Source organism: Oncorhynchus mykiss, chromosome 4, assembly GCF_057628025.1.
Source record: "Oncorhynchus mykiss isolate SJ-2025 chromosome 4, ASM5762802v1, whole genome shotgun sequence".
In the NCBI taxonomy this organism is placed as follows: domain Eukaryota; kingdom Metazoa; phylum Chordata; class Actinopteri; order Salmoniformes; family Salmonidae; genus Oncorhynchus; species Oncorhynchus mykiss.
The window spans coordinates 80,087,748-80,231,926 of record NC_143025.1 but is presented as its reverse complement, the minus strand read 5'-3'; the positions used below and the strand labels follow the sequence as shown (position 1 = coordinate 80,231,926).

General features: G+C 42.9%; 5 protein-coding genes across 9 annotated transcripts; 2 read left to right on the top strand and 3 right to left on the bottom strand.

Annotated features, from left to right (window-relative positions):
• Positions 1–26,873: 26,873 nt before the first annotated feature.
• On the bottom strand, positions 26,874–67,339 carry ppp2r5cb (protein phosphatase 2, regulatory subunit B', gamma b). 3 transcript variants are annotated; one of them, XM_021600920.3, is made up of 16 exons: positions 66,985–67,339; positions 66,497–66,544; positions 64,778–64,940; positions 46,234–46,433; positions 38,299–38,409; positions 37,995–38,087; positions 37,761–37,891; positions 37,348–37,407; positions 37,142–37,250; positions 36,888–36,941; positions 36,439–36,609; positions 36,175–36,302; positions 35,958–36,059; positions 35,595–35,667; positions 33,351–33,461; positions 26,874–31,545 (listed from the first exon to the last, which is right to left on the bottom strand). In XM_021600920.3, the coding sequence occupies exons 1-16, from the start codon at positions 67,009–67,011 to the stop codon at positions 31,411–31,413; spliced, it is 1,716 nt and encodes a 571-aa protein (XP_021456595.2). In that variant the 5' UTR covers positions 67,012–67,339; the 3' UTR covers positions 26,874–31,410. The 3 variants fall into 3 exon arrangements, with proteins under 3 accessions (XP_021456595.2, XP_021456594.2, XP_021456596.1); XM_021600919.3 differs by having other exon boundaries at positions 64,778–64,943; positions 66,985–67,287; XM_021600921.3 differs by lacking the exons at positions 64,778–64,940; positions 66,497–66,544; positions 66,985–67,339 and adding an exon at positions 52,209–52,443.
• A 6,013-nt stretch (positions 67,340–73,352) lies between these two features.
• LOC149984152 (heat shock protein HSP 90-alpha-like) lies at positions 73,353–80,417 on the bottom strand. Its single transcript, XM_021600916.3, has 11 exons — positions 80,286–80,417; positions 78,146–78,295; positions 77,483–77,852; positions 77,233–77,366; positions 76,553–76,891; positions 76,182–76,347; positions 75,885–76,075; positions 74,987–75,134; positions 74,623–74,891; positions 74,095–74,428; positions 73,353–73,854 (listed from the first exon to the last, which is right to left on the bottom strand). Exons 2-11 carry the CDS (start codon positions 78,293–78,295, stop codon positions 73,745–73,747), a joined length of 2,211 nt encoding a protein of 736 aa, XP_021456591.3. The 5' UTR covers positions 80,286–80,417; the 3' UTR covers positions 73,353–73,744.
• A 528-nt stretch (positions 80,418–80,945) lies between these two features.
• LOC110522488 (heat shock protein HSP 90-alpha 1) lies at positions 80,946–86,456 on the bottom strand. Its single transcript, XM_021600917.3, has 11 exons — positions 86,097–86,456; positions 84,683–84,832; positions 84,111–84,477; positions 83,811–83,944; positions 83,327–83,635; positions 83,044–83,209; positions 82,737–82,927; positions 82,468–82,615; positions 82,080–82,348; positions 81,628–81,961; positions 80,946–81,389 (listed from the first exon to the last, which is right to left on the bottom strand). The coding sequence occupies exons 2-11, from the start codon at positions 84,830–84,832 to the stop codon at positions 81,280–81,282; spliced, it is 2,178 nt and encodes a 725-aa protein (XP_021456592.1). The 5' UTR covers positions 86,097–86,456; the 3' UTR covers positions 80,946–81,279.
• Positions 86,457–89,673: 3,217 nt separating this feature from the next.
• LOC110522486 (WD repeat-containing protein 20) lies at positions 89,674–100,756 on the top strand. Its single transcript, XM_021600914.3, has 4 exons — positions 89,674–90,058; positions 94,202–94,384; positions 97,615–99,006; positions 99,507–100,756. Exons 1-4 carry the CDS (start codon positions 89,810–89,812, stop codon positions 99,558–99,560), a joined length of 1,878 nt encoding a protein of 625 aa, XP_021456589.3. The 5' UTR covers positions 89,674–89,809; the 3' UTR covers positions 99,561–100,756.
• Positions 100,757–129,544: 28,788 nt separating this feature from the next.
• LOC110522485 (uncharacterized) lies at positions 129,545–137,431 on the top strand. Of its 3 annotated transcripts, XM_090233114.1 has the most exons (6): positions 129,615–129,772; positions 130,039–130,368; positions 130,716–130,766; positions 134,141–134,197; positions 136,510–136,638; positions 136,965–137,431. In XM_090233114.1, the coding sequence occupies exons 1-6, from the start codon at positions 129,712–129,714 to the stop codon at positions 137,003–137,005; spliced, it is 669 nt and encodes a 222-aa protein (XP_090089240.1). In that variant the 5' UTR covers positions 129,615–129,711; the 3' UTR covers positions 137,006–137,431. The 3 variants fall into 3 exon arrangements, with proteins under 3 accessions (XP_090089241.1, XP_090089240.1, XP_090089242.1); XM_090233115.1 differs by lacking the exon at positions 130,716–130,766 and having other exon boundaries at positions 129,545–129,772; XM_090233116.1 differs by lacking the exons at positions 130,716–130,766; positions 134,141–134,197.
• Positions 137,432–144,179: the final 6,748 nt, after the last annotated feature.

Genomic DNA, 144,179 nt, shown 5'->3' with positions numbered 1-144,179 from the left:
TGCTCAGTTTGGCCGGGCGGCCAGCTCTAGCAAGGTTCCAAACTTCTTCCACTTAAGAGTGATGGAGGCTACTGTGTTCTTGGGGACCTTCAATGTTGCAGACATTCTTTGGTACTCTTCCCAGATCTGTGCCTCAACACAATCCTTTCTTTGAGCTCTACGAACAATTCCTTCGACTTCATGGTTTGGTTTTTGCCCTGACATGCACTGTCAACTGTGGGCCCTCATGTCCAATCAATTGAATGTACCACAGGTGGACTCCAATCAAGTTGTAGAAACATCTCAAGGATGATCAACGGAAACAGGATGCACCTGAGCTCAGTTTCGAGTCTCATAACAAAGGGTCTGAATGCTTACGTAAATAAGGTGTTTTTTTTCCTTTCTAACACATTTGAATAAAAAAAATGTAAAAACCTGTTTTCGCTTTGTCATTATGGGGTTTTGTAGTTAGATTGCAGAAGATTATAATTTTTAAATCCATTTTAGAATAAGACTGTAACGTAACAAAATGTGGAAAAAGTCCCGGGGTCTGAATACTTTCCGAAAGCCCTGTATATATGCTTGGTTTAGAGTTATTTGGCAACTTTAGTTGAGTGATACAAACCTTAGAATGTTTTAGATATCAAATCATATATTGGCAGTATAGGATATCGATGATTTCAAAAGGTCTCAAAAAATGCTTGTTCTTACCTCAGGCTACACACGCTGTTCTCTCATCAAGTGATCATATTTTCAACCATAAGACTATTCTCAGTTTAATCTTGTCTTTACTAATATGTAACATTTGATTCGGAATGGCCCATTATGAAATGGGCAGGAACAGAGGCAGGGGAATAAAGACATGTCATCCGTATGCACTCAAATATGGAATGGAGGACACTTCCTGTTTTTCAGTCATGCGGGGTCGGCTACTGGCTTTAGAGTGGAGCATGTGCTTAAATGCAGCTCTGATCCTCCTCTTTTTAGTGGCAAGTGGCAACCATCAAAATTATGCTTTCACATGGAATTGCATGTAGAAATGTCTGGTTTGAAAAGAACACAGCCTATTTCACTCCATGCATCAGACACTGTTTGAGGAGCAGGCAGCCTCTCGTTGCGTGACAGGTGATATTGCTCCCAAACTGTGTAGGTCATGGGCTCGCCAATCCTGTTCCTGCAGCTACCCAATGGTTCATTTGGTAGACCAAGTGAAATATGTTCGGGAACATCGATAGCAACATGTTTTCACTACTAAACATATTTAATTAAAAAACGGTTGTCTCTGTGCGCTAGAGATAGGAATGAAGGAGAGAGAGGAGAGGAAAACGCACTGTGGTGATAGAATGTATTCTGTTTATAAAATAATGTGTCAGCCTATTCATTATTGAAATATAAAAAAAGACCCTATTACTTGGCTATTCAAAATCAAATTCACTATAATTGTTGGCTAACTCAAAGCAGCCCTGCACAATCAATAAACCGGCAGCACAATCAATTAACCAACAGCATTGCCTAGGGCTATACGTTCTCTCTCAGAATCATGGATAGAAAGTTGAGCGTAGCATTAGATAATCAGTCCATCTAGTATGCTCAATAATACAGTCCACACTTAAAGGCGATTACTATAATTTGTTTACTTTTGGAGTACAGGCTAGAGCAACTATGTACCAAAGACATCTTAGATCTATGTTTTATAAATGTTTTTCTGCCGTTGTAAAATGCGGTAGGCTAAGTATTGTAGGCTGTAACTGCACAATCAGTATTTTAATTTGGGGTTTTTTCAGTTTTGAGCTCATATATAGTAGGCTTATGCTTATCCATCAGCTCTAATATGTGTATGAGTGTTTTGAATGAATCATCACCTTAGAAAGTGCTGTTCATTTTTGTTGTGTTTGGCTTTGAAACAACATCCACAATGACCATGTTTTCCACTCAGTTTCAGCCTGTTGTTGAGCTTCTTTCTTCAGATTGATCAATCACAGTGAGGTGAGTTTTAAAAGCATAATAATGTTTTGATGAGTGTGTGATGTGATTTTAGATGGCATTTGCATTAAATTCGGAGTGGTTAGAGGGACAGTAATAGCCCTGAGTAGCCATTAGTGACCTGACGGTCATTAGAGAGATGGGTACTGAACTTATGTCCAGAGTACATAAAAGGAGATTACTGTGACTGTTGTCAGTATATGTGGAAAACAGCAAGACCGGGAATCGGGGGAGATGTACAGTTCTGTGTGGGCTCTTTTGGCTCACGAATGGAATTCCTACCGCCTTACTGTCCTCGATGTTTGAGCTTTTTCTGTAGGATTCCAAGTTGAATAAGTCAATTTTACGGTTTACCCCTCTTGAAACTATGAAGGAATCCTCCTGAGTAAAACATGCGAGTGTCCCCCATTTCTGTACTTTGTGGTCCTCTGTAGTCCTCCCGGAGATAGTAGGTGAAACATTTCAATGCAGGTATTCAATGCAGGTATACTCAAAAGAAAACAAACATCTTTCTATACTTTGTTGATGGCAGGAAAGTACAATTTCTTACCCTATTTTAACATTGAGTCTCAAAATTACTAGATTAAAATGATCAGTACTTGATTACCTACTCAAAAACAAAAAGTTAAAAAAAAGCACATTAAAACACAACACAAATTCCAAATAAAATAGCTGAACAATCAGCCTAGGCTTCCATAAGTGTGCCATGGCAACCTACAAAATTATGACCACATATTTCTATAGAATGGAGTGTGTACTTGCAAGTATTATAAATATCACCAGCATTTTGTAGAGTATATATGATCTCTTACACATATGAACATACAAGTAACTGCCAAACTAATGGAGAAAACGAGGATACAGGTGCTTCCACACAGGTGTAGTTCCTGAGTTAATTAAGCAATTAACATCCCGTCATGCTTAGGGTCATATCTAAAAATGCAGGCCATTATTTTGGCTACCATGGCTATGCCCCCATAGGATGACAATGCCCCCCATCAAATCAAATCAAAGTGTATTTGTCATGTGCGCGGAATACAACAGGTGTAGTAGACCTTACAGTGAAATGCTGAATACAACTAGTGTAGACCTTACAGTGAAATGCTGAAAACAACTAGTGTAGACCTTACAGTGAAATGCTGAATACAACAGGTGTAGTAGACCTTACAGTGAAATGCTTACTTACAGGCTCTAACCAATAGTGCGGAAAAAAGGTATGTGTGTGTGTCGGTAAGTAAAAAGACATTTGAAAATAACAGTAGCAAGGCTATATACATTCACCTGTTAGTCAGGCTTATTGAGGTAGTATGTACATGTAGGTATGGTTAAAGTGACTAAGCATATATGATAAACAGAGAGTAGCAGTAGCGTAAAAAGAGGGGTTGGCGGGTGGTGGGACACAATGCAGATAGCCGGTTAGCCAATGTGCTGGGGCACCGGTTAGTCGGGCTAACTGAGGTAGTATGTACATGAATGTATAGTTAAAGTGACTATGCATATATGATAAACAGAGAGTAGAAGTAGTGTAAAAAGAGGGGTTGGCAGGTGGTGGGACACAATGCAGATAGCCCGGTTGCGGGGGCACCGGTTAGTCGGGCTAACTGAGGTAGTATGACATGAATGTATAATTAAAGTGACTATGCATATATGATAAACAGAGGGGAGCAGCAGCGTAAAGGAGGGCTGGGGGGTCACACAGTAAAAGAGGGCTGGGGGGGCACACAATGCAAATAGTCCGGGTAACCATTTGGTTTGGAACAGGAGTCTTATGGCTTGGGTTTAAAACTGTTGAGAAGCCTTTTTGTCCTAGACTTGGCACTCCGGTACCGCTTGCCATATGGTAGTAGAGAGAACAGTCTATGGCTGGGGTGGCTGGGTTCTTTGACAATTTTTAGGGCCTTCCTCTGACACCGCCAGGTTGCTACCTACCCTCACCACCTGGGGGCGGCCCGTCAGGAAGTCCAAGATCCAGTTGCAGAAGTAGGTGTTTAGTCCCAGGGTCCTTATCTTAGTGATGAGCTTTGAGGGTACTATGGTGTTGAACGCTGAGCTATAGTCAATGAATAGCATTCTCACATAGGTGTTCCTTTTGTCAAGGTGGGAAAGGGCAGTGTGGAGTGCAATAGAGATTGCATCATCTGTGGATCTGTTTGGGCGGTATGCAAATTGGAGTGTGTCTAGGGTTTCTGGGATAATTATGTTGATGTGAGCCATTACCAGCCTTTCAAAGAACTTCATAGCTACGTACGTGAGTGCTACAGGTCTGTAGTCATTTAGGCAGGTTGCCTTTGTGTTCTTGGGCACAGGGACTATGGTGGTCTGCTTGAAACATGTTTGTTATTACAGACTCAATCAGGGACATGTTGAAAATGTGCTGACCACCTGCCAGTTGGTCAGCAAATGCCCGGAGCACACGACCTGGAAATCCATCTGGCCCTGCAGCCTTGTGTATACTGACCTGTTTAAAGGTCTTACTCACGTCAGCTACACACAGTCGTCCAGAACAGCTGATGCTCTCATGCATGCCTCAGTGTTGCTTGCCTCGAAGAGAGCATAGAAGTGATTTAGCTCGTGTGGTAGGCTCGTGTCACTGGGCAGCTCGCGGCTGTGCTTCCCTTTGTAGTCTGTAATAGTTTGCAAGCCCTGCCACATCCGACGAGCGTCGGAGCCGGTGTAGTATGATTCAATCTTGTGGGGACGACGTCCTCGATGCACTTATTGATAAAGCCAGTGACTCGTGATGTATTCCTCAATGTCATCAGAAGAATCACGGAACATGTTCCAGTCTGTGATAGCAAAGCAGTCCTGTAGTTTAACATCTGCTTCATCTGACCACTTTTTTATAGACCGAGTCATTGCTTTCATTTTTGACCCTGCTTTCATTTTTGCTTGTAAGCAGGAATCAGGAGGATAGAGTTGTGGTCGGATTTACCAAATGGAGGGCGAGGGAGAGCTTTGTATGCGTCTCTGTGTGTGGAGTACAGGTGATCTAGAATTTTTTACCCTCTGGTTGCACATTTAACATGTTGATAGAGATTTGGTAGAACTGATTTAAGTTTCCCTGCATTAAAGTCTCCGGCCACTAGGAGCGCCGCCTCTGGGTGAGTGGTTTCCTGTTTGCTTATTTCCTTATACAGCTGACTGAGTCTTAGTGCCAGCATCTGTTTGTGGTGGTAAATAAACAGCCACGAAAAGTATAGCTGAGAATTCTCTAGGCAAGTAGTGTGGCCTGCAATTCCACAGGGCACGAGTGGTCATTGAATGATTTGGTGAGAATGAAAACGATGTTAACCATATGCCTTGGCCGTCTCAGTCACCAGATCTCAACCTAATTGAGCCCTTTCTGGAGTGGCCCGAGACAGCGTTTTACACCACCATCAACAAAAAGACCAAATTTGGAATTTCTCATGAAAGATTGGTGTTGCATCCCTCCAACAGTGTTCTAGACACTTGTAGAATCTATGCCAAGGCGTATTGAAGCTGTTCTGGCTCGTAGTGGCCCAACATTCTGTTAAGACACTATGTTGATGTTTCCATTATTTGGGCAGTTACCTGTATGTAACGTGTCAAATATGATTAGACTACATTTGTAAGATCATTGAAGATCTCTTGCACATATGAACATAATTGTAGCCATTGATAATGCTGCCATCAGAAACTGTCACATGTACAATCTTTCACGTTGTGGTCTGTGAAGCTTATGTTAGGAACTCAGTGCTGCCAGTGATCAATTGACAGGACTTAATCCTAAATGGCTCCCTGTTAACAAGCAAGTGAATAGACTACTTGTCCCAAAAGAGGTGGGGGAAAGTTGGAGAGGAATTGGAATAGGGGAGGTGAGTAATATTTTGAAACAGTCATCTTTTCACTCACAGGATACAGTATTGTTGATTCGCTGTCACCTAAGACAATCCTTAACCCTAACCTTGACCTCAAACACCTAGCCCTACACCTAACCCCTAACCCTAACTATTAAGCCTAAAATAGCCTTTTTCCTTGTGGGGATCAGCGAATTGTACCCACTTGTTCCCAGTTTTGCTATCCTTGTGGGGACAAGAAGTCCTAAAAATCAAATACACACACACACACACACACACACACACACACACACACACACACACACACACACACACACACACACACACACACACACACACACACACGCGCGCACACACACACACACACTCACACACACAGTGATTCTTCACCCCATATCACCTGTAAACTAACTCCACTCCATTCACACACTGGCTCCCATTCACATGGGTTTGTTTTTATTGACCCAATGTATTTTTTGTGTAGACACCATTTGACCTGACCCCTGACCCCTATGACCAGACATCTAACAATTATCCTGGGGATTATTAACCCTTTCTATAGGCACATCTGCTTGACCCATGCAGTTGTTAGACCAGTCCAGCCTTTTGTAGGGCCTTTGTACCAACAGGGAATGTGTCCTCCATGCCCGGTCAGTAATTTGTTTAGATAGCTGGCTAGACTAAATTACCAATCAAAGAATGTTGAGCTGACATGGGCTGCTAATGCACAACCAAATTTCGAATTGGCACCTTGTGTATTCTAATATTATAGCTCAACAGTAAGTAGAGACCCTGACTGTGTCCCTCCTCCTATGTCACCTGTGCCTAGGGCTGGCCCTGTGTACTAACAATAACTGTCCTTAAGCAATTCAGAAGAACAGAGAGAACACGTAGTCTGGGCTCCTTGGCACTGCCATTGCAGATTTAGAACCAGGAACGACAAAACCACAAACAGATCAAACTAAATGAAAGTCTTCCATATCCACCTTTATTGTTCCCGAAGGTCAATTTTATTGAAGTGAATTATAGACATACAATACCCTCTCTGACCCCGGTGAACTCCACTGTCTCTGGTTGATTCATTCATTTAGTGATTTATTGATTGATTTAATGAATTACTTAGATCATTTAAAACATTCAGTTAAAACACCAAAGCAATAGCAGTAAGTTGGTTCCTTTATCAATCATTCAGTACTTTTGCAGGTTCTTAAAAAAGCTGAATAATATCAAATAAAAAAGAAAGCTATGATTACATATCATGATATTAAAAAACGATTCATTGATTTGAACACCTATTGAGAGAGGGGGACATTTAATTTAAATTATTAATTTGATAGAAACTATTACATTTGATCCTTACTACACAGTAGACCAGAGTATTACAGCAGACCAGAGACTAGAAAGGACAGTTATCACAAGGAGGAATCCCAGTAGTCTGCATACCTTTAATGAGCTCTGAGCAGAGTATCAGGCTGTGTTGGGTTCACTCTTCTTCTCTAGTGCCATGGAGAACATGGCTGACCTACTATACCCACCAGCCAGCCACCTTCAAACGTTTTCAATTATGTGTTCGAGTTGTAGTTGCAGTTTCATTTAGCTCGTGATGACCCCATAATAAGTGTGCTATTTCACCCTCACATAGCATCAAAAAGGTTCCACCATTGTTTTTGGTAAACGTGTTAACTCACTTGCTGAACATTACTTAGCTTAGATTAAGGGGTTTTCCACAGAATCATTGATAAACCACTGATATCACCACTGAATCCACTGATAAACTGAATGAACTGTGACTGATGTCTGTCGGTCTCCGTCTGCTGACCAGTCAAATGTTTCTGCTCATATTTACGCTTCTCGCTTTCTACTTTGACCCCTTTGTAGCTATTCCAGAAGAACCATCATCACAACACATCTAAATAAGATAATTGAAGTCATAAAATGTATTTAAACTCTTTGTCACAGCTCCTCCTGCTGAACAGTGGCTCCATTAGTATCGGTCTCTGAGTTTCTAGAAAACCACATTCCCATGGTCTCAGCTGAGAGGGTGAACTCAAATCAACTCCCTTCAACACTCCAAACCCCCCGCCCATGCCACTCACTAAGCTAATCAGTGGAGAGCATTCTGTTGAAAAATAGCATTCTGTTAGGGGAAGATTTAATTTGATATAATGTTGTTTGAGTTTGAGGAACAGTGCTCTGTATGTGTAAATCATTGTCATTTGGAGAGGTAGGGGATGTAAAATATGTAGTTTAGTCTGATGAGCTTATATACCTCTCCTCTCCCCCACCCTGACCCACCAGAGGCAGTGACAGCATCACTATCTGTGGGTAGAACAGAACCAGAGGCTGAACATCAGGTGACTGGAGTCATAGCAGAGTAATGCTCACAGATCTGGGACATCTCAGAGCACTCCAGGACAGTGTGCACGGGACAGTGTGCACGGGAACGTGTGCACGGGCCATCTGTGCAGGAATGAACACCAATCAACTGAAGCCAAACCAACAAACTGATACAAAAAAAAATGTTTTTACTACAGAATCAAGTGAAACCTGTAAATGTAATGACAAGGGGCCTCTGAAGAGCTGGCCCTGTTTGAGGGGACGGACAAACAAGCAATTTTACAGAACCACAGCAGCAACACATGTCCCAGAGTAGGATGGAATCAGAACACCATAACAACAGTCTAATCTCTCTCTCTGTGTGTGTGCCACTCTATATGTTTCATTCAGCGGCCCTATGCGGACCACTGTGAGGTTACACTGATGTTACACGAGTGGTCAGAACATTACGTGAGTGGTCAGAACATTACGTGAGTGGTCAGAACATTACGTGAGTGGTCTGAACATTACGTGAGTGGTCAGAACATTACGTGAGTGGTCAGAACAGTACGTGAGTGGTCAGAACATTACGCGAGTGGTCAGAACATTACGTGAGTGGTCAGAACATTACGCGAGTGGTCAGAACATTACGTGAGTGGTCAGAACATTACGTGAGTGGTCAGAACATTACGTGAGTGGTCAGAACATTACGTGAGTGGTCTGAACACTGCTTGTCCTATCTGGCACAAATTGAATCTTGTGAAACAGCCACACTTTAAGTCACTTACAGTGAAGGTCTGCTGAAATGAGAGGGATGGGTTGTTGTTAGGTAGAGCAGGGGAAACTGGGGCTTCGGTTAGTGTTTACAATTTACATACATCTTCCTTTAAATATATATGGCCACTGTTTCACATATGCCTCTGTATCTACCTGGTTGAATACATGTTATGCATTCAAATGGTGAAACTTGTGTACATGTTACAGAACAGGAGTACACAAGACACATGCTCCTCCACCCCACTTGTGACACAAAGACATGTACTGTATGGGACTCCAACGTATCAGTCAAACAGTATGTACACACACACACAAACGTACACACACACAATGGAGGAGAGAGAGAGAAGAGCAGTGTTCTGCTGGGATGACATTTCACTCAATAATCTGATGACCTTTTATGATAATATTTAATTTGATCAAACACTCCTTTCCTCCGGGGAGACTTAGAGATAGATGAAAGCCTGGGTGGCAGACACATGGACACGAGAGGAGGCTATAAGTGTTGTTCCTGCCAGTCCCTCAGTGCGTCAGACTCTGTAAAACACAAGACCAGTGTTCTGATTGGATACAGGAAGTTATGCTGTTATGAAAGCTGCAATGCACCGTCAGGTGGATATCTATTCTTTACCCATTCTGGGGAATTTAGAAAATGTGTAATGATCATGGTCAACAGTTAATGCAAGACCCAAGTTAAATTAAAGTATATGTCATCACACACATGATAATTACACACAGGATAATTATAAACATGATAATTACACAACAATCCTAAAGTGGATGGAATCTAATAGCAGCCTATTGGAGAGCTGTATGGGGATGGTGTGAATGTTGCAATGGATAGAAGAAAATAAGAGTAGAAAGGTGGAAACAAGACAAGACGTTGTCGGGGGGGGTCAGTCCAGCATCCAATCATCACTCGTCAAGTTACCTCAGCGTGGTATCTGTATCCCAGGTTGCCATGGCGATGCGGTTGCTATGAGATCAATCCATCTGTAGATCACATAGTGGCTGGCTGAAATCGGACTCGGTTCTCTGCTCAAAAAGGACTCAGTTGCACTCAGTTAAAACTCCTAGCTTTTACACTCTGGCTTGTCACTGAAATCCTATCACAAAGATTTAGAAAATACATATCTTTCTAAAGGTAGAATCGATAGCCTTAATAGGAGATCATGCTCATGCTGCAATGAGAAAGAACTAATGACTGATTCTCCATAAGCATTAATCTTAGTGGAGAGTGTGTTGAATATAATATGGACTGTTATAGTTCCCCTAACCACAGCTGCTCCCCTCACCCTCTGAGTCATAATCAATGAGATCAGTGAATAACTCCAGTATAGGACTACTCTAAACAGTTTCCGGGTTAAAAAAATCAATAGGACGTGATTTGACAACAGCATTAGTCATACCAACATAAACAATGAGGTCAGACTGCATTGCATAGCTAGTTATAATTAGCTACCTTTCACTGCACAACTAAGGCCTGTCTGTCAGTCATGTCTAGATGGGATGCAGCTTTTGTCAAATTTGACGTGAAAATTTGATTTGTTTAGCATTTTCGCACCTTTTAGCTTTATTCTCCTAACCTGCTACGTTAAATCTCCTAACCTGCTGCATAAATTATTTTAAACCTGCTACAAAAAGTCAATTTTTACAAAAGCTGTAGCCCTTCTAGACAATACCTTGCCTGTCTGGCCAACTCCAAGTGCCTCTTGCCACCCAACATAGACTGTCCCTCCCCCTTCCCCTCTCTCTAACCCCTTCCCTGCATATCCCAGGGACTCTCATGCGCAACACCATATGACGCATGGCCCAGTACCTCTGACGTGGGGCAGTGGCAGAGCCCTGGCTGCCAATATACAGTACACTCAACTTCCTAATACCACCAATCAGCTTATTTCCCCTGTGACCTCAGATACCTGAACTTCTGGTTGATTTCTCTCCTCCATCTGCACTTCCTCTACCAGTGTCCTGGATTATCATTATCCTTCTCATCTCCCATGGGAACTGGCCTTGAACCCGCATAGAGAGAGAGAGAGCACATATTACAGACAATATGGATGGTGTGTGTGTGTGTGTAGGCTTTGTGTTACACATGGGTCTGTTGAGGGTCTCTATAAATAGTCTCATGTTACATGGATGTTAGAGCCTTGGACAGGGAGATATCAATCACAGCAACAGCTGTTGGCAGAGTCTACAGTTTAAAAAATATATATATATATTTTACCTTTATTTAACTAGGCAAGTCAGTTAAGAACAAATTCTTATTTTCAATGACGGCCTAGTGGTTAACTGCCTGTTCAGGGGCAGAACGACAGATTTGTACCTTGTCTGCTCGGGGGTTTGAACTTGCAACCTTCTGGTTACTAGTCCAACGCTCTAACCACTAGGCTACCCTGCCACCCCAACCTCCTTCAGATTCAGGTGGGATGGTGACTAGCTGCATTATGCTAGAAAACTTCATTCACTTTACTGAAAAAGTCAATAGGTATGTGTGGTACGGTACAATACTACATTATACTACATTATAATAATTTGTCACAACAGAAACTGGTACCGACATACACCGGATATTGGAAACTACAGAAATTGAACACAACATAAATTGGATACACACACTAACAGACACACACAGGGTCAGGGGTCAAAGGTGATGGTGGGCCCCAGTGCAGAGCCCCTGGTCCTGGTTCCAAACTGGGAAATGGGAAGCACACATACCTATTGACTTTTTCAGTAAAGTGAATGAAGTTTTCTAGCATAATGCAGCTAGTCACCATCCCACCTGAATCTGAAGGAGGTTGGTGTCAGAAGTGGGATTGTGAGTGGAATAAGGAAGGAGGCATAGGAGTCAGGTCTCCATTATGCAGGAACTGTGTGTGTCTGGTTGGCTTTTCTCTTCAGAGTTTCAGCCACAGAGGTGTGATAACGCTAAGGATCAATCAGAGGATATCACAAAATCAATATGAAAGTTACAGTCTGTTCCAATAGCTCATCATGGACCCTGTAACCTTCCCCTGTCTGGTGTTTATGATATAACTCTGACTCACAGTTGAACATCTGAATCTCTCCCTGCCGCCAGAGGTTACACTCAGCCCCCCTGATGTTATGTGGCCACCTTTAGCCTGCATCCCCCCCAGGAGTGAGCTGGAGAGATCCCTTGTTGCAACATTAATTAGCAGGATATGTTCTGTACAACACAGAACAAACACCCTCGGATTGTCAGGTATAATATATTTTTTATATTTTCAAAATAAAACAACACTTGTTTTAGGCTGTTCATAAATTATATACATTTAATTACAGAGATAAAACCAAAATGAATTGCATTGAATACTGTACTTCTAAGAGCAACAAGTGATTAAAATCAGTTTTATGTGAGTGTGGCGAAATAGTAATTAATCCATTCTCTTTATTTAGCACATCAAAGACATTCATTATGGCAGATTTGTCAAGTTCATGATCTGCTCAAACAGCAGAACAATGAAGCAGTTTTTTCTGTTTAAATGTTCTGATGGTATTTCATTAAAAATGGCGTGCCGAATTTAACTTTAAAAAGTGTATTATTATACTGTATTTTACACTAATTCTACCAATAGTGTGATTATGTTGTGCAGTTGGACTGTAAAACATGTGATCAGATGTCTCTACTGTCATGACTGTCCTGAGAGGATCAGAATGGGTCAGATCAGCTTGGCAATGGATGACAGTAACCAGACCCTCTCTCACACACAGATGGGGGGAGAAGGGAGCTGATGTGGGGTTGACAGCTCACACCCTGTTATAAATCTAGGTGAAAGATATAGGGTCTCCCTCTCCAGTATTAACCAAAGGAATGTTCTTTGTTAACATACCTTTCCTGCTGAAACTAACATGTTTAAAAAGTGAATACTGGAACAATATTTCTAACATAAGAATGTGGGGAATGGTCAGAAGTGATCTAAAGAATAATAACTTCATATGTTTTTTTTGTGATGTCATTAAAAAGGTTATAAAGGAAATACTGTAACTTGACAAATATACCCACTACATGTACGAAGTCTCCATCCTCTATGTTGTATATTAAATATGAAAAAAATGATAAGTATTTTTGTTAAGATAGGAATGTGATTTTAAGAGCCATGAGATCATTTGTCTCCTATAAACTTTGTATAGTAAGTAGCCATGCCCCGAGTGAGTTCAGAGAGCATGTCAGCCTGACGGAACCATCCCTTTCTACCAGAGTGCACAAAAGGATTTAAATTAACTTTGAACCTCAACACAAGGTGAAGAAAATAAACTCACCTCCCAGACCAGGAAAGATGGGGAGCTGCAGCCCATGTCTAAAGTGGTTTGAACTCTGAATATCAACACGAGGAAGAGGCAAGAAGCCCCAAATTCCTAATGAGTTAATTGTTACATGATTAATTTAAATCTGGTAACAATTAAACATAGTTAGTTGATTCGATAAATAACAGTCATCAGATAAATGAAAGTAAAGTAAACTTTTTACTTACAAAGGCCCATCGTTCCCCAGGGACCATAGCCAACGACGACTTCTCTCCATCCACTCTGTTCCCCAGGGACCATAGCCATGGACGACTTCTCTCCATCCACTCTGTTCCCCAGGGACCATAGCCAACGACGACTTCTCTCCATCCACTCTGTTCCCCAGGGACCATAGCCAACGACGACTTCTCTCCATCGCACTCTGTTCCCCAGGGACCATAGCCAACGACGACTTCTCTCCATCGCACTCTGTTCCCCAGGGACCATAGCCAACGACGACTTCTCTCCATCGCACTCTGTTCCCCAGGGACCATAGCCAACGACGACTTCTCTCCATCCACTCTGTTCCCCAGGGACCATAGCCATGGACGACTTCTCTCCATCCACTCTGTTCCCCAGGGACCATAGCCATGGATGACTTCTCTCCATCCACTCTGTTCCCCAGGGACCATAGCCAACAACGACTTCTCTCCATCCACTCTGTTCGCCAGGGACCATAGCCATGGACGACTTCTCTCCATCCACTCTGTTCGCCAGGGACCATAGCCAACGACGACTTATCTCCATCCACTCTGTTCCCCAGGGACCATAGCCAACGACGACTTCTCTCCATCCACTCTGTTCCCCAGGGACCATAGCCAACGACAACTTCTCTCCATCCACTCTGTTCCCCAGGGACCATAGCCAACGACGACTTCTCTCCATCCACTCTGTTCCCCAGGGACCATAGCCAACGACGACTTCTCTCCATCCACTCTGTTCCCCAGGGACCATAGCCATGGACGACTTCTCTCCATCCACTCTGTTCCCCAGGGACCATAGCCAACGACGACTTCTCTCCATCGCACTCTGTTCCCCAGGGACCATATGGTATTGACGACTTCTCTCCATCCACTCTGTTCCCCAGGGACCATAGCCATGGACGACTTCTCTCCATCGCACTCTGTTCCCCAGGGACCATAGCCATGGACGACTTCTCTCCATCCACTCTGTTCCCCAGGGACCATAGCCAACGACGACTTCTCTCCATCCACTCTGTTCCCCAGGGACCATAGCCAACGACAACTTCTCTCCATCCACTCTGTTCCCCAGGGACCATAACCATCGACGACTTCTCTCCATCCACTCTGTTCCCCAGGGACCATAACCATTGACGACTTCTCTCCATCGCACTCTGTTCCCCAGGGACCATAGGGCATTGATGACTCTTCATCACACTCTGTTCTGGGTTGTCTGCTCAATCTCATTCCACCCCATGCCAGATCTTTTGGTGTCTGCAATAAAATGCCATTGATATCAAATTGATAATTAGCTCATTATCATGTCAGAAATATATTTGTCAATGCACCTTTGATCTGGTGTATTTGGCTGTTATAAATACATATTAGTACACATCATTCTTCTCACTCAAATGTACACATTCTCCATCCAAGCAGAGACATACCTGATTCTACAAATCAACTAATCATATTCTCTAATCAAGGCTTTCATTAGTAGAATCCCTGTGTTACAGCTTGGCTGAAGATGAAAAAAGCCTGGACGCACACACACGCACTGGCAGGGTAAGATTGTCTACTCCTGTTCCTGACTGTCAGAGTGTGGTCTTGGCTACCTGTGGTTTTCCAGTGTGGTCTGAATGTACCTTTGGCCCAAATACAGTACAGCTGCAGCCAGACACACAATAACCTATCCATTAGACTCTCACACAGAGAGGGTGTTGTTGTTCCCATTTGACTCTGGTAAACAATAGCATAGTCCCCCTGTGTGTGTGTGTGTGTGTGTGTGTGTGTGTGTGTGTGTGTTGCTTCAGACGGTGACAGCGGGAGTGTGTCCTGGTGTAACTCTGTGGTATCCTGACAGTCATCCGTCCCAGCTTCCCTGTTGATTGGATTACTGCTGAGGAGACCGACCCAGCTTTATCCCCTTGACACACACACACACAGCCCTGCCTGTCCCTTATCAACTGAACTGAGATCACGGCGGCGCTCATCCTCTCACCTCTCCTTACCTCAGATGAACTCTCAGCACCCCCCACCCGCCAAGCTCCCTTTCCAGCACAAAATACAGCTCTCCTCCCCTCCTCCCCTCCTCCTCTCTCCTCTTCAGACAATTGGATCTTGGTTGCTAACTCTCAGCTCGCCTGGACTGATTGCTCTTCTAACACTGTCTGCCCCTTGTCTTCTAAATATATCATATTTATCCAACTTTTCTTCTCCTACACTTTTAGAAAAAAGGTTTCCAAAAGGGTTCTTCGTCTGTCCCCATAGGAGAACCCTATTTAGTTCCAGGTAGAACCCTTTTGGGTTGCATGTAAAACGCTCTGAAAAAAGGGTTCTTCGTCTGTCCCCATAGGAGAACCCTTTTTAGTTCCAGGTAGAACCCTTTTGAGTACCATGTAAAACGCTCTGAAAAAAGGGTTCTTCGTCTTTCCCCTTTGGAGAACCCTATTTAGTTCCAGGTAGAACCCTTTTGGGTTCCATGTAAAACGCTCTGAAAAAAGGGTTCGGCGTGAAACCCAAAAGGGTTTTTACCTGGAACCAAAACGGGTTCATCAAAGGGTTCTCCTATGGGGACAATTGCAGAACCCTTTATGGTTCTAGTAGCACCTTTTTTTCCTAAGAGTGTAGCAACCATGGCTAGGTTCCAATATCCACACTATCATACCGTTTAGAAAGCATGCCCAAGACATACCTTCATTCTAAGTGGTATGTTAGTGCAGATATCAGAACAGGGCCAATGTCTATAGTATACTAAGGGCATCTATTTCCTGGAAAATCAGGGTGTCCTCCTAACACGGAACACACTGTGAAATCTCATAATGGGGCAAAGGCGGAAATCGGAATCAATCTTTAAGATGGTTCCTGGGCAAGAGCCAGAAAATATCCACCAATCACAGAAGTGCTCTCTGCTCCTGGAAGACACACAAGAGCCAATCAAGATAGCAGAATTCCTGGAAGTTGCATCTTCTATTAAGAAGCAAGAGGATTCCAATTAAAAACAACATACCCACTGGGCACAGACATTAGTTCAACATCTGGTTTTGATTTATATTTGGCTGAGTTGACAATATTTCACCATGTCTTTGGATTTAGGTTTGGGGGGAAAAGACGGAATGCCCTGACGTTGGTGACTTTTTGCAAATCTGATCAGTTTACCACATTGATTCAACGTCAACATATAGATTTTTTGGGGTTGAAATTACGTGGACAACATTCTGATTCAACCAATTTTTTCCCTAGTGGGTGGTCACTAAAACTGTACTTCGGCAAAGTTATGCCCTATTACTTTGTAATTACAATGTACAAAGTCACAGAGCAGTTATAGACATTGAGCCTGTTGTAATACTACAGAAATGTATATCTTCCTTTCTTGGATAGTTAGGGAGCTAACAAAATTAGGTAGCCAAGATGCCACGACATTCATTAATCCAGTCGGCTCAGATCAATAAATATTTCCCAGTGAACATTTCCAGGGAAATTAGGATGTAACAGGGTTCTTCCTGGGAAGGAGAGGAGGACCAAAACACAGCGTGGTTGAAATTCAGTTTATTTTTAATAAGAAAACTATACATGAATAAACTACAAAAACAACAAGCGTGTAAACCCGAAACAGTCCCGTGTGGAACAAACACTGACACAGGAGACAATCACCCACAAAACCCAACACCAAACAGGCTACCTAAATATGGTTCCCAATCAGAGACAATGACTAACACCTGCCTCTGATTGAGAACCATATCAGGCCAAACACAGAAACAGACAAACTAGACACACAACATAGAATGCCCACTCAGATCACACCCTGACCAAACAAAACATAGAAACATACAAAGCAAACTATGGGTCAGGGTGTGACATAGGAGGAAATGATCCAGTCTATTTTCAAGAACTAGACTAGAATATTGCTGAGCCATCGTTTTTCTTTTCAGGGCTAAGTGGCACTCTTTCTGAAGGGAAAAGGCAAGGTGCAAAAAGTCCAGCCTATCGCGGACAGCTTTTTGTCTAGGGTGAACATTGAGTTCATAGAGAACATCCAAACACCTAACGGCAGATTGACAAACCAGCTAACTGTGCCAGCGACTCCAATCCCCATCTGTCTGCTTTCCATCCATTTTCCATTCCTTGTGTGGCCGATTAGTAGCTATGTAACCCTCTCTTCAGGACAGAACATCCCCAACACCAGTTCTATATATTTATCTGGTAAAAACCTGTTAGGAGTTACTACAATCTCTCTAAGATACTAAATCAGGGGTGGGAAAACATTTCGGCTCAAGGGCCACACGGGGATTTTGAAATTCAAAGGAGGGCTGCGTTTTTGGGGGGACCAATTGTTTGTTAAAATCAATTTGCGGGGACCTCCCGAGTGGCGCAGCGGTCTAATGCACTGCATCGCGATCCCAGGCTCTGTCACAGATGGCCATGACTGGGAGGCCCATGAGGCGGCGCACAATTGGCCCAGCATTGTCCAAGTTAGGAGAGTGTTTGGCAGGCCGAGATTTCCTTGTCCCATCATGCTCTAGCGACCCCTGTGGTGGGCCAGGTGCAGGTACGCTGACACGGTCGCCAGGTGTACTGTGTTTCCTCCGACACATTGGTGCGGCTGGCTTCCGGGTTAAGCGGCCATTGTGTCAAGAAGCAGTGCGGCTTGGCTGGGTCATGTTTCAGAGGACGCACGGCTCTTGACTTTCACCTACGGGAGTTGCATCGATGGAACAAGACTAACTACCGATTGGATATCACGAAATTGGGGAGAAAAAAATATCTCAATGGCTGGATTTGTATGTCTCACGGGCAGGATTTGAAGTGCCTTGTGGGCCGGATACGGCCCGTGAGCCGTACTTTGCCCCCCCTTGTGCTAAATGCATACTGTAGCTGACAGAAATGTTTGTTTCTGTTTAATGCACTTATTTGTTAAAGGCATAGTTAATTGAAATACAGTAGGCTACTGATGTCTGAGTCTCAATAACCCGTTGAAGCATGTTTCTGAATGTTCAGCCTATTTTATTCAAGATGGAGACAAAGAAGCTTTGGTAAAGTGTGACGGACTCCAGTATCTTCAGCGAACATCTTGTGTTATGGTTCTAGGCTGGACCAAAAGCACACAGGGTAAAAACAGCCAGCCAGTCTCAAGGTTTTTTTCTTTTTGTGCCCCTTGGACAGGGTGAGAAAGGGACATTGGCTCGACTCCACCCGCTCTGTAGACGCCACTCATATTAAGTCAATGCTGGGCACTCAATTCAATTCAATTCAATTCAAGGGCTTTATTGGCATGGGAAACGTGTTAACATTGCCAAAGCAAGTGAGGTAGATAATATATAAAGTGAATATATAAAGTGAAATAAACAATAAAAATTAACAGTAAACATTACACAAACAGAAGTTTCAAAACAATAAAGACATTACAAATGTCATATTATATATATACAGTGTTTTAACAATGTACAAATGGTTAAAGGACACAAGATAAAATAAATAAGCATAAATATGGGTTGTATTTACAATGGTGTTTGTTCTTCACTGGTTGCCCTTTTCTCGTGGCAACAGGTCACAAATCTTGCTGCTGTGATGGCACACTGTGGAATTTCACCCAGTAGATATGGGAGTTTATCAAAATTGGATTTGTTTTCGAATTCTTTGTGGATCTGTGTAATCTGAGGGAAATATGTCTCTCTAATATGGTCATACATTGGGCAGGAGGTTAGGAAGTGCAGCTCAGTTTCCACCTCATTTTGTGGTTAGTGAGCACATAGCCTGTCTTCTCTTGAGAGCCATGTCTGCCTATGGCAGCCTTTCTCAATAGCAAGGCTATGCTCATTGAGTCTGTACATAGTCAAAGCTTTCTTTAATTTTGGGTCAGTCACAGTGTTCAGGTATTCTGCCGCTGTGTACTCTCTGTTTAGGGCCAAATAGCATTCTAGTTTGCTCTGTTTTTTTGTTAATTCTTTCCAATGTGTCAAGTAATTATCTTTTTGTTTTCTCATGATTTGGTTGGGTCTAATTGTGCTGCTGTCCTGCGGCTCTGTAGGGTGTGTTTGTGTACTCTCCTGCTCTCTTTTGCTAGGTTTCACCATCTCTCTCTTTTCCTCCCTCCTTGTTTGTTTATCTTCCTCCTCTCGCTTTCCCCCCTCCCCCCCTTACTTAATTTCTGCATCACTCTCCCCCTTCTCAGGGTCAATTTAACTTGAAGCGTGTTTTAATGAAGATGGAGCCGACATAACCTCTGAGCTGAGTGAAGCACAGGCCCTTGCTCCTGCACCAGCAGAGACTTTTGCGGGCTAACTTTTATGTTCTCTGACAAATGTGGTTAATTATTCAAGTAGAAGAGCAGCACAGGGTGATGTAGAGTATCCCAAACTAGGTATGTCGATTAAAGCCACTCATTTACACACTCGCTCTTTCCCCTCTCTTCATATCTTTCTTTTGCTCTACATCTTTTTTTCGCCATCCTTTTCCCTGTTTTTCTCTCCCTCTCCGGGTAGATCGATTCGCGCTACCTTGATCAGTGTCATAACTCCACACCTCTCCCTTGCTCTTTTCCTCACTCTCCCACTTTCTCTCCTTCTCACTCTCTCTTTTTCCACCCCCCCCCCCCCCCCTCTCCTCCCGTCTGTCTGTCTGTCTGCCTCCCCCCTCTCCTCCCGTCTGTCTGTCTGTCTGCCTCTCACCCTCCCTGGCCCTGCCTGCTGCCACACCACTCCAGTCAGTCTGCTGACCACAGAGAGAGCTGTTTTGGTGGTGAGTGAGTCGCATGGTCCCATGACTAAGGGACCAGAAAGAAAATAGGTCAGGGAAAACAAACGTATCCCTCTCTATGAAGCAGCACAGCGGAAGGCCTGATCTCTTTATGATGGAATCACACGCTGCTTCTATACTGAGTTCTGGCACTACAGGAGAGAGATGCGGGAAGGACACAGGTAGGGAGAGAGTGTTTGTGCAAGAGAGAAATACAGTGAGAGAGAGATACATAAAGACAGGTACATGAAGAGAGAGAGACAAAGACAGAGAAATTAAGGGAGTCACATTAAAGCTGCTCCAGACCCCCAGGGCAGTGTGAGTCAGTTTCCTGGTCCTCAGTAGCTCTTTCCTGGGTAGCTGACCCCCCCATCTTCTCTCCGTCTCCAGTTCATCCACAAGCTGCTGGAGAGGGGTGCTGAGTCATGTAGAGATGGGAAGGAACACACACACAGACATTGTTGAATGTTTTTTCTAAAATATGATTGGACGGAATCTCAATGGGGTCCCTTAAAAGTTCCGAGCCGTGTTTCCATGGCAATAGTAGCTGACACCATCCTGTCGTGACACGATGTTTTTGGATACAGAGACCTCGGGTAGCGGCGCAGCAGCGAGATTTAACACTGGAGATAGAGGGGCTTTGCAGGACAACAGGCACACAACTAGTATATCCTCTCTGAAACTCTCTGGTAGCAAGGCACTTTGGCTGTACGTAAAAACATTAAACAAACTCAACGACCTCATCTGAGAGACAGAAAGCTAGAAAGAGCGAGGGAGAAAAGAGGGAGGGTAACCACAGGAGAGGGGGAGAGGGGGAGAGGAGAGAGAGAGAGAGAGAGAGAGAGAGAGAGAAAGAGGAAGCCAGAGAGAGAGAGAGAGAGAGCGAGAGAGAGAGAGAGAGAGAGAGAAAGAGGAAGCCAGAGAGAGAGAGAGAGAGAGCGAGAGAGAGAGAGAGAGAGAGAGAGAGAGAGAGAGAGAGAGAGAAAGAGGAAGCCAGAGAGAGAGCGAGAGAGAAAAATACTCACTTTGACAACCAACCGTTGACGTATTTTCTACGTCTCAGATTCCTTAAAGAGAACATTTGTTTTGGGATAAATGGCAAGCAGTGTCGATAAAGCTAATTATTTGTTTTTAAGAAACCCCTCCAAAGGGTCAAATGCGGACACTCTTTTCACTTACATAAAGGAATGATTATGACACAGACTGAGGTTAGCCTGTGGCTAATGTTGTTCTAACTGGGAGTGATCCACACTGTCTATTACAACACAATATGTAAGTATATTCTAACTAGGTTATCAACTAAATTAAGAATTACTGCATGTATCATCATCATAAACGCCATTACCATCACAATAGTCATTATTATCATCCTGATAAGGATCATGGTGTTGAATGAGCATATTCATTATAGACATGATTCCCTGAGCGGCTGAGCGTGTCGGTCCGTTGGATGGATGGATGGTGTGCGACCAGAGCAGGGCTCAGCAGGGGTACTAAACACAGAAGGGTGTGCCTAGGTGAGCCATGTCTGTTCTCTAAGTCGCTGGAGAACTGCATGACCCTGGAACAACCTATTAACAGTCAGGGGCTGGCACTGTTTGGCCAATTGCCCCACTACACCACCATCTAGACAGCACAGCCCAGAATTACACTTACCTCATCTACGGGTACGTCCCAAATGGCACCGAATTCCCTATATAGCACACTCCTTTTAACCAGAGCCCTATGGACCCTGGTCAAAGACAGTGCACTAAATAGCGAATGTGCCAATTGGGATATAGCCCAGGAAGCCTATATTGGTAGATAACAACTAATAAAGTTAAAGGTTTGGCCTCAAAGGTTATGACTTCGTTCTGTGAGGCTCTGGTCCAATATCCACACTAGAATCATTGTCAGGTGGCATCACTCATGCGTGAGGTTCATCCTTCAGTGCAGGCAGAATCTGACGTAAGACAATGCACTAGAACACCATTTAAGAGGTAATATATTTGGCATACATTAAGACTTGGTATGCTATGGATATTGGGACGTAGCCTGTGAGGTTCATTTCAACAGAGAAACTCTGGGCCTGCACAAGGCCTTCCTGCAAAATTAAGTTTCATATTTGATTAGAATTTCCTCTTAATGTCTTCTGTTGGATCACATATCTAACATACTGTATATAACATAACCCAACATGAAATAGGCCAGAATTCAATCCGATCAAGCTTGTAGACAACACGAAGTTCAAACACAAAGTAATCTGTCGCTAAACCATCAATACATGCTAAAATCACCCATATAGCTTATTGCTCAATTGCAGCCACCAATTTACCGCTCCCTAAAGCGAATGTCGGGGAACATTTTTTGTCCTGATTGCTGTCCATATTGGTGTCTCAGGGGGAGTTGGGATATGCAAAACATTTACAATTCACATCACTGACATTTTCAACCTCTCCCTGACCGAGTCTGTAACACCAACATGTTTCAAGCAGACCATCATAGTCCCTGTGCCCAAGAAAGCGAAAGTAACCTGCCTAAATGACTTACGCCCTGTAGCACTCACGTCTGTAGCCATGAAGTGCTTTGAAAGGCTGGGCATGGCTCATATCAACACCATCATCCCAGAAACCCTACACCCAGTACAATTCGCATAACATCCCAACAGATCCACAGACACAATCTCTGTTGCACTCTATACTGCCCTTTCCCACCCAGACAAAACGAACAACTATGTGAGAATGATGTTCACTGACTACAGCTCAACATCATAGTGCCCACTAAGCTCATCACTAAGCTAAGGACCCTGGGACTAAACACCTACCTTTGCAACTGGATCCTGTACTTCCTGACGGGCTGCCCCCAGGTGGTGAGGGTAGGAAGCAACACATCTGCCACGTTGATCCTCAACACAGGGGCCCCTCAGGGGTGCGTGATTAGTCACCTCCTGTACTCCCCGTTCATCCACGACTGCGTGGCCAAGCACGATTAACACCATCATTAAGTTTGCTGACGACAACAGTGGCCTGATCACCGACTACAATGAGAGAGCCTATAGGGAGGAGGTCAGAGACCTGGACAACAACCTCTCCCTCAACGTGAGCAAGACAAAAGGAGATGATCGTGGACTACAAGGAAAAAGAGGGCCAAATATGGCCCCAATCACATCAACAGGGCTGTAGTGGAGCAGGTTAAGAGCTTCAGGTTCCTTGGTGTCCACATCACCAACAAACTATCATGGTCCTTGGTGTCCACATCACCAACAAACTATCATGGTCCTTGGTGTCCACATCACCAACAAACTATCATGGTCCTTGGTGTCCACATCACCAACAAACGATCATGGTCCTTGGTGTCCACATCACCAACAAACTATCATGGTCCAAACACCAAGAAAGTAGTGAAGAGGGCACGACAACAACTATTCCCCCTCAGGAGACTGAAAAGATTTGTCATGGGTCCCCAGATCCTCAAAAGGTTCGAGAGCATCCTGACCCGGAGCATCCTCACCGGTTGCATCACCGCCTGGCATGGCAACTGCTCGGCATCCGACCACAAGGCATTACAGTGGTTGGTGAGTACGGCCCAGTACGTCACTGGGGACAAGCTTCCTGCCATCCAAGATGTTCTCTCTAGTACAGCACGACAAGCGGTACCGGAAAGCCAAGTCTATGTCCAAAAGGCTCCTTAACAGCTTCTACCCCCAAGCCATAACACTGCTGAACAATGAACAATTAATCAAATGGCCACCCGGACTATTTACATATACTTATTTATACTTATTTACATATAATTACATTGACTCGGTATCGGTGCCCCCTGTATATTTTTGTTATTTATTTATTAATAAATCATGTATTTTACGTTAAGATTATTTTGTAAATATTTTCTTAACTCTATTTTCTTAAAACTGCATTGTTGGTTAAGGGTTTGTAGGTAAGTATTTCACAGTAAGGTAAAACATGTATTTGAAGAGAAGTATTCCCCATTGTGTCAGTGAACAGATTCTGGACTAATCTCAACATTGGAGTGTTTGACATGAATTTGACCCTGGTCTGGTTCAAATGTGTAAACTAAGCACCCAGTCAGTTGGCTGTCCCATTTACGCAACAGGCAAACTAAAATGAGTACAGTGTTTCTAAGCAATGACAAGCCCCCATCTGCTCCATTGAATTAGTTTCATGCAACTGGCCTCATCTAGCAAATCTCCTCAGAATGTCTGGTTCACTATGATCGAAAGATTCCTTGTATTTGATTTCTGGTGCTGTGTGAATAAAGTGACCATTTTAAACCACAAGATGGTAGCAGACGGTTTCAATAGGATGCTCTAGTTGATACTGGGCCCCGGTTTCAATGCTTGGAAAATGCTTGTTGCTTCCTTTCGGACATCATAGTTGGTGCAACTCATTTTTTTTTTAAAGACAGGAAACCAAAGTTCCAATATACTCATTAGCACAACAGTATGCATGACAATGAGACAAAACATATGGGGGTCATACATGCTCAAAAAGTCCTACAATGCATTATGACTGCATCATAAGGTTTATTGGGTGTTCTACCTAACTTTGTTTTTTTCCGGGAAGCCCATTTCAAAACTATTAAATTGCTTTATTTTTTCCTTTTTATAAAATTATCTTCAGGATGAGAACATTTTATCAATGTAAACTTAATAAAACAAAAATCAGATTTGTAGAAAATATTTTAAATTATAAGGTCATCTTTGAAAACTAACAATTATCAAAATAAAAGCTAGAGTCAGGGAGAATCTAAAATGTACAAAAATAGGCATTAAAACCGGTTTCCATCCAACCTTAAGAGAGTAAAGTACTTTTTGTATTTTACAGCAACAACCTGGGGAAATGAATGAGCCAATTGGAAGCTGGGGATGATTAGGTGGCCATGATGGTATGAGGGACATATTGGGAATTTATCCAGGACACCAGGGTTAACAACCCTACTCTTACAATAAGTGGCATGGGCTCTTTAGTGACCACAGAGTCAGGACAACTGTTTAATGTCCCCAACAGGTCAATGTTCCCAATCACTACCCTGCAGCATTGGGATATTTTATTTTAGACCAGAGGAAAGGGTGCCTCCTACTGGTCATCCAAAACCACTACCAGCAGCATTTGGTCTTCCATCCAGGGATGGACCACGACCAACCTTGCTTAGCTTCAGAGGTAAACCAGCAGTGGGATATGCTGCTGTCAAAAATGCATGTGGGATAAAAAAAATAAATCATGACAGGCCTGGTGGAATAATTACATTTTTCGTTAAACTTTTCAAATGTCGACAAAACTAAATACGCTGTGTCGGTAAAATTAGGTGAGAAATGTCAGTGGAAACACTTATGTGCAAATATTGATATAATAACCATCATATCTAAGTAAACCTCCCACTGCGACATGTCAGGAAAGCATGCAGTTTATTAGGTAAATGAGAATTTAACCGAAAAGGGTATTTTTATGTGAACTATGTCATCACACACAGCCTTTTATCTGGTGAGAAAATGCACTTTAAAAAAAGTGTATATTTTAAAATATTAATGTTAAAAATCTGTCACCAATTGGATGGAAACCTAGCTATTCAGGAGTATTTGTCATGGCATGTGGCCCCCATTGATTGTGTTTGTTTGTGTCACAGATGGCATAATTAATGCCAGCAGCATACCACTGCTGGCTTGCTTCTGAAGCTAAGCAAGGTTGGTACTGGTCAGTTCCTGGATGGGAGACCAGATGCTGCTGGAAGTGGTGTTGGAGGGCCAGTAGGAGGCACTCTTTCCTCAGGTTGAAAAAAAAACCCCAATGCCCAGGGCAGTGATTGGGGACACTGCCCTGTGTAGGATGCCGTCCTTCAGATGGGACATTAAACAGGTGTCCTGACTCTCTGAGGTCATTAAACATCCCATGGCATTTATCATAAGAGTAGGGGCGTTAACCCTGGTTTCCTGGCTAAATTCCCAATCTGGCCCTCAAACCATCACGGTCACCTGATAATCCCCAGTTTACAATTGGCCCATTCATCCCCCTCCTCTCCCCTGTAACTATTGCCAGGGTCATTGCGGCAAATGAGAATGTGTTCTCAGTCAACTTACCTGGTCAAATAAAATAAGCCGTGTAGAATTGAAAGAGAAAAAAAATTGCTTTAAAACTAACATATTTCCGCAAAATGTGTAGAATTCCAAGAAATTTGCCTTATAACAGTTACATTTGGTAACCAACCACATGAAACCCATTTTTATCCATAAAATAAATTATGTATTATACCTGCAGACTTGCAAAATAATATTCACAATTAGGTTCATTGTATGCTAGATATTGGAACAGTCAATAAAACAGCTCAGGCGTTAATGTAGTCAGTATTGTTTGCATAAAGCATAATTCATTTAAATGTTTGGGAGCATAATTAGTGCACAATTGTATTTTTATAGTTTACTCTCCGATAGACAGCACTGCTATAAAATGTTTTCTGGTATGAGTCAGTGTATGCCTTCTACTGTATTAAAGATGAAAAAAAACAGGCTTCTAAATGTACATATTCGCTCTGGGTGATGTGTTGTGTGGAGATATAATATTCTAGACAAAAGCAATCTCCAGATTCTGAGTGATGGAGATGAGTTGGAAACATTGATAAGTGATTTGATAAGTAATCATCCGTGTCCATGGATACAGAACTAAATAAGGATAGGGGATGTAGTTCATCAAGGAGTAGTCTCACATGGCCATCCTTCCAAATCGTGTCACAGGCTTCCAAGGGTAGTGAATGAGGAATTAGGCGGCATATCATGAAAGCACTATACCTGTTCTAGGATGAAAATATAAAAACTCACATGTTCTCTTTATTTACCATATACAGCTAGATAGATGTACACCACTGGAGAATTTGGATAAAAGCACACACAATGCAGATGTATGTAGGAACTCATCACATACTTTAAAACGCTGAAACAAAGAAAATCTTGGATTACAAATCAATTTAAAAAAATAGATCCAAATTCAAAACTGTTCTAAATGCATATAGGTCACGTGTTGACGTCTGTGCCACATCAACTGTGGTAGCTAATAACCTTTGTTTTCTGTACACAGGGGACATTCTGTACAAAATATTACATCTACCATGTAGTAGCTATAACAAAATAAAAGTACATTATATGTACAATATTAGATGAGGCCAATTATCATACAGGGTGTATACCAAAAGACACGGGCAGAATCATTCTTTTCAAAATAAACAAAACCATACAGTGCCTTCGCACTGTAAGTATTCAGAACCCTTGACTTTTCCCACAGTTACATTAGCCTTATTCTAAAATGGACAGAGAGAAAAAACTACTGAGCAATCTACACAGAACCCCACAATGACAAGAGGGAAACTAGTATTTATTTTATTTTTTTTGCCAATTTATAAAAAAAAAAAACAGAAATACCTAATTTACATAAGTATTAAGACCCTTTGCTATGAGACTAAACATTGAGCTCAGGTGCATTCTGTTTCCATTTACCATCCTTGAGATGATTCTTCAACTTGGTTGGAGTCCACCTGTGGTAAATTCAATTGACTGGAAATGATTTGGAAAGGCACATACCTGTCTATATAAGGTCCCACAGTTGGCAGTGCATGTCCGAGCAAAAACCAAGCCATGAGGTCAAAGGAATTGTCCGTAGAGCGCCGAGACAGGAGTGTCGAGGCACAGATCTGGGGAAGGGTACCAAAACATTTCTGCAGCATTGAAGTTCCCCAAGAACACAGTGGCCTCCATTCTTAGAGGAAGTTTGGAACCACCAAGATTCTTCCTAGAGCTGGCCGCTCAGCGGTCTGGGGAGAAGGGCCTTGGTCAGGGATGTGACCAAGAACCCGATGGTCACTGACAGAGCTCCAGAGTTCCTCTGTGGAGATGGAAGAACCTTCCAGAAGGACAACAATCTCTGCAGAACTACACCAATTAGACCTTTATGGTAGAGTTGCCAGAAGAAAGCCACTCCTCAGTAAAAAGGCACGGCAGCCTGCTTGGAGTTTGCCATAAAGCAACTAAAGACTCTCAGACCATGACAAAGAAGATTCTCTGCTCTGATGAAACAAAGATCAACCTCTTTGGCCAGAATACCAAGCATCTGGAGGAAACCTGGCCCCATCCCTACATGGAAGCATGGTGGTGGTGGCATCATGCTGTGGGGATGTTTTTCAGTGGCAGGGACTGGGAGACTAGTCAGGATTGAGGCAAAGATGAACAGAGAAAAGTACAGCGAGACCATTGATGAAAACCTGTTCCAGTACACTCAGGACCTCAGACTCGGGCAAAGATTCTCATTTCAGCAGGACAACGACCCTAAGCACACAGACAAAACAATGCAGGAGTGGCTTCGGGACAAGTCTCAATGGCCTTGAGTGGCCCAACTAGAGCCTGGACTTGAACCCAATCAAACATCTCTGGGGAGACCTGAATATAGCTGTGCAGAGCTTGAGAGGATCTGCAGAGAGGAATGGGAGAACCTCCCCAAATACAGGTGTGCAAGGCTGGTAGCATCATACCCAAGGAGAGTGAAGGCTGTAATCACTGCCAAAGGTGCTTCAACAAAATGTAAATGTTCTAGATAAAAAAATATATAAAATACAAAATTTGCCCAAATTTCTAAAAAACTTTCTGCTTTGTCATTATGGGGTATTGTGAGTAGACTGATAAGGGGGAAAACAACTTAATACATTTTAGAATTAGGCTGTAACGTAACAAAATGTGGATAAAGTCAAGGGGTCTGAATACTTTCCAAATGCACTGTATGTAAAATATAGAGAGCGCCACAGAGGCTACAATATTAAAGCAATTTGATGAACAGTCACAAACAGAGTCCTCTCTGCTCTCAGGACACTGGGAACAGCCAGGAATCCATTCACATTCAGTCAACTGAAATTCCAATTCTCCTCTGTGAAGCAATGAGGAACATTTGTATTTCAGATTACTTCCTTAATTGACCCAAACCCTGGTGCCATCCAGTTTTGTTTGTGCCATCTATAAAAGCACTCTATACCTCCTTTTAGTAATTTTACAGCAAAATAGTTGGGGGGTGGCATACATTTATGGTGAATGATATTCTTTAAGACAAAGAAAATAATCTAGAAAGAGACAGTGAAACGTCATGATAGTAATATATTTACAATTTGCACATTCAATCTGAACAACAGAGTTTTTGCAGGCAATGAAAAAGACCCTGCACACATCCAGAAGTAGTGTCTCACACACACAGAGCTTCTCTACAGGGATAAAGCCAGAGTGCATGTCTGTCTGGGGACTCAAACAATGGTGCATCTTAAAATGGCACACTATTTCCTATATAGTGCACTTCTTTCGATCACGGTCCATAGGGGAATAAGGTGCCATTTGGGGGACATCCTAAATGGAACAGGGCGAGGGGTAATAAGATCAGGTTGAATAAGCATCATCCTTCTCTACACGTTTTTCCGTCAGGCACAGAGGAACTGACGTAACTAAACAGACCAGACAGCACTAATTATTAATTAATTTTGGATCTTGGGTTTTTATTCTTCAAGTTTTATCAGGAAGTGCTTCCATCTTAAGTCTTTGGGGCTTACCCACTCCTCTCTAGCTTGACCACAATCATTGATCTGCTTTGTAGATTAACAAAAACAACTTGTATGCGTTTTACACTAAACATGGCCCTAAATACTCTGTGGGTAGGTGTGAGTGTCATTGTGTTTCAACATGCATCTCTCTGGTCTGTTGTGAAGCTAATGCTAAATTGAACATGGTTCTGCATTCACATAACACTGCTATTCTACTCTCAGTTTAGCCGCTTGTACAATAAAGGCACTATGAAAGGAAAGGCTTGTGATTAATTTTGACTGACTACAGACAATGATCTTATGTGACTGAACTAGGCTACTTAGTTACCAAGGTATAAAAGCAACATCAGAAAGAGGGGTCTTGGTTATGTAGAGTAGAGAGCAGTGAGGAGCAGGTATTCCTCTGTGTGTAGCCCAGTACAGCTCCTCCCACACTACAGCTCAATGGGAGTCTGTAAACACTGAACTAGAACACAGACCTCAGCTTTCACAACACTAACATGACTTGGATGTCTTGAACAATACTGATTATGAATGAAGACATGAACAGACCGACAGGGAATGGGATTGACGTGTTCACATGGACAGTAAACTCCAATGGATCCAGAAAACAATTGATGTGCTGTGCCCTCAGTCTTAGAAAACCATTAACCATTGTTCGAACCAACCAAACACACTGCAACTTATTGCCTACAATATCATACAGCTAAGAAAGGGTGGATAAGTTTTTAAAAAAGCAAGAAAAAGCAAGCGTGAGGTTGGAACCAAACTAGGTCTGTACAGACCAGCTGATGTCCAGTGGACAGAATAACCCCCCTTTCACTAAGCCAAGCACATTTAGAGCCACAACTTTATTACGTCTCTTGGCGGTCCCCAATAATTCCCCTCCCATCAAATCAATCCTAGCAGAACACAAGAAAAAGATTACGCTTATGGCAATAGCAGCAGTAACTAGGCAACAAAGAATAAACATGAGAGAGAAGGACTGTGCTTTCCTCTCTATGCTGAGAGAGGAGACTAAACTGCTTCTTCCTTCGCCCATTACGTACAGTATGCATCTATAATACATGTCTGTCTGCCAATCCTATTGCCAGTGCACATGACATCTAGAATGAGGATGAGAGAAAAACAGAAAGAACCCAACAAATTAAAACAATAACAGAAGACCTGAGAAAAATGACCACAAGGGGACAGCACTGCTTTTACAAGAGAGAGGGAGGGCAACAATGTCATGTTTGGTGGTCATGCCATACAGTCCTGTGCCATTGACATCTCTGGGCAGGGCTGTAGCGAACTGGGGAACACTTCAGAGTTGGACTGGTGGAGTTGTTTGAGCTGCAGCTTCTTTCAGCCAGGCCATTCTGTTTTGTTCTATTCTGGTCTGGACCTTGTCTGTGCTGGACTGTTCTGGGCCCCCCGGGGCTGGTCTGTCTGTCAGTATGTGGTGTCTGACTGTGTATGTGCGACTGTCTGTACGTGTGTGTGTGTGAGAGAGACTGTCTGTACGTGTGTGTGTGTGTGTGCGACTGTCTGTACGTGTGTGTGTGCGACTGTCTGTACGTGTGTACGTCTGTGTGTGCGACTGTCTGTACGTGTGTGTGTGTGTGAGAGAGAGAGAGACTGTCTGTACGTGTGTGTGTGTGTGTGTGAGAGAGAGAGAGAGAGAGCCTGTCTGTACGTCTGTGCGTGTGACTGTCTGTACGTACGTGTGTGTGTGAGAGAGAGAGACTGTCTGTACGTGTTTGTTCGTGTACGTGCGTGTGTCTTTAGTGTCCGTCGTGTGGTGTGACCATATCATTGGCCCTCCGGTGCGTCTCCAGGGCCTTGACGGTGGAGATGTCCTGAGGCAGCTCAGACTTCCTCCTGACCAGCGGACGCTCCTTACGCTCGTTCCTCTGGAGCTTTCGGGGGAGAGGGAGAACAGTTATAGAACAGTCAAACCAAAATCTACAAAGTAATAAGGAATCGTGGAGATCATCCTATGTGGATGTATTCTCCAAATAGCATGTACGAGGTTGCGCTGGCTGTTAGCCTATTCAGCGCGGTGTCCAAGCAAGCTAGATCCTCCCGTCCCTGATTGTTATTAAGGCGCCTCTAATTTGCATAAACGTCAGACTCTTTAGTCACCGACAGTTGAGGTCTGCGTTCGGGGAAGTATCACGACTGTCCGTCCCAGAGACTGATGCTTTGTGGACGAGAGTTGCCCTTTAGGGAAAAGATGCATCACTTATTCTGCTGTTATATTGCACATGCAGTGACAGAGGAAAAAAAAAACTGGTTCTTTGTTAGTTGCAATTTCCCCAGACGGACGTAAATGTTTCACCATTAAGGATCCCAGCTCAGTAGCTAAACCACATTTAATTTATCACATGCTTCGAATACAAGAGGTGTAGGTAGACCTTACCGTGAAACGCTTACTTACAAGCCTTTAAATTTATTTCTTGAACCTCATTTGTTTAAGGAAAAAAAATGAAAAAAAAAAAAAATACATCAAATATATTTAAACTATATTTAAATTAAAGTTACAATAAAATAATAACGAACCTATATAAGTTAATGTCAGGAAGTACAGGATCCAGTTGCAGAGGGAGGTGTTTAGTCCCAGGGTCCTAAGCTTAGTGGTGAGCTTTGAGGGCACTATGGTGCATCCTTGTTTCTCGCTCCTTTGATAACGAATGACTTCCAATTGTTTGATTGCTAGAAGTAGTGCCTGGTCTTATGGAGGCATTAGACTGATCACACATCCTCTTCAAGAGATGGGGGAACAGTTACACCTCCAGAGTCCATCAACCTAAACAAACCTTCTCTAGTCCTTGATAGTCCTCAGTGCTGCTAGAATTCAAATTCAGCACGTTTAACTAGGTCTCAACTTGTATACCCAACTCAGCCCAATCCATCATGTCCTAGATATGTAGTAGTCCTGTATGAAGTGTACAGTATAGTATACATTACCGTCAGCTCTCCCCCTGCCTTAGAAATGTGAGCCTGCCTATAGATATGATTCTGTCGATAAGTACATCACTCACAGCCCTCTTCCCCGACCCTGTCCCTCTCCAACCTACATTACATCCCAAATGGCACCCTATTCCCTATGTAGTGCATTACTTTGTACCAGGGCCCATAGGGCTCTGTTGAAAGTAGCGCACTATATAGGGGATATGGTGCCATTTATGACAGCCTGGGCAGTAGGCAAGGAGAGGGCTGTGAATGGCGTACTTCTACACCTACCCATGCTGCACTACTCCTGTTCCTACACGTCTGACTCCACCCCTCTTAACCCTTAGCCTACAATTTCTGCACCCCAGCGGGAATCTAATGAACATAATAATAGAAAATCCCCATCAACATCTGACTGTTGAAGCTAGAGATGTTTTTGCATGGGCAGCGTCTCAAAACACCACATCCACCGATATCACCCTCTACCTTCAGGGGCCTTTAAATTACACACAAATAGCTACATGATACTTGGTATGACCATCTTAAACAATTCCATAATGTTAGCTTAGAACACCCACCACCACCCCACCCAGGCTTAAAACTGCAACAAGGTGTGACAGGAAGCACCAGATTCTGATGCTACATTTCAAACAGCTCGGGAGACTGTGCTCTGAACCTTCACACGAACAGTCTAATTCAATGCACTGACTGCATGGAGGACGTCAGAGGAATTGCACGCTAGCCCGCCGGCCCCACCAACACACAGTACCTGTGTGGCTTCTTCCGCTATGGTCTTCTTCAAGATGTTAACATCCTCCATCATAGGTCCGTCTGTCTCCATAGGACTACCCAGGTCTGACGGGTCCACGTACACCAGGAACTAAACACACCGACAGAGAGAGGAGGGTAGGATTATAATGAGACAACAGGAAGTAAACCCAGCGGAGAGGTGAGGAACGCCCAGAACCAAAAATAATGATATAGACCTTTTTAGATCATTTGGTCAAATCCATGAGTCAGATGATTTCTGGTTGTTGAGTTCTGAGCCATAGAATACACCTGCGTATCTGGTGCTGCCTGGGCTGTTCTGTGGTGGAGGAATAGTAGCAAAACTACTGGCTCAGGTGGTAGAGCATGGTGCTTGTAACACCAGGGTTGTGGGTTTGATTCCTACAGGGGACCAGTGTGTGTGTGTGTGTGTGTGTGTTATATATATATATATATATATATACACACACACACACACACACACACACACACATCTATATATAGTGGGGAGAACAAGCATTTGATAACCTGCAAAATCGGCAGTGTTTCCTACTTACAAGGAATGTAGAGGTCTGTAATTTTTATCATAGGTACACTTCAACTGTGAGACGGAATCTAAAAAAAAATCCAGAAAATCACATTGTATGATTTTTAAGTAATTAATTTGCATTTTATTGCATGACAAGTACTTGATCACCTACCAACCAGTAAGAATTCCAGCTCTCACTGACCTGTTAGTTTTTCTTTAAGAAGCCCTCCTGTTCTCCACTCATTACCTGTATTAACTGCACCTGTTTGAACTCGTGACCTGTATAAAAGACACCTGTCCACACACAATCAAACAGACTCCAACCTCTCCCCAATGGCCAAGACCAGAGAGCTGTGTAAGGACATCAGGGATAAAATTGTAGACCTGCACAAGGCTGGGATGGGCTACAGGACAATAGGCAAGCAGCTTGGTGAGAAGGCAACAACTGTTGGCGCAATTATTAGAAAATGAAAGAATGAATGATGACGGTCAATCACCCTTGGTCTGGGGCTCCATGCAAGATCTCACTCAGTGGGCATCAATGATCATGAGGGATCAGCCCAGAACTACACGGCAGGACCCGGTCAATGACCTGAAGAGAGCTGGGACCACAGTCTCAAAGAAAACCATTAGTAACACACTACACCGTCATGGATTAAAATCCTGCAGCGCACGCAAGGTCCCCCTGCTCAAGCCAGTGCATGTCCAGGCTCGTCTGAAGTTTGCCAATTACCATCTGAATGATCCAGAGGAGGAATGGGAGAAGGTCATGTGGTCTGATGAGACAAAAATAGAGCTTTTTGGTCTAAACTCCCCTCGCCGTGTTTGGAGGAAGAAGAAGGATAAGTACAACCCCAAGAACACCATCCCAACTGTGAAGCATGGAGGTGGAAACATCATTCTTTGGGGGTGCTTTTCTGCAAAGGGGACAGGACGACTGCACCACATTGAGGGGAGGATGGATGGGGCCATGTATCGCGAGATCTTGGCCAACAACCTCCTTCCCTCAGTAAGAGCATTGATGATGGGTCGTGGCTGGGTCCTCCATCAAAACAACGACCCGAAACACACAGCCAGGGCAACTAAGGAGTGGCTCCGTAAGAAGCATCTCAAGGTCCTGGAGTGGCCTAGCCAGTGTCCAGACCTGAACCCAATAGAACATCTTTGGAGGGAGCTGAAAGTCTGTATTGCCCAGCGACAGCCCCGAAACCTGAAGGATTTGGAGAAGGTTTGTATGGAGGAGTGGGCCAAAATCCCTGCTGCAGTGTGTGCAAATCTGGTCAAGAACTACAGGAAACATATGATCTCTGTAATTGCAAACGAAGGTTTCTGTACCAAATATTAAGTTCTGCTTTTCTGATGTATCAAATACTTATGTCATGCAATAAAATGCTAATTAATTGTGATTTTCTGGATTTTTGTTTTAGATTCCGTCTCTCACAATTGAAGTGTACCTATGATAAAAATTACAGACCTCTACATGCTTTGTAAGTAGGAAAACCTGCAAAATCGGCAGTGTATTAAATACTTGTTCTCCCCACAGAATGTATGTATGTATGTATGTATGTATGTATGCATGCATGCATGTATGCACTCACTACTGTTAGTCGCTCTGGATAAAAGCATCTACTAAATGACTAAAATGTCAAATGCTTGAGAGAGCAAGAGACAACGGGGCTGGATTAAAACACACGAGGAAAGATGCTTAGAGCTCACCTGAGGGTTGGACTTGGCCAGATTTTCAATCTTCACCCACGCCTCTTCTCTCTCTTTCCACTTGGCCTTCTCTCTTCACACACACCAGGTTTAGGGAGACAGTGGAACAGAGATCAGACGACAACGGGGGAACAGATCAGACAATGACGGGATTAGGGAGACAGGGGAACAGACATCACAACGACAGGTTTAGAGAGACGGGAACAAAGATCAGACGACAGCGGAACAGTCATTTCAAGATGAAATCTGCTAAGTGGAGACAGACGTAGAATGAAACTATGTGGGTGGATGTTGCGAATGAACAGTTATGACAAAGGTTTTATTCAGTGTGTGTGTGTGTGTTTAGAGGTAAAGTAGTCTTACTTGTTCTTCTCTGTTCTGAACTGCTGTGTGCAGTCATCAAACAGCTTCTGGTTCATCTCCATGAAGAGCTTCAGGGCGTTGTATATCAGACCGTGGATCGTCCTGCACACACACATTAACCATACATATGGAACGATGTTTACTTCTCTTTCACAGGGCAGCAGCAGAGACGGAGAAAGAGTCTGCTCCATAGTGGTAGGTTAGCAGAGTGGCTCACTTGTTCCAGTGGGTCTTGGAGTTGAGGTAGAGCGAGGGGAACATGATAGGGAGGATCCTGGCAGCATTGTCACTGATCAAACTCATGATGTACTCATTGTTCCAGTAGTACAGCGCTCTCTCTGCCACCTGATACACACACAGAGAGAGGGATGCCTGGTAAGGCCACACCATAGCACAGATAACCACACACAAGCCTGGACATGCGCAACACACGCATATGCACAACACACACTGCATGAGTTCCACCAGATCAACAACACACCTGGAAGTGAGGGCTGGACACACACTTGGCCAGCTGTCTGAAGAGAGGCTCCATGACCTTGACGAACTCAGAGGGTTCGATGACGTCCAGGATTTCCTCCAGCTCATTGAGGAACATCACCTCCTTTGGACTGTGTGTCTTCGGCCAGTACTTCAACAGAGCCATCACCGTCTACAAGATTAGTCATACATTAATACTGAACTAACCAGTCCCTTTGTAAGTAGGAAAAGAGCTGAGGGTCTAACTAACCAGTCCCTCCCATGGAGCTGTGGGTCTAACTAACTAGTCACACAGAGCTGTGTGTTTTGGCCAGTACTTTAACAGAGCCATCACTGTCTATGGAGAAGATTCACACATTCACACTAAGCCAGCATTAGAGCAAAGTACTAACCTCACGCATTCCATGGGGGAATGGTGATTCTTGCCCAGCGAACAGCAAGATGTCTTACCGGTTCTGTGAGAGTGCTGTCCTTCTCTAGAAACTGCACCACGCAATAAGCCAGCTAGAAAAGACAGAAACAAAAAAGCAGATTAACTACAACCATCATGTCGACACCGCTTAATACAACTAATAAACGCTTATTACAACCTAACACACATATAGGCCTAATCAAAAGGTTTATTGTATTGCAGGCCTAAGGCTTTAACTGCACGGTCATTAACAGTAACGTGTTTGAAACCAAAGGTAGTTAGGGATAGCTACCTGTGGGTGATAGACACTAAGGGACTTGACTTTGTGTAAAGGCAGCAACACTTTCAACAGGAAAATCTTGTGCTCCTCTTTCAACGGTAAGGCAAAGCCATTGATTATGCTGCAAACAGAAGGATTTGAAGGTTGTGATCAGCAATGTAATACTTCTGATCAACACAAAACAATATAGGCACAAAAACGATTAAAGAACCACATACCTTCCTAATATTTCCAATAACTCTGCTATTCCGTTATGACGTTCTGTTTCATAAATGAACCTGGAAAGAAATGACCATGTCAAAGCAGAACAGAGCGGTTCAATAAATGGTCATTTAAACATTGGCATTCGCCATGTTGTGTCTCCCCGTTCAAAGGCCCTTAAATCTTTGGTCTTGCCCATTGAATGTCTCAACTGTCTCAAGGCTTAAACATCCTTCTTTAACCTGTCTCCTCCCCTTCATCTACACGGATTGAAATGGATTTAACAGGCGACATCAATAAGGGATCGTACTGTAGCTTTCACCTGGAATCACCTGATCGGTCTGTCATGGAAAGAGCAGGTGTTCTTAATGTTTTGTACACTCAGTGTATGACAATACAATTTCATAGTACAGTATGACCATTTACTCACTTATAGAATATGTTATTGATCTGTTTCCTGATATACGCTCTCAGGCCCAGGAACTTTCCGTAGATGCGATGCAGAGTGGTCTTTAGAAAGTCCCTTTCCCTAGGGTCTTCACTGTCAAACAGGTCTAATAGCTGTGGAGACAATGCGGCAGGTGACCTTAGATCACATGTACTTTCACACAATCTCACATCCTGTTTATTTACTTCCAGTGAGAAAGGTCCAGTGCTTAGCTACCTGCATTACAAATTTCTGGTCGATATACTTCTTGGCCACATTTGGTTGAAAGTCTGGAGACTCCAGAAACCGGAGGAAGAACTCGTAGACGAGCTGGAGAAAGAGCAGAGGTGTACACATGAGTGGTATGTAACGGTGCGCATGTTCATTTGCTTGTTTGTGTGACTGTGTGCGGTGCGCACGACCGTGGAGTGTGCGGTGCGCGCAACTGCAAGTGTGTTGCGACACCGTGCGGTACGTGGTGTGCTTGGCTGTGCGGTATGCGGTGCATGACTGTGCGGTATGCGTGACTGTGCGTGTTTACCTGGAGGTGTGGCCACGCGGCCTCTAGAGTGGGCTCATCCTCCTCTGGGTCAAACTCAGCCCCTGTGGGGTTGGATGATGGAGGCAATGTCCTGAACATGTTCACTGCAAACTGAAGGACAGACAGGCAGGTCACGACACAGCACTTCATATTATTACCATAAGGGCTATTGGAAGAACTATCCTAAGCATGTGTCAATGGTTAGCCAACTCCAGCACTTTGGAAACTGACATTTTGGGTGTCTCAAAATGAATACTACCATGCTCTGCTCACACGTCGGAGAAAACATTTCGAAGTATGCATCGCTGAAAGCTGTATACACAGAAATATGACGCAACCACATAAAAAAAGCAAAAATGATTGAAATCAATGGAAGCCATTATTTTGGGCTGAAGAGAAGAAATAAACTGACTTGAGAATGAACTGTTGCCCGTTCACATCTCTTATGTTGCCGGACTACAATATTTTATCTTGATATGTTAATAAATACAGTGTTCATTTTGGCATGTTTACCTGCCTACAATACTATGGGGTTGCACAATGGGTAAGTCAATAGGTCTAACGGGCCACAAACAATTGGAAACTAACTAGCCACGAAGAATTGACAGCTCGTCATCTAGATTGCATAACATCGGTTATCAGTCATTTTTGCCTTTTAAACTAGCTGGCTAGCTAGACTATTACGATTCACATATTCACAGCTGATCATTCCAAAGTTACGTTTATGTAGTCTTGTGTCGTCTGTATTGCCATTAGACTGGCTGGCTGGCTGCAGATCGAGTCTTATAGGCAGTAATGCGTTACAGGGCAAAGTTGTGCTGAGGTGACTGAGGCACGAACAGCTCGTCTCCCGACTCGTGTAAGTATTTGTAGCGTAGCTAGTAACAGATTATATTAATGTTTTCACCGTTTTCACGGAGTACTTGCAGGCTGTGTCGTAGCCCATGCAACCATGGTGAGTGCTAACTTAGCTAGCCCGCTAACTTGGTCAGCTTTCTAACCATGGTTCATGAGGGTTAACAACCTATGGTTACAGCACTAGCAAGTTACCTTTTACTAGTAAACAAGTATGGTCATTGTCTAGGCTAATATTTTATGTTAATGATAGTAAGTTGCAAGCTAATGCATAAAGTTAAGACAAGTGGTCTCTTGCTGAAGTTAGCTAGCTTGTTACTTTCGTTAAATGTCAGTTAGTGTTTTCACGACACCAACATTTTACTAACGAGCCCAAAGCATCACAATCACAATTGAGGATGTGCTACACCAAAAACCTGGCAGTGATACTCAATATATTATATGAATATATTCATATAGCTATGCTATTTCTACTTGCACATCTATCACTCCGGTGTTAATTTGCTAAATTATAATTACTTGCTACTATGGCCTATTTATTGCCTTACCTCACTCCATTTGCACACACTGTATATATACACTTTTTTTCTATTGTGTTATTGACTATATTTTGTTTATTCCATGTGTAACTTGTTTGTGTCGCACTGCTTTGCTTTATCTTGGCCAGGTCGCAGTTGTAAATGAGAACTTGTTCTGAACTAGCCAACCTAGTTAAATAAAAAAAATATTTAACTTCTACTCAATACAACACGTATTGATTTATCTAGACACTTCTACTCAATACAACACGTATTGATTTATCTAGACACTTCTACTCAATACAACACGTATTGAATTTTTCACACTGTATAAGGCAGTACAGGGAGAACACTGCATGAAACCCTCCCTCTTCAGTAAACAGACCCACACGCTCTCCCTCGGTCTCAAAAACACTCCCAAACATACTGCTGTCAACTTTAAAAACCTTATGCACCAAACAGAATTTAAGGAGCACCAGTAAGAGACATTTTAGGCTTCCAATAGGCCAATATGATTCAAAAAGGGTAGGATTCATTTCTCATGAGTAGCAAAGCAGACCCTTTCTTCCTGTGCCAATCAAATTTGCCTAGACCTACTGTCAAGTTAGGTTGTTAGCTAGGAAACATGACTGAACATTGTTATCAAACCGATAGAGACACGGGATTTGTTTCAAACAGCCAGCGACATGGTTTGTGAAATTATGTTTTTAGAAAGGGGAGCTCCGGTAAAATTGTTCCTTTTTTTTTAACCGTTTGAGCTAGAGACAAGCCATTTTCTTTGCTGTAAGCTGCAAGCATGCCTTTTGCAAAGCTGTGCCCTATTTGTCCTCTCTAGCACTCACAGGCTGTGTGACAGCAAACTTGCAAAGTCTACTCAGACTGGCTTGTGCTCTTGGTTATACAAGGGGTGAAATTATACAATGTATCAACTTCGCTTGCTCTGCAAGCTGTTCCAATGTATCAGAAGACTGCGTTCCCACTCGCCATCACATCCCCACTCGCCATCACATCCCCACTCGCCATCACATCCCCACTCGCCATCACATCCCCACTCGCCATCACATCCCCACTCGCCATCACATCCCCACTCGCCATCACGGCTATATATTTTGTTTTATTGATGGAGGACTAAATGCCGCAGGAAGATCAGACAAGAGATGCAGGTGAGTGATGGCTGGAAGGGGATCCAGCTGCCGGCTGGCTGTGTACAGCTGCCACATGTGATAGGCGCATGAATGTGAGGCGGACATTGTTGGACTGGCGCAAACAAGAGTCTAGATAATGTTGCTTAAACTCAACTGAATTTCTAAACAAAACGGACTATTAAGATTCCATAAACAGGAGTCAGCGGGTTCTTTAAAATTGGTAGGGACAACCAAAAACATGGTAGTATCTTATGAAACAGTACTACGGTATTCTAAAATGTTGGTATCATAAGTACCATGAGGTTTTGGTACCATGATATTACCCTGGTACCGGTATACCATGCAACACTAGTCTATGTAGATAATTTGCTTTACTGACAATATTGCAATGTAAAACCGAATCAGACGTTTAAATCTACAAATGTTTGACGTATAACGGCTGAGAGTAGTCGTGATCCAGGAAAGTCAAGCATAGATGAGCAGCCGACATGACTCAATTTACTCTAAAAAAGGTCAAAAGTAATGAAATAGCACGGGACTGCCTAGTGCCTCAAAATGTACGGACTGAGGATGGGGGTGTGGAGCAGGGTAGAAGGCATATTAAGAAACACCCTTTGTTTCATGTGTATTGTGAATACAACTAAATATAAGAGAACAGTACAGATGTCCAGCCGACCTCTTCACCCATCAGGCTGCATCTTCTTGATCATTTACATATTCATAAATTAAAAACCTTTTCAATCAACACAGCCACAGACCAGTAGAACCAGAGAGAGGAGGATGTCAGGACCTTTAAGATTACATTTATCAGACCCCCCCCACCCCCCTCAATGAGAAGCAGACATTTTTTGTTTTAACCAGCCGAAGCTTAAGCTACTCTTTTTGTTCACCTCTCCAAGCCAGCAGCATACCACCCTACATTCCAATGTGTGCTTGCCTCTGAAGCTAAGCAGGGTCGGTCCTGGTTGGTCCCTGGATGGGAGACCAGGTGCTGCTGGAAGTGTTGGCAGACCAGTAGGGGGCACTCTTCCCTGGTCTAAGGAGATCCCAATGCCCCAGGGCATTGAAGGGTACATAGGATGCAGTCTTTCGGATGGGACGTTAAATGACTCTGGTCATAAGAAAATCCCATGGCACTTATCATAAGAGTAGGTGTGTTAACCCCAGTGATAAGGCAAAATTCCCAAACTGGCCCCATTTCATCATCCACCTGATAGTTCATGTGTGGTGAGCGTTCTGGCACAAAATGGTTGCCGTGAGTGCCACACGGTGGTGGATGAGGCGAGTTTCTCTCCTTAAAGCGCTTTGAGTACCTCAGTTTGTAGAAAAGCGCTATATAATTCCCATTCATTCTCACCTTTCAGATGACGACCCCCCCACCCCCAGCAGGTTGAGTTAAAATGCACTCGACTGAATTATCAATGTAACATTTGTTTTGGGGCGCTGTAACAATAATGCACTTATCAATTGGGCGCCCCCGCAAAGAGTCACCCATCGTGGTCTATCTAACCATAAAGAACACACCCTTTAGAGTCCGCCTCGTCCACACTTTGATGTTAAAAGCATTGAACACATCAAAGTGAAAGACTCAGGAAGGGGAGAACTAAAGTAAACCAAGAGTATATTCTTATGCTGATTTGGCAGGGGCATTGCATTTTCTGCTGCACTGATCAAATAGAGGCAGGATCAGGAGAATGAAGGGACATTTGCACCTTGATCATCCTTGGTTTCTTGCTTTGATAAACATCAAAGCCTGTTTTAATTCAGACCTGGCTGGCTGGCCGGCAGGCAGGCAGCACCACGACACATCACATCCCCAGCCATGTATATCTATAACAGAGGTAGGTAAGCCCATGATGACGAAACCACAAAGGATGAGTTCAGATTTTCACACCAATCTGATTTCAGTCATATGTGGCGTAACACAGATATTGAGCCCACAGTGCTAGCCCTTGGCCGATGTCTAGCTAGGTAGACAATAGGCCTACTGCTAGCTGTACTATAGAATAACAAAGTCAGCCCCGCCTCTGACTCTGGGTAACAGATTCAAGTTCGGTGAGTGTAAAGCAGTTTCCACTCTGCAATGTCCTGGTTTCACAGAGTTCACCTGGAAGGGAATGGGACGCACCTATGCCTCAGGAACTAGAAAAGAAAACATCTAGCCTAACTAGAACTGAAATAACTTGAAGAATTTCTGCCAAAGGCACCCTCGACAAAAAACGTGAGACTGAGAAATGCGGAAACTTTGTGGTATGTGGAATATGCCATTTGAAAGCTTCTGTGACAACTTAATTGATTGAAATGGCTAATAGCTTTCATGACCACTTGATAGCAGGGTTATGAATTCACTCAAGCCAGAAAGACAGAGGCCTACACAAAATGGTTGTGTCTATGGACACTAAATGTGTTTGCAACACAAACGTCAGAGGGTCGTCTTTGGTGACCATTAAAAGCAAGTTTGAGAACAATTTGGGATGTGACAAATGTAAAAAATTTTCCTTAATGTTTAAAAACATAGAAAGAAACATCGTTAAATCAATTACAAAATTCCACATCAATTTACAATACAGAATGGTTCGATTACGTATGTATGAACAACAAGGTCTGGGCGATGAAGTTATATCTACCACATCCCTTTACAGACATATTACTGTAGATGCGTTATGTCGATAGCGACAACTGATAACTTGACAGTTTAAAAAAGTGCCACATCAAGTCTGTACCTTTTCAGACAGTGCAGTCGTGGCCAAAAGTTTTGAGAATGACAAATATTACTTTCCACAAAGTTTGCTGCTTCAGTGTCTTTAGATATTTTTGTCAGATGTTACTATGGAATACTGAAGTATAATTACAAGCATTTCATAAGTGTCAAAGGCTTTTGACAATTACATTGATGCAAAGAGTCAATATTTGCAGTGTTGACCCTTTTTCAAGACCTCTGCAATCCACCCTGGCATGCTGTCAATTAACTTCTGGGCCACATCCTGACTGACGGCAGCCCATTCTTGCATAATCAGTGCTTGGAGTTTGTCAGGATTTGTGGGTTAAAAAAATAGATGTTTTGTTCCCCGAGCCACTTAGTTATCACTTTTGCCTTATGTCAAGGTGCTCCATCATGCTGGAAAAGGCATTGTTCGTCACCAAACTGTTCCTGGATGGTTGGGAGAAGTTGCTCTCTGAGGATGTGTTGGTGCCATTCTTTATTCATGGCTGTGTTCTTAGGCAAAATTGTGAGTGAGCCCACTCCCTTGATTGAGAAGCAACCCCATACATGAATGGTCTCAGGATGCTTTACTGTTGGCATGACACAGGACTGATGGTAGCTTTTTTTTCTGGATGCCCCAAAACAATCGGAAAGGGGATTCAGAGAAAATGACTTTACCCCAGTCCTCAGCAGTCCAATCCCTGTACCTTTTGCAGAATATCAGTCTGTCCCTGAGGTTTTTCCTGGAGAGAAGTGGCTTCTTTGCTGCCCTTCTTGACACCAGGCCAACCTCCAAAAGTCTTCTCACTGTGCGTGCAGATGCACTCACACCTGCCTGCTGCCATTCCCGAGCAAGCTCTATACTGGTGGTGACCCGATCCCACAGCTGAATCAACTTTAGGAGACGGCTATGGCGCTTGCTGGACTTTCTTGGGCGCCCTGAAGCCTTCTTCACAACAATTGAACCGCTCTCCTTGAAGTTCTTGTTGATCCGATAAAAGGTCGATTTTGACAGAGGTTGACAGAGGAAGAACAATGATTCCAAGCACCACCCTCCTTTTGAAGCTTCCAGTCTGTTATTCAAACTCAATCAGCCTGACAGAGTGATCTCCAGCCTTGTCCTCATCAACACTCACACCTGTGTTAATGAGAGAATCACTGACGATGTCAGCTGGTCCTTTAGCGGCAGGGCTGAAATGCAGTGGAAATGTTTTTTGGGGATTCAGTTCCTTTGCATGGCAAAGAGGGATTTTGCAATGAATTGCAATTCATCTGATCACTCTCCATAACATTCTGGAGTATATGCAAATTTCCATCATACAAGCTGATGCAGCAGACTTTGGGAAAATTAATATTTGTGTCATTCAAAACCTTTGGCCACGACTGTAGAATTCTGCTTCAGCGTAAAAATGTTGTATTTTTTCCCTGACAACAATAGACGCTGCTGTGTTATTTATGCAGTTTAATGGTATGGTAGCTAGATGTGTCTTATACTAAAATGTATTGGTAAGTCACGGTATTTAACAAACTTTAAAAGTACTTTTTTAGGAGTGAGTAGTCTGCGAGCATGCAGCAGGCGAGCCGGCTTCGCGCAGTAGCTCGAGATTATGATTGACAGTTCTGGTTGCCTAGTGATGGAAGCAGTAATTCCTTTAAAGACAAGTAAATGTCAGTTCATCTCACCAGAGAAGGTTTCGTGTGGGCATTTAAAAAAAAATACATAGGGTAGTCTACACTAACAGACAAACATGCTGCAGCGCTTTCAAGGGGCCACATTCCATTGTCTGAAAAGCGTAATCAAAACAGGCTACTGGTATTGTGATTTCATATGAGACAAAAAAACACAGTAGGCTACACCAGTTATAATGTTAACATGGCCATTTTGAAATACTGACTATGGTTTTCAATAATGTAAAATGTATAAAAAATATATTACAATAACCACCTAAGATATGCCAAATAAAATATCTCCAACTCGGGGCTCCAACTATGCATTTGGTTTGCGAACTTGTTAGCTAAGCAGCTAGCTTGCAAGATCAAGCTGTTTTTTTTACAGCAGAGAATCAAATCGCCTCCTGGATCAAGATCCCTGCTGCTTACAATTGTTTTGTGCGAAGATAATGTATTTTTACGGTCTATATTATGGTCTGGAAACAAATGGCCCCAAAAAAAAGCCGTAGGTGCCAGAAAAGGCAAGGATATTCTATTCGCAACAGACCGAAGTCTGCACACTGCTAGCCAAGAGACAGAGCAGGCAGGCCAGCATGTGAGAGAGGCAGGAGAAGGCAGGCCAGCACGAGAGAGAGAGGCAGGCATGAGAAGGCAGGCTGGCGGTCATATGTTAAAATAATCTATAAACACAGAAAACTTAACTGTTTTTCAGTTAAGGGTATATCTGTTTAACATTACTGGTCCCAACTTCGTTTAAACGTTTTAACTTTTAAACGTTCACACCCCTAAGGACAATACATCAATGTCACCAGAGGGCCTTCTCCACTGACTAGGCCTATGTGCACCACACAATAAACAGAAGAAGAAAAACATCATGAAGGTGTAGAAGGGTTGAAAAACCAGGAACCAAAAATTAGCAACAGGTCCAAAGGAGTGAGGGAGTACTAACAAACACTTTTCTTTCCCTTTTATGTTTAAAAATGTTTTGGGACAGTGTGCACTAATAATTACGACCAAGGCATTCTTCACTGTGTCTACTGACCACGTGCACCACCTCTGGGTAGATGGGCTCTGTGATGACGTTCCTGTTGTGGGTGATGTACTCCACCATCTCGCTGAGCGCTGCCCGTTTCACCTCCTTCCATTTCAGGTCGCTCAGAGGGTCCGACAGAAAGTCAAACAGGACGCAGCACTGACGCAGCTTCTGGACAAACAACTTTTCCTGCTCCGCCGGAGGGACATCTGGGAGGGGGGGGGGGGGGGAGAGAGGAGTCAGATTCATTATCCACACAAGGAAATTCATTTTCACTGCTTGACAAAATAACCAAAAACCCAGCCACTTAACTAGAGAATGAGTGAGTGATTGAAAAAAATACACAAAAAAATAGTCTCAGACACTGACGCTCCTGATTACAGAGCCTACTGAACGAATACAAATGTAAACACTTTCAATTCAGGCTCAGGGGCACAGAGCGTGGCAGCCATAAAATAAACATTAACATCCAAATATCTGCTCACTCTCCTTTCTGTGCATGAAGGCTCACTCAGGTAGATACACTACATGATCAAAAGTATGTGGAACATCCCATTACAAAATCTAGGGCATTAATGTGGAGTTATTGCAGCAAGGGGGGTGGGGGGGGGGTGGGGACTAACATTCCACTAGGGTTAACATTGGAAGCAAGTCCCAGCAGCATTCAGCCACAACAGCATTAGTGAGGTTGGCCACTGACGTTGGGCGAATAGGCCTGGCTCGCAGTCGGCGTTCCAATTCATCCCAAAGGTGTTCGATGGGGTTAAGGTCAGGGCTATGTGCAGGCCAGTCAAGTTCTTCCACAACTCAACAAACCCATTTCTGTATGGACCTCGCTTTGTGGAAGGGGGCATTGTCATGATGAAACCGTAAATGGGCTTCCCCAAACTGTTGCCACTAAGTTGATAGCACAGAATTGTCTAGAATGTAATTTTATGCTGTAGTGTTAAGGTTTCCCTTCACTGGAACCTAGCTCGAAGCATGAACAGCTCCAGACCCTTATTCCTCCACCAAACTTTAGTTTGCACTATGCATTCAGGCAGGTAGAGTTCTCCCAGATTCGTCCGTCGGACTGCCAGATGGTGAAATGTGACTCATCACTCCAGAGAACACGCATATCCACTGCGCCACAGTCCAATGGCAGCGAGCTTTACACCACTCCAGCCAACAGTTGGCATGGTGATCTTAGGCTTGTGTGCGGCTGCTCGGACATGGAAACCCATTTCATGAAGCTCCCCACGACCAATTCTGATAACATTGTTTCCAGGGGCAGTTTAAACTCAGTAAGTGTTACAACCAAGGACAGATTTTTTTTGCGCTACAGCACTTGGCGGTCCTGTTCTGTGAGCTCGTGTGGTCTACCACTTCACGACTGAGTCGTTGTTGCTCCCAGACCTTTCCACTTCACAATAACAGCACTTACTCACTAGCAGGGCAGACATTTGACAAACTGACTTGTTGGAAAAGGTGACATCCTATGACTGTGCCACATTGAAAGTCACAGCTATTCAGTAAGGCCATTCTACTGCCAATGTCTATGGAGAATGCATGGCGGTGTGCTTGATTTTAAACACCTATCAGCAAAAGGTATGGCTGAAATAGCCAAATCCACTCATTTAAAGGGGTGTCCACATACTTTTGTATATAGTGTAGCTAGCGAGCTCATCACGCATCATTGCCGTGTGCACTGTGCATGCGATGACTGACCACAACCTGACAGAAATCAATATTGAGAAGCAGCCAGCTTCATACACTAGGCCTACATGACCATTCCAATCTGAAGAGAAAACAAATGCAGTCTAACAAAGCTCTCTGACGGTGCATTCTGGTAAACCACTCAGAATGTGTACCTAACACAGGTTAAAATAAACAAACGCTATTAGGTTTAAAAATTATTTATAAATGAGTGCCTTGAATTTTTTTGTTGCAAGTTTGTCATTTTGATCTTGGTTGAACTGACCTACTACCACTACCTGCACACTAGGTCACCACTGAAGCAGGAGAGAGAAAGGACTTTGGATCAGGGGCCATATACACAAAGCATCTTTGACAAAGATGGTGGTATATACTGATACTGGAGATACTGGAGTCACCGCTCTTACAATGGGTTAAATGTTCCCAAAGACCAAAGGCAGGCGGGAACATTCTGGCCAATGAGAAGGCAGAAACTCAGATATAAAATTGTTTCTCAAAGATGGAGGAAAAACTATGCTCGCATGATGGGTACCCTAACCATGGCTGGTTAGCTGAGACTTAAACATTCATTTTGGTTCCCAGAACTAAAACCTTGGCTTTAGCTCAGCGAGATATTGCTGTCTTGAGTTCAATACCTTACCTGGTCAGGTACATTGGTGCTAAGGATGGCATCTATACAGACATGCTGGATTTAAGCCCTTATAAATCATTTCTGATAGGTTAATTTGTACAATGAGGGTTTTATCTATTTTAACAAACCTTTATTTATTTTTTTACTTTTGTATTGTATATTGCTTTTTATATAAGCCCTTGGGCTTCCAACCACATCCACTTCATTATCAATTGTTTTTGGTGGGGGTGGGTATTTTCTTAAAACTGCATTGTTGGTTAAGGGCTTGCAAGTAAGCATTTCACCTGTTGTAGTCAGCGCATGTGAGAAAATGTGATTTGTATTTTTTTAATCTTTGTTGTTTATCACTTGTTTTCTTTGGTGCAAATAAATTATATGTTAAACCTACAAAACCAATGAGCCCGACACTGAGAAGGACAACCTCCACCAGTATCATCCCACCAAACACACAACCTTATGAGTGAAACACTGCCTGGCTCTCAGACTTTTAGTTGCCACAGCATGACCAAGAGTGTGTCCCAAACAGAACCCTATTCCCTATGTAGTGTACTACTTTGACCATATGTCATTTGGGACAAAGCACCAGAGAGAATCCTACAGAAAAGGTTGAGGAAACAGGGACGAGGAGGGCTGTATATCATATAGCACAGCAAATCATAGCTCAGCAAAATTCACCAAACCTGCTGATTGTCCAAACTAGACAATTCTATATAGGCCTAAACCTGGGTGTTTTTTTTAAAGTAAAAAGAAACTACCTGATTTGGCAGCCCAGTGCTAACACGACCCCTCTTCTTCATTATCCCCTGTTGCATAACACTGCTCCTGCTGTGGAACATGCCTGTGTCAGGAGTGTTCAGACACGTTGTTGCTCTAACATGCGTGTCCCATTATCCACTCCTCCATGCCTACCCTACCCCAGTCCCATTACACAACAGCCCTAGGGTTTCCCATCATGCCTAAAATATTAAAGGGACGTGTACCCCACACACACACACACCTGACACAGTGTATGTGTGCATGGGCTCATGCCCTTATTGCCTCCACAGACATTTACAAGTTAAGAGAAAGCATCTGAACATTCGCTATGGGTGTAAAACAGGGCACAGATCTAGGATCAGCTTCATCATAAATCCCAGTGAACACAAGCATATCTGAAGGGTTGATGCACAGACCCGGACTCAGCCAAGGCAAAACGGTTAGGGCAATTGTGTCAAGAAGGGCCTACTTAATGCTTTAGGACAAGCTGAAAGTGTGAACTGCTTTGCCTAAACCAACTGCTTTGAATGTTTGCACCATTTTTATGCAAAATAATAGCATGAATGCATTTCTCATAACTAGGCCTAGTAACACCAGTGTTTCCCATAGGATTGTTTTCAGCAGGGTGCTACTAGCGCTAACGTAATGACATGCTAGCTGTTGCCATAGACTTCCAGTCAATGAGCCAATGACTATCCATTTAAGTGTATCTCGCCAGAAATAGACAGTATTCCAAACATTAAGAACATCTTCCTAATATTGGAGTTGCACACCCCCTTTTGCCCTCAAAACAGCCTCAATTCACCAGGGCATGTACTCAACAAGGTGTCGAAAGCGTTCCACATAGCCCATTCAAAGGCACTGACCGAAGAGGGGACATTATCTTCCAGCTGATGGCAAAACTCGAGTTGCACCGCATTATTTATGTCTCATGCACAAATTCATGTTATTACTCCTATGAACAAAGGAAGTGAAATTTAACAATATTGAAAAAGACCAAAGCCAATAATAATAATAAATAATAATAAATAATAATAATAGCATAAGCCTATCGATACACATTCCTACTCATTCATTGCAGCGGCAGAGCTGGTTGAAGTAGGGAGAACAAGCTTTTTATGGATTATATAAAGTGTGAAAGTAAATCACCCAAAAACAGCAGCTCTTTATTGTATTCATTGACGGTCTCTAGTTAAGGTTAGAAAAGTTTTGAAATTTCATAGTATTCAGTGCGCTCAAGGAATCTTTATTTTACAGGTTACTGTATGATAATCTGAGACATCCGATAGGCCTAGCGCTGGCCAATAGGTGCACTTGCTTGCTCCCCATGCCCGCCGGGAAGGCAGAGTCTGCTCCTTTAGATGCATGAAACGATTTTAAAAAATGGGAACACTATCAGCGCAGGGCAGCTGAATCCGGTGCACCACCCCCCGTTAAAAAAAAGGAAATCGAGGTTTTATTGTTTGGCTATAGACTGGTTGGTGACCACTTACCTACACTGATTGAAGTGGATTTAACAAGTGCCATCAATAAGGGATCATAGCTTTCCCCTGGATTCTCCTGGTCAGTCTATCATGGAAAGAGCAGATGTCCTTAATGTTTTGAATACAGTATATTTTGAAGTGATGCCAACAAATTTACCAGCCGAGGGCCAACGCTGCTAAATGAAGAGTGGAAACACTGAACACAAGTCTACACCTCTAAGCCAAAATGGTAGTGACACTCCTACAGTGTCTCAGCAGACTACTCACAACAACAGTGCCAGAGGCCATTAGCTTTTATGGAAATTTGAACGACAGCTGATGCATAATACATCGCCAGAAAAAATGTCATGACAACAATATGCTGCAGCAGGTCACAGGTGTCTTGGCAAAATCTATGTGCATAATAATACGAGACTGTGGCCATGGGGACAATACAGTACAGTTTCCATAAAAATGCCCTTGTTTTGCAATCAGGAAACCGTAGTTTCTTCACTATTAGTAAAAACAGAACACCAAACAATGTATATTCAATGACTAGTGTCTGCTACTGTTGTACTAATTTGGTCCTTAAAGCTACTGCTTAACACTGAAGACGTATGAAACAGTGTTCCTTCAGTAGTGGTTGCACATGTCTGTTTTAAAGCTACACATTTTGCCATGGGGCAGAGAGAACATTTGACCTTTTTAAAGCCATTTTCCTGCAATTTTACATATTTTGCCATGGCTTATGCTGTGTTCTTATTCGGAGTGACTCAAACATAGCTGATTGTTTATAAAAACATTTAAAAATAATGGTTGTTAGTTCTCAAGATGATTCCATTTAAAAATATGTAGCCCCATTATATAAAGTATGTAGAACAGATATCTGGTTATAGTTTACACTGAAAACATTTTACCATCCCAAAAATGATTTTTAAAAATAGTGATATTTTCGGGAGCGGCAACAACTAAATGAATATAGGGAAAACACATCCATCTCCACTGCGAGGGACAGGAGTATAGCAAAAGGGCTCTGGGTGACAGCAAACACAAACGACTGTGACCTCACATCCTTTGACATCAGCAGTCTTGGTGGGGGATGGTAGAGGCAGAAGGCAGTAAAACTAGCCCCCTTCCCCTCCCTTTCTCCCACACTGAGCTATGCAATGCCCTAGCAAAAACCTTCCTTTATTGCCTACGACAAAAACAATCTTCACTTGCTCCAAACACTCCCCAGGTGCCCAGACAGTAGATAAGACACCCTTCCCTGCCGCCTCCTAGTAAAGGCTTTAGTCTCAAACCATTTATATCTGCAAAGCACATTAAAACAGCTACAGATGGTAAATGGCAACATTTTTGCCCACCTCCCCTAGCGTGCACACACGCACACACACACACACACACACACACACGAGAGAACCAGATAAGACATTGCTCACCTCTGAAATGCATGAGGGCCACGGGCTGAAAAGGCCCATTTGAGCTCGGTGCATCCAGAACCATCACGCTGGCAGCACTAGTGCCTGTCAACATCTAAGGGCTGGGGGAGAGGAGAGGGTAGCACAGGCTAAGGCGAGGAGCCAGCCTCCATTTTAACACCAAACACTCTGAGCAGAAAATGAAACTCTGCTGCAGTTGGAGGGAACAGGCTAGTTTGTGATGTCACTATACGGAGTCTGATTGGCCAACCTGGGTCACATGGGGCAGGCTGTCAGAATGCATAAGCATGAGGCAGGTCGAGGGGATTTGCTGGTGGGCTGGGGAAGAGGCGGGACCTTTGCTGTGATTGGAGCAGACCCAGGAGGTCTGGCTAACAACCTCAGTGGGAAAGATGACTGAAGCTCTGAAAACCTTACCCCTCATCTCTTTTCCTTCGCTGTCTCACACAAACATCTACCCTGCCCCCGCACCCATTACAATAAATGGAATTCCCATCAGAAAGAGCAATGTAAATAAAGCAAGACTTTCAGACAAAGTAGCCCCCTATAAACAAAAAAGTAAGCAAACAAACAGTGTAGGGTCGGTCTAAAAGGCTACACATTATCACCCGCCTTATCTTGGCTCTAGGAAAAGCACAGACAGTCCATTGATACTTTATACAAAGTACAGTAGGTCAGATCTATACACACCTATTGTTAGGCTGCATCTTATATCTGGCTCACAACAATAAGAGGATACATAATGACACAGTGATTGATGAAAGACATGAAAAATAGCAAAACACTTGGAGGCATTGACTATCATTCAGTAAAAGCGGAGGTCCCGTGTGGGTGCGTGCACATACAGATGGCCCAGGTGTAAGAAACAGGAAGCCACAGTTATAACACAGGAAGCTAGTGAGCAAATGTTCTGCCTCAGCTGCTCTCAGAGTGAGCAGTTACATCACTAACACCAGCACAACAGGCAGACACACGGCGCGCACACAACGACTATGGCTCACATTCTTCTCTTGCTCTTAGTCGTGTATGCATGTCAGACCTTTCTGCTTGATAAGACAATGACAGGAGCGTAGACTGACTAACCATGTTCGTTGTAAAGAGCAGGGACACATAGGATTGCCTACCTGTCACCAGCCAAGAGTAATTAGCACCTCTGAAGAGTGTCAGTAGTCAAGCTCTTTAGTACACACCGCAAAGACCATGAAGTTGGCAGTCAAGGCCTTGGTGGCAGTAGCATTGTTTGGCAATGCATGTCCGTTTGCATTGCTTAGTGTTAACTTCTCTAGGATAGGGGGCAGCATTTGGACTTTTGGATGAAAAGCATGCCCAATTTCAACTGCCTGCTAGTCATCCCCAGAAGATAAGCTATGCATATTATTAGTAGATTTGGATAGAAAACACTAAAGTTTCTAAAACCGTTTGAATCATGTCTGCGAGTATAACAGAACTTATGTAGCAGGCGAAACCCCGAGGACAAACCATTCAGATTTTTTTTTTTTAGGTCTTTTCAATGAGGTTTTATTGGGAATCCAGATTTCTAAAATACTTGCTTGCAGTTCCTATCGCTTCCACTGGAGGTCACCATTCTTTAAAAATTGGTTGAGGTTATTCCTTTGTGGAATGAAGAAGTACGGTAGAGGCGTATGACTAGAAAGCATGCTTGAGTTTGTTTTCTTCCTGTATTGAACACAGATCATCCAGTCTTCAATTTTATCAATTATTTACTTAAAAAAAATACCCAAAGTTGTATTACAAAAGTAGTTTGAGATGTTTACAGGTAACTTCTGAGATATTTTGCCGTCACTTTGCGCAAGTTGGAACCGGTGTTTTTCTGGATCAAACACGTCAAATAAATGGACATTTTGGATATAAATGGACGGAATTAAATCGAACAAAAGGACAATTTGTGAAGTTTATTGGACATATTGGAGTGCCAACAGAAGAAGCTCGTCAAAGGCATGATTAATATTTAAATTTCTGCGGTTTGTGTCGCGCCTGCAGGGTTGAAATGTTCTCTTTTGTTTACTATGGTGCCATCCTCAGATAATCTGACATGTTGGCTGGATCCACAACACGTGTGGCTTTAAGTTGGTATGCTACATGTGTGATTTCATGAAAGTTAGGAATTTGTCACTCTGCATTTTCTCTGGCTTTTGGCCAAATGGGACACTACAGTCCCACATATCCTAGAGAGGTTAAGGTCTAGATTCCAATGTTAGTTAGCTAGCTAGATGTGCCAATGTTGCTATTTTGTAGAAAGTCCTTTTTGTAAGAGATGGCCACAGCTAGAAAAATATCAAATGACGAACAATGTAATTCACTCTCCATAATCCCATACTGCCACTGCCAGCCCATAGCGACATTTTTAGCTAGCGCTAGCATATTTGCTAGCTAGCACAACATAGCTATTGAGCTAAGGACACTGTAATAACAGGCATTGTGATTGAATTATAATGGAAATACTAACTACAGTGGTTAGCTAGCTAGGAAGAAGAATTTCAAATTTTCAAATCAAATTTTATTAGTCACATGCTGTAAGGTTGTAACAGGTGTAAACCGTACAATGAAATGCTTACTTACGAGCCCCTAACCAACAATGCAGTTAAAAAAATATTGATAAGGATAAGAAATAAAAGTACAAAGTAAAAGAGCAGCAGGAAAATAACAATAGCGGGACTATGATTCACTGAACAATATTTTTAAAGTACTAAAGTACTTTAAGAAAGTTTTCGTTTCAGTCTCATCCATCTCCACTAATCGAAGCAAATTGTATGGATTTTTTTCCTATTAACAATGTCAAATTAACATCTGTACAGAAAGACAGATGAAGGCCACATTACAGAAGAGGAACTTCTTGATGCAATTAAAGCCTTTAAGTCCGGGGAAAACTCCAGGGATGGATGGCATACCAGTGGAAGTATACCAAACAAAGTTTGATATATTCAGAGGATGAGAGCATGTTTTAATCACTACATAAACGGTGGATTATCAGACCTTTTTGCTTGTCTGATATTATTACTGAAACAGGATCCAAGTGGTATATAAACTCAGCACAAAAACAATAACCCTTTTTACAAGACCCTGTCTTTCAAAGATAATTAATAAAAAGTCAAATAACTTCACAGTTCATTGTAAAGGGTTTAAACACTGTTTCCCATGCTTGTTCAATGAACCATAAACAATTAATGAACATGCACCTGTGGAACGGTCGTTAAGACACTAACAGCTTACGGTCGTTAAGACACTAACAGCTTACAGACGTTAGGCAATTAAGGTCACAGTTTTGAAAACTTAGGATACTAAAGAGGCCTTTCTACTGACTCTGAAAACACCAAAAGAAAGATGCCCAGGGTCCCTGCTCATCTGTGTGAACGTGCCTTAGGCATGCTGCAAGGAGGCATGAGGACTGCAATGTTGCCAGGGCAATAACTTGCAATGTCCGTAATGTGAGACGCCTAAGACAGCACTACATGGAGACAGGACGGACAGCTGATCGTCCTCGCAGTGGCAGACCACATGTAACACCTGCACAACAGCTGCCCGAGTTACACCAGGAACGCACAATCCCTCCATCAGTGCTCAGACTGTCCACAATAGGCTGAGAGAGGCTGGACTGAGGGCTTGTTGGCCTGTTGTAAGGCAGGTCCTCATCAGACATCACTGGCAACAACGTCGCCTATGGGCACAAACCCACCGTTGCTGGACCAGACAGGACTAGCAAAAAATGCACTTCACCGGCGAGTCGCAGTTTTGTCTCACCAGGGGTGATGGTCGGATTCGTGTTTATCGTCAAAGGAATGAGCGTTATATCGAGGCCTGTACTCTGGAGCAGGATCGATTTGGAGGTGGAGGGTCCGTCATGGTCTGGGGTGATGTGTCACAGCATCATCGGACTAAGCATGTTGTCATTGCAGGCAATCTCAACGCTGTCCTCCCTCATGTGGTACCCTTCCTGCAGGCTCATCCTGACATGACCCTCCAGCATGACAATGCCACCAGCCATACTGCTCATTCTGTGCATGATTTACTGCAAGACAGGAATGTCAGTGTTCTGCCATGGCCAGCGAAGAGCCCGGATCTCAACCCCATTGAGCACGCCGGGACCTATTGGATTGCAGGGTGAGGGCTAGGGCCATTCCCCCCAGAAGTGTCTGGGAACTTGCAGGTGCCTTGGTGGAAGATTGGGGTAACATTTCACAGTAAGAACTGGCATATCTGGTGCAGTCCATGAGGAGGAGATGCACTGCAGTACTTAATACAGTTGGTGGCAACACCTGATATTGACTGTTACTTATGATTTTGACCCCCTCTTTGTTATTCCATTTCTGTTAGTCACGTCTGTGGAACATGTTCGGTTTATGTCGGTTGTTGAATCTTATGTTCATACAAATATTTACACGTGGAGTTTGCTGAAAATAAATGCAGTTGACAGTGTGAGGTAATTTCTTTTTTTGCTGAGTTATATAAGATCCAGTCCATTTAAAAAAAAAAAACTTACACTTCAGTGTTGCGATACAAAAATTCTAGCCAAATGCTTGGCTCATAAATTTAAAAAGGTTGTTAGATATTATTAATCCTAATCAGACATGTCTTTTTTTTTTTTTTTCTCCACCAGGTAGGCTAGTTGAGAACAAGTTCTCATTTGTAACTTCGACCTGGCCAAGATAAAGCATAACAGTGTGAACAGACAACAGAGTTAAACATGAAGTAAACAATAAACAAGTCAATAACATCGTAGAGGGGGGGAAAAAATCTATATGCACTGCTAAAAAATAATAAAGGGAACACTAAAATAACATCCTAGATCTGAATGAAATATTCTTATTAAATACTTTTCTTTACATAGTTGAATGTGCTGACAAATCACACAAATTATCAATGGAAATCAAATGTATCAACCCATGGAGGTCTGGATTTGGAGTCACACTCAAAATTAAAGTGGAAAACCACACTACAGGCTGATCCAACTTTGATGTAATGTCCTTAAAACAAGTCAATGAGGCTCAGTAGTGTGTGTGGCCTCCACGTGCCTGTATAACCTCCCTACAACGCCTGGGCATGCTCCTGATGAGGTGGCGGATCTGGGGATCTCCTCCCAGACCTGGACTAAAGCATCCGCCAACTCCTGGACAGTCTGTGGTGCAACGTGGCGCTGGTGGATGGAGCGAGACATGATGTCCCAGATGTGCTCAATTGGATTCAGGTCTGGGGAACGGGTGGGCCAGTCCATAGCATCAACGCCTTCCTCTTGCAGCAACTGCTGACACACTCCAGCCACATGAGGTCTAGCATTGTCTTGCATTAGGAGGAACCCAGGGCCAACCGCACCAGCATATGGCCTCACAAATTTGTCCGAGGTTGGAGTAGCCAGGAGAAAGGCATGGCCAGCCGTTGAGAAATGCTTGAAGTTTTCGATTATCACGGATTTATCAGTGATGACCGTGTTACCTAGCCTCAGCTGGGAGGAGGTGCTCTTGTTCTCCATGGAGTTTACAGTGCCCCAGAACCTTTGGAGTTAGAGCTACAGGATGCAAATTTCTGCTTGAAAAAGCTGGCCTTTGCTTTCCTGACTAACTCTGTGTATTGGTTCATGACTTCCCTGAACAGTTGCATATCGCGGGAACTATTCGATGCTATTGCAGTCTGCCACAGGATGTTTTTGTGCTGGTCGAGGGCAGTCAGGTCTGGAGTGAACCAAGGGCTATATCTGTTCTTAGTTCTGCATTTTTTGAACGGGGCATGCTTGTCTAAGATGGTGAGGAAGTTACTTTTAAAGAATGACCAGACATCCTCAACTGACGGGATGAGGTCAATATCCTTCCAGGATTCCCGGGCCAGGTTGATAAGAAAGGCCTGCTCGCAGAAGTGTTTTAGGGAGCGTTTGACAGTGATGAGGGGTGGTCGTTTGACCGCGGACCCATAGCAGATACAGGCAATGAGGCAGTGATCGCTGAGATCCTGATTGAAGACAGCAGAAGTGTATTTGGAGGGCAAGTTGGTCAGGATAATGTCTATGAGGGTGCCCATGTTTACGGATTTAGGGTTGTACCTGGTGGGTTCCTTGATGATTTGTGTGAGATTGAGGGCATCTAGCTTAGATTGTAGGACTGCCGGGTGTTAAGCATATCCCAGTTTAGGTCACATAACAGAACAAACTCTGAAGCTAGATGGGGGGGCGATCGGTAGCAGGCGGCAACAGTGAGAGACTTATTTCTGGAGAGATTAATTTTTTTAATTAGAATATCGAACTGTTTGGGTATGGACCTGGAAAGTATGACATTACTATGCAGGCTCTCTCTGCAGTAGACTGCAACTCCTCCCCCTTTGGCAGTTCTATCTTGACGGAAAATGTTATAGTTGGGTATGGAAATCTCCAAATTTTTGGTGGCCTTCCTAAGCCAGGATTCAGACACGGCAAGGATCAGAGTGTGCTAAAGCAGTGAGTAAAAAACTTAGGGAGGCAGCTTCTGATGTTGACATGCATGAAACCAAGGCTTTTTCGATCACAGAAGTCAACAAATGAGGGTGCCTGGGGACATGCAGGGCCTGGGTTTACCTCCACGTCACCCGCGGAACAGAGAAGGAGTAGGATGAGGGTGCGGCTTAAGGCTATCAAAACTGGTCGCCTAGAGTGTTGGGGACAGGAAATAAAAGGAGCAGATTTATGGGCGTGGTAGAATATATTCAGTGCAGACAGGGGTATGGTGGGGTGCGGGTACAGCGGAGGTAAGCCAAGGCACCGGGTGATGATAAGAGAGGTTGTATCTCTGGACATGCTGGTTATAATGGGTGAGGTCACCGCATGTGTGGGAAATGGGACAAAGGAGGTATCAGAGGTTTGAGGAGTGGAACTAGGGGCTCCATTGTAAACTAAAACAATGATAACTAACCTGAACAACAGTTTACATTGACGATACATTGGAGATAATACAAGACATGTACTGGAAACAATAGAATACTATGACATATCTGGGAAAAAAGGCCTGGGTTTCATAGCTGATTTTGAAAAGGCTTTTGATAAAGACTTGAGTTTATATATAAAATGCCTAGAATATATCAATTTTGTAGAATCTCTTAAAATGGGTTTAAGTATAGTAACCCTATGTAAGAAAAATAGTAAATAATGGCTACATCTCAGTAAGTTTTAAACTGTCAAGAGGAGAAAAACAAGGTTGTCCACTATCGGCATATCTATTTATTATTGCCATCGAAATGTTAGCTGTTAAAATTAGATACAACAATAACATTAAGGGATTAGAAATCCATGGCTTAAAAACAAAGGTTTCATTGTATGCTGATGATTCATGTTTCTATTAAAACCACAATTAGAATCCCTCCACAGCCTCAGAGGATCTAGATACTTTTGCTAACCTCTCAGGATTTAACCAAATTATGGTAAATGTATTACATTATGTATTGGATCACAAAAAAGTTTACATTACTGTGTAGTTGCCCAATAAAATGTTCTGACGGGGATGTTGACATACTCAGTATACTTATCATGATAGAAATTCTCACTCCAGTACATTTTTATTGAAAGTTAACAAAAATAGATAAGATCTTGCCATCAAGGGGGGGAGGGGGAGAAATCCCCCTGATTAACTCTAGTCATATCACAGTTGACCTATTTGCTTATGGTTTTGCCTACACCTAGTGACCCACTTTTTAAATTTTATGAACAAAAAAACTATTCAATTTATTTTGGAATGACAAGCCAGACAAAATTAAAAGGGCCTATTAACATAACAAATATGAATTCAGAGGGCAGAAATTATTAAATACTAAAGCATTAGACCTCACAAAATGCATCAGTCATACAAAAGTTACTCAAATCCGAAATGGTTCTCTAGTAAATTACTAAGAATGTCTCACCCCATGTGCAAAGAAAGGCCTTTTTTCCCCTTTATTCAGATTACACCTTCGGTTATTTGAAAACTATATCTCCAAAATATCATTATTTTTTTTAAACAAGGGGGGTAGAAGCTGTTTAGAAGCCTCTTGTACCTAGACTTGGCGCTCCAGTACTGCTTGCCGTGCGGTAGTAGAGAGAACAGTCTATGACTAGGGTGGCTGGAGTCTGACAATTTCTCCGCCTGGTGTAGAGGTCCTGGATGGCAGGCAGCTTAGCCCCAGTGATGTACTGGGCTGTACTCACTACCCTCTGTAGTGCCTTGCGGTCGGAGGCCAAGCAGTTGCCATACCGGGCAGTGATGCAACCAGTCAGGATGCTCTCGATGGTGCAGCAGTAGAACCTTTTGAGGATCTGAGAACCCATGCCAAATATTTTCAGTCTCCTGAGGGGGAACAGGTTTTGTCGTGCCCTCTTCACGACTGTCTTGGTGTGCTTGGATCATGTTAGTTTATTGGTGATGTAGACGCCAAGGAACTTGAAACTCTCAACCTGCTCTACTACAGCTCGGTCGATGAGAATGGGGGCGTGCTCGGTTCTCTTTCCTGTAGTCCACCATCATCTACTTTGTATTTACTGTTGTGTCTATTGCGTCTGTGCACTTAACCCGCTACCATCCCATAACTTACAATGCACATGAAGTGTGACTGGCTCATGACATTTAACCGATATATGGAGAAAATTCCAAACTCCGGTCCCCACGTGGGGGTTTGTGCTCTCGGATTGGGGAAAGGGGGATACCTAGTCAGTTGTACAACAATGCATTCAACTGAAATGGGTCTTCATTTAACCCAACAACTCTGAATCAGAGAGGTGCAGGGGGCTGCCATAATCGACATCCAAGTCTTCGGCGCTCGGGGAAGAGTGGGTTAACTTTGTTTGTAGCAGGTCGAACTGAACGTGACCAGTCAGGTTAGCTGCTGCGTGTTTTCGATCTGGATGTTCTGTGTCCAGGGTCACTATAGGAAGGTATGAGTAAGTATTAATGTTGCTATAGATACAGACTGAACCAACAGTCTTTACATTAGAGGTGAAGGAGGCTGCGTGTCTGTTGGCAAAGTAGCACATGGGGAGAGAGCTAATGTCACTGTGCGCCACACTGAATACTCTGCAAGAAGGTTAAAGGAAGAAGCCTCTCTTGTAAGTTAACTAGTACCATTGGCAGTATTCAAGAGAAGAATAGTTGGTAAATGTATCGTTACCAGTAGAACTAATTACAATTAGAAAATACTGATAACAGGTAATTCAGTTTAGTTATATAGGAATTCCTGGTTTGTGTGTGGTGGCGCTGATATTTGACAGTCTCAGCCACTTACATAGGTTTACAGTACGTGAACTAAAGATTGCAGGCCTGCATAAGACTAGAGCAAAGCAACTGGTGAAGTAATGCTCTGTTTTAGCGGTTATGGGCAGCCTAGCTGTGTGGAGAAGGCAAGCTTTTTGTATACAAGAGCTTTGAAATGTGTGAATCATGAATGTAATTTCTGGATTCAAGTATTTAAAAAGTGTGTGTGGTGTGTAGGGATGGACATAAAGTACAAAATACAACTACAAAATACCCTAAAGACCAATGTTTCAATTAAAATACATGTACTTTAAAATATATTTGGAAGTAGCCGAGCTAAAAGCAACAACATTGTCAGTAACCGTTAAAAGAAACTTCTATGACTGTGATTAATTGTTTATCCAGCTTAGTTGAATGCACTCTCACTCTGAATAAGAGCATCTTTTAAATGACCAAAATGTAAATATGCAAAACTGAACTGCAAAGCACACTGGGTATTTCCATTGACCTCGTTTCAGGGCGGAGATCAGAGTAAGTCAACATGTTATGCAATTGTTCATTTTTAAATTACATATAGTTAATTTATCAGATGCTCATATCACACCATAGTGCCATCAGACTTGATGTAGGGTGAAATAGGGACACAAAATGTTGAACTGCTATAAAGAAATGGTATAGTGAACTATTTTGAAAATACAAATTACAGCTTTCAAAAGTATCTGTTATAAAATACACTGGAGTGTAGTTCAATACATCATACAAAATCCTCAGAAGTCATTAAAATACATGCAACAGAAACACCGGCCATCTCTGTGTGTTGTCTTGTTCTTCTATCCTCGTGTCGACCTGAAATACCCAAAAGTCCCCACAAGGATAGTAAAACAAGAAATTCTCCCTTGTTAGGACATTTCCCATGTCCACACAAGGACAAAGGCTATTTTAAGCTTAGGGGTTAGGTTAGGGTTTGGCGTTAGAAGTTAACGTTAGGTAAAATTGGATTTTGAATGTAAATACATTTTAGGTCCCCACAATAATTAAAACAAACAAGTGTGTGTGTGTGAGAGATAAAGAGCTGTTTCTGGCCTGCTTAGTCATGGGGCATTCTCTTGTCTGAAGAGCTGTTGTTCTTCTGATAGACTGCACGCACTCACTCATTGGTTATCCTCCAAACTCTCATTTGGCACAGGCCACCGGGCTCCAGCCATTTATATAAACTCTCCCACTAGCCTCTGCAGAACAACTGGACTAAACTTGTGACACGTCGGGCTAGTCTGGCTATAACAACAAGGTCTGTATTGTAGCGATTTCAAAGATGTGTCAATGGAAGTAATTGAATAATTATTTTATGAGTCTGCTGACACTTCAACACCACATTCTATTGACCTCAAGCTACTACTGAAGCCATATGTCATCCAGCCAATGACTTGAGTTCACAGTCACACAGAGTGAAGTTCCTCCGCTCTGAAACAGTTCCTCCAGACAACAGTTCCCAACAGAGAGCGAGAGAAACTGTATCCCTCCCAAGACAGCTCCTCTGTCACGGGATCTCAAACAAAAACACCAGCTGCTGTTCGTTCCTTTCTTCACCACCTTTTGGCAAACCATTGCAGTGGTGGGAGAGTTGAGAGCCAAGTGGGGGGTTCACTAAAAACAGACACTCGCCTGAAACACTGTGGTGTTGTTTTTAACCCAATGTAGCAAGTTGCTCATGCTTATCAAACTGTGGAAAAGGTCAACATTATCCTGAAACAACTTTTTTTGGGGGGGCATTACCACCACGTGAACAGGATGCAGACTGCATATTCCACTCAGCATTAATGTGAGGTGGTATCAGGCTGCATCTTCCCCTGCCTGGTCAGTCTGCTGTCAAAAAGAAGCACCTACTAAAACTCTGTGGAACACAAAATAAACAACCCCTAAAGTTCATTGTAGTTGTCGGAAATCAACTCTTCAGCTACACAGAACTAACTCTCCAAAAGCAGCACTCTACCTCTTCATGTGGCCCAGGTGTCCAGAGACAACCCGTTGGTAAAGCTCTATGAAGCGGTCTAGTCTGCTGTAGTTCAGCCATTCAAAAAGCAGCAGCACTAAAGCTCGGTGTAGCCTGCTCCAAAAGAGTCCATCTCTATCCAGAGGAGAATGTGTGGAATGAAAGCAGGCCTTGCTAGGTGCCTGACTGCCTATTAGGACAGGACCACTGGTAACACCCACAAGGTCATGGTCCATTGGACAATATTTGCAGGACAACCTTATCAAAAGCCCTCGTTGGGCCCATTGATGTGACCAGCTGTTATCACGACTCTGAGCTTATCGAACTCGTAAAGAACATAGTAACACAAGAGAAAGGAAACAAAGGTATTACATGATCAGAGATAAGTGTCTGCCTGAATGTAAGCGGTCTGACAGAAGACACAGGGAAGAGTGAGAGGTGTACAGGACACACTATCACTGCTGAAGCAGTTGGCTTGCGTGGTTACTCTAGACAGAGTTGAATGTATAGACAGAAACTAAAGCAGCTCTCCACTTTGCCCCAGCTCTTAAACACCAAATGTCGCATGTTATTTCAAACCCTGCATCTAGGCCTAAGTACTGCACGGGTCCTGTCCTTTTCACGTGGTGTAGCATAGCTTATGTACTTATGAAATCTGCTGGATGTGCATACTGCACACATACCACATCTATAATAGTTTGCCATGGACAGCCAACTGCATGCCAGTCACCCACAGTAGTAACATTATAACACTGCATAGGATTTGCATGCGCCAGTGCTGATATTGTCCATGAGAAATGCAGGGGAGGGTAGGTGGGTTGTAATGTAGCTCTCTGCCAGCCACCCGCTTATCTGGCAACCGGCAGCATCCTGAAACAAGGACCTGGCAGCATCAAAGCCTTATCTCTGGATTACCCCCTAAATATAGACACTTGGTTTAAATCCAGCGCAAAGTCAGAGCCCTTTACGTCCACTGTTTGTTTCCACGTCTTGAGCAACGCTGTCGGAGGTACATTTTATAGCATGGCAGAGCAGTTGAGAGGTACAGAGACTTGCACAGAGAGCGAGAGATAGTGATGGTGACGTTGCTGTGATTTACATCAGAAAATAATGCAAGACAGCTTTTGGAGATGGCAGGCAGCTATGCTAAAGCTTACCAGGGTTAAACCTGGAGGATAAGCCAGAGCTGGGGGTAATGGGACATGGGTAAAGGGACAGGGGCCAGCACATACATCAGTTGGGAGGGCTGAGAAACCAAACCAATGCAGGATTCAGACCATTGCCTATGTAGCTTGATTTATTTTCAATTGTGGAGTGAACAGAGACAAAATATGTGTCTTTGAATAGGCCGAGTTAAGGCTAGCCGAGATTAGGTCCAATCGTACCTTTGAAGGCAGGCAGCTTCTGCAGCTCTCTGTTGTTGCTGAGGCTGAAGCGGGACGAGCTCTGCCTCTTGTCCTTCTTGACCGGCGTCTGGGAACCCGGCTGCTTGCCCTTCAGCAGCTGAGTGGCGGGAGGGACGCTGTTACTGCCTTTCCTATTGGAACCCTGCTGTGTGGAGGGGGGGGGGGGGGGGGGGCATGGATCAGAGCCTGCACCAAGGTTTGTTCATTCGACACCAAACAAAACAATGAAACGGAGGGACTATTCATTTTTATCTAATTTCCAAAGATTTTTCCCTACTGAACAACCCCGTTTAGAGTCGTCCCGGTCCCCCCTAGGTTAGATATGAAAACTGGTAAATGCGGGCAGTTTCTTATAGTCTTGTCCCACCAGCCTGCTGGGATCCTTTAAATCACCACATATACACCTGACAAGGCTGTCTTTCCGCTATGGAGTTACATCAGAAAGGGGATATGTCAAATTCACTGAACTCAACTAAATGTTGCCTTTCACACTACAAGACAGGGGTTTAGGGTTTTAGGCCTTAGTGAGCCGCCGACTGTCTAGTAATGGGAGGAATAAAGCTGCTGGAACACATGACGGGCCTGGATTACTGACCCATGACACAACAGAAGGTCTTCTCTCCCGCTGATTAATTTACCCAATATGTTAGCTTCCTAACTGTATACCTTCATAGCGGTGTCAGCTTCATATACTGTATTAGCTTCATACTGCAGCTGGTCAGGCCCTTGGGTAAGAAAGTGGTGTGGTTCGCACATCCAAAAAACACAGGAGACAAGATAGGAAATAAGTCTAGCTATATGTAACCAAAGAGGCAGACATGGCTGTTCAGAAACAAGCAGAATAAATATCAACAAACTTCTCTGCTTGCATCTATCGACCTGTTTAACCCAACTCAAACACTGAGAAGGTCGTGCCAGCTCAGGCCACTGGCGCTTAAACAAAGGGTATTACTAAGCCTGAACCAGCCTGTATAATATGACTCCCATGATTTCATTGTCATCATCCCATTGACGTCAAAAGCTTAGAACCCCAGTGGCCACAAGCATCCCAGAGGAGAGCGGAACCTGGCTGTATGCAGAGGGGTTGGATTGGGTTGTGGGAGTAATACAGCGATTTCAATTCGACACAACGCTGGCACATTAGCAGATCGGCTGCATGGCTGATGACACAGAGTACAGATAGATAACCCTGGATTACACCCCCAGAGAGAGAGAGGAGGGCAAACCGTTTCTATGAGGGCTTAATCACTGACTGGTGTATGTTCCTGTGGATTCATGGCCATATCTACATCTTCAGTACATCTGATTTTAACTGACATAGCTAGCCTTCTTAAGTGGTCTCAGATCACAATGGTAGTAGCTAATGTTCTGCAAGCATTCTTTATATTCTGACACAGTAAAGGGATAGTGGCTACCATGTTTTAGAAACGGACAACCAGCCTCTCTACATGCGAATCAGGTTCATATCCACTGCTTGGGTAGGCCAAAATGGCATCGAAATGTTTGCAATATATATATATATATATATATATATATATATATATATATATATATATATATATATATATATATATATATATATATATATATATATATATATATATATATATAGTTTTTGGTGCTGTAGTAGCTAACGTTAAGTGTTTATCTTGCACATTAATAGACAGGTTCTCAAGAGCTAGCGAGGTGTTCAGTTACCTCATGGTCGTTTTCTTGACCTCCAGTTTTTACAACTTTTCCCGACTCCTGTAAAGAAAACATATTTTAGACATGCCTTATTCACAAGTCATTTAAGTCATGTGTAGGGACAGGGGGAGCAAGTTGACTAATGTCAAACGCTAGCACTTCTTCATGTTTACATTCCCAAGCAAAGCTAATATTTGACAGTTTTGTTGAAGTTGAACAAGTTTAGTAACTTTAAGTTCACTTTAAATTGTAGCTAACGTTAGCTATGCGTTTATGTCCCTCAAATCGTACTGTACTTTGTGTTACAAATAATCTGACTAGCTACATGCAACTAGCCAGCTAACGGTAGCTATCCAAGTTAGCATAGCTAGCTAACATTAGCTAGTCATAATGAGACATTGCAAATGTCGAGTCGATGGCCGCCTGTTCGTAGTTTAAAACATAAAACAAGTTGTTGTACATTCCACTACTCGTATCTGCGGTTTTGCAAGCCAACTTACCTTCTCTTTTTTCGCTTTATTCGGCATTGCAAAAATGTAGCCGCCCTCGTTCCCTCTCTGACGCTCTCCAGAAGCTAAAGCCTAACAACGTTTAGCAGTTCTTCTTCTTTGGTATCATGGCGTTCGCACATTTTGTTTGTGCATGCCGCCACCTACTGTGCGGTAGTGTGTGGTAGATCACGTTATATTTTGTGATACAAAAACAAAAATGAAAGAATTTCACCACCAATTAACCTACACCCATGTAACCTACCACTATTTAATAAAAATCACCCCCACATTTCACTACTTCGCCCCTTACTGATCCTATACCAGGCTGACGGCCTGGGAGGGTGTTCAAAACCTTATGTCTTCTGCAGTAAAACCTCTACACCCAGTGGCAATATTAGCATGGGGTGGGAAGAAAAAAAGTAATAATGTTTTATGCATGCCAGCAAAGCCACTCTACAATACTAAACAAAACATGCATTGCACTGTTAGGGACTACATATAGCTGTCCCAACAGCAGAGCTTTATTTTAAGCCCCATGGAGTAAATCCTTGCTATCAGAGGAGCCTTGCCTGGCAGCCAAACTATTCATTCAGCCTCATTTACTGCCTTTCAAAATAACATAGCTGATATGGCTGACTTGCTTAAACAAATGTGGTTTCTACTGACAATTGAGATGTACAAACTATGGCATAAGGGAACTATGAGCGGATAAGAGGCAATCCGTAATTTCAATTAAGACAATAATGAGCGAGCTAAAACAGACATAGTCGATATAACTTCTTCTTCTTCTTCTTCTTCTTCATCTATGAGGTTTAACGGCTAGACTGGAGTACAACTCCCTTATACTTTACTTGAAAAAAAAAAAGTACTAAATAAATACCCTCTCACACTATACTCTATAATCTCACCTCATGCCATTACCCTGAAAGGATGAGACATCACCACTTAACACATCCTGTAACTCTTCTGCTGTCAAGTCTCGCACACCCAATTACCTCTGCAGCTGCCACCACAACCTCAATTTTCTGAGACTTCTGATCCATCCCTGCAGTACAATTAATAACCATTTTTATAAATGCTAAAAGTCCAATCTTACTGAAACGTATTTCACTTTTTGGCCTATCCCTCTGTACTGGTATATCTTTACTACTCTCACCACTCCTCCCCCTTAACCCACCTTCCTCTACTTTCTTCACTGCCTCTCTTCACTACTCTAACCCTGGAAACCTCAACCTGCCTCTCTCGCACGGGAATTTTCTGATTCCCAACTCAATGGGCGCCCCTACAATTTCCACAACTTTCCGCAATACTACACATTCCTTTGTCTCATGCCCTTCTGCACATTTCTCACACCTTGGACCCTCCCTCCTACACACTGCTGCCACATGTCCATAAGCTTGACACCTGTAACGTCTTAATGCATTCGGCACATATGCTCGTACATGATAACTTATATATCCTAACTTCACTTTGTCAGGCAAAGACTCAACTTCAAAACTCAAGAACAGACAATGACTCTTCTGTTTCCCCACTCTCGCTACCCTGTCTGTGTCGCATCAAACAACAGGCATCACATACACCGGGAATCTTTGCCCTCAACTGGTCAACGTTTATATCTACTGCTACCCCAGTTATCACTCCTTTCATTGGTTCCCTTTTCTCGAGAACAAAACAATTCACTTTTCTAGCCTCCATTAGTTTTACTTCGAAAGCATTCTTCCTATGCCCAACAGAAACACAAACAATTATCACTAAACCACTTCTAGTTCCCCTCACCGATTCCACATGACCCAAGTCTTTTTCGCCCACCTTGTGAAACCACAAATGGATCAGCCAAAAGGCAGGAGTCCACTTTTTCTGTAAGCTTCACTTCTACTGTAACAGACTCTTCTTCATCCTGATCCTCGGTGCATACCTCGATCTCCATAACTTTACCGCACCTACCACCTCCGATACTTCCCCCTCATTCACTTCCATTTCACCTCCTGTCTTCATCTCTGTCTCTGATTGGGAATCATACTTAGGTAGCCTTTTTCCCACCTGTGTTGTGGGTAGTTATTTTCTGTTTTGTCTCTGTTACCTGACAGAACTGTTCGCGTTGTTACTTTGTTCAAGGGTTTTTTTTAAAATAAAAATAATTGTGGTGCGCTCTGTGGGAAGTGGGCATCCAGCCAGGACAGGTTGTGCCAGCTCTACGCTCGAGACCTCCAGTGCGCCTCTACGGCCCAGTGTATCTGGTGGCTGTGCCACGCACCAGGCTTCCAGTGCATCTCCCCAGTCCGGTGAGACCTGTTCCGGTTCCATGTACCAGGCCTCCAGTGGCCCGGAGCCTGTAGTGATGTTCCATGGCACAAAGCCTCCAGTGACAATCATGTCTGGTTGTGATACAGCCTGGAACTGAACCAGGGTCTGTAGTGACACCTCTAGCACTGAGATGCTGTGCCTTAGACCACTGCACCACTCGGGAGCCTAAGTGTTGTTCATGATCAGTCCAATCAAAGCTACGGTAGATATAATGTGATATGAGTAATTTTATCTTTGGCCAATGATCCTGCCCCTTCTTGGATAGGCACTTCTAATGTAAATCTATGGCAGCACCCAAGGGGGCTTGAACTTTCTAGCTCTCCCTGTAGATTTGGCGGTGACGTAGTGTCCCATGAGTGATGAAACACTAAGATTACCAACCCCTACGCTCTGTATTTTCCAGATGGCTGCCCCTCCACCACAGAAAGCACTTTATTAACTCAATATATATATTTATCCATTGTTTTCAAACTGATGCGTATTAATGCCAAAATAACATGCAAAACAGGTGGGGCTCAAAACATGTGGGGCTCTGCATCTATTTTCTGTGATTTACATTCCATTTCTGTGGTACAGTTGATAACCAAGGCAAAGAAGCCAACCTTACTGAAGCACAAATTCATATCACTGTATTGGCCTAGGCCTACTGCTCACCTTTGACCATTCATCCTGCGCTCTCTTCACTGCCTCAGCATGACACATTCTCCTCTACTCTGACCCTGGCAACCTCAACCTGTCTCTCTTGCACTGGGCACTTCTGATCCCCAGCAACATCGGCACCCTCACAATTGAGGCATTTTTTTCCACCAATACTACACATTCCTTTGTCCCAGGCCTCCTGCACTTCTCACGTCTTAGAATCTCCCTCCTACACACTATTGCAACATGACCATAAACTTGGCATCTGAAACACCTTAGCGGGTTTGGCACAAAATCTCTCACGGGATAACTGACATCTTAACATTAGTTTATCAGATTAAGACTGCTTCAAAACTGAAAAGGATAGATGATGTCTTCTCCGTTTCACCATGCTCGCCACCGTGTCTGTGTCGCACCAAACGACGGGTGTCACAGACAGGGAATTTTCCATTTCAGTTGCTGCATCTTAACACCAACCCAGTAATCACTCCTTTCAAAGGCGCCCTGTTCTGCAGAACAAAGCAAGTCACAGGTCTTGTTCCTAGGCGTGTGATGAGAAGAGCCTGCTACCTCTGGACAGAAGTCACAAGTCATCTTTGAGCTATCTTCACAGATTTAACAGTACACAACTTATTTTCTACCCAGCCTGAGACTACATATGGATCAGCCAAAAGGCAGGGATCCACCTGCTCCAAAAATGTCACTCCCACTGGGCATGAATCATCCTTTGCATGATCATCGGGGCAAGGCTCGGACTCGGAAGACTTCACCACACCTGCCACCACAGGTCATTCATCCTCACTCTCATCAGGTTAAAAATCTGAGCCATCAGAGACAACAGAATACAGTTTGTACTTGGCCATTCTTCATCAACACATATCTTCCCGCTGCAGCCAGCTCTTCTCATTCTTCGCTGCCATTTCCATGGCATTCTGTTCACCATGCTCATGTCGCGCCTTCACCCACTGTACTGCTTGCAGAGCATTCACTAGTGGCTTTTCTCCAATACCCAACTTCTGTAATTCACTAGTCTGTCTGTCTCTGGCCTCTCCATGCTCCCAAAATGTGGGCTACTCTGCCCATAGAACTTTGTGTCTCACAACTTGTCTGGATGAAGCATCATCAGAACATTTTTGCCTATCCTCGCCGATTATATTAGGCTGCTAACTGTCAGGCGACTCAACGTCTCTTTTTTAACAGACAGTGCTCGAGTGTGCATGGGAGCACCAACCCATTGGCACCCGCCCTGCTGGCAAAACACGTTACAACTGCAGCTGGTTGACATCAGTCAAGTTGGATGGGTGTCTATCTGGCTCCTACTCCATCATGGCAGGTAGATAGCAGTTTTTATTTTGTATGGTTGTAAAAAAATAAATAATTTTCAGCTGCTGGAGACATATAGCAAATAGTATGTGGCTGGTACTAGTATTGCAGTTCATGTTTAATATGCCAACTATCTCTGTTAGTCTGTTGGGATAGCATAGTAGACGCAGATGCCATGAAAGTGCATAATGTTGTGTTGCATATTTATTCTGATTATGGAGTTCTTCTCCTTCCATTCATGGTGTCTATTCATAGGCTATGAAACTGTGTAATTGTTATCGTAGACAATGATTGTAATGCAGTATTTGTCAGCACCGTAGGGGAGAGTGGGGTAAGTTGAGCCAAACGGGTAAGTTGAGACACCCACAAAATGTATAATTAATAATTTGACCAAATATTTAAAAGGTAATTTCATGGAATGTGTGGAGGAAGAAACATGGAAAAAGTGGTAAGAAATTTCACCAAGTCAAATTAATGTCTTACAAGTGTCATGAAACCTCTAAACCAAAGTAGATCATTTTAAGGTTGTTTTTTTCATCAGTTGGGTTATTAGTTTCAATGTGAGGTGTTAAAATCTAGCATGAAAGTGCATCCTTGTAGCTTTGTGGGCTAATTTAGTCAAAATGTTTGCCTTGGGGTAAGTTGAGCCAATGGCCTTGGGGTAAGTTGAGAAAATGTGTAAGCCAATGGCAAGTTGAGCAAATTGAAATGTTTTCTTCCAAGGGATAATTCAAGGCATTATCACTTGGGAAATGAGTTAACAGGGCCTGCCCCATGTTTAAAGTGTAAGGTGTTAAGGCTGCGTTAAAATTAAGGCAAAAAAGCACTTGTGATTGTGTTGAATTGAGTTAGGTAAATAAAGAATATTTTAAAAAGTGGTAATATTTAATTCAGTACAGAAATGTGTAGGTGGCCTAACTTATGTTGTACCGTGGCTCAACTTACCCCAGTCCTGTAACGGTTTTCTAGGTGAGAAGGAGAGTCGGACCAAAATGCAGCGTGTAGATTGCGATCCATGTTTATTTAACAAACGAAACACGAATCTAAATACAAACACTACAAAACAATAAACGTAATGAACGAAAACCGAAACAGCCTATACTTGTGTAAACTAACTCCGAACAAGGACATCAGGACACTAAGGACAAACTCAAATAATATGGCTGCCTAAATATGGTTCCCAATCCGAGACAACGATAAACACCTGCCTCTGAGAACCACTCCAGACAGCCATAGACTTTGCTAGATAACCCCACTAGCTACAATCCCAATACATACACACCAACACCCCAAGACAAAACACACCACAATACAAAAACCCCATGCCACACCCTGGCCTGACCCAATACATGAAGAAAAACACAAAATACTTAGACCAGGGCGTGACAAGTCCTGGGATAAGTTGTGCCAGGAGACCAGTTTTTTGGACAAGCTATGGTTTTCAAAACTGTAATGTTATAATGAATTCTGAGATATGTAGACATCTTTGTTAGAAATAATACTTATGGCCTCCCGTGTGGTGCAGTGGTCTAAGGCACTGCAATGCTGTGCTATCTGTGCCACTAGAAATTCTGGGTTTGAGTCCAGGCTCTGTTGCAGCTTTCCGCGACGGGGAGACTCATGGGGTGGCGCACAATTGGCCCAGTGTCATCCCGGTTAGGCCGGCAAGGTTGTCCTTATCCCATTGTGTACTTGCGCAGTGCACAATGACATGGTCGCCAGGTGCAGTGTTTCCTCCGACACATTGGTGCGGCTGGCTTTTGGGTTAAGTGGGCATTGTGTCAAGCAGTGTCGGCTTGGTTGGGTTGTGTTTCAGAGGATACACAGCTCGACCTTCATCTTGCCTGAGTCCGCACGGGAGTTGAAGCTTTGAGACAAGACTAACTACCAATTGGATACTATGAAATTGAGGAGAAAAAGTGGTAAAAGTAAGAAATAACTGATTTCCCTTGATGGCAGGATGCTAAATGTAATGGTTTTAATCAACTTACCCTACTGACAGAAGAAGCTGTACACCATTATAACTTGAGTATTTGTACAGTATCCAACTAAACCGCTAGAAAAGCTAATTTTATTCGAAAACACAAATAGCAAAATGAAGCAATGCAATTGGTTAACGTGGTACTTTTATTCTTTGGGTCCCCAACATTTGAAGTTCGTATCAATTCGAGAATATATTTACAGTCAAGTCATACAGTCAACACACAAAAGAACATTGGAATGTCAATAAATACAAAAATGCTTGATACAATTCAAGATACAAAAAAAAAAAAAGGTCAACAGGCTCTTGTTTTTCTTCAAAAGATTTTAACATTTAGGGGAATTAATCTGAACTGCATGTGGTCAATGCGGGTCAAGGGATTTTGGATCAAGTAAGAGGGCAAGGGGGGGGGGGGGGGGGGGACATTCCAGGGTTATGAACAAACAAATTCATCCTGTCAATACTACTAGTGCCAAAGCTAACTGACATAGTTACAGTAACACAGCAGCTGAGCAAGCTGGTCTAGTCAACCTCCTCCATCCTGGATGTATCCTCATCTCCCTCCAGTGGAGGCATGTCCTCGATGGGGGCTGAAGTTGGCTCCTCAGGGGTCAGCTCATCCTCGTCAATACCTGGACAGGGGAAGGGGGGAGGAATGAGTCACGGTCAGTTACTGAAGCTTTAACAAGGTTCTCTCTCATATCTAGGCCACTTAATGTTAAGTATTGTATACTGGAGGGCTAGATGGAGACAATATGACCTTATTGATTACACCAACATGGGTCCTTCAGATCAGAAAACACAAAAGGACTACAGGCAAAGGGGTTACAATTGATCACAAAAATCGTCCTTGTTTGAGCAAATCAACTAACCCAGGCCTAGCTTTATCATCCGGTAGATTCGGTTGGAGTGTGTCTGAGGGTCATCTAAGGTGAACCCAGAGGACAGTAGAGCCGTCTCAAACAGCAGAATGACCAGGTCCTTCACAGACTTATCATTCTTATCAGCCTCTGCCTTCTGCCTCAGGGTCTCCACAATGGGGTGGTCTGGGTTGATCTCCAGGTGTTTCTTGGCAGCCATGTAGCCCATGGTGGAGTTGTCCCTCAGGGCCTGGGCCTTCATGATCCTCTCCATGTTGGCCGTCCAGCCGTAGGTGCTGGTCACGATGCAGCAGGGGGAGGAGACCAGGCGGTTGGACACTGTCACCTAGGGGGGGGGTAGAATAGGTTGGTTATTAGGAGGATGATTAGAACAGCATTGAATCAGGCAATCGTTGTACTGTCAGTGAGCTTGTAAATAAAGTGGGGTTTATTGGTGACATTGAGGTAAACATTTTCCTTATCATAAAGGGCCTCTTCAGCAACGTGATATCTGTAAGCAGTGTGATTAAGCGTTCTCACCTTCTCAACTTTCTTCTCCAGGATGTCCTTCATGATCTTGCAGAGGTTCTCAAACTGAGACTTCTGCTCTTCTTGTCTCTTCTTCATGTCCTCATCCTCAGGCAGCTCCAGACCCTCCTTGGTCACAGAGACCAGGTTCTTGCCATCGTACTCCTTCAGCTGCTGGACACAGTACTCATCAATGGGCTCAATCATGTAGATCACCTCCAGGCCAGCCTTGCGAAGGCGCTCCACGAACGCGGAGTTGGCTACCTGGTCTTTGGTCTCGCCTGGAACATGCAGTAGGTAAAGCAACTTGAGCAAACAAGTTCCTACCATCTGACAACCTATGAACTGGGCTGTACAGTGAGGAGTGTTTCCTCACCAGTGATGTAGTAGATGTGTTTCTGGGTGTCCTTCATGCGTGTGACGTAGTCCTTCAGGGAGACCATCTCGTCCCCTGAGGCTGAGGTGTAGTAGCGCAGCATGTCTGACAGCCTCTTACGGTTCTGAGAGTCCTCATGGATACCCAGCTGGGAAAGAAAACAGATTTAAGTTAAACAACAAGTCACCCAGAAAGTATCTTGGTGCGTTACGAGACTTTTACATTTTCCAGGAAGTAACCCAAATTTCTGACAAATATGATATCTAGAAGGGGCTTGTTTGTTGCCTTGTGTCAGTAAGGTAAACGTCCTTTAAGAATAGAGCCAGATTTCACATAATTCCGGAGGACATGAAAGGTGTGCCCCCTGCAGATTGTTTTAAGGTAGGCCTTGGATTCCAAGTTTAGATTTATGCAAGCACTAACAATATGCCATAGAGGCTGACCCTAGTCATGCAAACCCACTTCAGCAAGACAGAAGATGGTGGTAAGGAGCACTCTGAGCGACAGGGCCCTAAGCAGCTTATATCAGGTTTAGAGGAGACAAGATGGAGAGGGGATCAGACAGGTGGCGACCAGTTAAAGGTTAGTGGAACATTCTTCAAAGAACAAAGAATATGACATAGTATCCACCGAGATTGTCTCCTACATCCTATTATACCATGAGATACAAGATGACTGTCGCAAACTAGATTTAGTTCAGGCTGACCTTGAAGGTAATGTTACAATGATGATAGCTGATGTGTGGTGAGCATGTTGGCACAAAACGGTTGACATGTGCCACCCATGTGGTGGGTGCTGCTGTTACACATCAATTGTCAGAAAACTAGTGAAAAGCTCTGTATAAATAATATAATCCATTATTACTATGTTTACAGTGTCACATTAGTATGAAACTGACCTTGATGTTCTTGGAGAACTGCTCATAGTACTTCTTGTAGTTCTCTCTGTCCTCTGAGAGTTCTGTGAAAAGCTCTATACACTTCTTGACCAGGTTCTTGCGGATCACCTTGAGGATCTTGCTCTGCTGCAGCATCTCTCTGGAGATGTTCAGGGGGAGATCCTCAGAGTCCACCACACCCTTGATGAAGTCTGGAGAGAACGACCAAGACAATATGGGTCAGATGAGATTATAGCTGTGTTAATCATTCACAGACCTGCTCTATGTGAGCATCTACTTCAGTTCTGTCTGACTTACTGAGGTACTCAGGGATCAGATCGTCACAGTTGTCCATGATGAAGACCCTCCTGACGTACAGCTTGATGTTGTTCTTCTTCTTCTTGTTCTCAAAGAGGTCAAAGGGCGCACGGCGAGGCACAAAGAGCAGGGCACGGAACTCCAGCTGGCCCTCCACTGAGAAGTGCTGTAGAAGAAAACAGAAGGTCAACTACTAACTAAAACAAATCTTCATGTACATGTATACTGTATGCCATTATGAAATTAGCTCAAGCATTATAAACGTACCAATACTGGTACTACCTATGACTACCTACAAATCAGAGTGAAACTTTGTAAATAAACAGTGTGGAAACATATTCTGTTGGCCAATATAAATAGAATATCCTCACCTTGACAGCCAGGTGTTCCTCCCAGTCGTTGGTCAGACTCTTGTAGAACTCTCCGTACTCCTCGTTGGTGATGTCATCAGGGTTACGAGTCCAAAGGGGCTTGGTCTTGTTCAGCTCCTCCTGGTCAATGTACTTCTCCTTGATCTTCTTCGTCTTCTTCTTCTTCTTCTTGTCCCCACATGCGCCGTCATGGCCATGATCATGGTCATCCTCCTCGTCCGAGCCTACGTCCTCGATATCAGGTTTGTCCTCCTCTCCTTGCCCATCTTTCTTCTCCTTTTCCTCCTCCTCCTCCTCCGCCTCATCATCACTCACTTCCTTGTCGCGCTCCTTCTCCACCTGAACAGAGAGGATCATGGGCATGTTAGGGGACAGAGTTAGTGTACAGGAAGTTATTTTTAGAGGGTAGTTGGCAGAAATATTTCATTCACTGTGTTTCACATTCGATTTAAAAATGAAAAAAGTGAAAAATGTTATCAGCATCAATTTATCGTCCAATCAGTTACTTGTCCAATCTGAAATCTATTCCTACCCCCTCCCTTGACCTCTTATGCAAATCTGAAAGGATCCTTGAGATGTACTTCCAACAACGTAGTAATCACTCAGTGCAGTTCCCACTACATTAGGGGTTGATTTCACACTAGTTACAATTTAATCCACTCACGCCTACTAGTTCTTACAAAGAGTGTGATGGGGTATCCGATGAACTGGGAGTGCTTCTTCACGATTTCTTTGACCCGTTTTTCCTCACAATATTCTGTCTGGTCATCCTTCAGGTACAGAATCACCTTGGTGCCACGACCAATAGACTCAGCTATAGGAGAGAGACATGAGAGTCAAGTCAGCGTTTAGGACAGACCATACCAGGAAAATAATCTTAACATTGAGTTAAGTGGTACAGTTCACTGTAAAACTATAATCTGTCTTTACCTGACGTGTCGACTTTGACGGTGAAGGATCCGCCAGCAGAGGATTCCCAGATGTACTGCTCATCATCGTTGTGCTTGGTGATGACAGTCACCCTCTCAGCCACCAGGTAGGCGGAGTAGAAACCCACACCGAACTGCCCGATCATAGAGATGTCAGCTCCAGCCTGCAGGGCCTCCATGAAGGCCTTGGTGCCAGACTTGGCGATGGTTCCAAGGTTGTTTATCAGGTCGGCCTTGGTCATGCCGATGCCGGTGTCAACCAGGGTCAGGGTGCGCTCCTCCTTGTTGGGAATGACCTCGATCTTCAGGTCCTTGCCAGAGTCCATCTTGGTCGGGTCTGTCAGGCTCTCATAGCGGATTTTGTCCAGAGCCTAGTAGTCGATTGAAAATAAATAGGTCTAAATACACCTGAATTTTGATTTCACACCGACCTCAGCACAAGATTAACAAAACTCTTAATTATATGTAAATGTATCCTGCAGGCTACGTCAATATTTTATTGTGTTTAATAAAACATGAATTTAAACAATCTAAAGATACTTCAAATATTAATAGTGGTGCAATAAACTAGGAATGTAAGTAAAATGCCTGTGTATTTTATGAATTGTCAAATAATACTAAATTACCAAGAAGTCTAAGTGCTTGTGGTGTCTGAAGTACTCACATCTGAGGAGTTGGAGATGAGCTCCCTAAGGAAGATCTCTTTGTTGGAGTAGAATGTGTTGATGATCAGCGACATCAGCTGGGCGATCTCAGCCTGGAAGGCAAAGGTCTCTGCCTCCTCCTCCATCGGAGCGTCATGGGCTTCTGGCATCTGTGGAGACAGACACACACTCTGAGAAGGAGACAACACACCAGATTGTCTTCTGACAGGTTGCGTCACTCCTTGGACTGTCAGTGCAGCCGAAGTTGTGCAATCTGACGTCACCGTCAAAAACACATTTTTCAACTCCACCCCAAAACAGCTTTTTAGCAAAGAGTTATTTCCTCAAGCAAGAATTTTGCTAGGACTGTCTGGGAGTGGTCTGAGTGGGAAACTGAAAACTAGCCATTATTGGCAGAGAGGTTTGGAAGTATCTTTCTTATTGGCCTATTAAAGGTGTACTATGTAGAAATCACTGAACCATTTCCTGGTTGCAAAAATTAAAATAGTTTAGCTAATTTCAGTTCATGTGACAAAACAAGTAGTGTCGAGAATCATTGTACAATCTAAACTGCCGTGAAATATATTTTCTATAACAATTTTATGCTGTTTGAAGCTGGTGTACAAAACCAAAAGTACGATGCAAAATCTAAACTTTAGGGAAGCATAACAATAGCGCACATAGAACAGATCTACCGCTTCTTAGACTTGCTTTCAATGAAAATTCAGATCATTAACTCACATTTCTATATGCATTTGGTCAGGTCACCCAAAAAGTTACATATTGCATCTTAAATAATTTACCACCTGGTGATGTCACCAGGCAGGCCAAAACTCCATCCCACCAAAACAGGCTGAAATGTCAGGTGTTCTTTTCAAACCGCTCTTACACTAAAAGGGAATTATCATAATTTTCAAAATGTCACAGTATTATTCCAATCTCGGTGTGGAAATATATAAAACACAGGAAATCATGTTTTTGACAGCACTGGGCCTTTAATGTGCGCACTAGCTCGTGCACCTGCATGGAGTTCCGTAAGGGATTTATAGTTTAAAACAGACAGATGGTGTGTGACAGACTGTCCTCGCTGTTCCTCACAGCTGCATTGACTTCATGACCATAATCCACCAAATGCAAACCATCAGCAGAGAAGCCACAGGTCCTTGCCACATTTGAGTCATTTAGCAGATGCTCTTATCCAGAGTGATTTACAGTTAGTGCATTCATCTAAAGATAGCAAGGTGAGACGACCACATAGTCATAAATATAATCCCCCCTAAAAGTATGAACACTTTTCCAAATGTCTCCCTCAAAATGTAATAAGTATATTCTTACATTTTACATAGCTTATTTCATAGAGCAAAGTATTCAACAAAATAAACTGAAATAAATTCATTGTAAGGAAATTACATCAATGGATAATTGTCTACTCTGAACAGGCGCACTATAATATAATCGAATATTCTACATTCCACACTGCTGGTAGGCTATGAAAGTACCAGCCATAATGACGATGCGCTAATAAGCAACAGTTACTTTGACGATGAATGAGTTCTTATATATAAAAAATAAAACTCATTCATCGTCAAATCTCAGTGTAATCTGACCGAAAGCACGTGGCTTGAAGTAACATCGGACAAACATGCTCCACCTGCCGGTTGGTACGGTAAATAACATGATTCTAGAACCTACCAGCGCATAATCCGTTTCTATCTATCATATCGCAATCTCCTCCTCGCGACTGTGTATTATAACTAGTTATGTTTATATTTATGAATTTCCTACTTGAATAAATATTATCCAAATCGTGATGAATAGTTATTGTTTAGTAAAGTGAATGAAAATAATTTTCGGAAAATGATCAAAGTGTGACAGACAGTCAAGATCCATGACGGGATATACTGCAGGTTTTATAGGTCAGCTTCATAACATAATGAATGCAAACGTATGGATGGTGGGCTATGCTGAAATAATGTAAGGTAATTAGGAAAAGTACAATGGAATTCATTGCAACAAAATAATGTTTTGGATGGATTTTTCTGATGGCAAAGAAATTAAATATAATCTATATATTTCGTTAATAGACTGGACTACCACTGACTGTATGACTTGGAGAGTGACACTCATCTTACTGTTGGAAAATGTTATTTCATTTCTTACCTTACTGTGGATGGAAATGTCCCTGTACTCTTCTTCAGAAGTTGGTTCCTGACCAAACACAACCCAGCCAGCTAACGCCAAAGATGGGGAGAGGAGGACAACTGGCAAGGTTTTATACCAGCTGAGTGTCTTCGAGAAATCCTCAGCTTCTAGAACCGTCTGGACTCTTCCAAAACTGTGCTTCTACAGTGTGTAGGATGAGTGTGTGCACTGAGAGGAGCGATGGAATGTCAATCAAACGCTAGAACTCTGTCCACGCCCCTCTTGCATTCAATTCTGTGAAGGCGGGTTTATGGGCGTGGCGATATCAGGGTTCATTTTGTATTTTATTTGTTTAAATCAGGGTTAATACCTTCATATAAACAAACAGTCATTGGTACAGTACATACCAATATAGTGTCCCTGTGTTGAATTTCCACGACAATATCATGACATGTTCATCATCATGATAACTCAAAAGAATTCACAAGAAAACAAGATGTGAAATACTGTCATTACAGGGAGCACTTAGGAGAGGCTAAGGTGATGCAAAATAAATAGTCCATTCATCCATCTCTGAGATATTAAATTTGTGTTGAATTATAAACATGCCAGACATCACAATAATCCAGACTATTTGAAAAAGAGGATTCATCAACCAGAAAGAGACAATGTAAGATATTTTTCTAAATACATCTTTATTATAAATCTTGTCGTTTTTCATAGAAAATAGCTCACAGTTACAAAAAGACAAGTCAAATCCCTGTTGACTTGACATTAAATAGCCTATTATTAAAGTACAGTTGAATAGGGTATACTATATGAATAGGCAGCCGGTATACTATGTGATTATGGTAGTGATTAATTATGATTGAATAAATACAATACTTTCTCCACAGCTTGACAGTCATGGAAAATGTAAATTGGAAAGTCTATTTGGGACAAACAAAAAAATTACTTACAAAATAAAGAGTTAAAAGGCTCTTAAATAAAATGATGTACTTCTGTAATATCTTTAGTCAACTTCCTCCATTCTAGAGGTGTCATCATCTCCCTCCAGGACAGGCATGTCATCCTCACTGGGCTGGAGGATGTCCTCCACTGCTGAATCATCATCATCGATGCCTGTAGATGGGAAGAAATAGCCTTCATTAGAAAACCATCTTCAGTTGGTGTACTAACTGCTATTCAGGCAGCCAAAGTATGGAAAAAGCAAAAGCCATATTCCTTACCATTGTACTACCATGATATTTCTGTCAGTTACTTGGTGTTTGCAGCCCTGTCTGTATATTGCTCTAGGAGGAGACTTTCAATCCCATCAACCAAGACAAAAGCTGAGGGCGAATAAGCTTGATCAACTCACCCAGGCCAAGCTTGATCATCCTGTAGATGCGATTTGCGTGGGTCTGAGGGTCGTCCAGTGTGAATCCAGAAGACATCAGAGCAGTCTCGAATAGCAAGATGACCAGGTCCTTCACGGCTTTGTCGTTCTTGTCGGCCTCAGCTTTCTCTCTCAGAGTCTCGACAATAGGGTGGGTTGGGTTGATCTCCAGGTGCTTTTTGGCTGTCATGTAGCCCATGGTGGAGTTGTCTCTGAGAGCTTGAGATTTCATGATCCTCTCCATGTTGGCTGTCCACCCATAGGTGCTGGTCACGATGCAGCAGGGGGAGGAGACCAGGCGGTTGGACACTGAAACCTGTCAATATTGAAAACAGATGATTAGTAGTCATAGTGACGATTGTTGTAAGTAGTCTGATATTAAAAGGTGAAGACACTTTGCAGAGGGATTAGGTTCAGGTAAATTGTGCTTGTACCTTCTCAATTTTCTTGTCCAGGATGTCCTTCATAATCTTGCAGAGGTTCTCAAATTTAGAATTCAGCTCCTCCTGTTTCTTTTTCTCATCCTCATCCTCAGGCAGCTCCAGACCCTCCTTGGTCACAGAGACTAGGTTCTTGCCATCATACTCCTTCAGCTGCTGGACACAGTACTCATCAATGGGCTCAATCATGTAGATCACTTCCAGGCCGGCCTTGCGGAGGCGCTCCACAAAGGAAGAGTTGGCGACCTGTTCCTTGGTCTCACCTAGAAGAGGATACACAGTTATTAACATTTGGATTGCCCTGTTTCTTTCTCAAGTTTTCAATGTAACATTGATTTAACAAAGGACAAATAATGGAGAGAAAAAATGTAGGGAAGCTCACCAGTAATGTAGTAGATGTGTTTCTGGGTGTCCTTCATGCGGGAAACGTAGTCCTTCAAGGAAACCATTTCATCACCGGAGTTGGAGGTGTAGTAGCGCAGCATGTCTGACAATTTCTTGCGGTTCTGAGAGTCCTCATGGATTCCCAGCTAAAAGGCACACAACGATGGAAGATGTTAATGCTAAAGCTCCCTCAAAAAGAGAAGGAGAAGTTTGGGAGAAAATCTGTAGTACCTTGGAAAAGCCATTTCAAAGTGAGGAAGAGCGTACCTTGATGTTCTTAGAGAACTGCTCGTAGAACTTCTTGTAATTGTCCTTGTCCTCTGAGAGCTCGATGAAAAGCTCTATACACTTCTTGACCAGGTTCTTGCGGATCACCTTGAGGATCTTGCTCTGCTGCAGCATCTCTCTGGAGATGTTCAGGGGGAGATCCTCAGAGTCCACCACACCCTTGATGAAGTCTGGAGAGAACGACCGAGACAATTGGTCAGACATCTTACTTACAGCTTTATTTGAAGTCCTGATTGAGGTAGGTGCTCAGGAGGTATCCATGAAAGGTTTAAGGAACAGTACTCACTGAGATACTCTGGCATCAGCTCGTCACAGTTATCCATGATGAAGACCCTGCGCACATACAGCTTGATGTTGTTCTTCTTCTTCTTGTTCTCAAAGAGGTCAAAGGAAGCCCTCCTGGGTACAAAGAGGAGAGCGCGGAACTCCAGCTGGCCCTCCACTGAGAAGTGCTGTGGGAATAAAAAGATAAACATTGACTCATACAGTCCTAATAATATATTAATTCATAGGTTGGATCAAGATAAACCCATAAGGGTTGAGTTTTCGGGTTGCTATCATGGACTCACCTTGATAGCCAGGTGGTCCTCCCAGTCGTTGGTCAGACTCTTGTAGAACTCTCCGTACTCCTCATTGGTGATGTCATCAGGGTTACGGGTCCAGATAGGCTTGGTCTTGTTCAGCTCCTCTGCGTCGATGTACTTCTCCTTGACCTTCTTCTTCCTCTTGTTCTTGCTGTCCTTGGTGTCCTCGTCCTCATCAGAGCCGACGTCCTCGATCTTGGGCTTGTCTTTGTCCTCAGCTGCAGCATCTTTATCAGCCTCCTCATCCTTTTCTCCCTCCTCAAGGTCCACCTCCTTCTCTCTAGACTTCTCCACCTTGATGAAAATGTTCATGTTATTAAAACGTTTTAAGAAATTGCTTACTATAGGGAGCAATGTTTGGGTCCACTATTATCGAAAGGTTACTTTCCTAGTTTATACAGTATATTTCAGTTAATCTCACCAATATTTTGTTACGACTAAAGAAATATAGAGCTCTATTAGAACTTACATAGAGTGTGATGGGGTAGCCAATGAACTGGGAGTGCTTCTTCACAACCTCCTTGACGCGCTTCTCCTCACAGTATTCAAACTGGTCCTCCTTCATGTGCAGGATCACTTTGGTGCCACGGCCAATGGACTCACCTTCAGGTCGGACAAATCAGACTCACACATTGGATCTAGGCTTACTACCTTTAGAATGACATTGTTGCACAGCAGATTCAAGTTATGCAGGAAGAGGGTTTATAGTGTTGTATTGGAGAAATGTGTTTGTGGTAGCATATTAATCAATGCTGTTGAAAAGGCTTACCAGTGTCAACTTTGACAGTGAAGGAGCCACCAGCTGCAGACTCCCAGATGTACTGCTCATCATCGTTGTGCTTGGTGATGACAGTCACCCTCTCAGCCACCAGGTAGGCGGAGTAGAAACCCACACCGAACTGCCCGATCATAGAGATGTCAGCTCCAGCCTGCAGGGCCTCCATGAAGGCCTTGGTGCCAGACTTGGCGATGGTTCCAAGGTTGTTTATCAAGTCGGCCTTGGTCATGCCGATGCCGGTGTCAACCAGGGTCAGGGTGCGAGTGCGCAGGTCAGGGGTGACCTCGATCTTTAGGTCCTTGCAGGAATCCAATTTGGTGGGATCTGTCAAGCTCTCGTATCTGATCTTGTCCAAAGCCTGTCAGAACATGAAAAAAAGAGGTCACAATGGTAAAAAGAAGTCTCTTGGTTGATAGCTTGAGCTAATTTAACAAGGTGGTTAGCATGCTAACTCTGAGCTATAACTTGTTTTCTCTATTGGCTCAGAGTGCAGTGTATGAGTGGTTGGTTACTAAGGTAAAATGTTACATGGGACAATTCAGCGTTATGATTAATCTACTCACATCTGAGGAGTTGGAGATGAGCTCCCGAAGGAAGATCTCTTTGTTGGAGTAGAAGGTGTTGATGATCAGCGACATCAGCTGGGCGATCTCAGCCTGGAAGGCAAAGGTCTCCACTTCCTCCTCCATGGTGTGGCTGGCTATCTCTGGCATCTAGAGAAACAAAATGGCAGACATTGAAAGATCTTTAATTGTACTTTTATTATCCTATGAATGGCTGAATAGCCTTGTATTAAGGCTATTCAGAAGAAAAGCACTTTAGGCTTTTTGCTGCATTTTGCAATAAGTCTTGCTTCAGCGCAATTGAAGAAAATAAAACTTATAGAAGCTTACAAATAGTCAATGCAGGAAATGTTGCCTATTTAAAGCTTTTAACATCTGGAGACACCTGATTTTTTCTAGAAAGCCTCAAGTCTAGTCAGCCACATGGCAATGAGAGATAGAAGTGCTGAGGAAGAAAGGCAGCTGTTATACAGCCCTCCATTGGAGGCTCCTGTTGCACAGGCACCATCTGTCAATCAAGGCCTCTGCCATTTGAAAAGAGGGTGGAGTTTACAGAATCTTCACACCCCCTTGCCAACAGCTGTAGTGGTGCCATGTGAATGTGACTAAGATGATGTAAGACTTTTGTCTTGAATAGAGAAATGTTGAGTTTTATTGTGTCTTCAGCATGGAATTGTCCTCTCTACTATAGGGTTTTGTGTGTTATTTAATTTCAGCAAAACTATTATAGTTGCTCTTAAAAGTCCTGATTGTTTTAAAGCACTGATATACTGAGAAGTATTCATCAAATGCCATTAACATTTTTCCCCATTGAAGACACTTTTTCCTAAAGCAGCATCTTGTCCATAAAAATGATCAAGGCTTCATAAAACTACTTTTCCCAGATCAATGCATCTATGAATCCATCATTGCCCTTCGCTTCAAACTGACTATATTCATCTTATAGGTTCTGGTCTAAGACACTTTGAGGTCTGATAAATGCATTCTTTAATAACTTGTTATAGGTAACTTGATTGTAATTGTTCTCTGTGCCGTCTGCCAAGCCTCTCTTCTCGTCCTTCTCTTCAGCTGCCATGTCTCTCTCTCCCTCTAACCAGGGTCATATTCCATGTGCTCATCTCCTAGCATGCTCACACAAAGGGTTCTACCAGACCCAGGAAAACGGTCTGTTAAATTCTCCCCACTGATTTAATGCTATTTCAGATGAATACGGTTCAATTCTTCCCCGGTATACATTATTCCGTATGGAGTACCAACATACTGTAGGCTGCTTGTTTCCTGCTGGTCTTTCACCTTTATAAAATGAATGCATAATGTATATCCAGAATATTTTCTATTGACCTTCCTTACACTCCTGAGTTGCAAGTAGCTATTAATTTGGTTTGCCTTTCATCTATCTCCCTCTCCCTCTTACCTTGACTAGATAAGAATGTGCTCCTGTGCTTCACTTGGCGTTTTCTGATCACTGTAGATTGAATCTCAGAGCGTCTCTGCTGTTCCTTTGCAGATGAATCTAGTATTTAAATCTCTGTATTTCACTGGTCCTAATCCTCTATGGATTCAGGTGAATGTCCTCTCACTCGCTGTATCTGAGGACCCCTGGGCCTGCTCCTGTCTTTTTATACAAGAGGCGCTTTCTCGAAGCTCCCATTCAGAAGCTTCCAGAAGGAATGCCCAGTCCCACTACAGTATAGAGTAAGAGGGGGGGGGGGGGGGGGGGGGCTAAAGAAAGTACCAGTAGGGTGAGGGTGATAGTGAGAGCTGTGAGGGGTCTGTCGCCGTAAACCACATGTGTCCTTATAGGGCAGCACAGTCACAAGGGGTGCCTGTCACTCAGGGGCCAGAGGCGTCCTGATAGCGTCTGTCAGGCCTGGCCCAGCAGGCCCCACCATAGCCTTTCCAACCACCTGCTCCCACCAGAACCCTTCGGACAGACAGACGCAGGGCAGAAGGCCTCCGAAAAGATAACAGGCAACACGTCTTTTTTTGGCTAGTGAGATTGAGAAAGAATAGCTGATGTGTTAGAGTAATGGTTCAGTTCCAGGCCACGGAAACTGTGTTGGGAGATTGGCTACAGAGTTTACTTCCACAGTCTTTGATCCTATCTATCCTTAATACACATGCATGTCTATAGAAAGAAATCATTTTGCGTGGTTTTACCTCAACAAGAGGGCCTTTTTTGTGTCCTAATGGTGACACTACTGCTGATTTAGTTATAATGATGATATAAACAAGATGTGGAATATGTTGATTTTGTTTGAATGGAACATGAGTAGGCTATTTTCTCTGCATTGTTGGAAAGGGGCCGTAAGTGAGCAGTTCACTGTTAGTTGACACCTGTTGTTTACGAAAGCATGACGAATACAATTTGATTTGATTGATTTGAAATTAGAAAATGTATATAATGGAGAAAGCAGTACGATGCAACTCGTGTCTTAATTTTTAGCAGACATCATGGTAAGACAAATGTCAAATCATGAACATAGAGAAAATGATGGAAAAGACCAGAATTCTCCGGCATGTGTGTTTGAGCAGAGACTGCCCAGAGGATGGCGCTATTAGCAACAGGCGAGTAAAGCAGTATGTATCTAGTTGTTTGGAGAAGTTGCATCTCCCCTGATGTCTGGAAACATTGAGAGGCAACTGCTAGAGAAGACAGAACAATTCCATTTAGACTCAGATCATGATATGGGGAACTTATGGACCGGACTATTAATGAACGTTAAGGAATACATGTAATCGCTTACAACTCTGATGATTGGGACCGGATGACTCGAGTATGCAATTTGAATGGTAATAAACATATTTAATTAATTCAAGCGTATCCTTACATTTGGGTTAGACGTGTTCCCTGTGAGTTATTTTCAATTCAGAAGAATTGTGATCAGATAAAATAGAGATCTGATGTTGCATGGATGAAGAGTGGGCTACAGACTAAAATAATGTAGTAGGCTCGATCAAATTAATTAAATATGAATATCCACAACATGAATATACATTTCACAATTGTAAAATGGTCATATCCAAATTGAATGATTACTTTTTTAGAACGACATAGACATTTGCAGCATTCACGAGCGTTTTTCGCATGATGGTCTACCTAGCCTAAAGGCCACCAGATGGCGATATTGAGCCATTTCATCTTACCTTTGGATGGTTTCACATCATACACAGTTTCATTCACGTTTCATAAACTGCCTTTGGATGGTATGATGAAACGACTCAATATCGTCATCTGCTGGCCTATGGGCTAAGGTAAAACATGATTCAAGGACCGAATTCTCCACAATAAGAAAGTATATGTCCATGCAATTCCACTGGAACGTTTTGCTACCTAGACAAACTATCACATGCATTTTGTCGAGGGTTTATACATGTATTTTGCCTCACCAAATTCCTCACTTCTCTCGCTAAACTGAAGTAGTAACACATTGAAGCTTTTAGCACGTTGGTTGTGGTCTCAACTGTGGAGCGCATGCTCTATCAGTACCAGTCAAAAGTTTGGACACACCTACTCTTTCAAGGGTTTATTTTTTTCTGCATTGTCTAATAATAGTGAAGACATCAAATCTATGAAATAACACATATGGAATCATGTCGTAACCAAAAAAGTATATTTTATATTCTTTCAAGTAGCCACCTTTTCCTTAATGACAGCTTTGCACACTCTTGGCATTCTCTCAACCAGCTTCAACTGGAATGATTTTCCAACAATCTTGAAGGATTTCCCACATATGCTGAGTACTTGTTGGCTGCTTTTCCTTCACTTTGCAGTCCAACTCATACCAAACCATCTGAATTGGGATGAGGTCAGGTGATTGTGGAGGCCAGGTCAGCCAAGCAGGTTAAGTGTGCCTTGAATTCTAAATACATCACTGACAGTGTCACCAGCAAACACTCCCACACTATCACACCTCCTCCATGCTTCACGTTGGGAACTACACATGTCGGAGATCATCGGTTCACCTACTCTGCGTTTCACAAAGAGACAGAGTTTGGAACCACAAATCACAAATTTGGACTCATCAGACCAAAGGACAGATTTCCACTGGTCTAATGTCCTTTGCTCGTGTTTCTTGGCCCAAGCAAGTCTCTTCTTCTGGTTTTCAGCAATTCGACCATTAAGGCCTGATTCACGCAGTCTCCTTTGAACAGTTGATGTTGAGATGTATCTGTTACTTGAACTCTGTGACAGCATTTATTTGGGCTGCATTTTCTGAGATTGGGAACTCTAGTGAACTTATCTTCTGCAGCAGAAGTAACTCTGGGTCTTCCTTTCTTGAGGCGGTCCTCAGAGAGCCAGTTTCATCATAGCGCTTGATGGGTTTTGCAACTTCATTTGAAGAAACTTTCTAAGGTCTTCAAATTTTCCAGATTGACTGACCTTCATGTCTTAAAGTAATGATGGTCTCTCATTTCTCTTTGCTTATTTGAGCTTTTCTTGCCGTAATATGGGCTTGGTCTTTTACCAAACAGGGTAAACCACCCATACCTTGTCACAACACAACTGATTAGCTCAAACGCATTAAGAAGGAAAGAAATTGCACAAATTAACTTTTAACAAGGCACATCTGTTAATTGAAATGCATTCCAGGTGACTACCTCATGAAGCTGGTTGAGAGAATGCCAAGAGTGTGCAACGCTGTCATCAAAACAAATGTTGGCTACTTTGAAGAATCTCAAATATAAAATATATTTGATTTATATAAAACTTTTTTTGGTTACTACATGATTCCATATGTGTTATTTCATAGTTTTGATGTCTTCACTATTATTCTACAATGTAGAAAATAGTTTAAAAAATAAAGAAAAACCCTTGAATGAGTTGGTGTGTCCAAACTTTTGAAATATACTGTATATATATATATATATTTTAAAATGTTTAGCTCACATTATACAATTTAAAACTATGCATTAAGGTGTCTGTAATATAATAAACGTACCAAAAATGAATTTAAACATTATTCAAGCATTTATGTAACTTCCAAATCTTTTTTTTTTAACGGAGGAGGAGTACCAAGATGGGTGCGCGTTGGCTTTAATACCCAGTCTCGGTCTATCATCCAGGTTGAATGCACATCGTTGGTAAGATCCGGGTTTTGGACAGGATGAACGCCAATTTCCAAGATGGCTGCGGAGGGAGGAGGGAAGGAGATGAACGAAATTAAAACTCAATTCACCACCCGGGAAGGTGTCTATAAACTCCTCACTCACTCCGAATATAGCCGCCCTAACAGGGTGCCTTTTAATTCACAGGGCTCAAATCCGGTAAAAGTCTCATTCGTGAACGTGAACGACCAGTCAGGCAACGGCGACAGAATCTGTTTCAATGTGGGCCGGGAACTGTACTTTTACATCTACAAAGGCGTAAGAAAGGTAAACAGCACTCAAAGATGACAACTTTTATTATTAAAAAGCTAATGTGCGTGTTCAAATGCATAGCAATGTGCTGTCCAGTTTAGAAGTTTCGCTGACGTGCGCAGATAGCTAGCCAGAGTAGGCCACTTAGCTATGGTGGCTAACTAGCTAGTTAGTAGCATCGCCACAGTTTGTTTTGCCCGCACCCTGTGGAGAAGTGCTGGTATGTGTATATCGCCCACCTAGTTAGCCAACTAACCGGTTCGATTCAAGTGAATGGCCTCTTGGACTGTTTGTTTTCTCTAGCTATGTGAATATGCACGCTTTAACCTTGGAACTGCCCGTCTTCAGTTCTGACATGTTGATTGACATCTTCCCCAGTTGCAGAGTACGTTAAATGCGACACGTCAAGTAATGTACATATTGTGTATTTTGAGGTTAGAGTGATAACTGACAACAGTGGTGTTTTTAGTGCTATTTTTTATTTATTTACTCTGCACAGGTTCTTTGCGATCATAGAATAGTCAACTACTGTATAGACAACTAGTTATGTGTCCTATGCTAGTCCTTCAAGGCCCCAAAGCCAGCTTGGTACTGTTTATTGTGAAAGTGTGTTTGGTTGGAAGCGAGCTGTGTTTCTGGATGATGATATGCAAGTGATTTGTCTGGGTCTGATAGTGGCAGGGATGATGTCATTGCATTGAGCTGTTTAAGGCATCTCGTGATAATGACGATGAAATGTCCTATTGTTTGTGTCTTCACATTTCTAAACTTGTTCAAAACATAAAACAAGTGAAACTTATATCACATTGTCAGACACCATTAACTTATCGTGTGTTGTGGCTGCTCGGGCATTTCTATTGTTATGATGAGGAAGATGTTGGACTGCTTCTAGGACTTGCTGTGTTGGCCTAGTTGGTGTTAACATGGGGACTTCGAGGATGGAGTAGATTTGTGTGGGTGATTGTAAGATATTTTAAGTTTAAGTTATCACCTCAATTTTTGCAAGTGTTTCTGACTAATGGATGTTGGTTTTAGTGGTATACCGGGGTATTTGGAAAGCCATGGGATGGTTTTTCAATATCGTTGAAATTGTCTTCGAACATTTTTAATACATTTGAATATGTGTAGCTACTTTTCAAGTAAATAACTGCAGTCAACTTGTGTAATATGTTAATAATTTCAGCTGTCACATAATGTTTCATTATGAAGCTTACCGGTAGGCCCCAGTCACGTGGTGTTTGTTTACAAGCACACAACAACGAGACCAGAGCCTTGTGAGTCACTCACTGGTGTGCAGGAAGCACTAGGTGATATAGTTTCAGTACGGAATTCATAACTAAATGTTTGCCAGCTAGATATCTTGTAACTTCTACGTTATCTGTCTAAAATGTGCTAAATGCTCATTTGATTTGCTAATTTAGTAGCTATCGCTATCTAGCAAAGTGATTAGTTGGGTTGGACGGTATCCAGATTGTTGTACCTTCATACCGACCTTGTGCGATTCCGGGATATTCGGTAATACCGGCACAAGGGGCGCATTTTTTCAAACCCCGCTGAGCCTGTTATCCGAACGTTAGCAATGCTAACACGTACATGTAACATCCCATAGAGAATGCAAACTAAATGCTAACGAGCACATTGCAAACATTTTATACATTCTCTGACCTGAACTGCAGTTTGTCTGTCTGCAGGAGGGGATTATCTGCTGTTACCAAGATAAGCTTGATTTTGGAAGAAGCTAACCACTAGGCTTTGGCGGGGTATATCGGGCTATTTGGCAATAGCCACGGTACAGGACTGAACTGAGGTCTCTGTAGTCCTTCCTGTAATCAGCGAAGACTAGAGGGGTATTCTACAAAGCAGGACCAATGAGTTAGCCAGTGAGTTAACTTCCCCAACAATTTTATAAAAAGATGAGCAGGAAATCGACATGGTTTAATTTGTCTGAACAACCAAAAACACGTCTAATTTTAGCTTAATGAACCAGAAAATCAATAGTAATTTCTGGTGTTCAAAGGCTAACTCATTTGTCCTGCTTTGTAGTATACCCATCAGGTATAGGACAGCAGAGCTACTGCCTGACTAGAAAACCGAGCAAACAGCTGAGATGTCAGCGAGCCCAGTGGGTCGGCTTTGTGAATAGGCCCACAGTCTCTCGCTCATTACCAAAGACTTAGGACATAGCCTAGTCTGTGTTGAAATCTCCTAATTAATTTGATAGTGGCATTGGATTATATTTTAGCAGTGTCTGTGAGGACATTTCTCAGTTGATGACAAGGAGGCAGAAGGCTAAGCATCCTCTTGCCTAATTGGCAAAATGGGTATTTTTTTTGCCGCTGACCCAGTGTGCAGTCACTCACACTTTTATCTCTCTTATGCTGGAGTTCAGAGTTAGGTCTGTTAGGGATCATATCTGTGCCCCCTGTTGTGGCCCTTGGTGTGATTGAATTTGCCATGGTATTATTCATCTGATGATGGTACACAGATCAGCAGGATATTGTACTGGATGGGACACAGAGATGTAGGCTAAATCAATTACCTATCTCTTATGAGTTTCACATTAGTAAAAGTTCCGTGGATAGATTAGGGCTTTGGCTACTGGTTTGTCCAGGGCTTTGGCTACTGGTTTGTCCAGGGCTTTGGCTACTGGTTTGTCCAGGGCTTTGGCTACTGGTTTGTCCAGGGCTTTGGCTACTGGTTTGTCCAGGGCTTTGGAACTGCATGGATTCTTGGCATATTGAAGTGTGGAAAAGATCCTAATTTCATTAGTGCTGGCCCTGCTCTGACAGATCTGTCAACAGTCTTATGACAGCCTTACCTCCCCCACTGCCTCCGTTGGTCCTCCACTCAGTTAGACCAAGGTTTCCCAAACTCAGTCCTGCCCCCCCCCCCGGGGTGCATGGTTTAATGTTTACCCTACACTTAGTGTAGTGCTCGGGCAAAAACTAAAATGTGCACCCAGGAGGGGGGCCCTGGGATCTAGTTTTGGAAACTGAGTTAGACCACCAGAGTCCTACAGTATCAACCCTAGGGCCAGGAGGTTTTCCTGGTCAGTTCATGCTGACAGGAAAAACTATTGTCCCTCATCAATATCGCTACTCATCTTACGGGTGATAACCTAACCTATACTTTCCGGGGGCCTCAAATCCATCTACAGCGTCCTACTGTACCACCAACTGCCTAGTACCGACCAGCTGTCCACAAACCCAGTGCTCTTAGATGTTTTACACCTATGAATTTGACAACAGCAATTTGACAACAGCTGTTTTTTTGTGCTGCTGCCATGTTGTGCTGCTGCCATGTTGTGCTGCTGCCATGCTATGTTGTATTGGGTCTATTTATTTAGTGTTGTCTCTTTGTCGGGATGTGTGTTGTCCTATATTTTTATCCCAGCCCCCATCCCCACAGGAGGCCTTTTGGTAAGCCGTCATTGTAAATAAGAATGAGTTTTTAACCGACTTGCCTAGTTAGATAAAGGTTAAATTGAAAAAAACTAAAAATAACTGACATAACCCCCTCAGTGTTTACACAAGCATTTGTCTGGTTAGAATCAAGTTGTCTCGCCATAGGCCTGTCTCTGCCCAAGACAACTGTTTGTAGACACTGGCACTGCAAGGTAACCTATATTTCCCCACTGGAGTGGACATCTCTTTTTCTGTCTCTCTCTCTGTGTGTCTGGCTCTCTTTTGGTCTGTCTCGCTCTCTGCCGGTGCTAATGATTGTCTGGGCAGCAGGACCGGTGTCTGGTGCCTCTGAGGTAGCTTAATAAAGTGGAATTTGCGGACATGCGATACCTCTAATGCCCTTGACATGATTGTCCTTGGGCAAGTTTGACAGAATGTAGCTACTTGCTAGGTAATGATTTCTAGGTCACCAGGATGTTTTTTGGGGGGGTTGTGTGAAGGATGGTGGAAGTCCTTGGAGAGAAGTAAAGGAAGCGGTGGGGCTGAGGCTACTTGAGGTCACTGCAGACAAGAGGTCTTTCATGTCTGTATTTCAGTTGGCTAATAGGCCTTCTGTTGCATTACCACTGGTTCTCATTAGGTCAGTGCATTACCTGCAGGTGTTATAGTGACAGGAGTGGCCTTGTAAAATCACTAAGGTGTATGTTGAACTAAGATAATTGCTATATGTGATTCTGACTGTCTTCTTCACAAGGCTGCTGACCTGAGCAAGCCCATAGACAAGAGGATCTACAAAGGAACGCAGCCCACGTGTCATGACTTCAACCCCCTCACGGCCACGGCGGAAAGCGTCTCCCTGCTGGTGGGCTTCTCGGCTGGCCAGGTGCAGCTCATCGACCCCATCAAGAAGGAGACTAGCAAGCTCTTCAATGAGGAGGTGGGTTCAGCAGAGTTCACTTTAGCCAGACTGGCTAAGATGAGTCTCCTGTGACTGAATATCAAGTAGAGGTCTACCCATTATGATTTTTCAACGCCGATACCGATTAATCGGCCATTTAATTGTTTTATTTATTTTTATTTGTAATAATGACAATTACAACAATACTGAATGAACACTTATTTTAACTTAATATAATACATCAATAAAATACATTTAGCCTCAAATAAATAATGAAACATGTTCAATTTGGTTTAAATAATGCAAAAACAAAGTGTTGGAGAAGATAGTAAAAGTGCAATATGTGCCATGTAAAAAATCTAACGTTTAAGTTCCTTGCTCAGAACATGAGAACATATGAAAGCTGGTGGTTCCTTTTAACAGGAGTCTTCAATATTCCAAGGTAAGAGGTTTTAGGTTGTAGTTATTATAGGGATTATAGGACTATTTCTCTCTATACGATTTGTATTTCATATACCTTTGACTATTGGATGTTCTTATAGACACTTTAGTATTGCCAGTGTATCAGTATAGCTTCCGTCCCTCTCCTCGCTCCTACCTGGGCTCAAACCAGGAACACAACGACAACAGCATTCCTCGACGCAGTGTTACCCATGCAGAGCAAGGGGAACAACTACTCCAAGTCTCAGAGCGAGTGACGTTTGCAACGCTATTAGCGCGCAACGCGCTAACTAGCTAGCCATTTCACATCGGTTACACCAGCCTAATCTCGGGAGTTGATAGGCTTGAAGTCATAAACAGCTGCTGTCAAACAAATGTGCTGTTTGAATGAATGCTTACGAGCTGCTGCTGCTGCCTACCACCGCTCAGTCAGACTGCTCTATCAAATCATAGACTTAATTATAATATTATAACACACACAAATATGAGCCGTAGGTCATTAATATGGTTGAATCCGGAAACTATCATCTCAAAAACAAGACGTTTATTCTTTCAGTGAAATACGGAACCGTTCCGTATTTTATCTAACGGGTGCATCCATAAGTCTAAATATTCCTGTTACTTTGCACAACCTTCAATGTTATGTCATTATTACATAAGTCTGGCAAATTAGGGAGCCCAAAGTGTTGCATATACACTGACTCTGTGTGCAATGAATGCAAGAGAAGTGAGACAATTTCACCTGGTTAATATTGCCTGCTAACCTGGATTTCTTTTAGCAAAATATGCAGGTTTAAAAATCTATACTTCTGTGTATTGATTTTAAGAAAGGCATTGATGTTTATGGTTAGGTACACATTGGAGCAACGCTATGCACCGCATCGATTATATGCAACACAGGACACGCTAGATAAACTAGTAATATCATCAACCATGTGTAGTTAACTAGTGATTGATTGTTTTTTTATAAGAAGTTTAATGTTAGCCAGCCACTTACCTTGGCTTACTGCATTTGCATAACAGGCAGTCTCCTCGTGGAGTGCAATGAGAGGCAGGTGGTTAGAGCGTTGGACTAGTTAACTGTAAGGTTGCAAGATTGAATCCCCCGAGCTGACAAGGTAAAAATCTGTCGTTCCTCCCCTGAACGAGGCAGTTAACCCACCGTTTCTAGGCCGTCATTGAAAGTAAAAATGTGTTCTTAACCTACAAACAAGCAAGATTTCTGGCTCTCACAGACCGGTAACTTCTTCTTTAAGATGCTGCTCTGTCCTCCACTCGTTACCTGTATTAATAGCACCTGTTTGAACTTGTTATCAGTATAAAAGACACCTGTCCACAACCTCAGTCACACTCCAAACTCCACTATGGGCAAGACCAAAGAGCTGTCAAAGGACACCAGAAACAAAATTGTAGACCTGCACCAGGCTGGGAAGACTGAATCTGCAATAGGTAAGCAGCTTGGTTTGAAGAAATCAACTGTGGGAGCAATTATTAGGAAATGGAAGACATACAAGACCACTGATAATCTCCCTCGATCTGGGGCTTCACGCAAGATCTCACCCCGTGGGGTCAAAATGATCACAAGAACGGTGAGCAAAAATCCCAGAACCACACGGGGGAACCTAGTGAATGACCTGCAGAGAGCTGGGACCAAAGTAACAAAGGCTACCATCAGTAACACACTACGCCGCCATGGACTCAAATCCTGCAGTGCCAGACGTGTCCCTCTGCTTAAGCCAGTACATGTCCAGGCCCGTCTGAAGTTTGCTAGAGAGCATTTGGATGATCCAGAAGAAGATTGGGAGAATGTCATATGGTCAGATGAAACCAAAATATAACTTTTTGGTAAAAACTCAACTCGTCGTGTTTGGAGGACAAAGAATGCTGAGTTGCATCCAAAGAACACCATACCTACTGTGAAGCATGGGGGTGGAAACATCATGCTTTGGGGCTGTTTTTCTGCAAGGGACCAGGACGACTGATCCGTGTAAAGGAAAGAATGAATGGGGCCATGTATCGTGAGATTTTGAGTGAAAATCTCCTTCCATCAGCAAGGGCATTGAAGATGAAACGTGGCTGGGTCTTTCAGCATGACAATGATCCCAAACATACCGCCCGGGCAACGAAGGAGTGGCTTCGTAAGAAGCATTTCAAGGTCCTGGAGTGGCCTAGCCAGTCTCCAGATCTCAACCCCATAGAACATCTTTGGAGGGAGTTGAAAGTCTGTTGCCCAGCAACAGCCCCAAAACATCACTGCTCTAGAGGAGATCTGCATGGAGGAATGGGCCAAAATACCAGCAACAGTGTGTGAAAACCTTGTGAAGACTTACAGAAAACGTTTGACCTCTGTCATTGCCAACAAAGGGTATATAACAAAGTATTGAGAAACTTTTGTTATTGACCAAATACTTATTTTCCACCATCATTTGCAAATAAATTCATAAAAAATCCTACAATGTGATTTTCTGGATTTTCTTTTCTCATTTTGTCTGTCATAGTTGAAGTGTACCTATGAGGAAAATTACAGGCCTCTCATCTTTTTAAGTTGGAGAACTTGCACAATTGGTGGCTGACTAAATACTTTTTTGCCCCACTGTATGTGGTTGACTTTCCTCACCTGGGAGGAAACTGTCGTCAAATGCAAATTAGAATATGACTGTTCCGTTCCCATATCCACACGATGTGTTGGGCATCTGTTTAGGTGTTACGGTAGTGTGGCTATTGGAACTTAGACGGGTTTGAGTAGCATGTCCTCGGTTTAAAACGTTTTCTTTTCAATGCATGTTTTACAACACTCACGTCTACGTCTCTCCGTCCTTTACCCTCAGAGACTCATAGACAAGTCTGGTGTGACGTGTGTGCGGTGGGTCCCTGGCTCAGAGAGCCTCTTCCTGGTGGCTCACTCCAGCGGCAGCCTGTACCTGTACAACGTAGAGCACACCTGTGGCACCACACCACCCCACTACCAGCTCCTCAAACAGGGCGATGGCTACGCCGTGCACACCTGCAAGAGCAAGTCGGCCCGCAACCCCCTACTACGCTGGACGGTGGGTGAGGGGGCGCTCAACGAGTTCGCCTTCTCCCCCGATGGGAAGTTCCTGGCGTGCGCCAGTCAGGACGGCTTCCTGCGTGTGTTCGGCTTTGACGCGGCCGAGCTGCATGGCACCATGAAGAGCTACTTCGGTGGACTACTGTGTGTGTGCTGGAGTCCAGACGGACGCTACATAGTGGCTGGGGGGGAGGATGACCTGGTGACTGTCTGGTCCTTCTCAGACTGCAGGGTGATTGCCAGGGGCCATGGCCACAAGTCGTGGGTGAGTGTAGTGGCGTTCGACCACTGTACGACCAGTGTGGAAGACAGCGACCCGCCCGCAGAGTTCAGCGGGAGCGACGAGGAGTTCCACGAGCAGATCCATTTTGCAGGTGGGCGGGACCGGGCCAACAGCTCCCAATCACATCTCTCCAAGAGGAACTCTACAGACGGCAGGCCGGTCAGCGTGACCTATCGCTTCGGCTCGGTGGGACAGGACACCCAGCTGTGTCTGTGGGACCTGACTGAGGACATATTGTTCCCCCACCTGCCCCTGTCACGCACCAGAACTCACACAAACGTTATGAGTGCCACCAGCCCCCCAGCTACTGGGTCGGCCACTAATACTACTACTACTACTACTACTACTACTAACCCACCTGGCACCAATGGCAACAACACCGTGAGCAGTAGCAGTGGTAACAGTGGCGCCCTCTCTAACTCAGTCCCCGCTCCCCTGCCGCGCTCCAACAGCCTGCCGCACTCCACTGGCCCCGCAGGGGGCAGCACCACGCCTAACAGCCACATGAGCAGCAAAGGAAGCAGCATCATCGACAGCGCCTTCATCGCCACCGGGGTCAGCAAGTTTGCCACGCTGTCGCTACACGACACACGCAAGGAGCGCCACGAGAAGGATCACAAACGCAACCACAGCATGGGCCACATCAGCAGCAAGAGCAGTGACAAGCTCAACCAACTGAGCTCTGCGGCGCGGACAGCCAAGGCGGATGCCGCTAAGACTCTGGGCACGCTGCTGTGCCCGCGCATGGAGGAGGTTCCTCTGCTGGAGCCACTGGTGTGTAAGAAGATCGCTCATGAGAGACTCACTGTGTTAATCTTCCTGGAGGACTGTCTGGTCACAGCCTGCCAGGAGGGCTTCATTTGCACATGGGCCAGGCCCGGGAAAGTGGTGAGTCTAGACCCCTAGCCACTTCCAACCCCTAGGGAAGATCTCAATTGAATCCTTCTTGAAACCTATTGGATGAGAAAGCCAGAGGTCCCGCCCCTCTGACCTTCTCCAATGGGTTTTGAGAAGGAGGTGAGGAAGGAGGAGTATGTAATTGAGATCTTCCCCTAGACACTATAGTTTGACATCTGGCACCTAGACTAGACACTTCTCATAGATTTCTGAAAATGTTGATTGACTATTGATTGGCAGTTTAGGTTTGCTATGCAGCATCCTCTTTTGCCCACTGTGATACCCTTACAGGGATGGTTATCAATCCAGGAGCTTAATTGGCAATTTAGAAATGTTATGGATTTGTTTTGGTGCTAAAAACATTTTTTTGTGATGATGATGTAACCTACTGTTTCCCATTGATGACAAGTTTCAAATAGCATTGTTTTTTCCTTTCTGAGTGTCCAAAAAGTCTCTCCTCCTCTAACTCATTCCCCTCTCCTCCCCTGCAGGGCTTACTGCCATCTCAGAACCCGACCAACTCTCCTAGTGGGACTGTAGTATAGCCCTGGTGCTAGTGCTGCTAAACTAAACCGAGCTCCACCAGACGACAGATGGGACAGGATGACCTGTCCACACCTCGCCATAGCCCATTAGTGCTGTTCTTCACTCTCACACCTTCACCACCACTGAAAGTCTCTTTTTGTTCTGTTCGTCTTTAGATAGGATAGATAGCTTACGTGGGCCAGTGAGGGTAGGTGGAGAGGCCCACAGTCTGAAAGGGGTGTAAAGGATCACGCAGAAAGCTTGAAATGGTCCATGAGCATTGAAACTGTTGTTCAGGGACAGGAGGCTGGCAGGGCTGTGTTTTATTTGTTTCCACCTCTGTTCCCCCTCAACCTTCTCTAGTCTGCTCCAGAAACAAACCCTGGAAGAGCCCGGGCTTGTTTTCAGACTCTCTAATAGCTTAGCCCGGTCCAGAAACACAATCCCTAGCCACTACTACTTCTGACATTTTGTGTAGATCTGAAAGACTTGGATAGGTTTAATCATTATGGTAGTAGCCACATTTCTTCCCCTATCCAGTCCTCAGATCTACCTGAGTACCTAAGGGTTAGGGGCTGTTTAGGGACAGGTGCTATCTCTTCTCACTAGTCCCTCATCCCTGACTAACCCTGGTGCAGTTTGATCTCATGTTCACAGCAAAGGGAGACCAGAGGAGTTAGCTTCCTTTAACTAAAAGAAGAAAATAAACTGTTTTTAATTTAAATCAGAACATCACAGCTTGAGTATTTTGCACTGATTATTTTTTTTCTTTCTGTTCTGTGTTCATTTTTAATTCATAATTATAATGGGACAACAACAAGATATTTGAAGACAGCCTTTGGATGCACTTGGGTTGATGCGAGGTATCTCTGTCTGGATGCTGCAATCATAGGGGTTTAAAGAAGGAAAAAAATGAGAATTGTTTGCACTTAATAGTTAGAGAATGGCTTTACAATTTTGGAGTGTGCAAGGACTCCCCTGACAAGGCTGTTAAAAATAAATAGAATGAAAACCTTTTTATATCTATTGAACATTTATTTTAATATTATTTCAGATTTAAAAATGGGCTCTGCATTATATGTAAATATTGTACTTTGATGATTTATGGGTGAAATTATTATTACACCAGTTGGAAGTTCTTCATTTCAGAAAATAGTGATATTTCTAATGCAGAAAAATATATACATAATAATATTAAAAATTAATCTTGAATATGCAGGTTGTTTTTGCTTTTCTGTTGTACATAAAGAGAATTCAGGTGTATTTTTCTTAATGATATGTTTGTCTCCATGGAAACCTCTATCTAATAGGTAGTGCTGAAAGCTAGCCTGTTGCTGCAGACCACTATGTAGGCAGGTATGTCCACTCCCAAAACCACCCCTATGCCCTTGCGGAGACCTGGATTATGTAAGTAGATATAGCACCACAATTTTCACTATATTGCTTATATGCCTATCCAATCCTCTCAGATTTGCACGAGGGCACAGGTCGTAGGTGCTAGAGGTTGATTTAGGACCGGGCCGTAGGCTAAGATAGGAGCCGTCTAATTCAGCCATCACTCAGAGCTCAGGTAAAACATGGAAGACTACTGCTGACATAGGTCTCTCACCCATTAATAGGCACCAGTACTCTAAACGTGTCAATTCACTTACCTACCTAGTATATAACTAATATGACTGAACTGGTGTTATGGTTGTGTGGACTATGGCGGTACAGGAGTTATGACGACAGGACTGATGTCGAAAATGTGTGATCCAGACAACTGACACTTCTTGAACATCAATACTTGGTGGTATGAGTGCTGGGGCTAGCTCAGGGGAGTGAAACGTTCACATCGAAATGTATTGGGTGAAAATTGTCTTCATTGCATTGCTTAAAGCTTTGTAGCTCTAAGGTCATCTTCCAACCATTGCTGACAATGGACTTCTATAAGCATGATCGTAGCGCTACCAAACTTCCGGGAAGTTCTCCCCTGACAGTTTCACCTCCCTGAATAGGGAGGGTGTGATGCACCCAGGTAGGCAGTGGAGGTCTAACAGTGGGAGGGTTTTTTCCCCTCACCGTGTGACTCCTATTAAACAGCTTTGACAGACCTTGTTGTCTCTGACCTCCAGTCTTTTACTAGTGGGCTGAATGGATAGTCAGTCACCAGAGGACTTTCCTCTAAATGTTTCTCATGAGTTTAGCTTCAGCACCGTTTGTTTTAGTAGTATTGTATGGGCACATGAGACCTAGTAGTTAATTCAAATGAAATCAGTCTTGAGGCATAACACAAGTCTGTTGGACTAACTGTTTAGCTATGGCTCTAAAAGAGCTGAATGGAGGGTTTCTTGGAACCTATATTAAACCACCAAATTGTGACTTTACCACCCACACCAGCATTATGGGGCTGGGAGTAGTGAGGCAGTCAGTGTTTTGGGTCTCCACTGGTCCTATCCGGGGGGGGGGGTGTACAGCTGTCCAAGGCCTGGCGATGTGACTCCTCTCTGGGCTAGAGGGACAAGACAGCATCTATAATCATCTTTATCAGAATATGATAAATGTAACTTTTGTCCAACCAGAGATTGAAATATGCCTGTGAAATCAACTAACAAGTACAATATTTAAGTGATAATGCCAGCGAATCCTGTATTTGGAGTATGTATTGGCACAGGTGTTGTCGGGGCAAACCACTTTTATACAATAGATTACGAACATATTCAAAAAATTTCATAAATGTATTCATGCTATTTCATCCTTTCACAAGATATAGTCCTGACACAAATCTAAGGTTGCTACTGAAGCCGGCTGGTCGTTCATTCTATCGGTTCGGTTGCCAGATGCGACCCAGTCATTAAGTATTTTTGTTCTGTATCTATGGACGCGACCCAGTCGTTGGTTCTAAATGTTCCATTGCCCAAATGTTTGGTAACGTTCTTACCCCTTGCTTAATGCTAGCCAACTACGGCTAACTTAGTCACGTCAAACAGCCAGAATAACAACAGTAGCCTCATTTGCCTTTGTTTAAGCTGTTTTCTAGTGAAGTTAATTTGGACACATCCATAACAATGAGATGAGGTGCGATTTCACCTGGCATAGAAATGTGCTCTCTCGCCAGGACACTGTTGTTCTGAGGAGCTAGTCATTACTATCGGACAGCTGGAGATCGAATTTAAATATTGAAACAATGTTGCAAATGTTGGAGACCAACAGCAAGGTTTATACAAGTAGAGAGGGTGTCTAAGGGGAAGTATTGTGGATGTCTGTGTACAGTAGGCTACAGTGTACCACAGTTCTAGATTAGCATCTTTAAGTGCCACATGGGTTTACATGTGTCTGTGAGGGGTCACTAGTCTGCCATGCCTAGGGTGGTCCCCAGCACCCCCTCTCTTCAGGATCCTGCTGACTCTGTCTGGCAGCTTGCCATGGCACAACACACACACACTTTACATGAGTCACCACATCACACTGCCTTAATACGTCCCAAGTTCAACTGTGGGCCTAGTCAGTCAGCTCGCCACATTGATCCTATAAAAATATGGATGGAGAATAATTAGATGGGTGAAGGGAGAGTGTGTGGACATTAAGAGGACAGCACTCTGTACTGTAACATTTTAACATCAGTTAAGAACAAATTCTTATTTTCAATGATGGCCTAGGAACAGTGGGTTAACTGCCTTGTTCAGGGGCAGAACGACAGATTTTCACCTTGTCAGCTCAGGGATTTGAACTTGAAACCTTTCGGTTACTAGTTCAGCGCTCTAACCACTAGGCTACCCTGCCGCCTCTATACAGGGCTATACTGTATGTGGATAGTAAAATATAGTTCTCTGAAAAGGGGAGATGGTAAAATATATATATCTATAAACCTGTCTTGCTGTGCGTCCCAAATGAAACCCTATTCCCTATATAGTATAGAGCTCTATTGGCCCTGGTCAAAAGTAGTGCACTACATAGGGAATAGGGACATATACATGTCCCACAGTTGTTCTCTATGAAAGTTGAAGGGCATCGTATGAGACCTGGCTGAAAGGGAAATGGACCCCTTTTCTAGAAACTGACAGAATATGTCAAAGTTAGGCTATGTTCAAGCAGTGACTTCTATCAATAACAAAGTAGCAGTCATGATAAGAGGTCTCTGCTCACGGCTTGAATTTGCGGAGGACAGCTACTTTGGGCGTTCCAGGGACATCATGTATCTTTGAGCCCTGGTCCAGCTCGTTTGACCCAGGAAAGAGAGGCCAGAGGCTGCAAGAGACAGGAAGAGGTGGAGGGTTTCGCATAATCAAACAGAGGGTGGAGGCGGGGTTACACAAGTGATGTCCCAATGGTCTCTCCTTTCTCCCAAAGTGCACTTGTTCACTTCCCTTCTCTGATTTAAAACAAATATGGTGGTGGAAACTCCCACCAGTCCAATGATTTTAGATTTGTGGGAAGTAGTGAACGAGTGCACTCTTCAGGAGAAAGGAGATATTATTGGGATGCACACACTTCCACTAAACAAGTAGGGACTAGGTTTAGGACAAGAAGAGGATCCCACTTCCCTTTAACTAGTTACATGGCACCACCTAGTGGTGAAACTCACTGGTACGTCTGTCAGAGTATAATGTGATTGGTTTGGTTCCTTATGATCTTGTACAAGACACAGCCCTAGAGGCTACCTGATTAATGAATACTTGTGAGAGTAGTGTCTGTCCGTTACGAGGCACTCTGGGGTTCTGTACCAACGTGTAGAGATTTACTCTGTGTAGGGCGGGAGTAAACACTCTAACACGAGCCAAAGTCCCCCAGCTTCAGAGTGTCCTTCTGTTTAGGGGAGAAGACACAGAATACTACTACTGTGTTATACTGTCCTACCACCAAGTACTGTATGAGGCTGGCTGATGAAGGCTGGAATGTGTGGCTTTTAAATGATAAAGAAACATTTTACTGAGCATCCAATTTCATAAAACAGTGACTGAATACAAAGTATAGTAACAATGTAACTGTGAGTGTTTGTCATGGCATTCTTAGTGCCATCATGGTAGGTTCAGTAGAGTTCTCCTCCAAACTCAAAACATCTCTGTCTATGGGAATCTGTCTCACCTTAATCAGATTGTTCTCTGGTTTGATGTCCCGGTGGAAGAGCCCATGACTGTGGGGAGAGAAGTTACATGTCAATAAACTTAACTGAAATGACCCTTGACCCACACACACACATCAGAAGGGAGTCCGCTCTCCTAATGCTCATCTGTGATTACTTGTGTATGTGGTCCAGAGACTTGCAGAGCTGGTACATGTAGTTGTGGATCCTGCTCTCTGGCATGGGGTACTGTCGGGTTAAACCAGGGGTCAGAAGTCAGGGGTTATGGTAGAAATGAAGCACAGTTTTACACCTCAGCCACCGATGATAAAATCTCCAGTTTACTGCTGATAGCATTTGAAATTCCAACAAAGGTAAAGGCTGTGTTTCATTCCTGTGGGATGTGAATGTTCCCTCTCTTTTGCCCTCTTTAACTCTGGTAAGATTGGAAATGTGAAATATGGCTGAAAACTACATGGAACAACTCCTTACGACCACCTGTCAGATCTATGAAGGGGAGTGAATAAGGGAAGAAGGAAAGGAAGACATTTTTTTTGAATGAAATGGAGCCATATTCTAAGACTGATACTAGGAGAAGAATATTCTCTAAGTTAATTTTTAAATAAGTCATCAGACACATTCAGTAGAGAGCAGTATGCTTGTTCACTAATCACTGATATCAGGAGAAAGGATCAGGTTTGACATTCACTAATGTCATTACAGATCTTAACTTTATTTACAAATTATAACAGGATTATAACAAGAATACTACATACCTTCCTGAGAACATGGAGGTGAAGTCAATGAAGGTCTTCACTTTTCCTCCTCCAGTCAGCTGACGTATCCACTTCCTGTTGTTGTTCTCCCTCAGGATTGTCACAGGGAGAAGGTTGTGTGACTTGGTATCTGGAGTCTACCTGCAGATCAGTACTTGTTTCATCCACTAGCTCAGTGTAACACCTCTAATGATGTGTGAGTTACACTTTCCATCCTTAACGAGTAGAGACCACCTGACTCACTGTTCTATCAGGCTTTAGATCTGTCACTGTTGTGGACATGGAGACTGTGAAAGACAAGGACATATTTCAATTTTACTGTTACGTATATTTTTATATTATATATATATTTTTATATATATATATTTTATTTATATATTTACTGTTACGTATATTTTTATATATTATATATATATATTATTTTATTTCTATATATTTACTGTTATGATATTTTGAGTTGTAAAATGCAAATGCATCTCAATATTTATTTGTATTATTTTGAATGCATGAAATTACTAGCTGTGTTATTTTTAAGAATGAGGTGTGAGGACCTCATTTTCTCTCTGCTCAGTCTTAGAAAAACAGAAGTGGTCTGCGCTGAAAGAACCACTGAAAGAAGGACCAGTTGCAGACATATACATACCTATTCATTCTTCTGTTTATATAGCTACATCATTGGTTGCAGTTACATTCACATCTCTAACAATTGAAATTCCCTCCAATACCAAGGTGGGATATCAGCCTTTAGAGGAAATGGTTTGATATAAGATGGAACCTTTAATTTGTAAACGCATAACAATTCTGAAATCTATCATTTTTAAGACCTTTTAGCAACATTCACAGTTATGTGCTGCTTCCATAAGCAGGAACGTGATTGGATGTCCAGTTCTTAACAGGTTTAGAACATATTGGTACATATGCAGAAACGTACATAACATGTGATGTTATACACAAACAGGTAGAATAATCTGCTTAAATATATGGACAGTGCATCATCAAACATTGTACTAAACAAATAGGAACAACACCAAATCACTGGTACTACCCAGTGGGGGCATGGTACAGCTCTCCAAGGCCTGGTGATGGGACTCCTCTCTGGGCTGGAGGGACAAGAAGACAGAACCTATAATTATCTTTATCAGAGTAGGGTAGAATATAACTGCTGCCCATACAGAGACGAAAATATGCCTTTACGTCATCTCACGTAAAATGTACACTACCGGTCAAAAGTTTTAGAACTGTCACGTTGATATAAAGGGTTGGGAGACAGGCGCAGGAATGCGGAATAGTTTTTTTACGAAGCCCAAATTACGGCGTGCTGTGTAAAGGCACGGGGACGAAGACCAAACAATCACGTAACAAAACACAGGGTAGAAACCCAAAACATAAGAGCTTGGAGTACCTGGAATAAATAACACCCGGGACGAGACCCTTAATCATCTGCGCAATCCACAAGGGCACGAAAGCTCAAAACACAGCACAGCACTCCAAACGCACATTGTAACAATGATCGACTGCCCAATGGAAACCAAAGGGCAAACTTAAGTACTAATCAGTGGGAATAGGGGACACGTGTGTGATGAACGTTCTGGAGGGATCCGTGACAAGAACAACAACTCATTCAAGGGTTTTTCTTTATTTGTATTATTTTTTACATTGTCGCATAATAACGAAGACATAAAAACTATGAAATAACACATGGAATCATGTAGTAACCAAAAAAGTGTTAAACAAATATATTTTATATTTGAGATTCTTCAAATAGCCACCCTTTGCCTCGAAGACAGCTTTGCACACTCTCGGCATTCTCTTAACCAGCTTCATGAGGTAGACACCTGGAATGCATTTCAATTAACAGGTGTGTCTTGTTAAAAGTTAATTGTGGATTTTTTCCCCTTCTTAATGCATTTGAGCGAATCAGTTGTGTGGTGACAAGGTAGGGGGGGATATACAGAAAATAGCCCTATTTGGTAAAAGACCAAGTCCATATGATGGCAAGAAAAGCTCAAATAAGCAAAGAGAAAGTACAGTCCATCATTACTTTAAGACATGAAGATCAGTCAATCTGGAAAATTTCAAGAACTTTTAAAGTTTCTTTAAGTGCAGTTGCAAAAACCATCAAGCTCTGTGATGAAACTGGCTCTCACGAGGACCGCCACAGGAAAGGAAGACCCAAAGTTACCTCTGCTGCAGAGGATAAGTTAATTAGAGTTACCAGCCTCAGAAATTGCAGCCCAAATAAATGCTTCACAGAGTTCAAGTAACAAACACATCTCAACATCAACTGTTCAGCGGAGACTGTGTGAATCAGGCCTTCAATTGCTGCAAAGAAACCACTATTAAAGGACACCAATAGGAAGAAGAGACTTGCTTGCGCCAAGAAACACGAGCAATGGACATCAGACCGGTGGAAATCTGTCCTTTGGTCTGGAGTCCAAATGTGAGATTTTTGGTTCCAACCGCCGTGTCTTTGTGAGACGCGCTGTGGTTGAACAGATGATCTCTGCATGTGTATTTCCCACCGTAAAGCATGGAGGATGAGGTGTTATGGTGTGGGGGTGCTTTGCAGGTGACACTGTCTGTGAATTAGTTAGAATTCAAGGCACACTTAACCAGCATGGCTACCACAGCATTCTGCAGCGATATGCCATCCCATCTGGTTTGGGCTTAGTGGGACAATCATTTGTGTTTCAACAGGACAATGACCTAACACACCTCCAGGCTGTGTAAGGGCTATTCCACTAAGAAGGAGAGTGATGGAGTGCTGCATCAGATGACCTGGTCTCCACAATCCCCCGACCTTAACCAAATTGAGATGGTTTGGGATGAGTTGGAACGCAGAGTGAAGGAAAATCAGCCAACAAGTGCTCAACACATGTGGGAACTTCTTCAAGAGTGTTGGAAAAGCATTCCAGGTGAAGCTGGTTGAGAGAATGCCAAGAGTGTGCAAAGCTGTCATCAATGCAAAGGGAATTTGAAGAATCTCAAATATAACATATAGTTTGATTTATTTAATTTTTTTTACTACTTGATTCCATATGTGTTATTTCATAGTTGTGATGTCTTCACTATTATTCTACAATGTAGAAAATAGTACAAATAAAGAGAAACCCTTGAATGAGTCAGTGTTCTAAAACTTTTGACCGGTAGTGTAATTCCACATTGTAAAAACAGTGAACATTACAAACAATGATAGGCATAAGAAAATGATTCAAATATAACATATCTGCACTTTGTCTATATTGAACTTCTGTCTGTCTCTGTAGATGAACTCAAATCCAATAAAAAGCAGCTTCAGGAAAGGGAGGTCAGGGAGGAACGAGTTCTGGGATGGAGCCTGTTTTTGACCACTGACCTGCTTCTGTCACAGTGAGTGGCAGGTCCTGGATACGATGGCAGGGAGGTGTTCACGGTGGATCCTGGCAGTGCAGAAGGAGGGCGTGGGGTAGGGACAGGCCCTGGTTACTGGGGGAACAGCTACACTCAGTCTGAGTATTGTTCTACAGTGCTAGATTAGCATCTATGAGTATGACACAGGGGATTGCATGTGTGTGTTTGTGTCTGTGTCACCTGTCATCTGTCATGCCTAAGGTGGTCCCCAGTGCTGGTTGTCTCTCCCCTCCCTCTCCTCTCTCTCCTCTCTTGCCTCTCCCTTCCCTCCCTCTCCTCTTTCCCCTCTCTCGCCTCTCCTCTCTTTCCTTTCTCTCCCCTCTCTCTCCTCTCTTCCCTGCCCCCTATATATCCTCTCTCTGCTTTCTCCCCTCTCTCTTCTCTCTCCCCCACTCCCCTCTTACTCCTTTCTCCCCTCTCTCTCCTCTCCCCCTCTTCCCTCTCACCCCTCTCACTGCTCTCTCTTCTCTCTCCCTTTTCACTCCCCTTTCTCCTCTCTCTCTCCTCTAGAGTTTTATGTATCACCATGTCAAATACAGTTGTGTGTATTAATGACTGTATTAAAAGGTACACATCTCTGCTAGTCTGTGAGTTGAATTACCTTTCTAGAGGCTGTTTTACTGTCTTACAGACATAGTACTTTCCATCCTTTAGACATTTGGTCCTTAAAACAACTGCAAATATATCCTCCCCGATTGTCTTGATGATTCTGTATTCTATAAGGGAATGCAGAAGACAAGAAAATAATGCATGAGAATGAAGGACGCAAGTTTTTGTGGACCAATAAATAACTTTTAAAAAAATGTTATCCCTTCCACGTGTAATAACGGTTTGATATTTCAGAAATAATAGTCTGGATGGAATATACAGTAAATCACTAAATCTTACTATCTATCCATCCATCAGACTGCTCATGAACTCTGAATGACATTTCATCATCATATGGTCCTATAGAGTTAATCACATCTAAAGCCGTGGGAACAACCAATATATATATTCCCTGTCAAAAGTTTGGACACACCTACTCATTCAATGTTTTTTCTTTATTTTTACTATTTTCTACTGTGTAGAATAATAGAGAAGACATCAAAACTATGATATAACACATATGGAATCATGTCGTACCGAAAAAGTGTTAAACAAATCAGAATGTTTTATATTTGAGATTTTTCAAAGTAGCCACCCTTTGCCTTGATGACAGTGCATTCTCTCAATCAGCTTCATGACGTAGTCACCTGGAATGCATTTCAATTAACAGGTGTGCCTCTGTCACGTATACTCCCTCTCCGGCCTCTAGGTCATCAGACTGCTGATTATCCCGCACACCTGTCAATAAGAAGAACAGACTTGCATGGGCCTAGAAAAATGAGCAAGGACAATGACTCGACACACCTCCAGGCTGTCTAAGGGCTATTTTACCAAGAAAGAGAGTGATGGAGTGCTGCATCAGATGACCTGGCCTCCACAATCACCCGACCTTAAACCAATTGAGATGGTTTGGGATGAGTTGGACCACAGACTGAAGGAAAAGCAGCCAACAAGTGCTCAGCATGTGTAGGGACAAAGGGTGGCTACTTTGAAGTCTTTAAAATATAATATTTATTTGTTTAACACAAACTTTTGTTACTACATGATTCCATATGTGTTCTTTCATAGTTTCGATGTCTTCACTATTATTCTGCAATGTAGAAAATAGTAAAAATAAAGAAAAGCCCTTGAATGAGTAGGTGTGTCCAAACCTTGACTTGTACTGTACTTTGGAAAATATTCAGACCCCTTGAGTTTTTCAACATTTTGTTAGGTTACGGCCTTATTCTAAAATGTATTAAACTGTTTTTCCCCCTCATCATTCTACAGAGAATATTGAACACATTTCTGGCGCCGGCAGAGATGGCCGACTCGCTTCAGGTTCCTAGGAAACTATGCAGCATTTTTTTTTAATGTGTTATTTCTTACATTGGTACCCCAGGTAATCTTATGTTTCATTACATACAGTCGGGAGGAACTGCTGAATATAAGAGCAACGTCAACTCACCATCAAGCCGACAGGAACATGTGCAGTTCTATTTTTGTTTCATCAGACCAGTGGAAGTGCAATCTTTGTCCTCACGTGCAGTTGCAAACCATAGTCTGGTTCCTTTATGGCGGGTTTGGAGCAGTGGCTTCTTCCTTGCTGAGCGGCCTTTCAGGTTATGTCGATATAGGACTCATTTTACTGTTGATATGGATACTTTTGTACCAGCATCTTCACAAGGTCCTGTTTAAAGTACAGTATGTTAGCTTCTGATCCACTGGAATTGTGATACAGTGAGTTATAAGTGAAATAATCTGCCTGTAAACAATTGTTGGGAAAATTACTTGTGTCATGCAGAAAGTAGATGTCCTAACCGACTTGCCAAAACTATAGTTTGTTAACAAGAAATTTGTGGAGTGGTTGAAAAACGAGTTTTAATGACTCCAACCTAAGTGTATGTAAACTTCTGACTTTAACTGTACTTACGGCCCCTGGCCTTTAGAGGCCACTTGAGATATGCAAAAGTTACTCAAACGTTCAAGCATATCGCATAGTTACATCAATGATTTCATCAAATGTTTGATTTAAGCATGTCAGAATTCCTGTCAGAACTCCTGTCAGAATACGGCCCTAAGTCAGCAGCAACTTAACAGTAACACAATGACAGCAGTGGATCCACTCACTTTGTACATCTCTCTGTCTGTGTCTCAATTAACTGTGGGATCAATAACATGGGCAGTAACATGCAACTGTACGTAGCTGAATGTGTGTACACTACTTCTGAGTTGAATGTAGTGGAGGTCCTTCGCTAGAAACAAAAACTCCTTCCTTTTGGAACAGGCCCTTGATATGTTTCTTGACATATGAGTGTACAATGTGTGGGTTTGTTTTCCTTTTTAGATACAGTATGTGCTTATAGACCACCGTCCACACAAACTTTAAAGGGCGACTGCACTTCCTGATTTGGCCTAATTTTTCATTTGGTTCATTAAGAAATGCTTCCGGACATGACTGAATTCAAACGTGGGTTGGTTTCTGGATGTGGTTTGATGTGGGTGTCTCTTGTGTGTGTTCACAGGTGGAAAGAGTTAGCCCAATAATTTAGACAATTAGCTTCAGCTGGCTGGGGATATTTAGGGACCGTCAATAAATTACACAATGTAAATGGGACAATAAATGCTTTCAATATTTGTATAAGACTTTTTACAATTTATACTTCATTTGAGTTGAAGTCATTTAAATTTGGAGCTTTTGACCTTTTAAAATATTTTCTCATTGTGTAATTTACTGATGGTCCCTAACTAGCCAAATTGACCATGGTCATTATGATCAGGTCGCATACAGCTGCACTCAGAATTTATGATTACTTGGGTGCAGCCAGCTTTGGGCAGGATTAAAATCAACCCAAACCATGGTAAACGGTTATGGTACCCTTCATTCCGTGACATACAATTTTTTCCTAACATATCGCAAATCTCAGTTTTGGATAAGATTTACTTTATGACCAAAATTATCAAATGAACACTTGGTAGACAATTTTGACACTAGAATAAATGTTTCTGACTTGATATCGATGCCACACAGGCCATTTTCAAAACAAGAAGTAGCGTTTTAGGAGTGAGTTGGCTGCACCTAGCAAAGCAAAGGCAATAGGAAGTGGTCTATGGACCAAGACTTTTAACACACACACACACCATTCTGTGTTTTCAGTAAATCAAACAACCAAATTGTGCAATCCCCCAAAAATTGTCAACATGACAGGATCATGCCAAATCATCGTTGATGATCCTGATGGACATTTATCCACAATCAAAGTCTTGATGTAGCAAGCCTTTTGATGTACTGTAGGCAGCCTTTTGATGTACTGTAGCCAGTCCTTCAAGCAACTGTTCTTCTACTGAACAAAAATATGAACACAACATGTCAAGTGTTGGTCCTATGTTTCATGAGCTGAAATAAAAGATCCCAGAAATGTTCATTAGCTGTTTTAGAGAATTCGGTCATACATCCAACCGCCCTGACAACCGCAGACCACGTGTAAGCACGCCAGCACAGGACCTCCACATCCATCTTCTTCACCTGCGGGATCGTCTGAGACCAGTCACACAAACAGCTGATGAAACTGAGGAGTATTTCTGTCAGTGATAAAGCCCTTCTGTGGGGAAAAACTAATTTTGATTGGCCGGGCCCCCAGTGGGTGGGTCTATACCCTCCGAGGCCCACCTAAAGCTGCGCCCCTGCCCTTTCATGTGAAATCCATAGGTTAGGGCCTAATTTATTTATTTAAATTGACTGATTTCCTTATATGAACTATAATTCAGTAAAATCATTGAAATGATTGCATTTTGCGTTTATATTTAATATTTTTGTTCAGTATAGTTGGTGGTGTGGGAATGTACAGTTTTAGCCATCATCATTACACATCAACTTCAAATCGAAGCTAGAGTTGATGAGAGTATTTTTACAAGCAGCGCTGCTATTCTATGTATTTTTGTTGGTTGGGATAAACAGCCACAACCCGTGAAATACTGCTGTCCTGCAGTCTCCTGAATTGGGTTTATGGTTGTAGGGTAATGCAAATAAGTGTCATTCAGTTTGCTAATCAGATTTGCCATTGCTACTTGTTCATTTCGACTAGCCTTGTGGAAAGAAACAATATGTACTGCTGAGCACAGTATGTAATCCAAGTTATGTGTGATGATGATCTGTTAGATAATTTGAAAGGGGGAATGAAAATGTAAATATATAAAACCTGTAATTTTCAATCTCAGTGTTGATTTCATCATGTCCATTTGGTGATGTTTTTTTCACTGTTGAATCATATTGCAAATGCATGTGCATTTGCAATATGTTTCAATGGGCATTTACCATCACGAATTTGGCATGCTCAAAAATCCTGCAGGAATGCGAAATTGACTGGTCCGATGAACTCGGGATGGCTGGGCAGTGATTCTGGTTCCTCTCCATCGCTCGTTAGGGTTGATTTCAGAATGTCACTTTGGTGATGGTACCTCACTGTTTAAACATATTGCAAATGGACAAAAGTCACCAGCAAGTCGCCGTCCATCAGTCAATTAGATATCATTCTGACAAACTGACATGACACCAAACCCACTTTTTCCAACTCGTTTTGGAAAAATTCACATTAAATTCTGTTCAAACCATAATAAAACGTAAAACACATAGTTACGTTCTAGCTGCGGGTCCAGTTCTGACATTATGTGTAGGCCTATGTGAGGCGACCCAGAATCCCGAGTTTCGGCTCGATAGGTCATTTGGTGCCCGAGCAAGACCCTAATGCTGAAAATCCACTTTTTTCCATGCCTTGCTACGGGGTATTTGAATGAGCTATCAGACAGAATGGTCTATATGGGCCGAGGCGGTCGCAATGCACCTAGTCTTGCGACTCTGGGACATTTCTAAATGTCGGCATTTTCGTGATGCAAAAATTAATTGAAGTTATTGCAAATGTACAAGGCTGTTTCTCGGTCCGAGAACCTTCTAGAGCCACGTAACTCACCACGCACTATCGACCTGAGGTCTAGAACAGGTTTCTAAAGTTTCAGAACTCTAGGTCTGACGGTTATTTTTTAGCTCGAACAAAGGTAACTATTGCAGGCACTGTCTGTCTCTACGCACCCCAATGTGTCCCTCCTTCCAAGCTGTGTGTGTGTGTGATTTAGTTTTTCTTTGAAATTTTATGGGAGTCATGACTGATTTACAGTTCATGAGGGTTGCCTAATCGCACATATGAAGTTTTGGAAAGATCTGACTTTTTTAACCCTTCGAAACAGCCCCTGTGACACCAATTATGGCACTTCCGGTTGGCACAGGAAGCTATAAGTAAACACATATCCTCATTGTGGTATGCTTTTACAGAATCCTGAGTTTTAAGTCTTTACGTTAATCAGTTTCTTATAAGGCCCTGGCAATCTCAACTTTCCCCTCTCAGGTGTACCAAACTATAAGCTTCGTCAACAGATTTAAACTTTTAAACAAATACCTTCAACGAGCTACATTACCCCTAAAGATGTTCTAACAACCCCTCCCCCCTTTGAAAGGGCTGATGATAACTCATTTACCCCCCCAAACGTCTACGGACCTTTTCCTAATCCTGATCTCTCAAGGTGGTTAGACTTTTGAATGTCTGTGATTAAATTCAATACATTTTATTTGAAAAAAATGATACAATTTAACGTTTGTGACATTCTTGAAACATTTGACGTGAGCATACGCCTTGATTACAAAGTCTTAAAGGAGACATACTTGAACACTTTTGATATTTTCTAACAAAACAATCTACGGCGCTATCATTACTTCTTAAATCATCATTATAAAGAGACATAACATCTTCAAAAGAAACTCCACGGGCTCTTTGGCATAGGTAGAATACACCGTGTTGACCACATGTAGTGGAAAGGTTATCTTGTGCTTGTTTGATGCTGTAGTAGAACTTTGATCCATTTTTGGTCAAAACTGTTTAATAGATTTGGGGAAATGTGAAAATCCCAGGGGAAAGCCATAGGAATCAAAAAAAGTTGTATTTTTGTCTTCTAATGTCACAACTAGCCAATGTTCACCCGGCATGTGTTTAGGATGGGTATTGACAATAAACATGGATGGTCGATCCTGCCATTTCTCAATAGGTAGTTCATCCCAAGCCCGTACTCCACAAAATTGTTTTCCAATCAAGCGGCTCATGAGATCTTCTAGCTCTTGGGTATTCATGTCTTTGCTCAACGATCCTTAATAATAATCCACTAAGACTTGTCTTCGGGTATTCACTTCCACGATTGAATCAGAGCATGCATAAACAATCATGGTAACTGTAGAGGCTAAAGGTGTACGGAAACGCATTTCCAGCCTGAGGTTACCTTGGGACACCACCGAAAGATTTCCTGAGGTGTCATCATCAGGTGATAAATTAAAAGCATACAATGTGTAACCTTCTGCAAAATCATTTTTGTCAATAGGTAAAGTGTTAAGGGAATTTTTATCAATGATGACTAATTATGTATACATTTCAATCTGGACTGAATAATCCGAATACTATTATGTTACTGTACATGTATGAATTTTCATTCTTGATCCCAGTACTGAAAATAATGTGTGTGTGTGAACGTGGGCAAGAGTTTAGAACAATGACGGTCTGTTCCTTGGTACAAATGAATGAACTATCTCCAGATGGCAGGGACGGACTATCTCCAGACTGTCTAGAATGCTTATCTACACTGACTGACCTTGGCTCTAGGCGAGGAGGGAAGGCTTGAGAACTATAGGGCCTTTCTACCAGTGTCAAGAAGAGACGGAAAATTTAGAAAACGCTGACGTCATTTTCAGTTTATAACCTGTGGTAAAATGTGTATGAACTCAGTACTCTCTTGAATTAAAGGCTGTTACTTGACTTTTAACCTGTTGCGACGAGCAATCCCGTATACGGGAGCGCAATTATAGCCTCAAGCTCATTACCATAACGCAACGTTAACTATTCATGAAAATCGCAAATGAAATGAAATAAATATATTAGCTCACAAGCTTAGCCTTTTGTTAACAACACTGTCATCTCAGATTTTCAAAAAATGCTATTCAACCATAGCTACACAAGCATTTGTGTAAGAGTATTGATAGCTAGCATAGCATTAAGCCTAGCATTCAGCAGGCAACATTTTCACAAAAACAAGAAAAACATTCAAATAAAATCATTTACCTTTGAAGAACTTCGGATGTTTACAATGAGGAGACTCTCAGTTAGATAGCAAATGTTCAGTTTTTCCAAAAATATTATTTGTGTAGGAGAAATCGCTCCGTTTTGTTCATCACGTTTGGCTAAGAAAAAAAAAACGTATCCGGGAGCGTAATTATAGCCTCAAGCTCATTACCATAACGCAACGTTAACTATTCATGAAAATCGCAAATTAAATGAAATAAATATATTAGCTCACAAGCTTAGCCTTTTGTTAACAACACTGTCATCTCAGATTTTCAAAAAATGCTTTTCAACCATAGCTACACAAGCATTTGTGTAAGAGTATTGATAGCTAGCATAGCATTAAGCCTAGCATTCAGCAGGCAACATTTTCACAAAAACAAGAAAAGCATTCAAATAAAATCATTTACCTTTGAAGAACTTCTGATGTTTTCAATGAGGAGACTCTCAGTTAGATAGCAAATGTTCAGTTTTTCCAAAAAGATTATTTGTGTAGGAGAAATCGCTCCATTTTGTTCATCACGTTTGTCTAAGAAAAAAAAACGTATCCGGCAGCGTAATTATAGCCTCAAGCTCATTACCATAACGCAACGTTAACTATTCATGAAAATCGCAAATGAAATGAAATAAATATATTAGCTCACAAGCTTAGCCTTTTGTTAACAACACTGTCATCTCAGATTTTCAAAAAATGTTTTTCAACCATAGCTACACAAGCATTTGTGTAAGAGTATTGATAGCTAGCATAGCATTAAGCCTAGCATTCAGCAGGCAACATTTTCACAAAAACAAGAAAAGCATTCAAATAAAATCATTTACCTTTGAAGAACTTCGGATGTTTTCAATGAGGAGACTCTCAGTTAGATAGAAAATGTTCAGTTTTTCCAAAAAGATTATTTGTGTAGGAGAAATCGCTCCGTTTTGTTCATCACGTTTGGCTGAGAAAAAAAACAGAAAATTCAGTCATTACAAAGCGAACTTTTTTCAAAATTAACTCCATAATATCGACAGAAACATGGCAAACGTTGTTTAGAATCAATCCTCAAGGTGTTTTTCACATATCTATTCGATGATAAGTCACTCGTGGCAGTTTGGTTTCTCCTCTGTTCAAAATGGAAAAAATGCGCGCACCTGGAGATTAAGCAATAGTTTCGACGGAGGACACCGAGCGGACACCTGGTAAATGTAGTCTCTTATGGTCAATTTTCCAATGATATGCCTACAAATACGTCACAATGCTGCAAACACCTTGTGGAAACGACAGAAAGTGTAGGCTCTCTCCTTGCGCATTCACAGCCATATAAGGAGACATTGGAACACAGCGCCTCAAAAATCTGGCTCACTTCCTGTATGAAATGTCATCTTGGTTTCGCCTGTAGCATTACTTCTGTGGCACTCACAGACAATATCTTTGCAGTTTTGGAAACGTCAGAGTGTTTTCTTTCCAAAGCTGTCAGTTATATGCATAGTCAAGCATCTTTTTGTGACACAATATCTTGTTTAAAACTGGAACGTTTTTCATCCAAAAATGAAATACTGTTTCAAGAGTTTCAAGAGGTTAAGACTGGGGCTCTGTCCATTCCTATAAAATAAGGGTCATACAAATCCTTATGCATTGACAGAGTGTTTCATTTTGATTGGGAATTAAAACAGAGGAATTAAATTCCTTCAACAATTGGTCCTTCGAAGCCGGGATCTAAAAATCCGTCCCTGCCATCTGGAGGTCGTACACCGGAAAAAACGTGCACGTTAATAAAAAAAAAATAAGAAAAGACCTGGCTTCTGGATTGAGGTTAAAAACAGGCCCAGTGTGTTAACCCAGATGACAAGGAGTTGACAGATCCAAACGAACAGTGCTTTTCCGAGTCGGCAGCAGGTCAGTAGCCTTTATTCTCGATTCTGGGGGGATTTGAGTTATTTGATTGATGTTCTAAAATTTTCAGAATTCCTCAATAATGGGAGCTTTGGTATTCCCACAGGGTTTTGTATGACCAACATACACTGGGTTTTGTATAACCGATATACACTGAGCAGGTTCGAAAATAACCTGTGGTAATGTGCACTACCGTAAATAAACTAAACTTAATCATGAGAGGCAAACCCGCCCGAGATTAAGACGGGATATTGATTAAGTGCTGGGGGATAGGACGGTGATCTTGTACAAATACTGTGCGTGGGGAGACAGGAAGGGGATGCGCAAGATAACTGGAATGGTCATTTGAATTGTGGCAGTATTGTTCATCGTTCCGATTCAACAAATACTACTGAAATATCCAAATAAGGAGGAGAGGGAACCAAAATCTAACTAAAATATGAACTGAAACGTTAAAATGTGTTTTAGATAGAATTGAAAAAATAAGTAATTAAAAATAATGGCGAGACAATTTTGATGTAATACGCTATTTTGCCCAAAATGATCTGGTGGAATAATGTATTGAGATGGGAGTTGTATTTAAATAAATGTATCATAGAAGAGAAAGTCACCTAAAGTTAAATGTAGGGAATAACAGAGAGATATGATACAATTTCGTGCTATCCGGATGTTATTGCTCTTTATGAATCGACTGACATACGATAAATTTAGCACAAAACATGGTACGTTTAAATGTTAGGGTATAGAAAGTTGAGAAGTTTGGTTGGGTTTACTTTGATGATTAGAATTTAAAACTGAACTCAATCTGAATAGGGAATATATAGTTTACAAAGGCAGGCAGATTTGCGTCGTCGTTTCACGTTGAACAACATCGTTCCTCAAATTTAAACAGAGAAAATGGGTTGTGGCATTTAGAGGGAAAATGTGTGCATTATAGCTTGGAGTTACTTTTCAAAAGTGGCTAAAAGTTCCAAATACATAAAAAAAGGAGAAGTATCGTAAAGATAGTCTGAAAAGATGCTTAAACTTTGCTACGGAAGTGCTAGGCAATCAATGTGGCTATATAGTGCAACGCTTTGGACTATAAAATAGTTAAGAATAGTTTAATCGTAAAAATTGTGATTGCTTTTCCGAGTATTGATTTTTGGTTAGGTAACGCCAGTGAATTCGAATAAGAAGTTAACGTATTCTAAAAATACTATGTGTTTCTTCACGGGGAACAAGTAAATGTCTTATCTTAAAGGGACGTTTATCACAGTGGTTCGAGTGTATAGCAGTGTATAAAACATTTTGGGACGACAATTTGAAGATAGACTGAATGAGTTACATGAAAGATTGAGAGATTTAAAACGAATGATGTGAAGGGATTGTCAGAATTATTAGGGTATGGGAGAGGGAGACTGGATGTAAAAACTAGCAGCTGATACGTTAGGTAGGCATCATAAGATTTGTGGCGTTTATTTGGATTGGATTAGGCTATGTGAAAGGGAGACTGGATGTCTGAATCGTAAAACATCGTGATAATGGATTCTGATGGTTGTCGATTCCAGGTTTGATTGTTTATGTAACACCAGTGAATTTGAGCACTGTTTCCATTGTGTGGAACCATGTTAGGGTATTTAAAGTTGAAAAGCAATAATAATAATACATGTTTTTCAACATCTGCTCTGCCATCCTTCTTGCCTCTCTGATGTACAATAACATTAATGAGCCACTTTCAAATAACGAGAACATTTCATTTTAATTTTGCAAACATTAAGTATTACGTGATTACAAGTCAGGATACGTAGCAGGATATTAGTCCCCATTTTCTCAAATACCCATGCATGAAACACCTTGTATACTTGGTTTACATTTACAGACTTGTATCGCTGAATTTTTAAAACACACACATCCGTTACATAAGTATATAAACAAATATGATACGTTACAATTAAACGGTGTTTCAAACAAATAAAGTAAAATCTTAGACAAGGATGTTTCTAGTTCTTCCGAATCATCCACAAGACGGGATACCAGTTGTGTCCATTCTAGACTCTCCCCCGTATGTCTTACATGATTCATGATTTGCTCCATTTTTAGCACACGCTCTGCATTAGCCCATGTATTGTGGGTTGTGTAGAATGACACATTGTTCACTTCATTTTCAATAATTTGCTGCATAACATTTGTATGTTCTCTCAAAATATGTTTTGTATTTATTGTCTCTAACATCGTATGCATATAGTTACCCATTGCTTTACATCTAAATAACAAATATGTATTGTCACTCGGTCTCTTGGGGTTTATTGAGCCAGAAAGTCATCACATCAGCCACCACAGCTTCCCTGTATTCGTTGTCGTCCACCAGTGTGTGCCGGATTTCTTTGAGTTTCTCGTGGATGTAGATCACCTCCTTCAGTTCATGTAGGAAAGCCTTGGTTACACCGTAAACCCTGGGAATAGATGGCACAAGACCCATAGTGTCATGTATTGTCATGTTGTGTCTTGTTTCTGTTCTTTCTCTTCACCCTGTCTCCCTCTGCTGGTCGTTTTAGGTTACCTTTTCTTCCCCTCTTTCCCCCAGCTGTTCCTTGTCTCCTCTAACTACCTCGTTCACCCCTTTTCCCACCTGTTCCCTTTTTCCCTCTGATTAGGTCTCTATATCTCTCCCTGTTCCTGCTTCTGTCTTTGTCGGATTCTCATTTGTGTTTCCCATGCCTGAACCAGACTATCGTCGTGTTTGCTGCAACCTTGTCCTGTCCTGTCGGAATCTGCCAGTTCATCTAACCTTGTCCTGTCCTGTCGGAACCTGCCTGTCCATCTGAGTCTACATGTGTTTCGTCATTAAAGAAACTCTGTTTTGTTAATTCGCTTTTGGGTCCTCATTCACGCACCTGACACATAGACTCCAGGACCAGCGAAGGTATAAACCCCATAGCTGTCCATAAGCTGTCCATAAGACATCAACACTTGATCTTTCAGCGCAGTTGTGGGCGGTATTTGGGTTCTATACATATCGCATCATATATTGTTGCTCTATACTCTGACCTTTCTCTGTTTCAACCGAGGTTCTGCTTCCGTTGTTACGGTCATCACGGGTGTGTCACTGATCACAAAATCCATGTTTCATTTCTTTAGTGGTTTATCGAGGTCGCTTGTGGTGTTCAGCTCTTATTTATAATGTGGCTGCCCCCAATAACCCAGGACATTCCTGTTTCATAGACAACAGCCCTAAGGTCACTACAACAGGGGGGGCCATACTCTTTGAAATGTTCAAACACATCTCCCAGTTCAACGAGGTCCCTACACATCAATCATCATGACAGCTTCAAAGGAACAGAAGCACTATCTGGTTAAATAAACACTCACTCTGAGGCGTGAGAACGGAAGGCTGCAGGATGCCCATATATGGGCATACACACCTGACCCATAGAGTAGGGTCATGAAGTTTGACGTGTGCCGTCTACTGTATTCTCTCTGACACCAAGGAACTTGAAGTTTTCAACCTGCTCCACTACAGCCTCGTCGATGAGAATGGGGGCATGCTCGGTCCTCCTTTTCCTGTAGTCCACAATCATCTCCTTAGTCTTGGTTACGTTGACGGATAGGTTTTATTCTGACTTTATGTAAAATGGCGCAGGAAGAAATGGCAGCTATGTGGGTTTTTTTGCGTTATTTGTAACTTATTTTGTACATAATGTTTCTGCAAGCGTATCTTACGGCAAAAAAAGAGCTTCTGGATATCAGGACAAGGATCACTCGCCTGAGATTAGACAAAGATTTTTTCTTCAACAAGCAGGACGAACAGGATATTCTCCGAACACCCGACAAGGCCAACATCCCAGTTATTTGCAAGAGGAAGAGACGCAAATACAGAGGACAAAGAGCGGGGTGCCACGTTAGGATCCGCAGAAGGCGAGCGGGACAGCTGCCGTTAGCCTCAATATTACTCGCCAACGTGCAATCATTGGACAATAAATTAGACGAGATATGATCACGAATATCCTACCAAAGGGACATCAAAAACTGTAATATCTTATGTTTCACGGAATCGTGGCTGAATGACAACATGGATATTCAGCTAGCGGGATATACGCTGCACCGGCTAGATAGAACAGCACACTCCGGTAAAACGAGGGGGGGCGGTCTGTGCATATTTGTAAACAACAGTTGGTGCACGAAATCTAAGGAAGTCTCTAGATTTTGCTTGCCTGAAGTAGAGTATCTTGTGATAAATTGCATACCACACTACTTGTCTAGAGAGTTTTCAGCTATACTTTTCGTGGCTGTTTATTTACCACCCCAGACGGATGCTGGCACTAAGACCGCACTCAGTCAGCTGTATAAAGAAATAAGTAAACATGAAACCGCTCACCCAGAGGCGGCGCTCCTAGTGGCCGGAGACTTTAATGCAGGGAGACTTAAATCAGTTCTACCAAATTTCTATCAACATGTTAAATGTGCAACCAGTTCTAGTTCACCTGTACTCCACACACAGAGATGCATACAAAGCTCTCCCTCGCCCCCCATTTGGTAAATCCGACCACAATTATATCCTCCTGATTCCAGTTTACAAGCAAAAATGAAAGCAGGAAGCACCAAAAAAAGTGGTCAGATGAAGCAGATGCTAAACTACAGGACTGTTTTGCTATCACAGACTGGAACATGTTCCGGGATTCCTCCGATGGCATTGAGGGGTACACCACATCAGTCACTGGCTTTATCAATAAGTGCATCGAGGACGTCGTTCCCACAGTGACTGTATGTACATACCCCAACCAGAAGCCATGGATTACAGGCAACATTCGCACCGAGCTAAAGGGTAGAGTTGCCGCTTTCAAGGTGCGGGACTCTAACCCGGAAGCCTATAAGAAATCCTGCTATGCCCTCCGACGAACCATCGCAAAGCGTCAATACAGGGCTAAGATTGAATCGTACTACACCGGCTCCGACGCTCGTCTTATGTGGCAGGGCTTGCAAACTATTACAGACTATAAATGGAAGCACAGTCACAAGCTTCCCAGTGACACGAGCCTACCAGACTTCTATGCTCACTTCGAGGCAAGCAACACTGAGGCATGCATGAGAGCATCAGCTGTTCCGGATGACTGTGTGATCACGCTCTCCGTAGCCAACGTGAGTAAGACCTTTAAACAGGTCAAAATTCACAAGGCTGCGGGGCCAGACGGATTACCAGGACGTGTGCTCCGGGCATGTGCTCATTAACATTTTCAACATGTCCCTGATTGAGTCTGTAATACCAACATGTTTCAAGCAGACCACCATAGTCCCTGTGCCCAAGGCAACCTGCCTAAATGACTACAGACCCGTAGCTCTCACGTCCGTAGCCATGAAGTGTTTTGAAAGGCTGGTAGGGGCTCATATCAACACCAAACCAAGGTATGAATTCTGTTGTGTATGAATTCTGTTGTGTGCAGGTTTTGTTATTCATTTTTTAGATTCATAGACTTCACCCTCCCTACACCTCTGATGAATATAACAGGAAACCTGTTAGATCACCAGGCACTGCAAAATCATTCTGGCTATGGATACGGAGAACGCCAACACATCAACACGCCAGAGGATATACCCGTTATACTTGGGGCTCTGCTGGGAGTTTACCTCATATTTAGATTTTTTTTATTCTGCTTTGCCACTAAAATCATAATAAACACAGAACTAAAATATAGTGTTATTGTTATGCGTATTATTATTAATTAATAATAGGGGACGGAAGGTAGTTCAAAAAATGTACCCCGAAACGTCCTCCAAAAGGTTCTTTGAGGACACATTAAAAGGGGTTATTTAAAGAACTTATAGGTGTTCCCCCACAGTTTCAATTTTAAGAACCCCCAAAGGATACTCCAGGAACCTTTTCTTTTTAGAGTGCAGAGCTACGTGGAAGGTGTATAATTGCCATCCCATGAGGCATGCAATGACATCAATCCCGATCAATTTCAGGATTCCCCATTGTTAGAAATATTATGAATAAATTAATAAACAATATCCTCATTTTAAATAGAACTGTAACTAAGTAAACTTATACTTTGTTTTATTATATCTGATTAACAATATGAGTTCATAAGAAGGGATTGTGTGACACGGACAAGGAGTAATTAAAGTTAATGAACACCATTCCAACTAGGAAGAAAGGAATGGGTTGTGGGTTAAGTAAGCAGATAGGGTTGTTAACCTATGGTTGAACCGACGAAACTGAGCTCTGGGGTGTTTTAGATAAGGCAGTGAGTGCATTCCTAGGTTTTCTGTTAATTATAAACTGTTGCTCGTGGTAACGTGGCAGCGCGCTCCGAGAATAAATTCTGTTACCTATTATTGGTAAGACTGGTCTCCGTCTATTTTATGCAAACAAGAATCTTACAAATTCTCATAAAATAGATTAAGGGAATTCAATTAATGAAAACATATTGGTATAATTAAATTACAGTAACAGCCATGCCAAAGGTTTTTCAGCAAGATCATAAACAATGAGGACATTTACTGCAATGTTGATTAGAAGCTATGGCCAAATGCTCTAGACAGGCTTGATGCAAATTAGTGGCTTGTTTCATTTGATTACAGTACACCTGTATTGTAATTATGTCTGGAAAAAGTATATTTATTTTTGGCATCAACGATTGTGAAAGATGTCTTCAGAAAACACACAATTTCATGGTATCCAAATTATGAAAATGTTTGGTTCAGTCAATTTTAATGGGTAGTGAAAGTATATTGCTGTCAGGAGAATTCTATACTCCTGTTCATTTACCAATTAAATTAAGTTAACCTTAGTCTGTTATATCAGGATTTGTAAGAAACTGATAGAAAAGGAAACAGACAGAGGCCCAGTCTACCAAAGTTAAATGTTTATTCACGGGAACGTTCTGACATGTACAGTACAGGATCTTTAATTTATAGCGACACACATACTTCCACACCAACCATCAAATCCGCCCGCCAATAGAGCCTAGGGGAGTACGTGAGAATAGTGTCTTCCTACCCTCCCATAAGATAGGGAGAGACCTGGGACTGGGAAGTTCTCAGTGTTCCAGCCAAAGTCGGCCCCGATTCTGGCTCAGACAGACAGTCTGTTCTCAAAACACTAGACACATTGTTCCCAAAACGTTGATTCTATCTAAAACCACACACAGTATTATAATATAATCATCGAATGAGTCTAACACTTACACACATGTATTATAATAATCTAATGATTCAAATTAATTTCATACAATCACATGGTATCAGACCTATGGTTTCAGGACTGTAACATTCTAATCATTTATTAAAACACATTTCCTTATCAATTGCCTAATGTGAAAACAGTGTAATGTAATGTAATATACAGTACTGTGGCAGATTCAATTCAAGAGGGCAATTTTGAAACACGTATTTAGCATTTTTGTTACTGTTGGATTACCTGGTTGTCAGAACAAATACATTGAGAATATGATCATATTTAAGTCGTTATTTTTCCCACCTGTGTTTGTGGGATCTTGTTTATGTTTAGTTGCCTGTTTGAACTTCATTGACTTTTCGTTCTTTGTTTGTTTGTTGTGCATTTCACAAATAAATATGTGGAAACCATATCACGCTGCATCTTGGTCCGATGATTCCAAAGACGATCGTGACAGTAGAGTCCAGCATCCTCAGCTCTGACATTACTAACATGTAAAAACTGTTAGACCCTAAACCGAGTCTGTCAGCTATGTTGTTCTGTTATTTATTTTTCACCATCCCTAGATGGATTTCTTTAATAGCTCCATTAGATCCAGCTCTGTTATAGTGCCATGTCGATGAGGAGCAGTCTGGATGATCCACATTGGTACATGGTAGACTGACATCATCTCCCTCTCTGGAGAACATAGACAGTGTCTCCACTGAAACCTAGATAGACAGAATACGTCTTCCAGAAAAGGTCTCAGCGTTAATTGCTGAAATTAAAATACTGTAATAAACAAATGCTGAACGCTAAGCAAGTAAAACCAAGACAGGTGCTTACTGAAAAATAAATCTAATTCTCTTTTAGACTCAAATACGTATCAAACGATCCAAGCCCCTTTCCCCCATAACATCCAGTGTCCTAGCAGCCAAGAGAAGAGCAGATCAGTAGCTCCACCAGAATTATATTATGTTTGTTTACAGCCATGACCTCGAACTCTGTGTTCTCTCTGTGCAGTAATACCATATGTCTCTATACTGCATCCTGATGTCCTCTAATTAGAGGCTAGAATGGAACTTCCGCTTTCAGTATGAACCACACATAGATGCACTGTGATGACTTCAGATCACTGGTCTTCTAGAAGTCTCTTGACTGATGGGCCATGTGATACTATCTAATGTGTGTTGTGTTCATTTGGCTCACAATTCATTGATCCCAGTATGGGTTGGTGACCAGAGGAGTCTTGTTTTTCAAAGTTAAAAACAATCAAGATCTTCTTCTTCTTTTGAAGTTGCAAAATGACTGTGTTCTTTTAAAGTGCAGATGCAGTGGTCAAAAGACCCATAACCACAACCTATTTTTCTCTCTCTCTGCTCCGCCTCAGAAAAACAGAACAGAACTGAAAGAACCACTGAAAGAAGGACCAGTTGCAGACATAGAAATTAATATTCATTCTTCTGTTTATAAAGCTACATCATTGGTTGCAGTTACATTTACCTCTAACAAATGAAATTCCCTCCATTACATAGCTCGGATATTAGCCTTCAGAGGAAATGTTTTGTATATTTAATTTGTAAACACAACCATTCTCAAATATATCATTATTTTATACCTTTTTACTACAATCACACTTATGTGCTTGCTTCCATAATCTGGTAAGAGGAATATACCCTGGCATTACAGGAATGTGATTAAATGTCCACTTCAGTCCTTGACAGGTTTAGAACATATTGGTACATATGCAGAAACATACATAAAATGTGATGTCATACACAAACAGGTAGAATCTGCCTTAATATACGGACAGTGGGTCATCAAAAGTCACACAACAAATAGACACCACCAAATCAATAAATAGTCATATTAAATATCTTTAGTGGTGGAGAATTACATTTGCATAGTTTGAGAGCTCTTGTCAAGAATGATCTGTGGTGTCTGGTAGTGCAGCTTGTTGTATTGAACTCCTCAAATCATACTGTTACTGTGTAGGGGTTAGACACTTGTTCAGAGGACTGGTGGTTGTGCAGGAGCACTTTGAAGGCCTTGGGAGGGAGTTGTAGGAAGTGCCAATGATGTGGCAGCAGCATCTCTGAATGACTTCCAATCCTGGAGAGACAAGAGACTTGATTACACTGATATGTCATGTTGACGTGTTGACTATGTCACTTGACTATGTCACTTGACTTATTTCCGTCCTGTAAACTATTTAGATAAAAGCTGAATGTACACAGAATCTGTAAACTTACACAATAATTATGATAACTTCAGGAGGACATCCGCCAACATATCAGAGCTCTTGCAACATGAACTGACACCCAATCAAAGGATCAGAGAATTAATCTAGTATCGAGAGCATAATCTACAAATAGCTCACATATAAGGTGGAGTAGGTGACTCAAGGAGAGAGAAACAACAGTTTTGAACAAATGTATTTCTTAAAAAATTAAGGAGAGTCTTAGTCCAGAGAGAGAGAGAGAGAGAGAGAGATAGCTATATTTAGTTGTATGTTTGAGTAGCCTACTCAAACACCTTGCACAAAGAAAGAGGGATGCTATGTTAGCTAACTGGTTATGGCTGTCCAACACAGGAACTTTTCCAAGTCAAGGTAAGCTTCTGATTTTATTAATTAATTGCCACCGGGGCCAGCTTGCTAACTGTACACTCTACTGCATTATTGTAGAGGGTTTATTAACACGTTAGTTCTAATAACTATGTTGACTGACCTTAGCTAATTGCCGCCTGGTCACAGACAGCTGATGTGTTGTTGCACTGGATCCCACAAGCAAAGGGAAACGATGAGAGTGTATAGATGCGAGAAGGAATTAACAAGCAAAGTGATCATGCAATTTGTATGGCGCTGCTGTGAAAGTGAACTATGGTGGCATATGATCAGGGGTGTATTCATTCCACTGATTCTGTAAAAACGTTTCTTAAACGGAAGCAAATGGAACGATACGGCAATTAAGATACCTCAATTTGTCAAATAAAAACTTGTTTGCAACTGTTGGAGTAATGACTAGATCAGCTAGATGCAGGCAATAGTGTGCAAGAAGGCATTGAATGTGCCACTGTCTGTCACTTTAATTATGTTTAACTTGATCTATGCACCTGGGTATAGGAACAATTCTAGTATCATGTAGTAGTCTAAACTCTTCGATGTTACACTGAGCTGGTGGAATGGAATATTAATGACAGACATCCAATATGCCGTAATAGAAATAAGGTCATGCTCATAAAAAAATGATCGTCCTCACTCATCTTAACCCTCCTGTTGTGTTTGTTTCATGTTAATTAATTCTGTGTTCCCGTTCCAAAATGACTGCCCCATTATAGCGGATTATAAATCCATAATAATACATATAATATCACCTAACGTTGTGTTAGATCTTTTTATCAACTTAAGTTCTTGTGAATATTACAAGTTTTGGACTTTTATTTGCTATTTATGGCCTGTAGGCCTCATTGACCTGAGCTCATACAACTAGTTTTCGAGTAAAAAAAAGCACAATGTATGGATTATTTTGACTTGAACAAATACTCAGATGAAACATATTGTGCTATTCATCACAGACCACTTTGTGTCAAAGTTTAACAAAGACTCTCCTCCTCACCAGTGTCATGATCAAAGATATGATCACAAGCCTCACATACAGTATATTGTTTGGTCATTGTGGTGCCACAGATGAATTGTGAGCAAGTCCTCAAAAAAGCTTTATATACCAGAGCTGCGAGAAAAGTTCTACATATTATTTAAACAATGTTGCGATTGTTTGTGAGAATGCCATCTGGTGTGGTTCCCTTGGGGGAAAGATTATATTGGGAAAAGGTTCCCATGGGGGTTGCCATGGAAGCCAAGAAGGGGAGTGAGGTGTGTGTGTGCCTAAACACACATGCATGTGGGGGTCTGGGAGAGGGAGTGTGTCCATCTGATGAATGGGCATGTGACTGAACTCAATTGTGTCAGAAACTAGAGAAAAACCATGACCACTTTGAGGAAGTGATTCTATAATGGTGAATAGAGATGCTGCTGTATGGTGAGAAACTCATAGTGCTGATACACTCTGACAGAAGATAGAGACAGAGAAACACACACACAGAGACAGAGAGAGACAGAGAGAGAGAGAGAGACAGAGAGAGAGAGACAGAGAGACAGAGACAGAGAGACAGAGACAGAGACACAGAGAGAGAGAGAGAGAGAGAGAGAGAGAGAGAGAGAGAGAGAGAGGATCATGGCTGACATCCCTCAATCATTTTTGGGATTGCTTGTGACCGTTTTGTACCTGCTAACAGGTAAGACAGAGGAGAGAGAGTAAGAATATGTCATTAGAGATCATAGAACACATTTATTTCACACGGCCAAAGTAGTTCAGTTTACATTTGACAAATATTATGATGACATTTCTGTTGTGTATTTGTTTACTCTTATCTTCACTATTATATAATAGACAGTATATTACACTATTATTCACACTGAAGAATATCAATAAGAAAACCTATGAAATATAATGTCTTCTGTATTACCAGTTAATACTTATCTGATGTCATACTCCTTCCAGGTGTCAGTGGAGAAACTCTCTCTATGTTCTCCAGAGTGGGAGATGATGTCAGTCTGCCGTGTAACAATGTGGTTTATCCAGACTGCTCCTCTACTACATGGCTCTATAACAGAGCTCTATCTACTCGTACTATTCAAGAGGTCACATTGGGGAAGATCAAAGTTGACCAGACAGAGAGAGCAGACAGACTGAGTGTGGGGTCTAACTGTTCTCTACATGTTAGTGATGTCAGAGCTGAGGATGTTGGACTCTACATCTGTCGACAGTTCCTTACAGAGACAGGACCACAACATGGAGGTGATGCTCCTGTTCATCTGTCTGTTCTAACTAGTGAGTATTACTGTTTAAATCAGAGTGTGCATGTCACTGTGTACAAGTGTGGTGTTAATAATCATATGCCAACAAGTACTGTATACCCTTTTCTCTTTCTCAGTCTCCTCTACCACACCAGTGACAGATCTGAAGTCTATGCAAATGCTCCTATAATCTGAATAAGAAGATCTGATGATTTTAAAGTTGAATATCAAACCTGATTCATTTTCCTGGTATTAGTGATTAGTGATATATGATGAATTTGATTTGAAATCTACTGCTGTGTCTGATGATGATGATGGTGATGATTGATGATGGGTTCTTTAAATTAACTAAAAGAGGATGTTCATCTCCTACTGAATTAGATATTGCTGAAAAGACCACTGATAGTGATGATGTCATCTCTACTCTCCCAGGTAAAATACTCCCATCTGTATGATGTGTGGAGATGTAGTAAGATGTTTTATCTGTCGACTGGATACATAGAACTGGGTATTGTGTTCTCCCATGCTGTGTCAGGGTTTGAGACTGGGTCGAGAAAGATGCATTTGATGTTTTTCAGACAGTTCTGATGTAACTTCTCTAAAAAAACTGTCAAGACAACCACCAATTTAGTGTTAGACTGGTAATTTAAAAACAAGCCCAAACATGTTCACAGGAAGAACTTCATGTCTAGTGCTCTAGAGATTGGAGTAGAGAAAGATTTAACAGATTGCGTCGAGAAAACTCTACAGCCAACACAGAGTCAGTAGATGTGGATCCATTCTGTACTGTGATGTTTCCTAAGAACGCGACGCGAGGCGGCCATCTCTGTCTCATTACATACAGCCTGGAGGAACTATTGGATATAAGAGCAACGTCAACATACCAATATTACGACCAGGCTCCGTAGACGGGCACAACGCCCACCGCTCCCGAGTATACTACTCGCCAACGTCCAGTCTCCTGACAACAAGGTAGACGAAATCCGAGCAAGTGTTGCCTTCCAGAGAGATATCACAGATTGCAACATTCTCTGTTTCCAGGAAACATGGCTCACTCGCGATACGTTAGAGTCGGTACAGCCACCTGGTTTCTTCATGCATCGCGCTGACAGAAACATACATCATCTCTCTGGTAAGAAGATGGGCTTGGGTGTTTGACTTATGATTAACGAGTCGTGGTGTGATCATAACAACATACAGGAACCCAAGTCCTTTTGTTCAACTGACCTAGAATTCCTTACAATCAAATGCTGACCGCATTAACTACCAAGAGAATTCTCTTTGATTATAATCACAGTTCATTTTGTTGCTCCCAGCCTATAGACAGAAACTAAAACAGGAAACGCCCATGCGCAGGTCTGTTCAATGCTGGTCCGACCAATCAGATTCCACGCTTCAAGAATGCTTCGATCACGTGGACTGGGATATGTACCGGAGAGCGTCGAACAACAACATTGATGTATATGCTGATTCGGTGAGCGAGATTATTAGCAAGTGCATCGGTGTTGTTGTACCAACAGCGACTATTAAAACCGTCCCAAACCAGAAACCGTGGATTTATGGCAGCATTCGTGCAAAACTGAAATCTCGAACCACTGCTTTTAATAAGGGCAAGGCGACAGGAAACAATCAAACAAGCTAATATATAGTATATAGACAAAGCAGAGTCGCAATTCAACGACTCAGACACGAGAGGATTGTGGCAGGGTCTACAGTCAATCACGGACTACAAAAAGAAAACCAGCCCTGTCGCGGACCCCGATGTCTTGCTCCCAGACAAACTAAATAACTTATTTGCTCGCTTTGAGGACAATACAGTGCCACCAACACGGCCCGCTACCAAAACCTGCGGACAATCCTCACGCAGCCAACGTGAGTAAAACATTTAAACGTGTTAACCCTCGCAATGCTGCCGGCCCAGACGGCATCCCTAGCCGCGTCCTCAGAGCATGCGCAGACCAGCTGGCTGGTGTGTTTACGGATATATTCAATCAATCCCTATCCCAGTCTGCTGTTCCCACATGCTTCAGGAGGGCATTTTTCCTCTTCCTAAGAAAGCTAAGGCAACTGAGCTAAACGACTATCGTTCCGTCATCATGAAGTGCTTTGAGAGACTAGTCAAGGACCATATCACCTCCACCCTACCTGACAACCTATACCCACTCCAATTTGCTTACCGCCCCAATAGGTTCACAGACGACGCAATCACACTGCACACTGCCCAAGAGGAATACCTATGTAAGAATGCTGTTCATCGGCTACAGCTCTCCTGTACTCCCTGTTCCCCCATGACTGCGTGGCCAAGCACGACTCCAACTCAATCATCAAGTTTGCAGATTACATTACAGCTTGATTACCAACAACGACGAGACAGCCTACAGGGAGGAGGAGAGGGCTCTCGGAGTGTGGTGTCAGGAAAACAACCTCACGCTCAACTAAACAAAGGAGATGATCGTGGACTTCATGAGGGAGCACCCCCCCATCCATAATGACGAGACAGTAGTGGAGAAGGTGGAAAGTTTTAAGTTCCTCGGCGTACACAAACTGAAATGGTCCACCCACACAGACAGCATGGTGAAGAAAGCGCAACAGCGCCTCTTCAACCTCAGGAGGCTGAAGAAATGTGGCTTGTCACCAAAAACACTCAAACCTTTACAGATGCACAATCAAGAGCATCCTGTCGGGCTGTATCACCGCCTGGTATGGTAACAGCTCTTACCCACAACCGCAGGGCTCTCCAGAGGTTAGTGAGGTCTGCACAACGCATCACTGGAGGCAAACTACCTGCCCTCCAAGACACCTAAATCAACCAATGTCAAAGGAAGGCAAAAAGATCATCAAGAAAAACAACCACCCGAGCCACTGCCTGTTCACCCCGCTTTCATTCAGAAGGCGAGGTCAGTACAGGTGCATTAAAGCTGGGACCGAGAGACTGAAAAACAGCTTCTATCTCAAGACCATCAGACTGTTAAACAGCCATCACTAACATTGAGTGGCTGCTGTCAACATACTGACTCAAATCTCTAGCCACTTTAATAATAAAAAATAGGATGTAATTAATGTATCACTAGCCACTTTAAATCATGTTTGCATACCCTACATTACTCATCTCATATGTATGTATTGTACTCTATACCATCTACTGCATCTTGCCTGTGCTGTTCAGCCATCGCTCATCCATATATTTATATGTACATATTCTTATTCATTTCTTTACACTTGTGTGTCTAAGGTAGTTGTTGTGAAATTGTTATATTACTTCTTAGATATTACTGCATGGTCAGAACTAGAAGCACAAGCATTTCGCTACACTCGTGTTAACATCTGCTAACCATGTGTATGTGACCAATAAAATTTGATTTGATGTCACCCTTGTTCACCATTGACAAGTGGTCACCCTGTTTGTTTTCCACTGCTGTAGGGCAACCCAGTCCCCAAAGTGACACTTGAATGCAAGAAATCATTCTGTGTTGTCTTAGGAATTCAGCATTCTCTGTGTTGATCTCAGCAACCCACATTGTCTCACCTCTGGGGAGCAGAAGTTACGTCCTGTAGGTCTGATATCTGATTGGAGGTTAACGTTACATTAATGTCATTGGTCACCAACACAGATTTTGAATCCAAACAACTCAGATGCTTATAAAAAGGTCTAAGATTCACTGTTCTTTCTCTTTTTTTGTTCCTGAACTGCTGTGGTGAGACTCTCTCGCTAATTTCGAAGTCTAATTACAAGTTGCATGTGATGTGTATATAATATACTGTATATACACTATACAAATATGTCTGTCCACTACACTACTATCCAGGAAGTACAGCCTCTACTGCAAGACCAGCCTTTTCAGCCACCTCCCCATCTTCTGCTGGTATTGTATTTAATACTTTTTCCATTCTAAGTTGTATTGTAGATAGTATGAGTAGTACAACATGGGGTCAAAGACAGATGTACTACCTTGGTCAATACACAAAGCATGCATTTGTACATGAAACTAAACTTTAATGTAAAATGGCGCCGGAAGAAACTAAAACCGCACTCAGTCAGCTGTATAAGTTAATAAGCAAACAGGAAACCACTCACCCAGAGGCGGCGCTCCTAGTTGCCGGAGACTTTAATGCAGAGAAACTTAAATAAGTTCTACCAAATTTATGCAGAATATGCAACCAGAGGGGGGAAACAAATCTAGATTACCTTTACTCCACACATAGAGACGCATACAAAGCTCTCCCTCGCCCTCCATATGGTAAATTTGACCATAACTATATCCTCCTGATTCCTGCTTGCAAGCAAAAATTAAAGCAGGAAGCACCAGTGACTCGATCAATAAAAAAGTGGTCAGATGAAGCAGATGCCAAACTACAGGACTGTTTTGCTATCACAGACTGGAACATGCTCCGGGTTTCTTCCGATGGCATTGAGGGGTACACCACATCAGTCACTGGCTTTATCAATAAGTCCATTGAGGACGTCATACCCACAGTGACTGTACATACATCCCCCAACCAGAAGCCATGGATTACAGGCAACATTCGCACTGAGCTAAAGGGTAGAGCTGCCGCTGTCAAGGAACGGGACTCTAACCCGGACGCTTATAAGAAATCCTGCTATGCCCTCTGAACAACCATCAAACAGGCAAAGCATCAATACAGGGCTAAGTGTTACGGTGCGTGAATGAGGACCCAAAAGCGAATTAACGTAAACAGAGCTTCTTTAATGACAAAACATAGGTAGGCTCAGATGGACCGGCAGATTCCGACAGGACAGGACAAGGTTGCAGCAAACATGACGATAGTCTGGTTCAGGCATGAAAAACACAAACAAGAATCCGACAAAGACAGGAGCAGAAACAGAGAGAGATATAGGGACCTAATCAGAGGGAAAAAGGGAACAGGTGGGAAAAGGGGTGAATGAGGTAGTCAGAGAAGACAAGGAACAGCTGGGGGAAAGAGGGACAGAAACGGTAACCTAGTACGACCAGCAGAGGGAGACAGGGTGAAAGGAAAGGACAGAAACAAGACACAACATGACACTAAGATTGAATCGTACCTCACCGGCTCCGATGCTCGTCGGATGTGGCAGTGCTTGCAAACTATTACAGACTACAAAGGGAAGCACAGCTGCGAGCTGCCGAGTGACACGAGCCTACCAGACGAGCTAAATCACTTCGATGCTCGCTTCGAGGCAAACAACATTGAGGCATGCATGAGAGCATCAGCTGTTCCGGACGACTATGTGATCACGCTCTCCATAGGCGATGTGAGTAAGACCTTTAAACAGGTCAACATTCTTAAGGCTGTGGGGCTAGACGGATTACCAGGACGTGTGCTCCGGGCATGTGCTGACCAACTGCAGGTGTCTTCACTGACATTTTCAACATGTCCCTGATTGAGTCTGTAATACCAACATGTTTCAAGCAGACCACCATATTCCCTGTGCCCAAGAACACAAAGGCAACCTGCATAGTCACTTTAACAATACATTCATGTACATACTACCTCAATTGGGCCGACCAACCAGTGCTCCCGCACATTGGCTAACCGGGCTATCTGCATTGTGTCCCGCCACCACCCCCAACCCCTCTTTTATGCTGCTGCTACTCTCTGTTCATCATACATGCATAGTCACTTTAACCATATCTACATGCACATACTACCTCAATCAGCTTGACTAACCAATGTCTGTATGTAGCCTCAATTCTTTTATAGCCTCGCTACTGTATATAGCCTGTCTTTTTACTGTTTATTTCTTTACTGACCTATTGTTCACCTAACACCTTTCTTGCACTATTGGTTAGAGCTTGTAAGTTTGCATTTCACTGTAAGGTCTACACCTTTGATTTGACATTTTATAACATGGTTGTTGTGCCGTTCACACATCTCTCTTCCTGTATGAATTTCTGCTTCTCTGTGAAGCCAAATACCGATACTCCAGGTTTAAGGTGTTATATAACCTTTCAATTATTTAGTGGATGGTGTGAACAATCATAATCCATTACACACAAATTAAAACACTCAGCTAGATCGTTGGTGTTCAGACAGAGGTGAAGTTGTAGAGGTGTTTGGCTGATGGATATTGGTCCTCAGCATCCTCTATTGATCGTTGTGTGATACAAACTTTACTTTCATTTAAATCAATCTAAATGATTGACTGTGTTTAATCACTGTCTGTCTCATTGCCTAGGTACCAGTAATGCTGTTAAGTTGCCCATCAGTCACATCATGCACTTTGTGACACTGACCATCATGGCTGCCATAGTCACTATTCACACAAGGAGGAACCGCCCACCCAAAGCTCTGCCCCCACAAGCAGGTGAGAGTCACAGGCATTGGTCCAGTTCCATTTAGGTTCCTAACTCCTCCCACAACATCAGAGTTCACAGATCTGAAAGGACTGTAATAGACCTAAACATTATGAATGGTTCCATCAATCCATAGAACACATGGAGCAAACAACACATTACATTCACATATTCTGATCTTCAGACGTGTGAACTGAAATGGAATCAGGTCATAAATAGTCCTTTGACGTAGTCATCTTGTCCATCTAATCCCCTATTAACTAGTTCATCTTTATGATCTGCTATAGAATGAATGGTGAGACATGTTGTCTGATGTGTTGTTTTGTTCTCTGTATAGAAGAAGCCTCTGGTATTGAGATTCATGTCCTGGAGGAATGACCCCCTGTTCCTCACTCTTCTCCCTGTGCTGGACTAAGACTTTCAAACTGTCTGTAGCTTTATTGATTTAGTAACAGAGGACAGTATAAATGTTTTTAAAGCTGATGTTCATCTATTTTAATGCATAGTGTGGAAGATGTATTAATTCATAGTTGTGTTCCTATTTATTTTGTGTATCATTTTAATACTTTTTTTGGTGGTGCATTAGGGATTCAGATATCAGCAAACCTTGGTTGATGTTTACGATAATGTTCGTTTTTTTTTCTGTCCATTGGGGATGAAGTCAGCACAAATAAATTCCTTGGTTTTGTTTAATTAATCATTTGTGTCCTAAGCAGACTTAAATGAGCACAATGCTTCTTCTGAAATGTAAATACATTCCTGAAAATGTTTAAATAAATTAATTATTAATACAGTACTTCAAAATCTTCAGTTACAGTTGTTTTTCAGGCTACCCTTCCACAATGTAAGGTAAAGCATGAATGCATTGACCTTATTTAATTTACAGTTTTGTCTGTCCTCTTAGAAACAGTACCGTCAGAGGTTTTCTGTAGGCCTACTCAGAATTTCTGTGGCAAAATAAAGAATTTGAAGCAGTAGAAGGCCTAGCTTACCATAGCCACCAGTGGGTCTGGAGACAAATATGTTGCGAGGGCCAGCCGACTAGAGCATACAGGTTGCAGTGGTGGGTGGTATAAGGGGCTTTGGTAACAAAACGAATGGCACTGTGATAGCAAACTGGATGGAGTCTGAGTAGAGTATTGGAAGCTGAAGTCGAGGATCGGTAGGATAGTCAGTTTTACTAGGGTAAGTTTGGCGGCGTGAGTGAAGGAGGCTTTGTTTCGAAATAGAAAGCCGATTCTAGATTTGATTTTGGATTGGAGATGTTTAATATGAATCTGGAAGGAGAGTTTACAGTCTAGCCAGACACCTAGGTATTTATAGTTGTCCACATATTCTAGGTCGGAACCGTCCAGGGTGGTGATTCTAGTCGGGCGGGCTGGTGCAGGCATTGAATGGTTGATAAGCATGCATTTAGTTTTACTAGCGTTTAAGAGCAGTTGGAGGCCAAGGAAGGAGAGTTGTATGGCATTGAAGCTCGTTTGGAGGTTAGTTAGCACAGTGTCCAAGGAAGGGTCAGAAGTATATAGAATGGTGTCGTCGGCGTAGAGGTGGACAGGGAATCGCTCGCAGCAATAGCGACATCATTGATATATACAGAGAAAATAGTCGACCCGAGAGCTGAACCCTGTGGTACCCCCAAAGAGACTGCCAGAGGTCCAGACAACATGCCCTCCGATTTGACACACTGAACCCTGTCTGCAAAGTAGTTGGTGAACCAGGCGAGGCAGTCATTAGAAAAACCAAGACTTTTGAGTCTGCCGATAAGAATACGGTGATTGACAGAGTCGAAAGCCTTGGCCAGGTCGATGAAGAGGGCTCCACAGTACTGTCTTATCGATGGCGGTTATGATACCGTTTAGTACCTTGAGCGTGGCTGAGGTGCACCCGTGACCGGCTCGGAAGCCGGATTGCACAGCGGAGAAGGTACGGTGGGATTCGAAATGGTCAGTGATCTGTTTATTAACTTGGCTTTCGAAGACTTTAGATAGGCAGGGCAGGATGGACATAGGTCTGTAACAGATTGGGTCTAGGGTGTCACCCCCTTTGAAGAGGGAGATGACCGCGGCAGTTTTCCAATCTTTAGAGATCTCGGACGATACGAAGAGGTTGAACAAGCTGGTAATAGGGGTTGCAACAATGGCGGTGGATAGTTTTAGAAAGAGAGGGTCCAGATTGTCTAGCCCAGCTGATTTGTACGGGTCCAGGTTTTGCAGCTCTTTCAGAACATCTGCTGTCTGGATTTGGGTGAAGGAGAAGTCTAAAGGTGAAAAAAACCTCACAATGCCGTTATCAGTTGATTCTCTGAAAATTACCAAATTATTGATACAATGGAACAACTGTCCATGTGTATTACTGTGTTATTATTACACTTCATTAAAGTGAAAGAAAAATTATGAATGTCAGTATGTACATGTTCTCCTTCTGCATACGATAAAGACAACACACAATTGCTCCCACAGCCACTCCTACAGTCACAGGGAAGATCTGGTTAAGTGGAGCACCTGAAAGGACCAGGAAGAGGATGGGGGTCTGGTTAGGGGAGGAAAACCAGCCAGGACCAGAGAGAGGATGGGCGTCTGGTTTAGTGGATGAGAACCAGCCAGGACCAGAGAGGGGATGGGGGTCTGGTTTAGTGGGGGACCTGACAGGACCAGAGAGGGGATGGAGGGCTGGTTTAGTGGGGGACCTGACAGGACCAGAGAGGGGATGGAGGATCTGGTTTAGTGGGGGACCTGACAGGACCAAAGAGGGGACGGAGGATCTGGTTTAGTCGGGGATATGACTGGACCAGAGAGGGGATGGAGGATCTGGATGAGTGGGGGACCTGACAGGACCAGAGAGGCGATGGAGGGCTGGTTTAGTAGCGGACCTGACAGGACCAGAGAGGGGATGGAGGGCTGGTTTAGTAGGGGACCTGACAGGACCAAAGAGGGGACGGAGGATCTGGTTTAGTCGGGGATATGACTGGACCAGAGAGGGGATGGAGGATCTGGATGAGTGGGGGACCTGACAGGACCAGAGAGGCGATGGAGGGCTGGTTTAGTAGCGGATCTGACTGGACCAGAGAGGGGATGGAGGGCTGGTTTATAGTGGGGGACCTGACAGGACCAGAGAGGGGATGGAGGATCTGGTTTAGTCGGGGATCTGACAGGACCAGAGAGGGGATGGAGGGCTGGTTTAGTCGGGGATCTGACTGGACCAGAGAGGGGATGAAGGATTTTGTTAAGTCAGGGATCTGACTGGACCAGAGAGGGGATGGAGGGCTGGTTTAGTCGGGGATCTGACTGGACCAGAGAGGGGATGGAGGATCTGGTTTAGTCAGGGGATCTGACAGGACCAGAGAGGGGATGGATGGCTGGTTTAGTGGGGGACCTGACAGGACCAGAGAGGGGATGGAGGATCTGGTTTAGTGGGGGACCTGACAGGACCAGAGAGGGGATGGAGGATCTGGTTTAGTCGGGGACCTGACTGGACCAGAGAGAGGATGGAGGATCTGGTTTAGTCGGGGATTTGACTGGACCAGAGAGGGGATGGAGGCCTGGTTTAGTCAGGGATCTGACTGGACCAGAGATGGGATGGAGGATCTGGTTTAGTGGGGGACCTGACAGGACCAGAGAGGGGATGGAGGATCTGGTTTAGTCCGGGATCTGACTGGACCAGAGAGAGGATGGAGGATCTGGTTTAGTCGGGAATCTGACAGGACCAGAGAGGGGATGGAGGGCTGGTTTAGTCAGGGATCTGACTGGACCAGAGAGGGGATGGAGGATCTGGTTTAGTGGGGGACCTGACAGGACCAGAGAGGGGATGGAGGATCTGGTTTAGTCGGGGACCTGACTGGACCAGAGAGAGGATGGAGGATCTGGTTTAGTCGGGGATTTGACTGGACCAGAGAGGGGATGGAGGATCTGATTTAGTTGGGGATCTGACAGGACCAGAGAGGGGATGGAGGATCTGGTTTAGTCGGGGATCTGACTGGACCAGAGAGAGGATGGAGGATCTGGTTTAGTCGGGGATCTGACTGGACCAGAGAGAGGGTGCAGTGTGTTTGTTTACTCACATTACTTAGCAGAAAAGACAGCGTTACCCAGACAAGAGGATGGAGGATCTGGTTTAGTCGGGGACCTGACAGGACCAGAGAGGGGATGGAGGGCTGGTTTAGTCAGGGATCTGACTGGACCAGAGAGGGGATGGAGGATCTGGTTTAGTGGGGGACCTGACAGGACCAGAGAGGGGATGGAGGATCTGGTTTAGTCGGGGATCTGACTGGACCAGAGAGATGATGGCTAAATAGCTCCCGTTTGTTGTCAGGTTTGACTGAGAAAACGACCGGAAAGCCAAACTTTTTTCCAAATTAGCTCCATAATATCGACAGAAACATGGCAAACGTTGTTTAGGATCCATCCTCAAGGTGTTTTTAACATATATATTCGATAATATATCCGTCGAGGCAATTCTCATAAGAAGCGATTGGAAAAATGGCTACCTCAGTATTTTACACAAGATTTTCTGCGGGAGACATCATGTGACCACTTGCTAAATGTGGTCCCTTACGGCTATTCTTCAACAGAAATGCGTAAAAAGACGTCACAATTCTGTAGACACCTTGGGGAATACTTAGAAAACGTAAGCTCATTCATAGCCCATTCACAGCCATATAAGGAGTCATTGGCATGAGGCCTGTAGTCTCACCTAGAGTCAAACCTGTAGTCCCACCTGTAGTCCCACCTGTAGTCTAACCAGTATTCCCACCTGTAGTCCCACCTGTAGTCCCACCGGTAGACCCACCTGTAGTCTAACCAGTAGTCCCACCTGTAGTCTAACCAGTAGTCCCACCTGTAGTCATACCTGTAGTCTAACCAGTAGTACCACCTGTAGTCTAACCAGTAGTCCCACCTGTAGTCCCACCTGTAGTCTTACCTGTAGTCTAACCAGTAGTCCCACCTGTTGTCTAACCAGTTGTCCCACCTGAAATCCCACCAGTAGTCCCAACTGTAGTCCCACATGTAGTCTTACCTGCAGTTATTCCCAGAATCACACACAGAGTTAGACTACACACTCGCCCACATAGGGGAAACCAGCCATGATGAGTCTGTTCCAGCCAGACTATTATCTGACCTGGATGAGGACGCAGGACCACCAGATGATGACTGGGATTTCATTAAAACTATTGTCCCCATATTGAACAGGCTCCCCTGCAGAAAAAAAGCTGCTGTAAAGCTGCAAATCCACCATCTGCTATTCAAAGTGGAATTCAAATGTGAATATCTTTAAACTCAAGTAGTGTATTCATACCCCTTGACCAAGTGTTGAATGTTATTCATGTTTTTTTCTCGTCTGTTCCTCTGAAAATGAACTTTACATTTTTTTTTCAAGTGTTTTTTCTTGTATTTTATAACAGAAGTGAGAATACTGGAGAAGAGAAGAAGACAAGGAGTCGATGCTGAGTCTTCATTCAGGACACTAGTCTATACATACACACCAACACTTCTCTGCTCTACTTTAGTGCACTACACTGTACTCTCCTATCTACTCTACTCTCCTCTCTCCTCTGTTATCCTGTCCTCTCTTCTCTCCTCTCTCTTCTACTCTGCCCTCTACACTTCTCTCCTCTCCTCTCCTCTCCTCTCCTATCCTCTCCTCTCCTCTCCTCTCCTCTCCTCTCCTCTCCTCTCCTCTCCTCTCCTCTCCTCTCCTCTCCTCTCCTCTCCTCTCCTCTCCTCACCTCTCCTCTCCTCTCCTCTCCTCTCCTCTACTCTACTCTACTCTACTCTACTCTCTCCTCTACTGTCCTCCGCTCTACTCTCCTCTACTCTCCTGTAATCTCCTGTACTCTCCTCACCTCTTCTCTCCTCTCTCCCCTCCTCTCCTCTCTCCTCTATTCTCTCCTCTCTCTTCTCTCCTATACTCTCCTCACCTCTCTGCTCTCCTCTCCTACGTCCTCTTCGCTCTGTTCTGCTCTACTCTCTCCTCTCCTCTTATTCTCTGCTCTACTCTCTCCTCTACTCTCCACTACTCTGCTTTACTCTCTCCTCTACTCTACTCTACCCTCTCCTTTACTCTCCTCTCATCTGCCCTGCTCTCCTCTCTCATCTCTTCCCCTCTCTCCTCTCCACTCTCCACTACTCTCTCCTCTAATCTTCGCTCTTCTCTACTCTCCTCTCTCCTATATCCTCTCCACTCCTCTGCTCTACACTCCTCTCTCTTCAACTCTGCTCTCCTATCCTATTCTATCCTATCCTATCCCATCCTATACTATCCTCCTCTCTCTCTCTCCTCTCCTCTCCTCTCCTCTCCTCTCCTCTCTTCTCCTCTCCTCTACTCTACTCTACTCTGCTCTCCCCTCTACACTCCTCTTCTCTCCTTTACTCTGCTCTGTTCTCCTCTCTCCTCTGCCCTCTCCTCTCCTCTAATCTTTGCTTTCCTCTCTCCTCTCCTCTCCTGTACTCAGTTCTACTCTCCTCTCTCTTTTACTCTGCTCTCCTCGCTCATCCCCTTTCTCCTATCCTCTCTCCTCTCCTCTCCTCACTCCTCTCCCCTCTCTCCTCTACTCTGCTGTCCCCTCTCCTATCCTCTATTCTCGTCTCCTCTCATCTCCTCTCATCTCCTCCCCTCTCTCCTCTACTCTCCACTTTCCACTACTCTGCTCTACTCTCTCCAGTACTCTCCTCTCTCCTTTACTCTGCTCTACTCTCCTCTATCCTATACTCTCCTCTCTCCACTATTCTCCTCTCTCATCTCCTTCCCTCTCTCCTCTACTCTCCACTCTCCACTACTCTGCTCTACTCTACTCTCTCCAGTACTCTCCTCTCATATGCCAAGCTCTCCTCTCTCCTCCTCTTTCCTCTCCACTCCTCTGCTCTGCACTCATCTCTCTTCAATTCTGCTATCCTATCCCAACCTATCCACTTTCCTCTCCCCTCTCCTCTCCTCTCTCCTCTACTCTGCTTTCCCCTCTACACTCCTCTCCTCTACTCTAATCTCCACTCTACTGTCCTCTCTCCTCTGCTCTCCTCCCTCGTCTCTCCTCTACTCTCCTCTCTCCTCTGCTCTCCTCCCTCGTCTCTCCTCTACTCTCCTCTCCCCCCTCCTCTACTCTCTCAGCTACCCTCCTCTTCTCTCCACTCCTCTCTCCCCCTCCTCTCTATTCTCCTCTCTCCTCTACTCTCCTCTCTCCTTTACTCTGCTCTACTCTCCTCTATCCTATACGCTCCTCTCTCCACTATTCTCCTCTCTCCTCTGCTCTCCTCTCTCCTCTGCTCTCCTCTCTCCTCCTCTCTCCTCTACATTCCTCTCTCCTCTGCCCTCATCTCTCCTCTACTCTCCTCTACTCTCATCTCCTCTATCTCACCTCTACTCTGTTTTACTCTTCTCTCTCTTTTACTCTGCTCTCCTCTATCTCCTCTGCTCTCTCCTGTACTCACCTCTCATCTTCTCTACTCTCCTCTCCTCTCCTCTCTCCTCTCTTATCCTCTCCTCTCTCCTTCTCTCATTATCTATTTCTCTCTCTGCTCAGTCTCAGAAAAGCAGAAGTGGTCTGAGCTGAAATAAC

Excerpts from the sequence above, each read along its gene's own strand:
- ppp2r5cb (XM_021600919.3), bottom strand. The coding sequence starts at position 67,011 with ATGCCGAATAAAGCGAAAAAAGAGAAG. Across the intron at positions 38,088-38,298 it reads CCGCGTGGCCACACCTCCAG|CTCGTCTACGAGTTCTTCCT; the intron begins GTAAACACGCAC and ends CTCTTTCTCCAG. Across the intron at positions 31,546-33,350 it reads TAGCGGAAGAAGCCACACAG|CTCCAGAGGAACGAGCGTAA; the intron begins GTACTGTGTGTT and ends CTCCCCCGAAAG.
- LOC149984152 (XM_021600916.3), bottom strand. The coding sequence starts at position 78,295 with ATGCCAGAAGCCCATGACGCTCCGATGGAGGAGGAGGCAGAGACCTTT. Across the intron at positions 77,853-78,145 it reads TCATCTCCAACTCCTCAGAT|GCTCTGGACAAAATCCGCTA; the intron begins GTGAGTACTTCA and ends ATCGACTACTAG. Across the intron at positions 74,892-74,986 it reads ACACATCTACTACATCACTG|GCGAGACCAAAGACCAGGTA; the intron begins GTGAGGAAACAC and ends TGCATGTTCCAG.
- LOC110522488 (XM_021600917.3), bottom strand. The coding sequence starts at position 84,832 with ATGCCAGAGATAGCCAGCCACACCATGGAGGAGGAAGTGGAGACCTTT. Across the intron at positions 82,616-82,736 it reads AGTTCTCTAAGAACATCAAG|CTGGGAATCCATGAGGACTC; the intron begins GTACGCTCTTCC and ends TGTGCCTTTTAG. Across the intron at positions 81,962-82,079 it reads TGGACAAGAAAATTGAGAAG|GTTTCAGTGTCCAACCGCCT; the intron begins GTACAAGCACAA and ends CAATATTGACAG.
- LOC110522486 (XM_021600914.3), top strand. The coding sequence starts at position 89,810 with ATGGCTGCGGAGGGAGGAGGGAAGGAGATGAACGAAATTAAAACTCAA. Across the intron at positions 90,059-94,201 it reads TCTACAAAGGCGTAAGAAAG|GCTGCTGACCTGAGCAAGCC; the intron begins GTAAACAGCACT and ends CTTCTTCACAAG. Across the intron at positions 94,385-97,614 it reads GCAAGCTCTTCAATGAGGAG|AGACTCATAGACAAGTCTGG; the intron begins GTGGGTTCAGCA and ends CTTTACCCTCAG.
- LOC110522485 (XM_090233114.1), top strand. The coding sequence starts at position 129,712 with ATGGCTGACATCCCTCAATCATTTTTGGGATTGCTTGTGACCGTTTTG. Across the intron at positions 130,369-130,715 it reads TCATCTGTCTGTTCTAACTA|ATATTGCTGAAAAGACCACT; the intron begins GTGAGTATTACT and ends CTACTGAATTAG. Across the intron at positions 134,198-136,509 it reads CACCTCCCCATCTTCTGCTG|GTACCAGTAATGCTGTTAAG; the intron begins GTATTGTATTTA and ends CTCATTGCCTAG.